This window comes from Perognathus longimembris, chromosome 18 (genome assembly GCF_023159225.1).
Source record: "Perognathus longimembris pacificus isolate PPM17 chromosome 18, ASM2315922v1, whole genome shotgun sequence".
NCBI lineage: Eukaryota > Metazoa > Chordata > Mammalia > Rodentia > Heteromyidae > Perognathus > Perognathus longimembris.
In genome coordinates this window covers 23,054,739-23,176,634 of record NC_063178.1, presented here as the reverse complement: position 1 = coordinate 23,176,634, position 121,896 = coordinate 23,054,739, and the positions used below count along the sequence as shown (strand labels likewise).

General features: G+C 41.5%; 2 protein-coding genes and 1 long non-coding RNA gene across 6 annotated transcripts in view; 1 reads left to right on the top strand and 2 right to left on the bottom strand.

The window, feature by feature from the left end:
• Positions 1-244: 244 nt before the first annotated feature.
• Mastl (microtubule associated serine/threonine kinase like) lies at positions 245-25,732 on the bottom strand. 2 transcript variants are annotated; one of them, XM_048367934.1, is made up of 12 exons: positions 25,489-25,732; positions 21,040-21,177; positions 19,839-19,978; positions 19,131-19,219; positions 18,236-18,342; positions 17,772-17,922; positions 16,667-16,839; positions 13,950-15,089; positions 11,830-11,971; positions 5,173-5,286; positions 4,383-4,484; positions 245-868 (listed from the first exon to the last, which is right to left on the bottom strand). In XM_048367934.1, exons 1-12 carry the CDS (start codon positions 25,672-25,674, stop codon positions 711-713), a joined length of 2,640 nt encoding a protein of 879 aa, XP_048223891.1. In that variant the 5' UTR covers positions 25,675-25,732; the 3' UTR covers positions 245-710. The 2 variants fall into 2 exon arrangements, with proteins under 2 accessions (XP_048223891.1, XP_048223892.1); XM_048367935.1 differs by having other exon boundaries at positions 11,830-11,968.
• Positions 25,733-25,889: 157 nt separating this feature from the next.
• Positions 25,890-69,911, top strand: Yme1l1 (YME1 like 1 ATPase). Of its 3 annotated transcripts, none has more exons than XM_048367938.1 (19): positions 25,890-26,177; positions 33,516-33,647; positions 36,292-36,454; positions 38,407-38,505; positions 41,893-42,002; positions 43,427-43,577; positions 44,141-44,224; positions 46,817-46,899; positions 53,373-53,463; positions 58,694-58,846; positions 59,666-59,798; positions 60,619-60,681; positions 62,500-62,612; positions 63,668-63,823; positions 65,895-66,046; positions 66,933-67,059; positions 67,156-67,229; positions 68,303-68,389; positions 69,432-69,911. In XM_048367938.1, the coding sequence occupies exons 4-19, from the start codon at positions 38,418-38,420 to the stop codon at positions 69,573-69,575; spliced, it is 1,809 nt and encodes a 602-aa protein (XP_048223895.1). In that variant the 5' UTR covers positions 25,890-26,177; positions 33,516-33,647; positions 36,292-36,454; positions 38,407-38,417; the 3' UTR covers positions 69,576-69,911. The 3 variants fall into 3 exon arrangements, with proteins under 3 accessions (XP_048223895.1, XP_048223894.1, XP_048223893.1); XM_048367937.1 differs by having other exon boundaries at positions 25,890-26,255; XM_048367936.1 differs by lacking the exon at positions 25,890-26,177 and adding an exon at positions 26,581-26,858.
• Positions 69,912-115,765: 45,854 nt separating this feature from the next.
• Positions 115,766-121,896, bottom strand: part of LOC125367261 — a 9,066-nt gene continuing 2,935 nt past the window's right edge. Inside the window, exons 2-3 of the long non-coding RNA XR_007214029.1 lie at positions 118,599-118,723; positions 115,766-115,794 (exon numbers count right to left, since the gene is read on the bottom strand). This is a non-coding gene — a long non-coding RNA (uncharacterized LOC125367261). The remainder of the gene's footprint in view (positions 115,795-118,598; positions 118,724-121,896) is intronic.

Here is a 121,896-nt window from a genome sequence, read left to right as displayed (position 1 = left end):
ATTTACCGAAAAAAGTAAATTGTTATTTTAAGGATAAATCTGTCTCTGGTAAGTTACAAATGACCATAAGATTAAGAAGTACCACATTTTCTATAAAAATTGAACAAGGTATTAAGACTGCTTACAGTGTATCACACCTAACCTTTCCCATACTATTTTAAACAAATATGTAATAGATACAAACACCAAAAGCAGTTAAGGCAGCAAAACTTTATCATTAGTTAAATAAACTAAAATTGTAGACTTTTTGTTTATTCCTCATTACTTAAAGGAGTTACATTACTGAGTGAAGGAATTTTCCAGAGACATATTAGGTTACACATGTGGCCTTAAATGACTACCCTTGCAGCCACAGTTTAACAGGAAGTTGTGTGCAAATGAATTACATTAAATTGTACATTTTTTTGGTGGGGGAGAGTTGTTATTAACACCAAAAAGAATGGTAGACTGAAATCAATAAGATCAACTTGAGGCTCTATTTAGTGGTAGTGTCACTCTAGTTCCATTGGTGCTTTACATTTGATAAAGTGCAATAAAATAAATAAGCTTTGAAGATTTATATATACAGTTCTAGATTAACTTACTGATTATATTCCTTACAGCACTTAAGATCTGTGAAAGCTATTGCATACATTAAAAGCTCAGCTGACTTGGGCACAAAATTATGAAGCTTCTACAACACAAGCTTAGACAAAGGAAATACTTATATGCTATAGACTAAATCCAGATACGGTGAGGTGCTGAGCGTTATTTCTGGCTTCAAAATAGGATGTGTCCGTTTCATCATCTGGTTGAGGGATGAAAGGCATAGTCTGATGTTGGAGATTTTCCCAGTCCACTTCACTGAAGAGAGGATGATGTTTCAGTTCTTAGGGGAAAAAAAAGACACAACAGTGTGTTCTTAACACCATTCCTTAAGTAGATACTGCTTTTAGGAATTCATAGCATGACACACACACACACACACACACACACACACACACACACTCCTACTTTGTGATGTGCTCATTTCAGAGATGTTTGTTTAATGTCTGTCTCCCTGTTAGGCTACACAGAGTGTATTGTGTCACCTGACATGTGATAGGAGTCTGGCTTATATTTATTAAGAGAGTGAATGATTAGCCATAGCAGAAACGATCTCTCTCACTGTCTTCAATCTTCTCACCAATTCCTGACTCAGAGAAGAGAGCCTGTCCTGCTTCGTGCTCCCTGATCCACTTTCGGATTTTTGGCACAATTGCCCTCGACACCTTTAACAAGAAGAAAGCCCTTTAGTCTTATTTTCTTCCCTATGCCCCATCCTCTATTCTATATGTACTTTGATAGTGCCTTATTTCTTCTTTATTGTCCTTGTTTATTATTTCATTTATTGTCTCTTCATGGCTCTAGGACTTCCTTGGTTTTGCTGACTTGAATCTTTACAACATGGACCAACAAGCTAGAATGTTTACACCTTACTATTGCTCTGCTTACAAGATGGCAAACTTTGCTCACTTTAAATATATTTTTGCTATTTGTCATCCTCATTCCTATTTCCTTCTATTAAAAGTATGTTCACTTATTGGACTAGATGGTGGTATTTAGTTGCTAGAAATAACCTCCCTTTCTCACTAACTTCTCCCTCCCTGCTGCCCTTCTGCAGTACTTGAGATGAAGCTACCTCTCCAGACCCTGCCTTCCACTTCTGAAGGCTATAGTGAAGACAGGAGCAAACCAGCAAGTGACAAGGCAGGAAATAAGCAAGGAAACAACAACAAAAAGCACTCTGACTTAGGGAGCATATGAGAAGACAAGCAACACATTATGTGTCTGTCCTGGAGGTGATGGGTTAGGAGACCTGTATGTCTGTAGTTGCTATTGTATAGTAAGACTGGTAGAAAAAAGGATAAAATGACAAACATAATTCACTTATGGGGAATATATCTTTTTTTATTTTTATTTTTTGGTCAGTCGTGGAGCTTGAGCTCAGGGCCTGGGCATTGTCCCTGAGTTTTCGTGCTCAAGGCGAGCACTCTACCATTGAAGCCACAGCTTCACTTGTAGCTTTTTTGGTAGTTATTGGAGGTACGAGTTTCCACAGACTTTTCTGCCTGGGCTGGCTTCAAACTGAGATCCTCAAATCTCAGCCTCCTGAGTAGCTAGAATCCCAGGTATGAGCCACCAGTGCCTGGCTAAAACAGTTTTTGTATTGCTGAGAACCTAGCTCAGTGGTAGAGAGTGTGCTTAGCATTTGCAAAACCCCGTGTTAATCCTAGTACCTAAAAAATAATGTCTTTTTTGGTATTAAGGTATGGTAATATATAGACAAGTAATTGTTATGCCCTAAAATGCATTTCCATGTAAAGTACGATATATTTAGAAAAGTGAGGTACATGTTGAAATAGGTTAATGACATAAACAACTTGGTATTTCCTGTTATGAATTTCAATAGTTCATTGGAGCACTTAAACCTATTGAGTGACTTTCAGGTGTTTCGCAATGTTGTCTGGGGTTACCCTAGGAATAGACCAGACTCAAATCTTTCTCCTTATGGAATTTGCATTTTGATGGAAAGAAAAACAGTGAAGAAATAGCATAAGGTCATGTTGTGGTAAGTACAATGAGGAATATAATAAAGCAGAGCAATGATAAAAGTGATGACTATAGTTTTGTTTTTTAACAGAAATGGATGCGAAATGAGGGGGCAGACATTTAAAAACTCGTATTTTCCATTCTCTATAGATAATTATGACTTAAATTAAGCTAATTGAAACTCATAAGCATAGATTTGAAGTACAAATAGGGTTTGGACATTTTGAGTCCTTGAAAAATTATTTCAGAATAGATATGAGTATCTGAATTCAACCTATCACGATTGATGTTCTAGAACCTGACCACTATTCATGGGGAGGATTCAGGTTTTTTTTTTTTTTTTAGGTTAACTTAATGCCAGACATTGCCTATGGAAATACATTTAACCAGTCTCAAGCTGAGTAAAGAATTCATCATTAAAGTAGACACTGGCGGCTCATGACACTCAGGAGGCTGAGATCTGAGGATCACAGTTCAAAGCCAACCTGGGCAGGAAAGTCCATGAGATGCTTATTCTCCAGAAAACTGGAAGTGGCACTGTGGCTCAAGTGGTAGAGCGCTAGCCTTGAGCTGAAGAGCTCCAAGACAGTGCCTAGGCCCAGAGTTCAAGCCCTGTGATCAACAAACAAAACAAAACAAAACAATTTTTTTTTTTTTTTTGCCAGTTCAGGGGTTGAACTCAGGGCCTGAGCACTGTCCCTGGCTTCTTTTTTTTTGCTCAAGGCTAGAACTCTGCCACTTGAGCCATAGCACCACTTCTGGCCTTTTCTATATATGTGATACTGAGGAATCGAACCCAGGGCTTCATGTATACGAGGCGGGCACTCTTGCCACTAGGCCATATTCCCAGCCCAAAACAAAACAAAATTTATTAACAATATTTGCTAGAGTTTTTAAATTAGGGTTTAATATATTCCATATTGAGACTACAGATTGTTTCATAATGTACTCAAACTAAAAGGACAATAAAGTTATCAGGGGATGTGGAAATCACCTTGCAGAGGATGGCTGAGGAAACCTGGTGGTCCTAGTACATCTGTGAATGAGTAATGGTACTGGAAATTAAACAATAAGCTACATATGTAATGATATTGGAAATTACGTGACACCACAATGGTATCGCAAATTAAGCAATAAGTCATATGTGGTAACTCATATTGTGATCCCAGCTATTTTGGAAGATAGAGACAGGAACGTGGTTTGAGGCTAACCCAGGCAAAAGTTAGTGAGACCCTCATTTTAACAAACAAACTGGGCAGGTATGATGGAAGCACCTGTAATCCCAGCTATATCGAGAGGCATAGGGTTGTGGTTTAATGCCAGCCCTGGCAAAAAGTGTAAGACCCTATCTGAAAAATAAATACACAGCAAAAAGGCTGGGGATGTAGGTTAAGTGACAGAACAGTTGCTTAGTAGGCTCAGGGCTCTGAGTTCAAATCCCAGTACCACAAAAAGAATTAAGCAATAAGAAATTATCAAACAGAGGTATTCATCCTACAGATTTCCTGCTTTTGTTGATGGTTGACTTTTAACAAGTATGATGAAACACCGAAGACAGTGACAGTATCAGATTGTTTCAGGTACCACAAGAGTCAAAAACTTCAGTGTGAATATCTTGACTTCACTGCATTTTAAGGTGGAATAAAGACAAATACAGTTCATGTGTACCCAGGAGGCAGAAAGAAATGGAATTATCTTTTTATCCATTAGTGATCAGATTATCTTCAGTAACATACTGGAACTTGGTATTATTAATAACCACCACTAGGAACAACCAAGGATAAAATAGTGGACTAACAAAAAACACTCACCTTTCATTCCAGCTCTCTTGGTGTCATCCATGGTTAGAAGAATTTCCACTGCATTTTGAGCACTGTCAGATAACTTTTCTTCATCTTCTGGCCAAGGAATATCTATTAATACAAATATAACTCAACTACACAGTGATAAATCAATGTGTCTTTATGAAGTCCTGGGGATCAAACCTAAGGCCTTTGATCATCCTAGGCAAGTACTCTACCACTGAGCCACGGACACGAGCCTTAACTGTTTGTTATGGTAGTACTGGGGTTTGAACTCAAGGCCTTCTACTTACCTGGCTGGTGCTCTTATTACTTAAGCCACAACCTAGCCCAATTTGCTTTAGTTATTTTTTGGATGTGGTCTCCTGTTTTTGCTTACACTGGGCTCAGACCATGATCCTTCCTATGCCTCCCACGTAGCTGGAATTACAGGCACATGCTATCATACTGGCTTGTTACGTGAGATGGGGTCATTCTTACTGTCTGCAAGGGATGGCCTTGAACAATGATCTTTCTGATTATCTCCCAGTCTCTGGAATTACAGATCTCTCTGTCTCTCTCTCACTGTCCCTGAACTTTTGTGTTAAAGGCTAGTGCTCTACCACCTGATCTCTACCACCACAGCTATACTTCTGGCTTTTTGGTGCTTAATTGGAGATAGGAATCTCATGGACTTTTCTGCCATGATGGTTTTGAACTCCAGTCTTAAGATCTCAGTCTCCTGAGTGCTAGGATAGATTACAAGCATGAGCCACTGGCTCTGGGCTTGAATCTATTTTAATATTAGAAAAAGAATCACCTCTTTTTAGAATGTTCTGGAATACTTGTTGTGCTGTTTCATCATTGAACGGAGGAATTCCTGTTAGAAATTCAAATAAGCACACTCCAAGTGCCCACCAATCGACTGCAGGACCTGGAATTCAAGAGGCAAACTTTAAGCTGAATTTGCAAGCATTTTCTACAAATATACAACAAGGCAACTTTAGTACATAGATATTTCTGTATGTTCAAGACCTTCAATGCCTAAGACTTTCTTCTGTCCTCATAAAAGTTTAAAAAATCCCAAGTTATCTTCATTTAGGCAATGGGAAAATTACTTTCTTGTATTTTCCAAGAAATTACTCAAGTTATTATTGCAGTTTCTCTTTTTGGGGCTTGAACTCGGGGCCTCTTGCCCTTGTTCGGCTTTTTTGCTAAATGTTAGCACTCTACCACTGTGTCTGGCTTTTTGCTGGTAATTTGGAGATGAGAGTCTCGTGGATTTGTTTCCCTGGACTGGCTTTAAACCAAGATCCTTACATCTCAGTCTCCTGAGTAGCTAGGGCTACAGATACTGAGACAACAGTACTGGCTACCACGGCTGTTTAAAAGAACATTAAATCCATCTTTTTCAATGATAATTTCTGATATTCTGTATATCTTATAGTGGCTTTGAACTTAAGAACATACAGGGGTAAATTATCAAAAATATTCATTTGAACTATGGCTTTAAGAGGTACTTTTTTTTTTTTGCCAGTCTTGGGGCTTGAACTCAGGGCCTGAGCATTGTCCCTGGGTTTTTTTTTTTTTGCTCAAGGCTAGCACTCTATCCCTCAAGCCACAGAGCCACTGTGGGCTTTTTCTATATATGTGGTGCTAAGAAGTTGAACCCAGGGCTTCATGTATATAAGGCAAGCACTCTTGCCACTAGGCCATATTCCCAGCCCTGAGGTACTAATTTTTAAATAACATATTTACTGGAAGGAACATGTATGTACTTGTTTTTTTTGAGACAGGGTCTCACTACATTGCCTAGGCTAACCTCAGACTGTTATTCTCCTGTGCACCTCCAGAGTGGCTGAGGACTGCAAATTTGTGCCACTGTACTCAGCTATACAAAAATCTCTTCCTTTATTTTTTTTTGAGACAGCCTCCACAGCCTGGGCTTGAACTCACAAGTCTCTTGTTTATGCCTTCCACATGCTGGCATTATAATTAGGTGTGTATTATCATGTCCAGCTGTCACTGTCATTTTAAACACTGCCTTGCTGGCTTATATTTTTGTTTAGTTATGTTTAGAAATAAGTATTTCCTAAGCCAAGGTTAATTTCACCTTGGAAGATGCTTAACTTCAATAAAATTCTAGACTAAGAATGCGAGTATACTGCTAGATTTGCCTATAAATTATATTTTAAAGACAGATTCACAACATTCATTATTGTGATTAAGCAACAGCCACCATCCAATATAAAAAGAAGTAGGAAAGCATTGTGGAGACTGCCAATAGGAAAAAACAATTGCATGCATTTTGAGTGCCTTTTAACCAGCAAGCCACGGAGCCATAAGGAAGGACCACAAGGTGCTAATAATCCTCTGGAGGCTTCAGTTACTATAGTAACCACGGAAAGCACATAGACCACCGCAGTTAGTAGCCTTTCAAGCAGCACAGGAAAGGATTATTCCAATGGACTAATATAAGCATATAACAGGAAAGTAGGAGGAAATCAGGAAAAAATATATTTATATTTTACATAGATTAGAAATTAGAACATTTTTCCAGCTTAGCCAAAATGTACCAATGTTAAAAACATACCTGATTTTCTCCACAGATATGTTCACACATCCCCATATATATATAAGTCAAAGTCTAATAAGATCACATATTATAATAAGTCTTAGCAATTATGACATATTAGCCAGAGACAATTTCATTTTATATTGCTGGCTTTCTGATTTATAACCTATTCCTGTAATAGGAATTGTAGGGTTGATACTGTTATTTCTAGGCTTTAATGAAATTGAAATTTAAAGATTTAGAAAATTAAAGCCCTTCTGCAGCTGCTAATTTTACATTTTAAAAACCAAGACTATTTCTGCTGTTGTCATCAAAAGGGTTATATCTTCATTCTATAATATCGTTAAGTTATAAAAAGAAACATAACATATGCCTATTTTGTCTATTTTCTGAGAACCATGACTCTATGTGTCTTCCTGTTCATCATGTAGAGAAGACATTTGGACTCACAAATGAGATCAAAGAGAAAACATTATGCAATGTGATCTAGTTATACTTTGACTACTGACTTTAAAGTGCTTTGTTTGCCACTATGACTTTAGAGAGAAGCCTCCTTACCTGAAGCGAAAAATCCTGCATGTAAGAAAACAGTAGTTAGGAACACTGTATTAAAACATGAGATCAAGCCTTACACGAAGAGGGCCCTGGGTTTGATCTCCAACACCACGATCTAACTAATGAGAATTTCTAATAGTGTAATGATTAGTAACAAAAGTTATGGAGTGCTTCCAAGGAATTTTGCTCTGCTAGGTAAAAGGCAGAAAACGCACTATTTTAAAGAAATTTTCTCAAGATTTTAATAGTGGAGATAAATTTAACAATTAATTTTTTTTTTTTTTGCCAGTCCTGGTGCTTGGACTCAGGACCTGAACACTGACCCTGGCTTCTTTTTGCTCAAGGCTAGCACTCTACCACTTGAGCTTTTACAGCACCATTTCTGGCCTTTTCTATATATGTGGTGCTGAGGAATTGAACCTAGGGCTTCATGTATATGAGGCAAAGCACTCTTGCCACTAGGCCCTATTCCCAGCCCTTAACAATTAATTTCAACAAACCAAAATTACATAAATTTCTTCTTGTGGTGGTAGGGATTCAAATGCAGTCCTCTCACTTGCTAAACATGAGCTCTACCATTGAGCTACATCCTTAGCTCCAGAATAACATTGCTTTACACAGTTTATAATAAGGTGATGTAAAAGTCAATATCTCCCAGTAGTTGAAGGGTTGATGTATCAAAGATAAAACACTTGAAGTAATGAATAGAAAAAATCTGACTGAAAGTTAAGAGACTGGTTTTCCCCAGCCATATAAAAACACATTTACAAAACAAGACTTCAGAACTAGATGTATATTAAATAACAGAATGAGAATATGAGGCAAATAGAGGTTCCTTGACAGACAAAGTAATGTGAGATCTTAGAACCTCAAATGTAAGCAGCAGCTAAGTGGGAGCCAACGTAGCATTTTCATTTCTTTATCTGTACCAGTCCTGGGGCTTGAACTTAGGGCCTGGGCGTTGTTTTTGAGATTTGTTTTTTCCTCAAGGATAGCACTCTTCCACTGAGCCACAGCTCCACTTCTAGTTTTTTTTCTCGTTAATTGGAGATAAAAGTCTCATGAGCTTTCCAGCCCAGGCTTCAAACTGTGACTCACAGATCTCTGCCTCCCGAGTAGCTAAGGAGTACAGATGTGAACCACTGGAACCCGGAGACAAGTGTTACACTCTGTAGTACATGCTAGCCTGGGATTTGCTATATAGCTCAGACTGCCCTCGAACTCATGATCCCCCTGCCTCAGTCTGCCTGGTGCTGGAGTTACAAGCATGTAGCACCATGCTTGCCTACAAGTCTAGTTTTTACATGTAACATTTAAGTAGTAAGTATAATACGGAGTACCCAGTTTGGCCCTATGTCTGTTGCCTAGAGCGAGTCAGGACAGAGATAGAGATTTGGGAATGTTTCTATAGACAACTGAAATAATCAATGTGGTGAGATTAATATAAATTACGTATAAGTTATAGGGTATAGGGCGGAATCTTGAAGGCCATCTATTCAGTCATTTGTATCCATTGGTTTCTACATGTACAGATTCAACTGACTATGGGTAGAAAATATTTGAGAGAAAAAAACTCCCAGTATTGAACTTGTACAGAATATTTGCCTTAAATTATATGACAAAACACATAGGTAGCATTTACATTGCAATAGACTTTTTTTTGTCAGTTGTGGGGCTTGAACTAAAGGCCTGGATGCTGTCCCTAAGAGTGTTTTTATTCAAGGCTTAGTGTTCTACCACTTTGAGCCACAGCACCAATTCCTATAGTAGATGTTTTAAGGAATACATTTTTTCATATGAACTATATACATAGGTTATATGCAAATGGTGAGCCATTTTGAATTAGGGTCTTAAGCATCTTTGGATTCTGGTATCTACTGGAGAGTCACAGAACCAATCCTTCAAAGAGATGGCTACACTAGAAAGAAGTAAGGAAGGAACTACAGAATAACAATCAGATAAGAGGGATGACACTCAGAAGAGACTGTTAGATTTGGCAATAAGGACCCTGGACATAATTATAGTTGGGCATGGTGGCACATACCTATAATCCCAGCACCTGAGGGGCTTAGGCAGAATGATGAAGAGATCAAGGCCAGTCTGGGATATGTATGGAGCTACAGGTCAACTAGGGCTACATCTGGAAACCTTTTCCACAACAAAAAAAAGAGCCCACAAAAAAGTAAAAGAAGCGGGTGGACTGGAGATATAGCTCACAGGTACAGCCCCTGCCGAGGGGCTATGCAAAATGCTCAACTTGTTCCCCATACTGCAAAAAAGGATGTTAAATAATGCATGTACATTAGGTTGAATTGTATCTTCCAAAAAGATGTTTCCCCAGTATCTCGGAATGTGACTTCACTGGAAATAGTTATTCATTGCACATTATACTTAACAAGGCTAGGATGAGGTTAAACTTGACTGGCATGGGCCAACAATGCAATATTAATGTGGGTGACTTCTTGATGTTTTTCCAAGAATCCACTGACATTAAGATAGGGAGCAATACTAACATATGAAGAGGTAAAACTGGAACAACGCATCTGCAAGTCAAGGAACACCAAAAATGGACAGCAAATCGTCAGAAGCTAGAAAAGCAAGGAAGGATTATCTTGTAAGCTTCCAGATGGAGTGTAGTCTCAATATGATTTTGGATTTTGAGTTCCACAATTGTGAGGCAATACAAAATATAGGGGTAGTGTTGGGACCTCAAGGATCCCTTTTCCCCTACCTCCAGGGGAAAATGCCTGAACCCCAAAACTATGAAACAGACTCAGCCCTACCCCTCCCACCAGCAGAAGGAATAAGGCGTATCTCTGTGGACTTTGTTGAATTAAGGAGAAATGCCGAAATCCCCTTCCCCACCAGCCCCCCTCACGTGTCTGACGCAGGAAGAGAATCTCGGGGAGACAGCTTGATGGTTGAACGGGTCTCACAGGATTTAATTGGGAGGGGGGTTTATATAGCGGTAATGGCGGAAAGGAGGGGGACTGGCCATTGGCTAAGCCAGGCTGCCCATCAGGTGATGTCATGAAACTTCCTCTGTGGGCGGGGATCACAATCCCCCAAGGGCTAACACGTGCTTGCCCCAGGGGCTGGGGCTTCTCTTCCTGTTAAAGGCTAAAGCCAGCTGTGGCCTCTTAAAGGCACAGGTGTCCCCAACAGGGTAGGCACGGTACTGACATGGGGTCGAGGACATGTCTGTGTTTTTACACAGGATGAAAATGATACCCGCTGGCTACCTGGGCATTGTGTTCGGATTGTGGGGCTTATCTAGATCACTCGGATTGAACCAAAGAAGGTAAAACCATTGAGGGCAAAAGACAAATGGCTACATGTCCTTTAGTGTTTCGCTTTTTAAAACATTATTATTAATTTACTTTTATTATTATAGAAGTGAATTACAGAAGGATTACAATTAGATGAGTCAGATAATGATTACATTTCCTTTTGTTCGGTGTCTTCTGTTCCTTCATTCTCTACCAGAGTGTTTAGTCTTTTATATTTACAGAGTAAGAGTCATTCCTTTAATAAATATCATATATATGACAAATAATATTTCATAAATTCATTTCCTTTGGCATTAGGTTATTTAAGTATTAAAGAAATTTTAGCCAGGTGCTGGTGATTCATGTCTATAATCCTAGCAAGTAAGGAGGCTGAGATTTGAGGATCCTGATTCAAAGCCAACCCAGGCAGGAAAGTAAACGACATGAGACTCTTTTTTTTTTTTTTTTGCCAGTCCTGGGGCTTGAACTCAGGGCCTGAGCACTGTCCCTGGGTTCTTTTTGCTCAAGGCTACCTACCACTCTACCTCTTGAGCCACAGCACCACTTCTGGCCATTTTCTGTATATGTGGTGCTGGGGAATCGAACCCAGGGCTTCATGTATAGGAGGCGAGCACTATTGCCACTAGGCCACATTCCCAGCCCACGACATGAGACTCTTATGTCCAATTATCCACCAGAAAACTGGAAGCAGAGCCATGGCTCAAGTGGTAGTGCACTATCCTTGAGCACAAAAGCACAGATTCCCCACCCCCCCAATTTTTTTAAAAACCATTTTACTTTATTTATTTTAGGGTTTTTTTTTTTTTGCAAGTCCTGGGACTTGGACTCAGGGCCTGAGCACCATCCCTGGCTTCATTTTGCTGAAGGCTAGCACTCTACCACTTGAGCTACAGCACCACTTCAAGCCTTTTCTGTTTATGTAGTGCCGAGGAATCAAACCTAGGGCTTCGTGAATGCTAGGCAAGCACTCTACCACTAAGCCACATTCCTAGACCAACAATTTTACTTTAAAAGATGATGTAGTAACATATAAGCAAAAACCTAAAAGCATGCTTACCATGAGCTGTGCCCAATAAGAGCTCAGGTGCCAGGTAGTCTGGGGTTCCTAGAATCCTCCCATCATCCACTGGGGCTGCGCCTCTTCTCACACTCTTTGGAGTACGATAGGAAGTTCCTGACTTGGCCTTATTTGGGGTCTGCTAATTCAAAAAAAATTTAAGAGACAATTAATATCAATATTTTTACCATGGATAGACATATTGAAATGACAACCAAAAGCTAGAGCATAGGCTGCTAGGCATAACTTCCTCATCAGGGATTTGAAAATAAACTCGTACTAGTTACAATGATGAAAAAGCTCTTCTATGTAAAGTTGTAATATAATTATTGCCCAGCAGCAACCTGGGTTGATGGCAGGGTAAAGACAGGCTCTGAGGAAAAGGAACTCCTAAGTACTTTTCCAAGTTCTGAATAGGAAACCCAAGCCTCACAACTTAAAATTCGAGTTTATGCTTTTAGTAATGTCTCTCCAATGGAAGAAAAAAAAGTATATTTTTGGTCTGTGAAAGTAAAGTTCAGGCTGAGTGTGACCATGCATGTCTGTAATCTCAGCTACTCAGGAGGTAGAGATTGGAGGACAATGGTTTGAGACCAGCCTGAACAATTCTTAGCAGACCCTATCACCAACAAACTACTGGTATGCTGACGCAGACCTCTAGTCTCAGCTACATAGGAGGTGAAGCGAGGATAATCGAGGTCTATGGGCATCCTGGGCAAAAATATATAAGACCCTGTCGGGAACACAAACTAAAGCTAAAAGGGCTGGGATGTAGCTCAAGTGGTAGAGCACTTGCTTATTAACAAGTGTGAAAACCTGAATGCAAACCCTAGTAATAACACAAAAGGGGAAAGCCTTAAAAACAAAATACACATATTTTAGTATGTAGTATTTGAAAGAGCAATTTCAACTTCTTCCTCTAAAGAAAAAGAATATTTAAATATTTCCTTGGAAGACAGTAAGGTAGAGTACTTTCAGTTCCTATCTTAGAAGCGCTACAATCAAGTGAAAATATGTGATGATTGTATTTTCTTAGGAAAAAACATGCAGAGACATACAAATGGAAGAAAGCATTATTAAGAATAATTAAAGGCTGGGCTGGGGATATGGCCTAGTGGCAAGAGTGCCTCATATACATGAGGCCCTGGGTTTGATTCCCCAGCACCACATATACAGAAAATGGCCAGAAGTGGTGCTGTGGCTCAAGTGGCAGAGTGCTAGCCTTGAGCAAAAAGAAGCCAGGGACAGTGCTCAGGCCCTGAGTCCAAGCCCCAGGACTGGCAAAAAAAAAAAAAAAAAAAAAAGAAAGAATAATTAAAGGGACTGGGAATATGGCCTAGTGGCAAGAGTGCTTGCCTCCTACACATGAAGCTCTCGGTTCGATTCCCCAGCACCACATATATGAAAACGGCCAGAAGGGGCGCTGTGGCTCAGGTGGCAGAGTGCTAGCCTTGAGTGGGAAGAAGCCAGGGACAGTGCTCAGGCCCTGAGTACAAGGCCCAGGACTGGCAAAAAAAAAAAGAATAATTAAAAAATCCCTATAAAAACAACAAATGTGAGGACCATATGAATATTTGAAAGTAAAATGATATTAAATAAAATATATCTAATTTGATACTAATAAAAAAGCAAAAGCAAAAGCATTGAGCATTCAAAAAAAAAGAATAATTATTGTCAGGCACTGGTGGTTCAAGCCATAATCCTAGCTACTCAGGAGGCTGAGATCTGAGGATAGCGGTGCAAAGCCAGCTGAGGCAGGAAAGTCCACGAGACAGACTCTCATCTCCAATCAACCACCAGAAAACCAAAAGTGGCATTGTGGCTCAAAGCCGTAGAGTGCCAGCCTTGAGCTGAAGAGCTCAGGGACCATGCAGAGACCCTGAGTTCAAGCCCTAGGACCAGCACAAAAACAAACAAAATAAAAAATTTAAAAATTAATAAGAAATCATCATTACTACTAGATTTGCCTTTCTACATTGAAACTTCCAACAATCCACAGACTCTCGGCAAGGAAACAAAACTCTAATTTGCTTAGAAGCAAATGACTATCTTTATAGTTTCTTTTCCTAATGTTCAAAGAATAACATGGAATGTCATTTCCAAAGAAGGACATAATATACCTGATATGGCATGCAGGACCTTCGTTTTTGAACAGGGGTTACGGCCATGGGATAGGAGCCACTATAAACACCGGAAACTTCCATTGCATCAAAAGAAGGAATGCTCATCTTGGATGGTTCTGAGTTATTCGATGCATTAATGTGACTGTTAAAACTTCGAAAAGCGACAGCATTTCTCTTAGAGAGAGGTAATGTTTTCAACACCTCTGAAGAAGGAGCTAACATTCCTTGGTTACTGTCTTGGACAGCAGGGTTCCCATCATCTTCTGGAAAGGTCTTTTCTTGACAGTTTGGTGATACAATAAGATCTTCCATATTCGATTCTTCAAAAGAGGACTCTTTGATGCTTTTATCAGGATCTGAGGACTGCCTTTCCAATGAACTTTCCATCACAGAAATCCCAGGAAAAGAAGAATCTGAGTCCATGCAAATACTTTTAGGAGCTCTCTCGTCATCAGAACATAGAGAAGTAGAACTTAGGTCATCCTTCTGATTTGCCTTTTCACAATCTTCATCTAGTTCACACATAAGGTTCTTTGCTATCATTGGAATACATAATTTTTCTGGTGTTTGTTGTCTACTATTAAAACAATTAGCAATGTTTTCCTTATTAGCACAGTCATTTTGCTGATTTCCGTATAGCGAAAGCTTAAGATTCTGGACTTCAGTTGTTAAGCTTGTACTTTGATCTGTATAGCAATCTATCATTTCATTATTATGCTTATACCCTACACAATTTTTTTTATTCTGCACGATTTCCTGGCAAGGACTAGAGTCAATCAGTTGAAAATTTCTTTTTAAATTTCTTTTCCCAAGGAGCTCTTCAGACACACCACCTGAGTCCACAGCTCTCCGATGTGAGTGGTAGAAACCAAACGGTTTTTTGTCAGCAGCCGTGTTTACATTATTAATGTCCAGTTCTCTTGCTTCCCAAGAAGCTTCCCCAGAGAAGCACTTTTCAGCAAGTTTTACATAAGAGCTTCCAGTGGCTGGATTGACACTGCTGTCACGAATGGGAGAAAGGGCTAATTCAAGTTCCTTTTTATGGAAACTTTTGGTCTCGATGGCATCTGTAAATTTCATACACAGCTTTTCAACTGTATTCCAACTCATTGTAGAGCCCAATGCCTTGTCACTTTCCTAAGAGAGAGAAAATGCTTTCTTTAGTTATATAAAGCTGATACTCTTAACCATCTAACCTGTAACCACCTACTTTACACTGGCAATGAAACCAAAATTAGGAGGAATTAAAAACCACTGCTAAGTAAACTGATGATGCATTGGTAACAAAATACTTTTCTTAAAAACTGCTTGAATGCCAACTCTTTGTGGACAGTCATTAGAACTTTGTAAATAATATTGCAATTTGGTGCATGGTGACCAGGATTTTTATGAAAACATTCAATTAGTGTGAATCTTCAGTACTCTCTAATAGTGCCTATTTTCAATGTATAAAAATGAAATAATAACTGCCATTAACTTATTTAGTAAGGAAGAAGAGCACTTAGTCACAGTCTGAAAGAAAATTCCTGAATTACAGTTAAACATTTTCCAAGCATAAAATGATGAATGTGAAGATTAGTACAAGGATATCAGATGGTCTCTATGGTTCACTATTACTCCTCTGCTACAACAATCTGATCATTTGTTCCTCAAAATGAAGATTGGGAGGAAAAAGGTAAAGCGATATATAGTTTGAAATAATATATGCTATGCTTATTAGAATATGAGGGATGAAACACTAGGAATAGAAAACCTGTTTATCTTACAGCATTTGTACATATCATAGCTTATAAACAAAGAAGAAAAAGGATATAGAAGCCCTACTTTATCTAAAGTTAATTTGCCCTCACAGACTAATATCCAACAATAATGAAGAAACCAGAGTACTGAGAATAATCCAAGTTATTTAATGAAGTGGAAGGTTTATTCTAACAACACTGTTTTATCAGCATCCAATGAAGGAGAGCATACAATTTTACATTTTAGTTTTTATCATCTTTTAGTATCTATTACCTTTGATAACTTTAATAATAATAAATGGCAAAAAGTAGGGCTGGGAATGTGGCTTAGTGGTAGAGTGCTTGCGTAGCATGCACAAAACCCTGGGTTCAATTCCTCAGTACCACATAAATGGAAAAAGCCATAAATGGTACGGTGGCTCAAGTGGTAGAGCGCTAGCCTTGAGCACAGAGAGGCTCACGGACAGAACCCAGGCCCTGAGGTTCAAGCCCTAGGACTGGCAAAAAGAATGGGAAAAGGCAAAAAGTAATGTACAAGTTAAGTAAAATACTTTTAAGTAAATCCATTCATTTGGCAAGTAGATTATTTTGAAGGACCCACCCATACTACTCTTTGGTCTAAAAGCTCGTTCTGATGAGTTGTCATTTCATTAAGTGAAGAATTAGTGGGAAACACAAGAGAAGGGGGTAGTAGTTGTAAAATATAAGTTAAAAAAACAAAATGTTTCAACAAAGTAAAGTCTATATCATGGTAGATGCCTATATGCCAAAAACATTTACTATAATTACTTAATCACAACTGAATGAGAAATTAAATACTTCAAAAGAATTCAACAGGATATCCAGGAAAATAAATATTTTTTGATAAATATCTCAACTGTCATTCATGAAACCATTTCCTTATAGAATTTGCATGAAAAGGCATGATATGTCTATCATTAACTTGACAAATGGGTAAAATAATTGCCTTCTGACCTGGCTGTCATTTTCCCACTTGGGACTGCTGTGGCATTCTGATTCCACACTGGACACAAAGGTGTGGGACTGGCTACTGGCACTAGATGTCCCCAGCCTTTTCCTAGACTGGAGCAGATTAGAAGTTAAACATTTCACAGGCACTCCTGGGTTGGAGGTAACTGTTTCAAGACCTGTAGGAAAGCAAATATTGAATCACATTGAAGTTTTCTTGACTCCTTACAGAACCTAAAACTTCACAGGTAATTACATGATATATTGTATATCGGAATGATTGCTTTATAAACATGATCTGACTATACGGACAGTTGCAGGTGTTTCTAGATTTATTTTCATTATGTTTAGATTCGTAAATTGTTACAAATGTAGTAAATACTGCTCTGAATATTTTAACAAAAGAAAATCTAACATTTGAAAGTAAATATTAGAACAAGGGAATTAATTTACAATTAGAAGGAAATCAACTTTGAGTCATTATTTATGATCCAATTTGGAGTTATTCTTGATAAAGAAACATTACTGATGTACCATGTCCACAATATACTGTAAGGTTAAAAGGAGACTAAATTTACTCAATTCAACTGGTAATCTAAAACTATAGCTTTACTGGGAAGTTAGATTTATGCTCTCAAAGTACTATAAACTGTAGAATTTCCTTTCTTTTTGGGGCAGTGTTGGAGATTGAACCTGGGGTCTTATACAAGGTAGGCAAATACTCTACCACTATACTACATGCCCATCTCTGTATAAAGGATCTTCTTACTATGACTGGATAAGGAAAACCTGCCACAATCACTGTCAGAAATGGCAATTAATGCCACAGGATGGTTCAAACAGTTACATTTTAAAATTATTAAAATGAAAATTGAAATTTAGAATTTGGAGAGCAGTTTTGTTCTTTTGCCAGTCCTGGGGCTTGGACTCAGGGCCTGAGCACTGTCCCTGGCTTCTTTTTACCACCTTTTTCTGTTTATGTGGTGCTGAGGAATCGAACCCAGGGCTTGATGCATGCTAGGCAAACACTCTGCCACTAAGCCACATTCCTAGTCCCAGTGTTTTGTTCTTTCAAGTACACAATACAATAAACTTTTTCCTTTATACTCACATGAGTTTAGTTCTTTGCCAGAATAAGAAGTAATCTCTTTTTGATCTATACACATAGGACAAATTAATCCTTGGGAAAGTTGTGATATTTCAGCTTGATGGGCTGAAAGGATGTCTGCAGTCTCCTGACTGTTTTCGGCACTTGGTGTGAACTATTAAAAGTAAAAAGTTGAAACATGAGATTTACCTTGAGAAAAGTCATCTAATATAATATAGATTGTTACCCCATCTAAGTAGACAAGTCTCATACGTGGTATTGTAATCTAGATCTTTTTAAAAATAAAAAGATAAAAATGCTTTAAATAAAAGATTAAAATACTTTTTTAAATAAAACGAGAAATAAAATAAATTTTTAAATAAAAATCTATCTTACTTAAATTCAGATCATTTTTAAAGGAGATTTTAAATTTTAAGTGATAATCATTAAATGGTATCTTATATGAGTTTTTCTTATGAAATACTTACAAATCCCAAAGAACTGATGAGAGACAATACTTGTCCTGGTGTTCTTGAGTAATCTTGTTTAGGTTTAGCCATTGATGGTGTTGTAAGGATATCCATCATATTGATATCTATGCACAAAAGCCAAAGTAGTGAATTTCATTAAAACCTTTTATTGTCAACAGAGAGCTGTGGCTCAAGTGGCAGAGCACTAGCCTTTAGCACAAAAGCTCACGGACAGTGTCCAGGCACACGCACACGCGCGTGCACACATGCACACACACACACACACACACCTCCCCCAAACCTATGGTCGTTACTGACCAAGTCAATGATCACGTTTTGAATCTGCCCCTCTTTCTACACTATTAACCTTACCTACAAAAGTAGTAGCTTTTGTGTAGTGTAAATATGTACAGAGAAGCCCTGGGTTTGATTCCTCAGTACTGCATGAACGGAAAAAGCCAGAAGTGGCACTGTGGCTCAAGTGGTAGAGTGGTAGCCTTGAGCAAAAGCAGCTTAGGGATAGTGACCAGGCCCTCAGTTTAGCCCCACAACCAATAGCAGCAAAAAAGTATTGGCAGGTTTTTGTTTTTTCCTGTGCTGGGGGTTGAACTCGGCCTGGGTGCTGTCCCTGGGCCTTTTTGTGCTGAAGACCAGCACTCTACCACTTGAGCCACAGTACCACTTCCAGCTTTTTTGAGTAGTTTTCTATTTTTGGGGCTGGAGACAGAACCCACCCAGGGCCTCATGCTAAGCCCACATGCTACCTTGGAGCTACAGCCATAACTTCCTCCCACTGTTTTTTCATGTTTAACAGAGAATGCCACCTCTTCTCCCCATCATTACATATTTCTAGCATCTTTTGGGATAAATAACAATCACAGTTTAAAAGTTACTTGCCTACAGTTTTCCTTACCTCTATTCAAAGTAACTTTGGAAAGGCCAAAATCTGTCAGCTTAATATGACCCTCATTGGAAATGAGCATATTGTCTGGCTTCAAATCTCTGTATATACAAAAGGCAAGTAGGAGATAAGTAAAGCAAGAGCAAGTTTTTATGTGACAATCGTGTATATGTGGAAGTGGCCAGAGAGAGAAATACCTCTTATAAGTGAGACAAATGAACCATAACATTTACAATAAAGGTATTGTTATCTATGAAAAGTGCCAAAAGAAAACATTATTTGTATAGTAGGATGTACAAAAAAGTTAAATGATTTAATAGTACATTGTTTCATATCATTATTATTATTTTGCCAGTCCTGGGGCTAGTGGTAGAGTGTTTGCCTTGTATACATGAAGCCTTGGGTTTGATTCCTCAGCACCACAGCTATACAGAAAAAGCCAAAGGGGGCGCTGTAGCTCAAGTGGTAGAGTGCTAGCCTTAAGCAAAAAGAGGCCAGGGACAGTGCTCAGGCCCTGAGTTCAAGACCCAAGACTGGCAAAAAACAAACAAACAAAAAAAACCCCAAAACAACAACAACAAAAATCCTCAACTCACTTAAGCTACTACCAAATTTTCAATAATCTGGAAATGGGCAAGTGGGGATTGGAAATCATTGAGAGTCAAATAATTAAGACGTAAATTGACTAAGTACGTTAAGTTGGAGAAAAGCCGGCTTTACCTGTGGATGATCCCATGTCTATGCAGGTAATCTAGAGCTAGTGCTACTTCAGAAATATATTTTACAGCCATCTCCTCATCAAAATAACCATATATATGTAGGAGCGACTTGACATCTCCGCCAATAAGATATTCCATCACCTATCAAAAACAAGTTTAATATTGCAAAATGAAACTATCAGTACCTTAAAATGTAGTTATGGAACATTAGTTACATATTTTTACTTATAAGAAATAATTTTCTTTTTCCTTCTTACGATTGAATCAATGGAACTCTATGATGACATCAAAAAGGAAGTTACCATTAAAGAGAAAAAATAGGTAAAATGATATTTACAGTATGATCACATTTTACTATTCATTTTCACTTTGTTCTGTTAAAAATAAAACAAATCCCTTTTCTTGAATTAGTGATAACGCAGGGGCAGGGAGGGGATGGAGGAGAGGTGCTTATCTTTGCCTATAGACACCTATTTACTTTCCTTACTGTTCTCTCATTAAATCTACATCATATTTAGCATCAGCCTAGGAATTCTGGAAGGCTTACAGAAGGATTGGCAATGAACTAAATCTTCAGGTACCAGAAGAGTTTATAGATTAAGAATCATTTTTGGGGGCTGGGAATATGGCCTAGTGGTAAAGTGCTCGCCTCATATACATGAAGCCCTGGGTTCGATTCCTCAGCACCACATATATAGAAAAAGCCAGAAGTGGCGCTGTGGCTCAAGGGGTAGAGTGCTAGCCTTGAGCAAAAAGAAGCCAGGGACAGTGCTCAGGCCCTGAGTCCACACCCCAGGACTGGCAACAAAAACAAAACAAAACAAAAAAGAATTATTTTTTGTTTGAATAATTACTTATGAGAATAATGAAGAAGCTGCAAGGTCACCTTTCATGAGTCTCTGGAACACAAAGCTACTTTGCATATTTCAGATTTGTAACCCTCCCTCCCTAGTCTAGTAAGGAGGTTACTTAAAAACAGATCTCGTTCTATGTGTGTGTACACACACACACACACACACACACACACACATCATATTGGTATTTTTTCTTTGCAGAAGTCTAATAATACAATAGGTAAACTGGCCAAGGTCATAAGCTAATGAGTGTCAGAGCTGGAATCCAAATATAAGTACACTGAACCTAACTGTGATCCTTAACCACTGCCTTCAGTGATTACTAAAGAAAGGTTACGATTTACTCACCAAATAGACATTGCTTGCTGACTGCAGTGAGTAATACAAGTGGACAATGAAAGGACTTTTGCTTAGTGCCAGTGCATCTCGTTCAGCTTGTACCTGATGAGTCATATTTTTGTTGATCATGTCTGCTTTTTTAACAACCTGTAATAGATAATATGACCACAGATACACTTATTTTATGTTTTATTATAAAATGTTCTTAGTGCCCAAGGTTGCCATCATTAAAACACCAAGAATGAGAAAACATATAGTTATCATTTTGACCTCACCGTGCCAGGAGGAAAATGCTATAAAAATAGCTAAGATGGTAAAACAAACAAAAACTAAGAAAATATTATCCTCAAGACACTATTAAGTATCAGTATACTTGATATGTTATCACATCTGTTTTAAAAAAGACAAGGAATTAAACAAATGCTCCCTGTCTGATCTACCCTCCACGCCAACCCTTGATCCTGGGTCAGAAGAAGAGGAATAAAGCTGGGTGTCGTGACTCATACTTGTAACCCAACTTAGCTACTCAGGAGACAGAAGTTGGTTAGGATCATAGATTCAGGTCAACCCTGAGGAAAAAGTCAGCAAGGCCTCATTTCAGCCAATCAGCTGAGACTTGTGGTGCAAGTTTGTCATTATGAGTAGTGTGGGAGGTCTAAAGAGGAGACTCACAGTCCAGACATGCCCGGGCAAAAAGTGAGACCTTACCCGAGAGAGAGCAAAAAGAGCACACGCTCTGGCTCAACTGAAAAGCACCTTCCAAGCAAGTGTGAAATCCTGAGGTAAAGACCATTACTACAAAAAAAATACATCTTACGTATATTATAAATTTTATTAAAAATGACAGTATTCAAATATTATATATATTTGTAATTACATATCATTAATGTTTATTAACATTACCTACACTATATCCATTACATCCATACATATACATTTTAACTTGTAATTCTTAGGTGAATAGAAATAGAATCAAAATACTGGAAGTTTTCAGAGAGAGAGACAGAGACAGAGAGACAAGAGACATGTGTGTGTGTGTGTGTGTGTGTGTGTGTACACTCAGGCTCTTGTGCTCTGGCTTGGTATTTTTGCTCACGGCTGGCATTCTACCATTTGAGTTATACTTACACTTCTAGCTTTTTTTTTTTCTTTTAAAACTGGTTAATTGGAGACAAGAGTCTCGTGGATTTGTCCGCCCAGGATGGCTGCAAACCTTGAAGCCACTGGGGTAGCTAGGATTACAGATGTGAGCCACCAACTCCAGCTTGTTTGCCTCTTCCTTAAGCAAGAATGAGCAGAACTACTGAAATAGTCTCAAATGCTGTCTTACATGTTTCAAGTTTCAAGAAAACTGGTCTAAAAATAAAACTATAATCTACATTAGTGTTGAAGCACTAAAATGAGCATTCAGTGACATTGGGATCCATTCTCAATACTATTACATGAAGAAAAGACATTCACTATAATAATAAAACCATTAATAACAAGATGAATTCTAGTTTTTGTCCTTTCATTTGAAAGCTGAGGGGTAGAGCACTTGCTTAGCATGAACTTGGCCCTAAATGGGATCCTGAGCACTGAAAATAAGCAAAAAGAGAAGGGAATTGATAAAAGCAAGCCAGCAATGTGATGTATTACTTGTTTCTGTGAGGGTATGTTTGTCTTTTCATCACTGTACCTAACGTCTTTAAATAATGAGTGAACAAATTAAATGCTGTTTTCTTTTGGGGTTTTTTTGGCCAGTCCTGGGGCTTGGACTCAGGGCCTGAGCACTGTCCCTGGCTTCTTTTTGCTCAAGGCTAGCACTCTGCCACTTGAGCCACAGTGCCACCTCTGGCCATTTTCTGTATATGTGGTGCTGGGGAATTGAACCCAGGGCCTCATGTATACAAGGCAAGCACTCTTGCCACTAGGCCATATCCCCAGCCCCTAAATGCTGTTTTCAATTCAAGGGTTGATGAAGCAAAAATATTGTGAACAAGATTTTTGTTATTTCCTCTTCAGGAAGTAACAATGTCAATGGGTTGAATTGTGAAAGATCAGAGATTTGAAGGGGAAGCTGAGATAAAGCTTTATACACAGTAAAATGGATAAGAAGCAGAGAAAGGTAGAAGAAAAAGAGGAAAAAACCAACAAACATAATCTCAGAGGCAAAAAAAATACACAGCTTTAGGAGACTAGTCATCTGGTGTTACTACAACAAAGGGCGTGCGTGCACAAGACACAGTAGTGATCGCAGTCCACATTTTGCAAGTATGATTCCTTTTTCAGGGCTCCTGGACTTTAGCTCATGTCATAGCCTATGAAATGAATACAAAATAAACATAACAATTCCAGAGTTAGCCAACAGGAGTTCACATAAGTGATCCCAGCTACCCAAGAGGCTGAGATCTGAGGACTGGTTTGAAGCCAGCCCTGGCAGAAAAAGTCCTTATCTCCAGAAGTGAAGCTGGTAGAGTGCTAGCTTTGAGCAAAGAAGGCTCAGGGACAGAAGAGGACAGTCCCTGAGTCCAAGCCTGAGTCCAGCCCAGCACACCACCCTCCTCCCCTCCACACAAAGATAACAGTTCTAATAGACTAGATATGGAAACAAGTCCTGATGAAACTCAAGGGGAAAAAAGGAGGCAAAGACCATCTATTGTGTGATTTCACTTACATGTGAAATGGCCCTAAAAGACTAATGTGGAGAGGTCGAAAATACAGATCAGTGCTTCCCTGTGGCTGACATAGTAAGGAAGGAAATCTCTGTAGATTGGAAGGAAATATCCCTTTTGGGCAGTGAAAATATTCTTAAAATTGGATAGTGGTGATAGTTACAATACTATTCAATTTACTAAAAGCAATTGAATTGTAAGTAAATAATAAATAAAACTGAAAACTAGATTGTGGTGACAGTTACACAACTATTTTACTAAAAGCTTTTGAATGGTAAATAAATAAATAAGGTGAAAGTCTGCGCTTGGGTAGTGACTTAGGAATAGAAAGACAGGAATAAAAATGTCTGTAAGAGACAATTGGTAGGACTAGTTATGAACTACAATACATGGAATGAGAAACATAAAATGACTCCAGATTCCTACCCTGAAGGATAAGAGAAGATGGTGTTTCTGTTAAATGGAGGGGGAATACAAGAGATTCAGAGTTTAGGCACCTAGTATAGAGGACTGTTTAAGATGAGGCAAGTATTTGGAGGTATATGTCATTCGCTTGGCAATGCCCTGCAGACTTCTTTTCCTTTATCACGGACACACATTGCTGAAAAGTGAGTCATTTAAAATCTTGGGAGTGGATGAAAACCAAGTGGGCAAAACTGCTTCAAGTAAGTGTGGAAAGTACTTAGAATGACTTAAACTAGGGCTGGAAATGTGGCTTAGTGATAGAGTGCCTGCCTAGCATGCATGAAGCTCTGAGTTTGATTCCTCAGTACCACATAAACAGAGCCGGAGCTGTGCTCATGTGGTAGAGTGCTAACCTTGAGCCAAAGAAGCTCGCTCAGTGGCAGTGCCCCAGGTCCCAAGTTCAAGCCCCAGGGCCGGCCAAAAAAAAAATATGGCTGTATGGCCAAATTCTTGATTTATGACATATTTCAGCTTACTATAAATACATGAGCAATTTAAGTTTCACGGGAAAAGTTTGGATAGGGAAAAAAAAATAGAGTGACTTCTTTTTATTGAGGCATAATCTCACTATGTAGCAAAGGCTGGCCTTGATCTTGACCCTGCCATCCTCTGGAATGTTCGGATAACAGGCGTGCACCAAGCAGAATTGTTTTTTTTTTTTTTGTTAGTCCTGGGGCTTGGACTCAGGGCCTGAGCACTGTCCCTGGCTTCTCTTTGCTCAAGGCTAGCACTCTACCACTTGAGTCACAGCGCCACTTCTGGCCATTTTCTATCTATGTGGTGCTGGGGAATCGAACCCAGGGCTTCAAGTATACAAGGCAATCGCTCTTGCCACTAGGCCATATCCCCAGCCCGCAGAATTGTTTAATGAGGCTTTTATTTTGGTTGTACTGCAGTTCAGATATTAAACTATGATCAGATTGGGTACAAACAAAACGCAAGTTTCACACTTAAGCCTGGCAAAGTCGGCGCTTAGTAAGAAGGACACTGAAGATATATACATACGGTGAACAGCTAGGACTAAATGAAAGAGATTTCATAACCGGGGCCGGGCATGGTGGGGGCTCATGCCCTGAAATCCCAGCACTCGCGAGGCTGACGCGGGAGGGAGGCCCGGGACCCCAAACGTAAACAAAGAAACCCTGCGGGAGGGAGAGAGTGGCCGGGGCGGGAGGGGGGGCTCGGGTTGCAGAAAGCTGCAGAGCCTTGGAGGTAACTGCTGGGCTGGGGGGGGCGGAGAGTGCCTTCAGGCCCCCGCATCCGCCCGAGCCGGCGCGCGGCGAGGAGAGGAGGGCTGAGGGGTCCACGCCCGGTATTTGTTGACGTCCACCCTTCCTACCTTCACCGCGTACAGCTTGCCGCCTTTCTGCCCCAGATACACTTTCCCGAAAGCGCCACGGCTAATGGGTTTCACTATGGTGAATTCCTCAATGGAGGGAGGTCTGGGTACCGGGATCCTACTGGCGGCGTGCTCCCACGCCGCCGCGCCCCCTCCGCTCTCCTCGTCCCCCGCCTTAGGCTCCATCGACGGACCGACGGACGGACGGACGGCTACTCGCCACACGGAAGCGGCACGGCGGCGGCCGAGGGGAACCTCACCCCGGGGCAGCTCCCGCCAACTGGGTTCAAAGCGAGGCCCCGCCCCCAGCGCGCGCCGTCAGCCTGTACGTCACCGCGCCACGCACCACGCGAAGCCCCGCCCAACCCGCCTCCCTTAAATAGCTGCTAGCGGAGCGGAGCCGAGCCCGCGGGAGGGTGCCCTCGGGCCTCCGGGAACACCTGGGGCTCGCCCACGGCTCTCCACTGACATCTGCCGTGATGCGGGAGGAACGGCAAACGGTTCTGGGCCCGGGAGCAAAGGGACCACTGGGACTCAGGGTCTGAATCACCCCGAGACTTGTAAAGATCACCTCCCAGCCTCCCGAGGAGTCTGATGGGAACTGGTCCCCGTCTAGACCTGCGATTTGTTCTTCCCTTCACGACCTCCTCCCACCCCCGCCAGCGATGTAAACCTGTTGGGACCGCTCGGTAAAGCAATGGCCGAGGGTGGGGTTTGGAGGCCGCTGTCGTCACAGAATGTGGAGAAGCTGGATGAGCAGGAAGCAGGTGGCTGGCCCTGTACTCGTTAACTTTTCAAAGCATGTGATTTGCCTGAGTCAGAGTAGGATCAGTGAGGGTTTCCGGTTCGTCATGAGAACGAGGAGTGATACCTTGTAGTAAAAAGCAAGCAGCAGCAGCATTAGCCCCCGGCTTACTTAGGAGGAACAGGACAGATGTGTTAGGGAAGGTCTGGAAAGGTTCGACAGGCCGGAGGCCGTTCCCCTTTAAAAGGCTTTAAAAAAACAAACAAACAAAACCCGAAAAGCTTCATCCCGGGTGTCTTGGGGACTCCGCAGAGACGCGCGAGGGCGCCCCGAGTCGCAGAACGGACGACGGGGTGCGGGCGTTCCCGTGCCCCGGAAGTACTGTTGCGTTGGAGCCCTCGACTTCCGGGGCGCTGTCGTCGTAGCAGCTGTGGGAAGGGGAGGCCATCTTCCATTGCTGGGAGGAGCGAGGGGGGCCAGCGGGAGGGCAGCACGGAAGGCTCCCGCCGGAGGGCTCAGCGCCTCCCTGCCCGGCCGCGGACCCCGGGGCAGTGTCGGCGAGGCGGGCGAGGTGGCTGAGGCTCCGGAGGAGATGTTTTCCCTGTCGAGCACGGTGCAGCCCCAGGTGAGCCCGGCCTTCCGCCCCGCTCCGCTCGCCGTCCCTCCCGCCCGCGGCTCTTGTCTACGCTGCCGGGTGGGGTCGGTGTATTCCCGAAGGGAACCGAGGCCGGGGGTGGGGCGGGGGGCGGGCGACGAACCCAGTGCGGGTCCCGGGCTCCGGCCGGGCGGGGGAACACCGCGCCGGGGACCGACCCCAAGCGTTGGGGGCCGGGGCGTGCGGTCTGGGTGATGGGGCCCCGTGCTTCACCGGGGTTCGTGGCCTGTGATTGCTGCTGCTTTGTTCAGGGTCGGACATTCTGGGCGGGGGGCGGCGGTGGTTTAAAAAGAAATAAATCTCCCACTTCTCCCTACCTTTTAAATGGAACTTAACCGAACATGCTTATAATTTGAATAGTAATCACCGTGATTTATTTATTTTTCTTGGTTTGGGGCCAGAAATGACCCAAATTATACATAGATGTAAGTATATGTATATACTTTACATTTATTTATTTCTGGTCGTTAACTTCTTGTAGCTAAAATTTTAATCCAGCCTCCTTGAGAGCCATCTTATTTCTTTTCTTTTTGTCATAATACAGTACTCAGAAATAAAAGAGGAAATGGTTATTTGTTGGGGATAAAAGCAAATGTACTTTGAATACTATTGATACCAGGTAAAGATATTTCACGTATACAAGGACTACTACCAAAATTCGGAGTGAGGAACAAACATAAGTCTGCAGTAGCAGAGAGCATAGTGTTTAAAGGGAGCAATGTCAGAGATGAGATTGAGGTGAAACTCTTAAGACAACTAAGAGTTTGGGTTCTAAGTGTGTTCAGAACCCATTCAAGATCATAAACTGGATGCTCTAGGTCTGAATGCCTGTAATCCTAGCTACTCCTGAGGCTGAGATCTGAGGATTGCAGTTTAAAGCCAGTCCTGGCAGGAAAGACCATGTGACTCTTATCTCCAATTAAGCACCCAAAACGTCCCAAGTGGAGCTGTGGCTTGAGTGATAGAGAGCTAACCTTGAACAAAAAAATCTCCAACAGTGCCCAGGCTTCAAGTTTAAGCCCCAGAGCCAGCAAAAACAACGTGGAGAATAGAAGAAGGTAAAAGTGGGATTATTGTGTATCAAGGATGCTATTGCCCCAGTCCAGGAGAGGGATTACTTCACTAATATGGTGGTAATGACTATGGAAAGACAGAGCTGTTTCTGGCTTGATCAGCTGTATACAGGAAGATGCTGTTTATCAAAATGAGTGTCTAGGGACTGGGAATGGCCTAGTGGTAGTGTTTGCCTTGTATACCTGAAGCCCAGGGTCTATTCCTTAGCGCCACATATATAGAAAAACCCAGAAGTGGTGCTGTGGCTGAAGGGGTAGAGTGCTAGCCTTGAGCAAAAAGAAGCCAGCGACAGTGCTCAGGCCCTGAGTCCAAGCCCCAGGACTGGCAAAAAAACCAAAACAGAACAAAATGAGTGTCTAGAGGCGTCCTAGTTATTGTTTGAAAAGAAAAAATCAGATACAGAACTGTTGAATATAGTATTAAACTGTTTGCAACTAAAGTTAGTTCAAGAAGGCCTGACTTTTTGAGAAGTGACTGTCATGATGGAAGACATCACATGATAAAAGAGCCAAGAGGGAGAGACCCCACTTCTTTCTTTGCAGCATTAATGTATTCATAAAGGCAAGATCTTTATGACCTACAGTTTTTCCCCCCCCTTTTGGCTTGTATTGTGATTGTGTTATTGAGGGTTGAACTCAAGCTTGAGCTTGTTAGGGAGGTGCTATACCACTTGAGCCATGCCCCAGTCCTTTTCGGTCCCAAGTTCCAGGCTCCTTTTACTTATTATTCTTTTGTAGCACTCCACCAGGCCCAGATTTTGCTGATTTGTTGCCTTTGCTGGCCTGGACCTAAAATCTTTCCTATCTCTGCCTCCTGAGTAGGACTCAGACTTCTCTTGGATTTGAGTCAAGATCTCACTGTGTAGGAGATAGTCCTTGAATTCCTGCTGCCTTAGTGCTGCTGTTATAGGCTAGTGCCACCAAGACCAGCCTAAACTGGCTTAAAGATCACAGCTCTTAAGGTCTTAGTTTTGGGCTAAGGGTGCAATTCAATTAAGTTTCTGTGTTCCAACTCTAGTACCTCAAAAAAAGTATATAAGTGTAAAGATCTTTTAATACTGTTACAATGGTACCTAAATATTAGTATGAATTTTAGGAGAAACACACCTTCATGCTGTATCACTTTAATAGTAACCAGTTTATTTTTTGCCAGTCCTGGGTCTTGAACTCAGGTGATTACATGTAATTTACTCTGTGGTTTTCTTGTACCTTTTCTGTTGTTTTGGTTTCTTTGTGTTTCGTGCTAGTATTGGAGCTTGAACTCAGGGCCATGGTGCTGTCCCTGAGCTGTTTTGTTTTTTTGTTTTTGTTTTTGCTCAAAGCTGGCACTCTACCACTTGAGCCACAGCTCCACTTCTGGCTTTTTGATGGTTAATTGGAGATGAGAGTCTCACAGACTTTCTGTCCCTGCTGACTTCCAGCCTCTATCCTCAGATCTTAAGCTTCCTGAGTAGTTAGGATTACAATGTCCAGCTTTTTTTTTTTTTTTTTTTGGCCAGTCTTTACTCGGGGTCTGGGGACTGTCCCTGAGCTGCTTTTGCTCCAGGCTACCACTCTATCACTTGAACCACAGCACCACTTCTGGCTTTTTCTGTTCATGTGGTACTGAGGATTTGAATCCTGAACTTCATGCATGCAAGGCAAGCACATTCTCAGCCAAGTAACCAATTTTTATGTTTGTTACTAGAATTAAAGGAGATAAGCCAGTGTCTGGTGACTCACACCTGAAATTCTAACTATGCAGGATGCTGGGATCTGAGGTTCACAGTTCAAAGCCAGCTCAGGCAGGAAAGTCTGTGAGACTTTTATCTCCAATAACAACCAGAAAACTGGAAGTGGCGCTATGACTCAGGTGGTAGAGCCACTAGCCTTGAACCAAAGAGCTCAGGGACAGAGCCCAGGCCCAGAGTTCAGGTCTCATGACATAACAGCAACAAAAAAGAGTAAATGAGGGGCTGGGAATGTGGCTTAGCGGTAGAATGCTTGCCTAGCATGCATGAAGCCCTGGGTTCAATTCCTCAGTACCATGTAAACAAAGCCAGAAATGATGCCGTGGCTCATGTGGTAGAGTGCTAGCATTGAGCAAAAGAAGCTCAGGGACAATGCCCAGGCCCTGAGTTCATGCCCCAGGACTGGCAGAGAGAGAGAGAGAGTTAAATGAGGTAGGTAAAACTAATTACAAGCCTTGGTTTGTGGTAAGAACTCATTTAGCACTCACTTTGTACACTTTGCTTCACTGGGACACAGTATTGACTAATAATAAATAAAAACCCTTTGCCACATGAAGTGTACCTTCTAGTTGAAGACTATAATTAAAAAGCTAACTCTGTGATCATGTATAAAATCATGTGTATAAACATGGGTATGTGTACATCAGCATTTGAACTTAGGCCTTGCTCTCAATCAGCTTTCTTGCTCACAGCTGCTGCTCTACCACTGGGGCCATACCTCTAGCCCTGCATTTTATTAGTTAATTGGAGATAGAATCTCAAAGGCTTTTCTCCCCGGGCTGTCTTTGAACTGAGATCCTTCTCGACTCATCCTCCTGAGTAGCTATGATTATAGTTCTGAGCTACCTGCTTCCAGTCTATAAAATCCCTTGAAATTTTCTGAGTTATAATTCACAAGCCCCTGTTGATCACATCTGTGTTTAGCATTCCCTTTGTACACTTTGCTTAATTGGGACACAGTATTGACTAATAAAAACCCTTTGCCCCATGGAGCTTACCTTCTAGTTGACTATATCATTAAAAAGCTAACTTCTGTGATTGTATTATCTCTGTTATATGTTGGTAACTTTTTAGACTCCCTAAATGCCAGTGTAGGGATTTCAATAATCATTTGGGGGGAAAAATGATTACAGAGTGTATTTTTATTCTCACACCTCTGGGGAAGGAAAAGCAGGACTCGAAGAGTTCCCTTAGCAACTCCTGAAGGACGTATTCAGTATGCTTCTGGTTGGTGAGTGAATGCATATATTCATACAGCAACGGATGTCATGCCCTGCCTCCGTGAAAGACTAGGGACCCTTTCAGACCTGTTCACCTTCAAGTTGCTGTTCATTTCTGTCCTGTTATAGACAGGTAAACAAAGTTGTCCTGACTTTTATGAGCCTTTCTAATGAATTATCCAACATGAAAGGGTTGTGGGAACTCCTTATTTATCACTGGTTGGTCAGGTATGTGAATGGTCTGGGACTTGTGTGTGTCATCTAAAGTGGGGCGTATTCTGTAGGATGTGCTATCCAGACAGGTCATAAGGTGTTAGAGAACTGCAAAGAAAACACCGTGTAAGAGGTAATCAGTATACAGGTAAATAATAATTAAAGTGTTAGTGAAAAGTATTAGAAGAAAAAATAGCAGAGAACATAAATATTTTTAGAAGAAAATTACAGAAATATTAGGGCAACCAGGGGAAGGTCTCATGAAAAGATGATTTGAACAAAGAACTGAAGGGACAGTGAGAGCAAGTTATGTTACTAACTGGACGAAAGGGAACATGTAGTACAAAGTCTTTGAGGTAAGGGTGTGTCAGTTGTGATCCAGGAACATCTAAAGACCAGTGGTACTAGAGCTTAGAGAATGAATGGGTACATAGGAGGAGGAGGCCAAGTTGTAAAGTTCTACAGATGGATTTGAGCAGAATGATGTGAACTTACTTTCTCCCCTCTTCTCCCATACTGGGGCTTGAACTCTGGGCTTGGACCTGGTCCCTTCTGGCTTTTTGGTCGTTAATTAGAGATGAGCAACTCACAGGCTTTCCTGTCAGGGCTTGCTTTGAACCATGATATATAGGTCTTAGCCTCTTGAGTAGCTAGGCTTACAGGCATAAACTACCAGTACTGTGCTTGCAATGCACTGCAGCTGAATAAGGACTGAAAATGATGCAGAACAAGATGTTGGCGAGTTGAAAAGTTTAAGATCTGGTTGTATACTTTTCAGTATATGTGAAGTACTTCATTTTTTGCTCAGTGTCATTTATTTTGCTACTCTTACTAAGGACTTCTCTATCTTTTCCCTATTTGTGCAGATAAAAATTATCTTAAGCCTCTGCAAACATTATTTTCTTAAATTCCTAAGCCAGGAACTGAAATGATTAAAGGTTCACACCTATAATACTAGCTACTTATGAAGCTGATATCTGAGGACCAAAGTTCAAAGCCATCCCCGGGCAGCAAAGTCTGAGAGACTATCTCCAAAAAAAAAATACTAAAAAAAAAATGAAGTGGAACTGTGGTTTAAGTGGTAGAACACTAGCCTTGAGCAAAAGAAGCTCAAGGATATAGAGACTTACAAAAATGAAAAATTCCTAGAAGGTAGTTGGAATAAGCAATATATGTATTTTTCATGCTTTAATTCATATATCCAGCACAGTTTCCTGAAAGAGTAGATTAGTTTTCTACTACCAGCATTAAATGGTTATTTAGAATTATTTAAAAAAATTTTTTTGCCGGTCCTGGGCCTTGGGCTCAGGGCCTGAGCACTGCTCCTGGCTTCTTTTTGCTCAAGGCTAGCACTCTGCCACTTTTGCATTAGTGCCACTTCCAGCTTTTCCTATTCTGTGGTGCTGAGGAATCTAACCCAGGACTTAATGCATGCTAGGCAAGCAATCTACCACTAAGCCACATTCCTAGCCCTTAGAATTTTTTTTTTTTTTTTTTTTTTTTTGGCCAGTCCTGGGCCTTGGACTCAGGGCCTAAGCACTGTCCCTGGCTTCTTCCCGCTCAAGGCTCAAGGCACTCTGCCACTTGAGCCACAGCGCCGCTTCTGGCCGTTTTCTTTATATGTGGTGCTGGGGAATCGAACCTAGGGCCTCGTGTATCCGAGGCAGGCACTCTTGCCACTAGGCTATATCCCCAGCCCGCCCTTAGAATTTTTTAAAATTCCAATTCCAGGACTTGAACTCAGGGCCTGGGAGCTATCCTTTGCCCCCTGCCCCCCCCCCCCCAAGGCTTGGCATAGTTACACTTCCATTTTTTTTTCCCCTCCAGTCCTGGGGCTTAGTCAGGGCCTGAGCACTGTCCCTGGCTTCTTTTTGCTCAAAGCTAGCACTCTACCACTTGAGCAATAGTGCCACTTCTGGCTTTTTAAAAAAATATATGTGGTGCTGAGGAATAGAACCTGGGCTTCATGTATACGAGGCAAGTACTCTACCACTAGGCCATATTCCCAGCCCCAACTTCCAGTTTTTTAATAATTAATTGGAGATAAAAGTCTCACAGACCATCTTGCCCAGGTTGGCTTCGAACCATCCTCAAATCTTAGCCTCCTGAGAAGCTAGGATTACTGAGCTGAGCTACCAGTGCCTGGCAAGTAGTTGGAATTTTTAACTCTGTGTGTGTGTGTGTGTGTGTGTGTGTGTGTGTGTGTGTGTGTGTGTTTTGATGGGGATCAAATCCAGGGCTTTATGCTTGTTAGGCAAGTACTCTACTACTACTAAGCTATGCTTTCAGTCCAATATATAGTTTTGATAAATATTATATGTTTATGTGTTTATTTAACAATTGTTTCTGTTTTTATTATTTAAAACTACTTAATTTTAACTTTCCCCCTAGGTTACAGTTCCTCTCAGTCATCTTATCAATGCCTTCCATTCACCAAAAAAACCCTCTTTCTCTGCCAATACGTCAGTTTCTCAAAACCAGCATCGAGATATAGTTCCTGAACGTGAGGCTCCCACCAGTGAGGTAATTAATATTTTCTTATCCAAGGGGTATGAAAAGGCCCTTTTTGTTTTGTATTGTATTTTAAAGACAGACCTTAGCTATAAAGCTAAGCTAACCACAAACCTCAGGTGATCTTTCAGTTTTGGAATTAGGGGTACATACCACCATGTGTAGCTGAAAATGCCTTTAGTCTTTCTTTTTTTTTGGGGGGGGGGGGTGGTGGTGCTGGTCCTAGGGCTTGAACTCAGGACCTGGGCTCTGTTCCTGAGCTTCTTTTGCTCAAGGCTAGAACTCTTAATGCTTGAAGCACAGCATTACTTGTAGATTTTTCTGATTAGTTTTTTGCAGATGAGAGCCTCAAGGACTTTCCTGCCTTGCTGGCTTCACATTGCTTCAAACCTTGATCCTCAGAATTCATTCAGCCTTGTGAGTAGCTAGGATTATAGGTGTGAGCTACCAGCACCTGGCAATTTAATCATTTTTGATGAACTATCTTTATTTAGGTATTGGGATTAACATGCTTCCTGCCTTTACTTTAGTAATTCAAGATAGGTAATTCTGACTTTAATGTATATATTGAAAAATTTTTAGTCGTTGAATTTGTTTTGAATTGTTCATATTGCGCTGTATTTGGTGTTCACCTCCTTGTTTACTTCCTTTTGCTAACCAGTATAGGGTATAGGTAATTGAAGGTAAGATCTATAAATTAGGGAACTATGATTTTGGTATTCATAAAATTATAAAGTCAATGTTGCCAGGATATAAGAAATTATAAACCTAGTCTTTTACAAGGCTTATTAATGAGGTGGTTACTTATAAGCTCAGAATACATTTTTCATGGAAAAGGTATTACAATCTAGTTTTTCAGGTTTCCCTAAGCTATAAATAGCCTATATTCATGTTTCTGATATAAAGAACCATGACAAAAAGTAGCAGAGGAAAACCAGAAAAGGCATTTGCTTGATCAGGGAGGAAGCATCCATTCTAAGGTTTTAGCATATTTTTTTTCTGAGACATATTTCCTTATGTAGCCTAAGCTGGCCTTGAGCTTACGTTGGTGTCTAATTCGCAATATACTTCTGAATGTTACAGTGACATGCATGCACTACCACCATTGATAAAAATAAATTTTTTAAGGGGCTGGGGATATGGCCTAGTGGCAAGAGTGCTTGTCTCCTATACATGAGGCCCTGGGTTCAATTCCCCAGCACCACATATGCAGAAAATGGCCAGAAGTGGCGCTGTGGCTCAAGTGGCAGAGTACTAGCCTTGAGCAAAAGGAAGCCAGGGACAGTGCTCAGGCCCTGAGTCCAAGCCCCAGGACTGGCCAAAATAAATAAATAAATAAATTTGTCTTTGCTCTTTTATTTGCCCACCTATTACTGTTTCTGTGTAGTGTTTCTACTATGCTGACTGAGAGTACAGTCAAAGAGAACATTGCCAATGAAAGTACTATGAAGCTGGGTTTATAAATTATAGTAAGAGATTAACAACTAATAATAAAATAGAACAATTAGACAGTATAGTGTAATTTAAGTTACGAGTGTGATCTCTGGCAAAGTGACCTGGTGTGCTGTACTTCACCCAAGTATAGTATTTTCTTAACATCCTTGCCATTTTAAACGTTTGTCAGAATAGCATTAGATGAGAATACGTAAGTGAAGAGAGGGAAAAAATATAAAACAATTGATTTGAATTTTAAAAAAAATTTAATGCTGGTAATGGGGCTTGAGTTCAAGGCCTGTGCTTTCCCTTCACATTTTTGCTGGTGTTCTGCTACTTGAGCTACGCCCCCAACTTTCAGCTGTTTGCTGGTTAATTGGATATAAAAGTCTGTGCTAACTTTTTTGCCCAGGCTGGATTTTCAGCCTCCTGATGACAGCTACCATTGCAGGCAAGAGCCACCAGCCCCTAGCACTTCATTTGGTTTCTGTGAATCAATTTTTTTTTATAAGTTCACTGATGATCTTTTGATTTGAGTGAAAATTTTCCCTTACTCATACCGAAATGTCTTCTCTATTTAAAGATATCATTGGAGGTAAAGGGTTATTGTTTTTTTTAATTAGCTTATATTAGTAATATAGACGGGGATTTGGTGGTTGAATTTCTGCATGCTTATATTATATCCCAATCAGTCTTACCCCTTCTGTGGGATATAGGGTTTTCTTAAAACTTTGTCAAATCACACATAGCTAACCCCAGTCAAACTAGGAACATAAAATATTTTCATCAATGTGTATTTTAAATAGTAAAATGTTAATGTACTTGTTAAGAGTAAAATGTCTGTATTGTGTGCTGGGTAATCCCAGCTGCACAGGAAGCCGAGATAGGATAATCATTGTTCAAGGTCAGCTTGGGCAAAGGATTCTGTCTCAAAAAAATCAGCTGAGAATAGTGATATTCCTGTAATCACAGCTATGTGGGAGGCTGGGTAGGAAGATTGCCAGCAAAGGCTGGCAGACAAAAGCCAGTGGCTCTATTGTGAGAACAAAGTAAAGCAAAAAGAACTGAGAATATGGTGTAATTGGTAGTGTACTTGCCTAGCAAGTAGTCCCTCAATATTGCAGGGGAAATTAAAATCCATATTGTTTCTGATAGCAAATAATCTTTAAATTAAATACCTCAATAATGTTAATGTTTATTTGGTTGACTTAATCTTTTTCAGCCTGCACTTAATTTAAGGGACCTTGGAATATCTGAATTAAGAATTGGCCATATTGACCAACTGATAGAAAATCTACTTCCTGGATTTTATAAAGGCAAAAATGTATCTTCCCATTGGCATACATCTCATGTCTCTGCACAGTCCTTCTTTGAAAATAAACATGGTATGGTAATGCTTTTATGGTTCCAATTAAAATGAACCATTTTACTATCACTAATAATAGTTATAATAAATACTTTTTATTAGCATGTATTATGGGACAGCTTTCCTGAGTTTTCTTTATTATTTTTATTGAGACCTTTGGATTTTATTTTATTTTTTAAAAAATTTTTATTGTCAAACTGATGTACAGAGAGGTTACAGTTTCATACGTTAGGCATTGGATACATTTCTTGTACTGTTTGTTACCTCCTTCCTCATTCCCTCCTTCCCCCTGAGAACTTTGGATTTTTTTTTAAGGAGCTCAATAGGATAAAATGTTATAGTAGTGACTCGAGAGCAGTTTCCTTTCTTTTTTAAAATAAGTTTGTATTGCTGTTGGGCACTGGTAGCTCACACCTGTAATCCTAGCAACTCAGGAGGCTGAATTCTGAAGCTTGAAGCTAGCCCAGACAGGAAAGTCCATGAGTCTCTTACCTCCAATTACCAACCAAAAAGCTGAAAGTAGAGATGTGGCTTAAGTGGTAGAATATTAGCCCTGAGCAAAAGAGCTCAGGGACAGTGCCCAGTACTTAATTCAAGTTCTAGGATCAGCATTGAAAAAAAAAAAAGTTTATATTGAAATGATTTACAGAAAAGTTTCATAGATACAAAGAATTTCTATATATCCTTCACTTTACTTCCTCTAATATTGACATCATATATAACAAGCGCAGTACATTTGTCTGAATAAGAAATTGACACTGGTACGGTATTTTAAATATAGACTGAATTTCAACCTAGTTTTACTAGATCACTAATTTTTTTTACTAGTGTTCTTTTTCTGACTTAGACTTTAAGGTAGCATAGTACATCATATTTAGGAGAGTAGAATTTTTTTGGTGTTATTTTAACTATAGGTGACATAGGTCATTAGATTCTAAGTAACATTCTAATTTCTGAGGCTATATTTATGAAGAAATGGTTATGGAATGTCTACAAAGTTTCTTAACTGAGACTACTACTAGTCTACTATTATACCATTTGTTATAACAAATGGGCCTGTACTGTAGGCTGTTGAAAGGGATGAAGTTTCATGAAGATTCTTTTTGTTTTGGTGCCGGGGATTGAACCTAGGTTTTGTGCATTATAGGCAAACATTGTATTACTGATCTATATTCCCATCCCATGAGTTAAACAGGAATGTTAGGATCTTATTAAAATGATGAAATATCTGTTTCATGTTGATGGAAGAATGTTAGAGCACCTGGGCTTGAACTCAATCTGTTTCTTTCCTTTCTGCAGTACTTGTCACATAGTAAATGTTCAGTAGGATAAAAATTTTATTATAACTCTTGCATATTTATGTTTAATTTAAGGTTCTTCCTGCTACTGCTACGTTTGCTTTGCTTAAGCAGTCATATATTTATATGCTTGACTAAGTTTAGTCATTGCAATCCAACTAGAACACATAGATAGATGATATACAGTTTCTTTTGTTGCTGCTCAGATATAAAGTAAGATGGAATGCATTAATCAGGAATTAGGGAGAATTACTGAAATGTCCATGGCATATGGCTCTGGAAAGGAAGGCTCTTTGTACTTAATGTTATGAAAGCTTTAAATAGAGAAGAAATAATTTTACCATAAACATATATATTACCTCTGTTTATTTGAATTTACTTTCATGTATAGCCTTATTTGTATGTCAGATAAGAAAAGCAATATAACTACAGTGATAATAAAATTTAAGAGCTGTGATATGTAAAGTAGTTAGATGAACGTTTTATAAAAGCATAGTCAATAGATGGGCAAATAAAAGGTGAAACATATTGTGATTTTTTTTTAATATTTGTTAAAATTGTTTCATATGTTTTTATTTTTTTTGTTCCCTGACCAGGAATCGAACCTGTTCATATGATTTTTGTGTATTTACTTTGACAATTAGGAAATTTACTTTTTGTAATTTCCCTCTAGGTTACATAGATATGTTTAGCGCTTTACGTTCCTCTTGCTTATACAGACAACATTCAAGAACTATTCATAACATTTGTTCAGATCTTCAGTACTGGCCAGGTATGAAGCAACTATATGTTTATATTGATAAAATATATTTATTTAATAAGATTTGTTTTTCTTAGTGTTAATGGTTTTAAACATCTGTCGCTATGCATAGTAGGCCTTGTTTAGTATAAGTAGTTCTGAGTAAATTGTTTGTTTTGGGGGGGGTGATGGGGGATAGGATTTTTTTGAGCCCAGACTGCTTTCAAACTCAACAGTCCTCCTGCCTTAGCCTCCAAGTGCTAAAATTCCAGGTGTGCGCCACTATCCCCCACTTTCTACATCATTTTTTGTTGTTGTTGATCATATATATACATATGTGTGTGTGTGTATATATAATTTTATTGTTTTTTGTTGGTCATGAGACTTGAACTCAGGGCTTAGGTGCTTGTCCCTGAGCTCTTTTGCTCAAGGTTAGTGCTCTACCACTTTAGAGCCCCAGCTCCACTTTGGATTTTCTGATGGTTAATTGGACCTAAGAGTCTCATGGACTTTCCTGCCCAGGCTGGTTTTGAACTGCATTCCTCAGAGCCCAGCCTTCTAAGTAGCTAGGAATATAGGCATGAGCCACCAGTGACTGGCTACATTTTTTTTAGAAATAGAAATTAATATAGATAAAACTGCATTAAAAATAACAGGAAATAATTTTACTTAATTGAATGAAAAGTTTAACGGGGGAAAAAACAATAAAGTAAAATAAACTTACCTAATTAAAATAGCAAAAAATAAGTGTGATTTTTTTTCCATAAATGCACACAATCTACCCTATCAACTTTGTCACTTCTGCAACTCTTTCTACCTTTCCTGCCTTCGTGTGTGTGTGTGTGTGTGTGTGTGTGTGTGTGTGTGTGTGTGTGTTGTTTTCTGTTTTGGTTGGTCTTGGGTGCTGTCCTTGAGCTCTTCAGCTTAAGGTTAGCATTCTACCACTTTGAACCACAGTGCCACTTCCAGTTTTCTGGTGGTTAATTGGAGCTTAGAGTCTCACAGACTTTCCTGCCCAGGCTGGCTTTGAATTGCAATCCTCCAATCTCAGCCTCCTGAGTAGCTAGGATTATAGGCATGAGCAACCAGCACCCAGACTTTCCTGTCTTCTTATCACAATTTCTTTTTTTTTTTTTTTGCCAGTCCTGGAGCTTGAACTCAGGGCCTGAGTACTGTTCCTGGCTTCTCTTTTGCTTAAGGCTAGCACTCTGCCACTTGAGCCACAGCACCACTTCTGGCCGTTTTCTATATATGTGGTGCTGGGGAATCGAACTCAGGGCTTCATATATACGAGTCAAGCACTCTTGCCACTAGGCCATATTCCCAGCCCTCCTGTCTTCTTAAAAGCCTCCCTTCCTTCCTTCTATGTGCCTGTACCAAGACTTTAAACTCATGTCTTCGTGCTCTCACTTGGTTTTACTTCAAAATTTCCCATAGCTTGATATCTAGAAAGTGAGATTACAAGTTCCTACAAAATAGATATATAAATTAAAAAGATGTTATCTAGTGTTTACAGGGGTATAGAGAAACGTACACTCACTTATTATATGAAAATATATATATCAAATAGCCTTCTTTGAAAGCAGTTTCAAGACTTACAGTCCTGTTTTGGGGGATTTATTCTACATGTGCTGAAGGAAATATGTAAAGGGGCTGGGAATGTGGCTTAGTGGTAGAGTGCTTACTTACCATGCATGAACCCTGGGTTCAATTCCTCAGTACCACATAAACAGAAAAGCCAGAAGTGGTGCTATGGCTCAAGTGGTACAGTGCTAACCTTGAGCAAAAGCAGCTCAGGAACAGTGCCCAGGTCCTGAGTTCAAGCCCAAAGACTGGCAAAAAAAAAAAAAAAAGAATATTCACTGCAGTATTATTCTTGGCAATAAATAGGGGGCCTAGAAGCATAGCTTAGTGCACATGAACTTGGACTGAACCCTCAGCACTAAAGTACTCTCAACAGTAAACAGATAATGTTCACAGTTATAAGATGACTGAATACATTGTTAGGCTCTGAAGAATTAGGACATATAAATATTATTAAGGTGCATTCACAATACTATTTCAAAATATATTCATGAGGTATCAGGACAGAGAAGAGCAAAAATGTGCATACTGTAAGAATAGACACAGAATCATTAACATTGATTACATTTGTGAAGTGGCATTGAGGTTTAAGGAATTAGGAGACAGGGTCTTCTATTAATACTTTTGTTTTAAGCATTTTGTAATTACCTAGAAAATACAAAATCAATTTGTAGATTTTGATTGGGTCTGTCTATTTTAGTGACCTGGCCTTTTTTTTTTTTTTGAAAGTGTCAAAATTTATCAGTGTCTTTTCAAAATTATATATAAGGCTGAGCACCAACAGCTCATGCCTATAATCTTAGCTACTGAGGAGGCTGAGATCTGAGGATGGCAGTTTGGAGACATCCTGGGCTGGAAAGTCAGTGAGACTGTCTCCAGTTGACCACTAAAGAAGAATCAAGGGAAGCTGTGGCTAGAGTGGTAGAGCTCAGAGACAGTGCCCAGGCTCTAAATTTAAGCCTCAGGACTGGCATATACATACACAAAAGTTAAGATCTCTTGATTCCTCTACTTTCCCTCCCATTAAGATGAGAGAAAAATGAGCAAAGATCTTAAAAAAAAATAATAGCATATACTGTATTAGAAATAGAGAAGGGAAAAGGAATATCAAAATCGAGAGACAAAGGATAAAAAGACAAACGACTCCAAAAGCCATACTTACAAAACCATTTGGTGTAAACCAACTGAACAACTCATGGTGGGGGAGAGGAAAAGGGGGAGCGGGGAGGGGGGAAATGAGGGAGGAGGTAACAGATTGTACAAGAAATATACCCATTGTCTTACTTAGGAAGTTGTAACCCCTCTGTACATCACTTTGACAATAAATAAGTTGTTATTCAGAAAAAAAAGTAATACCAAAAAATATATAAAGCACATTGAAATGTCAGACAAAAGAAGAGTATTGAAAATTTAGATATTGGGCCCAGTGTGGTGTTACAGATTTCAGTAGTCCTGATTTCTGGGAAGTGGATACTCATTCAAGGCCAGCCTAGGCAGAAAGTTAGCAAGTCCCTTTGGGAAGAAACAAGCTGGCCATGGTGGCACAGGCCTGTGATTCCATCTTGCCAGGAGGTACAGGAAGAAGCATCAAAATCTAAGACCACTACTAAGCAAAAGTAGTCTCTGGAAAAAAGCTAAAGTGAAAACGGGCTGGAGGCATTGCTCAAGTTTCAGAGCACCTGTCTATCAAGCATGAAGCCCTGAGTTCAAACCCAGGTACTGCCAAAATAGGACCTAGATACTAATTAGGATTTACAGTTAATGTCAGATTTACCCATCCCGTACGCAGTTTTCTTTTGGAACAATTTACAAAGTAAATGCTACTGTTTTGTTCAGTTTTCATACAGTCTCGAGGTTTTAAGACTTTGAAATCAAGGACACGACGTCTACAGTCTACCTCTGAGAGATTAGCAGAATCACAGAATACGGCACCATCATTTGTGAAGGTAACTAGATTTCTTTTTGCTGTCCAGAAGTAATTTACAAATTATTAAAATAATGACTTTCTAGTGTTAGGTTTCTGTGGGCTAATGGATTTTTCCCCCCATTCCTCCCACTTATGATAAGGAATTAATAAATTGTGTGGTCATGAACATATAACTCTTGGGCACCTGCCTTGTCTCTACATGCTTAGTTGTCATACGCTACTCTTTCTCATGTTAATAATTACTTATGTGCTCTGTACTGATGAATAGCCTTCACTAAAGCTAGCATTGGTGTTCAATCTACATTTGTGTTTTTCCTTATCTCTAATGTCTCCTAATTACTAAAATTCTATGGTTCCATCCTCAATCTCCCTCCTTCCTTTGTTCTCTTCCTCATTCTTTCCTTAGTGCTAGACTTTAAACTCAAGATTTATACATAATAAGCAAGGAAGCTACCACTGATCCAATACCCCCAAGCTTAAATATTTAACTGTCTTCATCTCTGTTCTGAGCATACATACACTCTAATCATTTCTTGCCTATGTAACTATATTCTCATTTATTTTCTGTGCTTCTAGTGTTGGCTACCTTCAGTCTTGCCTCCACACCTACAGTGTTTCTAAATTAGCAGTCTAATTGCATTAGTCTCCTTTATTGACCAACTCATCCTGGTATAACACTGTTTACTTGTTTGATCTCTACTAACCATTTTTGTATTCTCATCTTTCAATATGCCATGCTCTATTCCCCTCTTCTAGACATTTAAGTCTTAGCAGTTCTGTTTCTTCCATCTATCAGATTATACTCTGTATATGGTTCGTTTCCCCATTTCCCACCCACTGCTTTTTTTTCACATCGTCACCGTGTAGCATAGGGTACCATCGAAATCCTCCTGCTTTCTGAGTGCTGTGATTATTACGAGTGTGTACCACCACACTTGGCTTTGTGGTCTTGATGTCCTGTTCTCTTTAATGTCTTTTGTGTCTTCCATATATACCATTTATTTTACTACAATACTAGTGCTAATATTTATGTCTTCAGTAGACAGAAAATTTTCAGATCAATCACTTTATCTTTATATCCTCAGAGCTCTCACAAGGCCTAGTACCTGGGTATAGAGTAAACATTTTGAAGTTTTTCCTGAAGTAGACATAAAGTTGTATGACCATCAAGGAATTAAAACCCTAAGATTATGTGACTTACTACCTGTTTTCAGTGTAGTATTTTTATAGAGATTAATGCTTCACATTACTAGTTAATTAATACAGGTGTAGGTTCTACTATTAATATCCTAGTTCCTGGCAAAGTAATTCATTATTGACTATTTCTTCATTAGCAATACAAATTCTTGACTTTCAATGAATTTTTTATAGATAGTCATAATATTACTAGAGAGTAGGATTGTTGGTGCAGTCAACCAATACTGTTATGTTTTATGTACTTAGGGGTTTCTTTTGCGGGACAGAGGATCAGATGTTGAGAGTTTAGACAAACTCATGAAAACTAAAAATATACCTGAAGCTCACCAAGATGCATTTAAAACTGGTTTTGCAGAGGGTTTTCTGAAAGCTCAAGCATTAACACAAAAAACCAATGGTAAGTTAATTGAGAAAAATAAATGATGGGACAGTCCTCTATGTAAAAATGTAAATTGTCTAACTGTATTTATTACTTAAGACAACTGAAGCTGGATGTCTATAATCCTAGGTACTTGGGAGGCAGAGTTCAGGAGGATTAGTTTTAGGCCAGCTTAAAGAAACCCACAGACTTTGTCTGGGGAAACAAGAAGAAAAAAGGGGTAGAGTATGACTCAAGTTGTAGAGAGCCTGCCAAGTAAGTGTGAGGCTCTGAGTTCTAACCACAGTACTACCCTAAAAACAACAACAACAACAACAATTTAAAGCTGTATGGAAGTGGAAATACTGTTGGCAGTTTTATTTTCTTAAGAGAAAAGCCAATCAAGGACAGAAGCATGTGGCATACGTGGCTTCATGAAGTGTTAGTGTGCTGAAGAAAACCATATCAATTATACAAAAGAATGCCAGACTCAAAAACTGCATGTGATAAAGTAAGGTTATCTGTAACCCAGGATTTCATTTAATTGGGCTAATATATGTTATGGGTGACATTTGATTGAAAACTTTTCCTGTTTCTTCCAGATTCCCTAAGGCGAACTCGTTTGATTCTCTTTGTTCTGCTGTTATTTGGCATTTACGGACTCTTAAAAAACCCATTTTTATCTGGTAAAGTTTGCTTATCTGGCTTGCTGGGGTTTTTTCCCCCTTTTAGCATGTGAATTTTGTTTCTTGTTACTCAGACCTAGTATTTTTTAAAAGTCACTTGAGGTGGAGTTTAAACGGGGGTGGAGATGGTGGGGCTATGGTCACTTGAAAGGAAGGTGACAACATGACATACACCTTTCACATACAGTACTAGGCCAGAAGTCAGGGCCATGCTGGTAACCAGAATAAACTGGAAACCCGGCTTCCTCAGCTTACCCATAGATGTCTGAAAGGGACAACTATTGCACTCCTGGGCCTCTTTGTCTGGTTGAACATTGTAGAAAGGGTCATTTTTGCATATCCCCTTAACCATCTTGCATGGAGAACTATCCTTCAAGGTCTCTGTCCAGCATGGAGTCACTCTGGTCCAGTTCTTTGAATGTAGATTGTACTGGAGAAAGTCTTTAGTTACCAGAGTCTGGTCTGAGATGTTCGTCTTTGTGTGCTAGAACTGTTGTAACTGCTAGGCACTGTCCTCATTCTCAAAACAGGAGATCTTGGTCCATTCCCCAAATGTTAGTTTCAGTGCCCACTGGACCACCTTTAGCATCTAGCCCCATTAAAAGTCCCCTCGCCCCCATGTAATAAGTGAAAACATGGACTGCCAGCAGCTCCAGCTCATTCTCTCCTGCTTATTGGATGCACTCCATTTATTTCTAGACAGTCTCAGACCACTTCACATTCTCCTCCTCACCTTCACCCAAGGAATTTAATCCATGCATTTTGTCTGAACCTCCTTCCAGTACAGTTTCATGGAGAAATAGGAAGGTCATGAAGGCTGAGTGGTTCTTGTCTGTTGCCCCATTGACATCTGTATGTGTGAAATGCAATAAAGCCAGCTTTAAATGGCTCCTTCTTAATGTTACCCTTTAAAAAGTCCTTGTACTTTCCGTCATGTACTTACCCCTTCAGGAGCTCAGAGAAATCAACTGTTCTGTATGTTTATTATTTTTCTGGGCCATGTTCTTTTTCTCTGAATTGTATCTATCCTCTGAGGTTCCCACCTACACTCACATTGTTGCTGAATGGATCTTGCTGCCCCCGCTCTACGCCCACAGCTGGTCAGTGGCTCCTTTGGTGCTGCTGCAGCTATGCCTTGTCTTGTTAATTTTTTTCTTTTCATGGCTAGTCTAAGTAGTAGAGAAAGAGACTATTGTTTATAGACTGACAGTGTAGTGTAGGTGCCCATGGTCCCTGGTGAGGACCTCATGATATATTGCATCACAGGGGGAGTGCGTGCAAGAGGGAGAGGTCACATGGTGAGACAAAGTTAAGGGCAGCTGGAGAGGTGCTGGACTGGTTCTTGTTAGAACAGTCCTCTTGTGAGAACTAGTTCAGGATCTGCAGCCCTTCAGAAGCACCACTCCATTGCCTGCCCTTGCTAGCACGTCCACACTGCAGACCAGCCTCCCAGCACGGAAACAATGCATTAAGGCAGCTCCTACATACTCAAACCCTAGTGAAGCTTTTCATTTCTAGTAGTGGCTACAGTTTCCCAGGTTTTTAGAAAAATTATACCTGTTTAATAATCGAATTTTTAAACTATACAGAAGAATTTTATAATAGCAAAAAAAAGGAAAATAGTCTTTTCCAAAGATAAAGTTGAAATGACTCCAATATTTTTCTCAGTTTGCAGGTCTAAAGATATATTGTCTTGGGGCTGGGGATATGGCCTAGTGGCAAGAGTGCTTGCCTCGTATACATGAGGCCCTGGGTTCAATTCCCCAGCACCACATATACAGAAAACGGCCAGAAGCGGAGCTGTGGCTCAAGTGGCAGAGTGCTAGCCTTGAGCAAAAAGAAGCCAGGGACAGTGCTCAGGCCCTGAGTCGAAGCCCCAGGACTGGCCAAAAAAAAAAAAAAAAAAGATATATTGTCTTTAAAAAATAGTAAGCTAAATTTTAGTGTCTATTCTAGAATTACCTTAGTGGCCTCTTACATGTTGTTGATATGTTAAACCTTTTGTACAAAAAATAAAAGTTAATTATCTTTTAAATTATATGTAGATAGTTGTACAAAGGGGTTTCAATTCAACCTGTCAATTTTTGTGTATAAATTAGTGTGCTTCTTCCATCATTCTCCCTTCCCCTCTATCCCAATTCCACCCAACACCTTGGTTCCTAGGTATGTTTTCACATATGTTTATGCACTATTATGTCCATATTCACTCTCCATTCTTCTCTCCATTTGTCTGGCCCCTCTCTTCCAAAGCAGCATCACCCTCAGACAAGACTTTTTTTTTTGCCAGTCCTTGAACTCAGGGCCTGAGCACTGTCCCTGGCTTCTTTTTGCTCTAGGCTAGCACTTTACCTCTTGAGCCACAGCACCACTTCTGGCTTTTTCTATATATGTAGTACTCAGGAATTGAACCCATGGTTTCATGTATGTGAGGCAAGAACTTTACCACTAGGCCATATTCCCAGCCAAAGACTTTTTTTTTTAACTTTATTTTTTGCTTTTAATTTTAATTTCTCTTTTCTTTCTTACATATATAAATAAGGTTCCAGTTGGAGTTTTATTAATCTACAAAATATTATTATCTATTTTCTTTAGTTCGCTTCCGGACAACCACAGGGCTTGATTCTGGAGTAGATCCTGTCCAGATGAAAAATGTCACCTTTGAGCATGTTAAAGGAGTAAGTTTTCTTTGTCTTCTTTGTACATTATCTAATGGATAATCTAGTAATAAAGTCAACATTTGAGTGTAAGGTTCTAAATTAGGTATTCTATCTTCTTAGAAATACTGGAAATTTCAGGGTTTTAGAGTAAATGGTAACAGTAGATCAAATCTTACTTCGTGGTAGAGGTTAGTATTAGTTTGTGATGGAGCAGCATCATTTTATAGCAAAATGACTCAGGTCTTAGAAGTCAAGTAGACTTGGAACATTGCACAAGTGGTACAGTGCCTGCTTACCAAGTGCAAAGTCCTGAGCTCGAACTCCTGTACTACAAAGAAAAAAAAGTCAAATAGGATAAGGTTTCAAATTCATTTTTTACGTTATTGGCTATGTGACCTTGAACTTCCTGTAGATTCTCACAAATAATAAATACATGTACTTGACACATAGTAATCAGTAAATAACATATCTTTATTGATTCCTCATATTGATCTTATAACTCTACTATTTAAAACATATACACAGGGGCTGGGAATATGGCCAACTGGCAAGAGTGCTTGACTCATATACATGAAGACCTGGGTTCAGTTCCCCAGCACCACATATATAGAATAAATAAAATAAAATAAAACAAATACACAGGCCTGGCACCAGTGGCTCACGCCTATAATCCTAGCTACTCAGGAGGCTGAGATCTGAGGATCGTGGCTCAAAGCCAAGCCAGCCCAACAGGAAAGTCTCTCCAATTAACCACCAGAAAACTAGAAGAGGCCCCTTAGCTCAAAGTGGTAAAGCTCTAGCCTTGAACAAACAAGCTCAGTGACAGTTTCCAGGCTCTGAATTCAAGCCCATGACTAATTGACACAAATAAATAAGTGAAACATATAGACAATATATATTTCTTCCATGGTTATGATAAATGCTAGTTTAATGAATATAGCTAATGGATGAATATAATACTTAATAGTGTCTATAACTACCCTGTTTAAGATGCTGTGATAGAAACAAATTCCTGCTCTCTTGGAGTTTAAATTATTTTTTTGTTTGTTTCATTTTGTTTTTGCCAGTCCTGGCCCTTCAAGTCAGGGCCTGGGCTTTATCCCTGAGCCTCTCCAAGGCTAGAGTTCTACCACTTGAGTCACAGCACCACTTAGGGCTTTTTCTGTTTATGTGGTACTGTGGAATTGAACCCAGGGCTTCATGTATACTTCATGTAAGCACTCTACCACTAAGCCACATTCCCAACCTGGAGTTTAAATTCTCAAAGCAGGGGGCTGGGGATATGGCCTAGTGGCAAGAGAGCTTGCCTCGTATACATGAGGCCCTGGGTTCGATTCCCCAGCACCACATATACAGAAAACAGCCAGAAGTGGCGCTGTGGCTCAAGTGGCAGAGTGCTAGCCTTGAGGAAGCCAGGGATAGTGCTCAGGCCCCGAGTCCAAGGCCCAGGACTGGCAAAAAGTTAATAAATAAATAAATAAATTCTCAAAGCAGGAATTAAATGATGTTGTACATAATAAAATAAGAGTATTAATGGGTGACTAGATCTGAGCCCCACCAGCAGGAAGTAGCCAAAGACTACTTCAGCTTTTAGCTTTCTTTTTTTTTTTTTTGCCAGTCTTGGGGCTTGAACTCAGGGCCTGCATGTTGTCCTTGAGCTTCTTTATGCTCAAGGCTAGTGCTCTACCACTTGAGCCACTGCACCACTTCATGGCTTCAACTTTCTGTTCCCCAAAAGACTTCAGAATTTTAAGCACTGAAGTGGGGAATGGTAGGTAGCAATTAAGAAATGGCAAAAGAAACCCAATAAGGTCTTTTGATAGAAAACTTTATAATTACACTTTCCAGCCAGTTTACTGACACACCAAAGTCATGGAATATTACAGGACATATATTTTTGTGTACTCTACCAACTTAAGGATTAAGGATAAACATCATCCCAACCTAAGGGGGATTAGTGAGTAGTTCCGATCCCACCCGGGCCAGTAAACGTGCTCGAGATCAAATCAAGTTTAGTACACTTTTCCCATCCTTGGAACACTTACTTGCCCGTGGAGGACTGATCTGGGGAGGTATTTACTGCTCTAGGCCTCTTACACTTCAATAAAAACTTGAATAAGAATAATGGTCATTCTGTCCCCAGAGATGACCCTCCCTCCCCACTTTGAGTTTTTATTAAAAGTTTACTTCCGAGGCTGGGAATATGGCCTAGTGGCAAGAGCGCTTGCCTTGTATACATGAAGCCCTGGGTTTGATTCCCCAGCACTACATATATAGAAAATGGCCAGAAGTGGCGCTGTGGCTCAAGTGGCAGAGTGCTAGCCTTGAGCAAAAAGAAGCCAGGGACAGTGCTCAGGCCCTGAGTCCAAGGCCCAGGACTAGCAATAAATAAATAAATAAATAAAAGTTTACTTCCTAATGAACTTTCCTATCACTTCCACTGAAAGAAGGAGTGCATTAATGGATGATAAAAGTACTTGTGGGGAAAATCAGAATAAGTCAAAGTTCTTCCAGAGGGTTATAATGGCTTTTATTTGCAAACTTTAGTTGTACAAGGCATATAAAATGTATCCTGATAAGACTTGCTCCAAAAAGGATTGTAATTTTAAGTTAGGGTTTGTTTTTTTTTAAGAGTATAATGGAATCATATTAGTTAAAAATAAAAATGCCAGGTAGTGGTGCTCACACCTGTAATCCTAGCTACTCAGAAGGCTGAGATCTTTTTTTTTATTTTTTATTTTTTTGCCAGTCCTCGGCCTTGAACTTAGGGCCTGAGCACTGTCCCTGGCTTTTTTTTTTTGTCTCAAGACTAGCACTCTGCCACTTGACTCACAGCACCACTTCTGGCCTTTTCTATATATGTGGTGCTGAGGAATCGAACCCAGGGCTTCCTGTATACGAGGCGAGCTCTCTTGCCACTAGGCCGTATTCCCAGCCCCAAGTCTGAGATCTTATGATCATGATTGGAGGCCAGACTGGGAAGAAAATTCCAGGAAAGTCTGTGAGACTGTTTTATGTTTAATTAACCAGAGAAAGCTGCAAGTGGAACTGTCGCTCAAATGGTAGAGTGCACTAGCCTTTATTAAACAAAAAAGTTCAGACAGTTCCTAAGCCCTGTGTTTAGGCCCAGGACCTACACACATATGCAAGTGGGCATGAGCGCCCACGGGCATGTGCACACATACACAGATAAGTAATAATACTAATAGTTTTACCTACTCTGTTGTGTAGTATGAATGATATATATTAACAGATTATTTAAAAAGTTCAAGTAAGGGATAATGTTGGGTTTGACCAACATTGCTGCACTGGACTTGGTGAAACAGATTCTGAATCCATGTTTTAGGGGTAGAGACAACAGGAATTCCTGAGTAAAATTTAGAATACGAAAAAGAAGAATGAATGATGAGCTGATCTTTGTTAGTAGTGGTGACACACCTTGCAACCCTGGCACTGCAGAAGCTGAGGCAGAGGATTGAGAGGCCCAGGCCCGCATAGCACACAGAGGTAGAACCTACCTCAAGAAAAAACAAAATCAATGCAACTTAGAAGAATGGAGTTGTCACTTTCTGAGGGTTCAAATAAGTCATTTGAGGTGTCAAACCTATTGGGAGTAAGGATTGAAAATGCAGTTGTGATGCTGTCAGAAGATATTACAAGTACTGAGTGTGTACCTGCATATATCATTTTGGGACACTGAGAAAGGTCTAGGCTAGAATTCAAAATACCAGGGTTTTGGTTTGAAGGCGTGGCTCAAGTATAGTGATTATGTGCAGTTTGAATTGTTGGTGTGGATTGCCCTCCACTTTTTTTTTTTTTCTTTTGGCCAGTCCTGGGCCTTGAACTCAGGGCCTGAGCACTGTCCCTGGCTTCTTCCCGCTCAAGGCTAGCACTCCGCCACTTGAGCCACAGCGCCGCTTCTGGCCGTTTTCTGTATATGTGGTGCTGGGGAATCGAACCTAGGGCCTCGTGTATCTGAGGCAGGCACTCTTGCCACTAGGCTATATCCCCAGCCCCTACCCTCCACTTTTTGTCTCATGTCAGGGTGCCTGTTTGGGGAGGAAATGGTAGTTTACTCTCCCGTAACCCAGCCACTTTACAGGTAGAGATATGGAGGATCACAAAGAGTCCAGCTTGGATAAAAACTTAGCAAGACTCCACCTCAACTAGTAATCTGGTTGTGATGGTACAGTCCTGTTATCCTAGGTATGAGAGGTGTAAAAAGCAGGATTGCCTTCAAGGTTGGCAGGACAAAAACTCAAAAGACTTTCTCCCCAAAATAACTAAAGAAAGACTGAAAACATACCTAGCAAGCATTCAAACTCCCAATTCCACCACCACACACAAAACAAGTACCCACTTTGAACTGAACCTGCATTTAAGCTATGGCCTGTTAAGTCATTCTTCTCTTTTTCCTGCAATGTATAAAGTTCCTTATGAATAGATACATTTGGGGATAATGGGATCTCTGAGTACAAAAGTAAAAACATGCTAATAAATATAAATATCCATAAACATAATTACTTAGATGGTTAAGCATAGAACATGAATCAACCTATATACTACTAAAAAGAAGGAAAGGGGAGAATGGCAAAAGAAGATGAATAACTGTAACAGCAGAAATATTCATGAGAGCAGCACTGAGAAACTCAACAAAAGTTAAGGATCACTAGGGAGATAGAAGAAAAGAGAGGCTCTATAGGCAAGTGCGAACCAGCAGATAGTAGGGGAGGTTGTGCCCAGGAGGATAAACAAGATTGAGTGTTGTCGAGATCGAATACTAGACGGTTTACAACTATTAAGGTGGAATCAGGAAATCTGTTGGAGACACTTAGAAGAAAGGGTTCAAGGAATGTGATAGATGGGATGAAATTGATTGGAATATAGTGTTAACCTGTATGGAGATATAACAATGAATCCATAAGTGATAGAAGTCAATAAAACAAAAAAAACTAACGATAAGCGATGACTAAACGTTAGGAAAGGAGACATCACATTTAAAGTAGACACAAAGCTCTTTTTTTGTTGCCAGTCCTGGGCCTTGGACTCAGAGCCTGAGCACTGTCCCTGGCTTCTTTTTGCTCAAGGCTAGCACTCTGCCACTTGAGCCACCGTGCCACTTCTAGCTTTTTGTGGTGCTGAGGAATTGAACCCAGGGTTTTATGTATACGAGGCAAGCACTCTACCACTAGGCCATATTCTCAGCCCAGTTTTGTACGTTCTTAAAAGAAATTGAAGGAATCATCTCTTGCCTCAAATTTCAGAATATGTAGGCATATCTTTATATATATCTGCCTCAAGAATATTAATGAAGATTGTTTATAACTTTATTAGCTGGATTCCCTTAACCCTATATTCTTTTTTTTTTTTTTTTTTTTTTTTGGGTGGTAGTATGGGTATCATGGCTTGAACTAAGGACCTCATATTTTCACTTGACTTTCTTGTTCCCTGCTGGTGTTCTGCCACTTGAACTGTGCCTCCAGTCTGGTAATTTGCTAGTTAATTAAAGGTGGAGTTTCAAAGACTTTTCTGCCTGCGTTGACTTTGAACCTCTATTGTTTAGGTTTCAGCCTCCTTAGTAGATAGAATTATAGGTGTGAGCCACTGAATTCCTGGCTTTTTAAAAATTATCACACATTGGTTATATGGGGAGAGATTTCATTGTTCTTGTAGTCCTACTATTCTTAATGTATATCAGTTGTACAAGGGGAGTTTTACTGTGACATTTCTACCCATATACATAGTGTGTCTGCTCAGCCTAACCGGTCACTCTCCCCAACCCACTCCCCCTTCTTTTTTTTTTTTCCAGTCCTGGGGCTTGAACTGGGCCTGAGCACTGCCCCTGGCTTCTTTTTGCTCAAGGCTAGCACTCTGCCACTTGAGCCACAGCGCCACTTCTGGCCTTTTTGGATATGTGGTGCTGGGGGATCAAACCCACGGCTTCATGTATATGAAGGGAGCACTTTACTCCTAGGCCATACCCCCCCCCCCTTCTCCTTGTTAAAACAGTTTCAACAAGTTTCATTGTTCTATTTTCTTCCATGCAAATAAACTACCTGACCATATTCATCTTTACTTATGCTCTATTTGCCCTTTCTCCCTAGTCTCTCTACCTCCCTTTCCTCCAAACTGGGCTTTTTACTTTCTCCATTATTCAATCTTTCTTTTCTTCTTCTTTTATTCCTTTTTTTTTTTTTTTTGATGTGTGTTATTTGCACCCAAAGGGTGCCACTATGGTATTTCCAACATGGATATATTAAGTTTTGCTTAGGTTTGGTAGGATCAGGAGACCGTATAATTGGAAGTAAGGGTTAGGAGAAAACCTTGTATGTTGAAAAAGAGAATGTTTTTATGTACTTCTTGGTAATAAAGTTAAGGCCCAGTTAATTCCCTATCCAAATTAAAAATTATGAGTTACAAAGAGGAAATCTTGATTAGCCAAATCTAATCAACATTATTTAAAAGTCATTTAGTAAATTCTGTCACTTCAGGTGGAGGAAGCTAAACAAGAATTACAGGAGGTTGTTGAGTTCTTGAAAAATCCCCAAAAATTTACTGCACTTGGCGGTAAACTCCCAAAAGGTAAGATATTTTCCCTTTTATCATGATTTGATGTCATTGTATTAATTTTATTTCATTACATTTTAGAGTAAGATTAACATTTCATTCTTTTATTTTTGTGCCGGTCCTGGGGCTTGAACTCAAGGCTTGGGCACTGTCCCTGAGCCACTTGAGCCATAGCTCTACTATTTCTGTTTCTTTGTTTTTGTTTTGTTAGTTTGTTAGCTGTTACACTTTCTTCCCTAGGTTGGCTTTGAGCCATGATTCTCATATCTCAGCCTCCTGAGTAGGTAGATTACAGTGAGTTATCAGCACCCATCTAAGATTTCTTTTCTTTTTTTGTGCTGGTGTTCCCTGAGCTTTTTTTGCTCAAGGGTAGTGCTCTTTACCATTCGAGCTACAGCTCCAATTCTAGTTTTCAGTTGTTAATTGGGTACAAGAATCTCACAGGGCTGGGAATATGGCCTAGTGGGAAAGTGCTTGCCTCGTATACATGAAGCCCTGGGTTCGATTCCTCAGCACCACATATATAGAAAAAAGCCGGAAGTGGCGCTGTGGCTCAAGTGGTAGAGTGCTAGCCTTGAGCAGAAAGAAGCCAGGGGCAGTGCTCAGGCCCTGAGTGCAAGCCCCAGGACTGGCAAAAAAAAAAAAAAAAGAATCTCATATACTTTTTCTGCTTAGGCTGGTTGTGGACCGTGACCCTCAAGATCTAAGCCTCATGAGTAGCTAAGATTACAGGCATGAGCCACCAGCACCCAGCTGTTTCTTTTTTTTTCTTTTTTTTTTTTATCCTCAAATATTTGTTTATTTTTACAAATTCTCCCTCTCTGAAAGTTCAGTAACACACTTTTTCTAGGAACCTAAATTTCACAATGTGTCTTTGGAGACCTTGTAATTAAAGTTATCCAAAGTTGGGGTTGGGGATATGGCCTAGTGGCAAGAGTGCTTGCCTTGTATACATGAGGCCCTGGGTTCGATTCCCCAGCACCACATATATAGAAAATGGCCAGAAGTGGCGCTGTGGCTCAGGTGGCAGAGTGCTAGCCTTGAGCAAAAAGAAGCCAGGAACAGTGCTCAGGCCCTGAGTCCAAGCCCCAGGACTGGCAAAAAAAAAAAAAAAGTTATCCAAAGTTCCTGATCTGGAATATTTTTCAGATGACAGTAGAGTCTTTCTTAATGGTGAATGATTACTTTTCTTCAGTTCAGCCAACAACTGTGTAAGCTTCTTTCCACTCAGGGAATTTATTGTATCTTTGGGAAAGTAAAAGAAAGAAATGATGAAGAGTTTGTGTCTCCCACCGTTTCCTTCCCTTCTCCCATATCTTGTGTCTAAGCTGGAACTCATCAGAGGAAAGCTGGCGCCTGAAATCCTAGATCCTCCAGAGGCTGAGATTTGAGAACTGAGGTGTGAATCCAGCCTGGGCAAGAAAGCCCAAGAGACTGGGACTTCCAGTTAACCACCTAAAAGCCAGAAGTGGAGCCATAGCTCAAATGATAGAATAACAGCCTTGAGGGAAAAAGCTAAGGGATGATGCTCCCACCCCAGAGGGGGGAGAGGAGGGGGAGGAAGGGGAAAGGAGGAGGAGGAGAATGAGGACTATTTGATGCCACTTCCTATAAGCCTGCCAGCCAGCCAACAACTAATTCCCAGCACTCCTAGTGGACCGTTATCCCGTGTATCTTAGCAACACATGCAACAGACACACAAACACACACAGACACAGATGACACACAGCCTTGACAAATGCTACAATGACAGTGAACTGAGTCATGTTGTCAGAAAACACCCCTTCCTTCCATGGCAGAATGCAGAACATACCCGTGGACGATTGGCCTGTGCTGGAAAATGCACAGCAAACGGGAGCTGGGGTGAACCACACAGGGCTGAGAAGTGGTGCTCACACTGTCTCAGTGCTAGGCTACAATCCCCATGGTTGTCAAATGTGTGTGACAGCCACAGGCCCTGAGCCATGACAATCCAAAGTCCCTATCCGCAGAGCAACCTGTGAGTGGTGTTTTCCTGTTCACGAGCCAAGAGGTCTTCCTGGCCCCCAGAGCCAAAATGTGTTATATATGTGGATGTGTGTGTGTGTGTGTGTGTGTGTGTGTGTGTGTGTGTGTGTGTGAATATCACAATGAAACTCCTTTGCACAATTAATTTATGCTAATAAAATATTTCTGAGGTATAAATTGGCTTGAAGAGCTTCTTTCTCAAGTACAGATACTACTGGGAGGAAAAGGAAGGCTAAAGAGCCCAAGTTCCTGGCACCGACAGGCTCAGGCAGGAGGCACTTGGGTGTGTGCCGCGTTTGGGTAAATCTACCTGACTGCATGGCATGGGTTCTCTGACCCTGTGCTGTCCCACGTGGTACCCACACCACCCACCAAGCAATGGAGGCACTCAACCTGGGAGGCACCAATTCCTATGAGCGCATTTCTGAGACTCAAAATATTTGTAAATGTTGAAATTGTTCTATCTGGATTATATCCAGGGTTAGGTAAGGTAATATTAAATGATTTATATACTTCTTTAACATGGCTACCAGGAAACAAGGTAACAATGGCTCACCTTGTATTTCTCCTGGATAGAGATGAGATTTCAATGCGACAAAGCTGCTGTGAGTGAGTGTGTGTGTGTGTGTGTGTGTGTGTGTGCTGATGTCCAGCTGTTTCTTAATTCCTATTTTCAAAAATAGTTCTATAACCAGTTTTATTTTTTTAATTAGCTTACATTAGTTATACAGAGGGGAATTTATCTTATCTCATTTTATTTTTGCCAGTCCTGGGGCTTGAACTCAGGGCTTAGCCACTGTCCCTGAGTTTCTTTTATTCAAGGCTAGCACTATACCACTTGAGCAACAGCGCTACTCACTTCTGGCTTTTTTCTTTTTCTTTTCTTTCTTTTCTTTTTTGTTTTGTTTTGTTTTTGTTGCCAGTCCTGGGGCTTGAACTCAGGGCCTGAGCATTGCCCCTGGCTTCTTTTGGCTCAGCACCACAGTGGCACCACAGTGCCACTTCTGGCTTTTTCTATCTATGTGGTGCTGGGGGATCAAACCCAGGGCTTCATGTATACAAGGTGAGCACTTTACCACTAGGCCATATTCCCAGCCTCCTGGCTTTTTTCTGTTTATGTGGTACTGAGGAATTGAACCCAGGGCTTTATGTATGCTAGGTAAGCACTCTACCACTAAGCCACGTTCCCAGCCCCAGAAGGGAATTTCATGGTTACATTTTCTCACATGTTCTACAACCACTTTTTAAAATCAGTGCTTTGTATCTAGTATCATTTCTGCAAGAAGCAGTTTTTTGTTTTTTTGGTTTTTTGTTTTGCCAGTCCTGGGGCTTGGACTCAGGGCCTGAGCACTGTCCCTGGCTTCTTTTTGCTCAAGGCTAGCACTCTGCCACTTGAGTCACATCGCCACTTCTGGCCGTTTTCTATATATGTGGTGCTGGGGAATTGAACCCAGGGCCTCATGTATATGAGGCAAGCACTCTTGCCACTAGGCCATATCCCCAGCCCAAAAAGCAGTTTTTTGCCAATTTGTTGTTTAAAATAATGGCATCTTATGACATTTCAATACATGCAGACTAGGCTGGGGATATGGCTTAGCGGTCGAGTGCTTGCTTTGTATGCAGTTGGATTCCTCAGCACCACATAAAAAGCCAGAAGTGGCTTTGTGGCTCACATGGTAGAGTGCTAGCCTTGAGCAAAAAGAAACCAGGGACAGTGCTCAGGCCCAGAGTTCAAGCCCCAGGACTGGCAAAAAACAAACAATATATGCAGACTGTGTTTTATTTTAGTCTGCTTTTTCAAAATTGCACAGTTATCTTCCTAGCACACTTTCTTTTCTTGATTACGTCTTTAGAATGCATTTCTGGAAATGGAATTGCCAAGTTGAAAAGAATCAGTGTGTTTCTTTATGTCTTGTTGTTTTTTTGACTCAAGATTTCGCATGTTCCAATCCATGGTCTCTTGGCTTCCTTGCTGGAGATTGAAAGGGAGAGTGTCGAGGTACCTTCAGTCATGATGAAGGTATCCTGCTCACCTCATGGTGAAAGGGAACCAAGGCCAGTACACAGGACCAGGGAAGAACATGGCTCCTGTGGTGCACCTCTTCCAGTGAGGTCTTACCTAGTGGCACCAGCAGCTGAGAAGAAACCTGTGATCCTTTGGAGGCCATTTCAAGTAGTCCAAAGGCACTCTTGGTTTTTGTTATTGTTGCTATAGTTTTAATTTTTTTGTCTTTTATAGAAAAACATGGAGTTAATGTTCATGTATTATATTGGGTTGTCTTTTTTTGCCAGTCCTGAGGCTTAAATTCAGGGCCTAAGCACTGTCCCTGGCTTCTTTTTGCTCAAGACTAGCACTCTAGGGGCTGGGGATATGGCCTAGTGGCAAGAGTGCTTGCCTCCTACACATGAAGTTCTCGGTTCGATTCCCCAGCACCAGAAGGGGCGCTGTGGCTCAGGTGGCAGAGTGCTAGCCTTGAGCGGGAAGAAGCCAGGGACAGTGCTCAGGCCCTGAGTCCAAGGCCCAGGACTGGCCAAAAAAAAACAAAAAACAAAAAAAAACAAAGACTAGCACTCTACCACTTGAGCCACAGCACCACTTCTGGCCTTTTCTATCCATGTGGTGCTAAGGAATTGAACCCAGGGCTTCATGCATGCTAGGCAATCACTCTACCACTAAGTCACTTTCCTAGCCCCTGAGTTGTCTTTTAATGTGAATTTTATCAATTATAAATGAATTTACATTCCTTTACCTAAAGGAATGCCTTACTCTTTGCTATTGATATGTAAGAAATGTTTAATTGGAAGCTAGGCGCTGGTAGCTCACACCTGTAATCGTGGGGACTCTGATGAGTGAGATCTGAGGATCGAGGTTCTGAGCCCATCTGGCCATGAAAGTCTGTGTGAGACTTACCTTCAGTTAATCAAAGAAAAAGCCAAAAGTGGCACTGTGGTTCAAGTGGTAGAGCACTGGCCTTGATCAAAAAGGAGTTCAAGGACAGTCCCAGGACTACCATCAATAAATAAATGAATGAATGAATGAATGAATGAATGGCAGATGAAAATTAGATGTAGACAAGACCCTAAAATGAGTGCTAGTATAGACAGTGTTGTGTTTGAAAATATTGATCATTGCTATCCCTTGAACCTCAACATTATATAAATTAATAATTATTTAATAGGCTCGTGTCAAGGAATCAGTTTTTAAGTTTCAGTCATTCCTGTTTACTTTTTCTTTTAGGAATTCTTTTAGTTGGACCACCTGGAACAGGAAAGACACTTCTTGCTCGAGCTGTTGCAGGAGAAGCTGATGTTCCTTTTTATTATGCTTCTGGATCAGAATTTGATGAGATGTTTGTGGGTGTAGGAGCCAGCCGTATCAGAAATCTTTTTAGTATGTTTTTATATGCATTTCTACAATGTTAGATTTTGCTAATTTTAGAGAAGAATCTTTCATATTCTTTCCTTACTAATTGCATTTGGTAGCTAAAATAAACATTGTAGAGTTCTAGTTTTAATTAGCATAACATATAACTTAAAAATAAGCTGTATTCTGTGTAAATAGAGTGAATCATCTCTCTTTTTCTTAGTCAGGCTTGAATTCAGGGTCTGGGTGCTGTCCCTGAGCCTCTCTTGTTCAAGGCTAATGCTCTGCCACTTTGAACCACAGCTCTACTTCTGGTTTTTGAGTGGTTAATTGGTGATAAGTCTCACAGGAACTTTTCTGCCTGGGCTGGCTTCAAACCGCAATCCTCAGAACTCAGCCTCCTGAGTAGCAAGGATTACAGGCCTGAGCCACCCACGCTTGGCAAGTGATACAGTGGTCTAGTGATCAGCACGTGAGCTAGTAGAAGTGGTAGATGGGTTTGGGGCTGTGGAAAAGTTTGGTTTTCCATTTTATCCATCAGTTCTGTAGTATGTAAGAAAGAGTTATTAACCTCAAATCTAGTTTTAAGTATTTCTATATGTTAGAAGGAATGGGTAGCCAGTTGTTTCTGCTTTATAACATCATCTGGTATAGACCCACCTACGATGCTGGTATATTCTATCCTAGTATTATATGCACTAGTATATAAACCCATGACTTTTTTTGCATTTTCTCCCTGTGAATATTTTTGTCCTTTGATAGTCTTATAAGTTTTAATACTTAGATGATTTTGTTTTAAAAATGTTGATTTCTTTGAATTTATTTGAATTTCTTCTATTTCCTTAGGGGAAGCAAAAGCAAATGCTCCTTGTGTTATATTTATTGATGAACTAGACTCTGTTGGTGGGAAGAGGATTGAGTCTCCAATGCATCCATATTCAAGGCAGACTATAAACCAGCTTCTCGCTGAAATGGATGGGTAATTGAGTCTTTTGTCTGTGAATATGATATATTTAAAAAATTAGGATTTATTCTATTGTAGAAACTTTTTAAACAGATACCTTCCAGCATTTGATACAAGACTTTATCTTATGAAAATTGTTGCTATAAAATAATGGGTAACATCTCATAACTATGAATGTTTTATGCATAGGCGACAGAGTTGTCTCTTATGCAAGAAGTCAAGCCAAGTTTTCTCTCATTATCATTTCTATCATTTGTTATTTGATATATCAGCTCCTCTTTAAGTTTGTGTTATATATATATATATGTATTTTTTTCATTTATTGCATTATGTTTACAATAAAAGAAGCAATAAGGGCTGGGAATATGGCCTAGTGGTAAAGTGCTTTCCTCATATACTTGAAGCCCTGGGTTCAGTTCCTCAGCATCATATATATAGAAAAGGCCAGAAGTGGCACTGTGGCTCAAGTGGCAGAGTGCTAGCCTTGAACAAAAAGAAGCCAGGGACAGTGCTCAGGCCCTGAGTTCAAGCCCCAGGACTGGGGCTTGAAAAAAAAAAAAGGGAGGGAGAGAGAGAGAGAATGCCAGCAAGTGAGCAAGCAAGCTCGGGACAGCTCTCAGGCCCTGCACACTCAAGTCATAGTACCAGCAAATGGCACATGTGCACCTTCACACATACCAGATGAGTTGAGCAGATAGGAAGGTATCTGATCATATATAATTGGTTATATTCACCCACTTTCTTGGCTGTTTTCTTGGTTAGTGTTAAAGTTTTATATGGATGATTGATATGTATGTACTATGTATTAAATATAAAAAATATTTTCCCCCTCTAGTTTTAAACCCAATGAAGGAGTAATCATTATAGGAGCTACAAACTTCCCAGAGGCATTAGACAAGTGAGTATTAAAAGAAAACTATAGGGTTGGGTGTGGCTGGAGAGATAGAGGGTCTTAGTGTGTACAAGGCCATGATACAATTGTGTGTGCTTTAAAAAAAAAAAAAGACAAAGGCTGGTTGCTGGTGGCTCATGCCTATAATAATCCTAGCTGCTCAGAAGGCCGAGATATGAGAATTGAAGTTCAAGAGCAGCCCATGCAGGAAAGTCCATGAGACTTTTATCTCCAATTAACCACTGGAAATGTAGCTCTGGTTCAAAGTGATAAGAGTGTTAGCCTTGAGTAGAAAAGCTCAGGGATAGCACCCAGTCCTCGAGTTCAAGCCTCATGACTGACCAGGAAAAAAAGACAAAATTGTGAAGTACTCATCCATACTATAACGTTGTGCTTAGAGAATAAACCTACCCCAAATTGTGCATTTGTACAGTTCCATTTCTATGACATACTTAAGTATATCCAACTAGCAGTTGTGTGACGAGTGGTGGGTTTGGCCAGTGTATGTGGGATTTTTTTGTAGGGGAGACAACATTCTAAAGTTAGATGTGTGGTCTGGAAATATGGCCTAGTGGCAAGAGTGCTTGCCTCATATACATGAAGCCCTGGGTTCCATTCCCCAGCACCACGTAAACAGAAAATGGCCAGAAGTGGCGCTGTGGCTCAAGTGGCAGAGTGAGCAAAAAGAAGCCAGGGACAGTGCTCAGGCCCTGAGTCCAAGCCCCAGGACTGGCAAAATATTAAAATAAAAAAAAAAGTTAGATGTGATGCTTGTACAAGTCAGAATATATTACAAACTACTGATATTCGCTTTGAACTATGTTAATTCTCAGTAAAACTGGATCCTTTTTTTTTTTTATATATCACGAAAGTTCTAGGCGGAAACCGTTTTAAGAATATGATTCGGGGCTGGGGATATAGCCTAGTGGCAAGAGTGCCTGCCTCGGATACACGAGGCCCTAGGTTCGATTCCCCAGCACCACATATACAGAAAATGGCCAGAAGCGGCGCTGTGGCTCAAGTGGCAGAGTGCTAGACTTGAGCTGGAAGAAGCCAGGGACAGTGCTCAGGCCCTGAGTCCAAGGCCCAGGACTGGCCAAAAAAAAAAAAAAAAGAATATGATTCGCTGCAGCACAGTTAGCCTTCCATGAAAATTACTATTGAGAGGTTACTTTATTTTTATTATAGAAATTTTTAATTTTTTTTATTGGTAGTCCACAGTTTAATACTACATAGCAGTCTAGGTGGGTATGTAGTTCTAATTGTATGTGTACAATTATTTGTTCCTTCACTAACTTGCTTGCGTATATTTCTAAAGTTGTATGCTATCGTAGATGTGTGCACATATATCTAAATGAGCTTTCCTTGTACCTTTTGTTAATCTGTGTATCCTGTTTCTTTGCGGTGGCTTTTCAGACAGGGTATCAGTAGGGAGCCTTGTTATGTAGCTCCTCCTGGCCCTGAGTCTCCTTTTTCACCACTCAAATGATGAGATCATTGGCATGCAATATTAGTACTATAATTAATCATGTTCATTTATGTTCAAAATACCTTTTTTTTTTGCCAGTCCTTGCCAGACTTGAACTCAGGGCCTAAGCACTGTTCCTGGCTTATTTTTACTCTGAGCTACAGTGCCACTTCTGTTTTTTTCTAAATACATGGTACTGAAGAATCAAACCCAGCTCTTCATGTATATGAGCCAAGCACTCTACCATTAGGCCATATTCCCAGCCCCAGAATACTTACTTATCTACAGTTGACATTGTCTCCCCATAATAGGTTTTGTGAGCTAATTAATGTTTTCTTTGTTTACATTTCTCTTAGTGCCCTAATACGTCCAGGTCGTTTTGACATGCAAGTTACAGTTCCAAGGCCAGATGTAAAAGGACGAACTGAAATTTTGAAATGGTATCTGAATAAAATCAAGTTTGATAAGTGTAAGTCTTTTTTTTTTTTGTCCAGTCCTGGGGCTTGGACTCAGGGCCTGAGCACTGTCCCTGGCTTCTTTTTGCTCAAGGCTAGCACTCTGCCACTTGAGCCACAGCGCCACTTCTGGCTGTTTTCTGTATATGTGGTGCTGGGGAATTGAACCCAGGGCCTCATGTATACGAGGCAAGCACTCTTGCCACTAGGCCATATCCCCAGCCCCAAGTGTAAGTCTTTTAACTCGATAATACAAACCTTATTATCTCTACAAAAAGATATTAGATCTACTGACACTGTTGGTGGCCCTTGCTTCATTTAGACCAGTTCATTTTCCTTCCTATTCTCATTTTTATGTACTTTTAGAGTCTGTAATTAATGTGTAACCAGGGAATTCTATCATTTTACATCCTAACCACAAAGTCAAGTTACTTTTGGGGTTTTCCACAGTGTATTTATAGTGTATGGGTCCATATTTTTTTAATACAAGTGTAAATAAAATAATAGTCCCTTTTGAGAGGAAAGCAAAATATGACACTTATAGAAAAGATTTCTTAAACTTTAGTATTTTCAGGTATAACTCAAATCAGTTCCTAAAACTATTTTCCTATAAAAGCAGAACAGTTGCTATTTCCAAGATATTTCAAGATGAAATTCAGGAATTAGGATGTGACTTTTTTTAGTTTGTAGTCAGGGTCGTAATATAAGTTGTAGTTCATATTTTAACTAATTCCATGTTAAATACTTTTTTTGGTTTTGAGAAAGTTAGTTAAATTTAGAACTTATGTGATTTTTTTTTCCACAGTTGTAATTTTAATGGTATATATTCAGTAAATTATATTGTAGCTCCAAGTACTTCTAGTTATAGTTGAGAATAGTGTGTCCTTGTCCCTTTTTTCCTTTAAAATGTGAATTCTTTGCTTTAATACCTCGTTCTGTTCTGGAACTTAGTACCCTCCTTTTTTTTTTTTTAACCACTCAAATGACGAGATCATTGGCACGTAATATACCCAACTTCTCTTCTCTTGGCTGCTTTAGACTTTTAATACTGTGTTTCTTGTTTATATAGCTGTTGACCCAGAAATCATAGCTCGAGGTACTGTTGGGTTTTCTGGAGCAGAATTGGAGAATCTGGTGAACCAAGCTGCATTAAAGGCAGCTGTTGATGGCAAAGAAATGGTTACCATGAAGGAATTAGAGTTTTCCAAAGATAAAATTCTTATGGGTATGTTTTTCTTGTCTTTTACATTATGTTAGAGAATAAATCCTCTATTTTGCTGCTCACATTTATTCAAATAGCTAAGGGTTTTTTGTGTATTGAATATAATTTTACTCAAAACTTGAGTGTCTGGGCTGGGAATATGGCTTAGTGGCAAAAGTACTTGCCTTGTATACATGAGGCCCTGGGTTCGATTCCCCAGCACCACATATATAGAAAATGGCCAGAAGTGGCACTGTGGCTCAAGTGGCAGGGTGCTATCCTTTAGCAAAAAGGAGCCAGGGACAGTGCTCAGGCCCTGAGTCCAAGGCCCATGACTGGCCAAAAAAAACCCTTGAGTGTCTTGAATATTTAAGATTCATAAGACAATGCCACCAATTTGTAATGAGTTAGTAATTGCCGATAAACTAAGATTTTTCATTATAAGACTCCTTTTGTCACTGTTACTCTGCTCATTTTTTTCTTGTTGCACATTTATTTTTTTCTAAGCTTAGACTTCTTTTTTATCTTGCATGAAAAGGTTGTAAAAAGTATGTATGAGCCAGGTATAGGTGGCTCATATCTGTAATTCTAGCTACTTAGGAGACTGAGATCAGAGGATCAAGGTAAGCCAACCCATCTTCAAAGTAATCAGCAAAATGCTGTACTGGATGTGTGGTTCCAGTAGAGGGTTCTATCACTTGATCGAACACATGCTAGCTATGAGCAAACTAGCTGAGCAAGAGCCCAAAGCCCTGAGTTCAAGCCTTGGTACCTATACATTTTTTTTTTTTAATCCCAGTAGAATAGTTGGGTGATATAATGCTTGCCTAGCATGAGCAAGATCTTGAGTTTCATCCATGGTTTTATGAGAAAAGAAAAGAAAGGTGATAGGAACATCAAAATATACACTTGAAAACACCATTAAAATTTAGCCTCTTAAAAAGGCTTCAGTGGTTTATGGGCTGGGTATGTAGTTCACTGTTATAGAGTGTTTGCCTACAGTGTTTGAGACCCAGAATTGGATCCCCAGCACTGAAAAAAAAAATGTTTATATGATTATACTGGTGAATGTGATAGAGTGTTTATGTTTTTCCTCTTGTCCAATATTCCTGAAAAGGTTGGTTAATTCTAATTAGATTATAAAATCTTAGATTGGTTTAGAAACAGATTAATTGTAACTCCCATTAATATGGCAATTTTTTATAGTAATAATTATGTAACTTTCTAGAAATAAAATAATTATGCTTTCCCTTTTGATAGATTAACAATTGTTTTTACAGTTTTTAAACTGCTACAATTTTTATTATAGACTGAATTTTGCTTATTTTTAAACTGTTAGTCTATGCATTAGTAATATAAAATTATTACTGTAAGAATGACTTGAACCAGAGAGGGGCTCAGAATATGGCCTAGTGGCAAGAGTGCTTGCCTCCTATACATGAAGCCCTGGGTTTGATTCCTCAGTATCACATATATAGAAAAGGCCAGAAGTGGCTCTGTGGTTCAAGTGGCAGAGTGCTAGCCTTGAGCAAAAAGAAGCCAGGGACAGTGCTCAGGCCCTGAGTCCAAGCACCAGGACTGGCAAGAAAAAAAAAAGGAACCGTAGAGCCAGACACCTGTAATCCTAGTCTGTGATCTGAGGATTGTGGTTCAAAGCCAGCCAGGGAAGGAAAGTCCCCATGAGACCCTTATCTACAATTAAACACTCAAAAACCAGAAGCAGATCTGTGGCTAAAAATGGTAGAGTGTTATCCTTGAGTAAAAGAGCTCAGGGACAGTGCCCAGGCCCTGAGTTCAAGCCCCACAACTGACAAAAAAAGAAGAGCCTTGGTTATTGTTTACCTTTTGCATTTTATATCCATCCCAAATTAGGTATTGCATGTGCAAAAGAGAATGGATTCATTGACGTATCCTTCCCTCCTTCCCTTTCTCCCTTCTCTTTTTTGAGTCAGGGTCTCACTACATAGTCCATCCTGGCTTGGAACTTGTAATCCTCCTTTCTCGACTTCTTAGGGTACTGAATTATATGCATGTTCCTCTACTTCAAGCATTTAAATATACCCTTCTAATATGTTTGCCTAAATGTTTATTTTAGGACCTGAACGAAGAAGCGTGGAAATTGATAATAAGAACAAAACTATTACAGCGTATCATGAATCTGGTCATGCTATTATTGCATACTACACAAAGGATGCAATGCCTATCAACAAAGCTACAATCATGCCACGAGGGCCAACACTTGGACATGTGAGTTTCTTGTAGATCTCAGTGCTGTGAATCAACCCTATCTTAGCTTGTGCTCAGCAAGTGCTCTACGATCATAGTCTCGGAGTCTTGTGTTACGATTGAGCTGTGTTCATAGTCTCAGAGTCTTGTCGTGTTTGATTTACTTTTTTTTTTTAATGCCAGTCCTGGGTCTTGAACTCAGGGCCTGAACACTGCCCCTGGCTCTGTCCCTGAGCTTTTTGCTCAAGGAGCATGTGCTACCACTTGAACCATACCACCACTTCCAGCTTTTTCAAGTAGTTTATTTTTTTTATTTTTTTATTTTTTCCGGCCAGTCCTGGGTCTTGGACTCAGGGCCTGAGCAGTGTCCCTGGCTTCCTTTTGCTCAAGGCTAGCACTCTGCCACTTGAGCCACAGCGCCACCTCTGGCCGTTTTCTGTATATGTGGTGCTGGGGAATCGAACCCAGGGCCTCATGTATATGAGGCAAGCACTCTTGCCACTAGGCCATATTCCCAGCCCCTTTCAAGTAGTTTATTAGCGATAAGAGCCTCATGGAGTTTTCTGCCTGGGCTGGCTTCCAACCATGATTCTCAGATCTTGGCCTCCTGAATAGCTAGGAGTACAGGCGTGAGCACTGGCCCCTGGCTTTTTAAATATTTTTAATGCAACAGGATGTACAACAATCCCATTATTCACCTACTTATAGCATGTCCTTTTTCTGTATAAAGAAAATGTAAAGTTTTAAAAAATTGTTCTTTTTATCATTAGTCACTTGATGGCAGATTTCACCACCATCATATTAAGTACTGTTTATGGTAAAGATAAATGATAGTTCTAATTTTTAATGAAATTTGTACAACTTTGCTTGAATGCTTTTTTTGCTTTTTTATTATCCTATTGTCTAGGTGTCATTGTTGCCTGAGAATGACAGATGGAATGAAACTAGAGCCCAACTGCTTGCACAAATGGATGTTAGTATGGGAGGAAGAGTAGCGGAGGAACTTATATTTGGAACTGACCATATTACAACAGGTTGAGTTTTAGATAATGCTTTTTTGTCTTAATCTTCTGTGTGTTGATCTAGCAGTATTTTCAAATACTAAATTGTCTTGTTATTTTAAATTTTAGGTGCTTCTAGTGATTTTGATAATGCAACAAAAATAGCTAAGCGGATGGTTACAAAATTTGGAATGAGTGAAAAGGTAATAGTTACATTTTATAAATTGAGCCTTTTTGGAGATCTAGTTGTCTGTATGTGCATGTGTGTTTGTGTACTTTTTTTTTTAAGGCTGGCTATATTAGTTACGTGGGGAGATATTTCCTAGTTACATCTGTACATAGTGTATATTGTATTCCAATCAGTTCCACTCCATCTGTTGTACTGGCTTGCTTCCACCCTAGCCCTCTTGCCCTTGGTAATTTATGATGTATACCTTTCTCCTGTGTCATTTCCAATGCATTTGAAACTGCTCATTGTAAACAATCCAGTAATACACTCTTTTGAGTAGCAAAAGTAAAACACTTATAGCTGCTCAGAATGAGCTACTGACACCAGCCATAACATCATGAGTTAACAACTGATAAAACTAATTGAATTATTGAACTTTCTTGTGTGGCATAAAAGAACCTACTTTTTAAGCTTCTTCAGCTTTATTTCACATTCCCACCCTACACTACGCTCCTAGAGGTCCTTTGATTCTTTGTGAATTGTAGTTGTCTAGATTTGGAATCATTGGTGGAATTTTCTGAGAAGGCACTCCGAACCAAACTTGAAATAATTTAAATTTGTTCTCTTTTTACACTTAAATATTTTGATTTTAGTTTGTATAGTTTCAGAAAGAATGGTTAGATTTCTTTGCCTTAGTGATTTCCCCTCTCCTTTCCCTTCCCTTCCCCTTCCCTACAGTACCTGGGCTCCAACTCGGTAGCTTTGTGCTCTGGTTTGAGCCATGTCTCCCAGCCCAGCTTTTTGCTTGTTCACTGGAAATGAGTCTTGTAGATATTACCTGAGTTGAAACTTTATTTAATTCTCTGATCTCAGCCTCCTGAGTAGCGAGGGTTACAGATACGAGCCACAGGGCTTTCCGTTTAAAAGGAATCTTTGAATTTAGTCTATAGTTTCAGAAGAATTATCCTTAGAAATGTTTTTATATTGTGTTTCTTCTTTTCCTCTCTCATGGTATTTCATTTCTTATGTATATGATAGTACTTTTCTTTGTTAAAATTCTTGTCACTTCAGAGATTTATTTAGCTACTTTCTTTCCTTTGGTTTTAGCTTGGAGTGATGACCTACAGTGATACAGCTAAACTGAGTCCTGAAACTCAGTCTGCCATTGAGCAAGAAATAAGAATCCTTCTGAGGGTAATATTTTTCTGAGCATATTTATTTTTAGACATATTATTTAAACAGGTGCTTAAAAATTGATCATTAGGTCTGGGATATACATCAGTGGTAGAGAGTACCTAGTATGTTCAAGGCCTTGAGTTTAATCCCTAGCACTGCAAACAAAAGCAAGAAAAAAAGAAATAGATACATGGGACTGGAGCTTAGTGGGAAGGTTGCTTATGTGATCCACTGGATGTTAAAGTTACCCATCTCAAGTGTGAGAAAGAACAAGCTGAGTCTTTAGGGAATGAAGAAAGGTGTTAGGGTATTGGCTAGATGCTGAAGGCTAGGGGTTTGGGACAGCATAGTAGTCAAATGATTGGATCTTCAATGCATTCTACAAGACCGTAAGGGGGCTAGGATATAGCTCAGTGGCAAAGTACTTGCCTCTTAACTGCAGTGCCCTGGCATAGGTTCAATCCTCATTATAAAAAAAAAAGACCAAAAAAAAAAGTATTTGAATAGACTAATAATGATCTTGAAGTGGTAATGGGAACACGGAAGTATCTAGGGCAAGAGGGAACAAATAACACTTCAGACAGCTTAGGGAAGGCAGTATGGGCAGGCGAGAGTCCAGTTTCGATTCCCTTGAAGTGCCTTAGAGTAGTTTCCGCAAAGAGAATAAATATTTAGGAAAGCCAAAGAATCTTAAACATTGTCTAAATCCTTTTCTTAGTCATACTTTAATAAAAACATTCACATTCTTATGCACAAATTGTCTCTAGACCCAAGCTTATAAATGTTTTTGTTTGTTTGTTTTTGCCAGTCCTGGGCCTTGGACTCAGGGCCAGAGAACTGTCCCCGGCTTCCTTTTGCTCAAGGCTAGCACTCTGCCACTTGAGCCACAAGTGCCACTTCTGGCCATTTTCTATATATGTGGTGCTGGGGAATGGAACCCAGGGCTTTTTAATAAGTATAAATCAGTAGATTTTACAAAGTTCCCAAGTTTTTACTTATTGCCTATGGTTTGTGCTTCCCCTACCTCTCTGCTTCTTACATGTCTGTTTTTCTATTTTAGGAGTCATATGAAAGAGCAAAGCATATCTTGAAAACTCATGCAAAAGAGCACAAGAATCTAGCAGAAGCTTTATTGACCTATGAGACTTTGGATGCCAAAGAGATTCAAATTGTTCTTGAGGGGAAGAAATTGGAACTGAGATGATAACTCTTTTGATATGGATACATTGCTGGTTTTATTGGAAGAATATAAGTAGCATTGTAGTAACCTCCTTTTGCATCGCTTCCCACACCCCATTTTTGACTTGGTATAATTCAAGGATGTGAAACACTTTGTCAGTCTTTTGTCACATTTATCTAATTTTGGTTATTCTTATGATGGTATCTATTGCAAATTAGCAACTATAGCAAATATATTTTAAAAAAATAAAGAACTATCAGGATTGGAAACAGATGGTTTGAGAAATGACAGTTACATTGGAAGTAAGTAATGCTTTTATAGTTCGTTACTCTGAGCTATGAATAAAATATTGTGCCTTTAGCTTCTGGTATTTTCAATTTTCAAGCTAAACTAAGAGAAGAGCTATCTTTAGTTTAGATAGTAGCATTTCTTTTTGATAATACGTTGGTGGCTGGTGAATCATATTTCTCCATACATCATTGGAAACATCATTAAGATACACCTAATTCAGCACCAGATGGACTATATACGAATAGTTTCATTATTGTTTTGTTTTGTTTTGTTTTTGTTGCCAGTCCTGGGGCGTGGACTCAGGGCCTGGGCTCTGTCCCTGGCTTCTTCTTGCTCAAGGCTAGCACTCTGCCACTTGAGCCACAGCGCCACTTCCAGCTTTTTTCTATGTATATATGTGGTGCTGAGGAATCGAACCCAGGGCTTTCATGTATACGAGGCAAGCACTTTACCACTAGGCCATATTCCCAGCCCTAGTTTTATTATTTTTAATTAGTATTAGTTTTATGAGAGGTCATTGGGAAATTTCCTAACATGCATACGATATTCTAATACATGTCCTCATCCCTTCTATCACTCCTTTACCCCCCTGCCTGTTTGTTTGTCTTAAGCTCTAGAGGAATTTGGTAAACATACAACAGAATTTAATTTTTTATAACCTTGTATAACTGTGTCTTGTTAAGGAAACAGGTCACAAACTTTATCCTCTAAAGCTGTAAAATTATGCTTAATCTCTTCTGCTTATTCTGGTCCTTCAAGTATTTTAGGGTGGAAGTCAAAAGTGGTTTAGTTTTTTAAATTTAATTTTATTATCAAGGTGATAGTTACATATGTAAGATAATGAGTACATTTCTTGTCAAACCTTGTTACCCCCTTCCTTGTTTTTCTCCCACTTTCCCTCTTCCCCTTCCCCCCCCAAAGGTGGTTTACTTCTCATTCAAGTTTTATGACTATGTTACAGAATTTAGAGATGAGTAGGGCTTTGTTTTGTTTTTGCCAGTCCTGGGGCTTGAACACAAAGCCTAGGCACCGTCCCTGAGCCTCTCTGTGCTCAAGGCTAGCACTCTACCACTTGAGCCACAGCGCCACTTCCGGCTTTTTCTGTTTATGTGGTACTGAGGAATTGACTCCAGGCCTTCATGCATGCTAAGCAAGCACTCTACCACTAGGCCACATTCCCAGCCCAATACATGAGTTTTTATTTGAAAACATGAACCTATTTTAGAGAACATTGTAGTATAGTCTAGCTGACTATTGCATTTATGTATAATTTTCTAATAATTGAAACTCATCATTTTATCATTATTGAAGATGAAATATTGATAGCCACATGGGGAATGAGAGAGATGGCTGATTGAGGATTGGGGCCCGCCCAGGCATGTACACATGACTCCTTATCAACCAATAGTTGGGCCACCACCGTGACCTATATGAGCTGTTTGGCTTGAGAACATTGCTAGAGCCCTGCCTTGGTCTAAAAGACCCATCTCCTGTAGTGTGACATCCAGCAGGAAATTAGTGATAGCAATGATCAGGACCATTACCTCAAGACTAGTCTCCACAATATTTTAGGACTTTCTGTTCCTCCCGGGAGTCGGGTCTGGACTGGAGAGGGCATCAATAAGCCCTTTGGCCTTCAAGGAGTGTCACAGAGCTCCTTGGGTGAATGCTACCATCAGAGGGAGCTGGAGGGGCTGGAGACAGAGCCAGTGCTTCATTTACTGCTGTGACAAGTGCAGAGGCCGCCACACTGGGAGGATGGAGACAAATGAGAGGAATCAAGGGCAGGGGGAGAGAAGAAAAGGAGGGATCGTGTGGAGAAGGAAGGGGGGAGGGGAGAGGAAAAGGCAGAGGAGAGGAAAGAAGGAAGGATGGAGGTACCAGGAGTCCAGGGAGGGGAGTGCCTGGTAGGATTCTGGTCGGATGCCCCTGCAGCTGGAGCCTTAGCTCTGCTGAAGAGCAGTGAGAGGAGATGGATTGTTGGGCCAATAAAAAGACCTGGATGTCACACCAGCATCCAAAATATGTAAGTAATGCATTAGAGATGTAAGGAATACAGCATGACTGGCCCCAGGGCATTCAGAGCTGGGAAGCCTGCAGAAAGGCTCTTGCAGGAGAGCTGCCATAAGGCCGCTGGGGTAGCTAGTGGGGGCCTTGGCCCGCTGCTCACCCCATGCACACTTCGGAAGAGAGGGATCTCCAGATCTCCATCCTGCCTCCCTCCCATGCCTCTCCCTTTGCTTTCCTGGAAAGAGGCCCAAACACCCACCTCCTTTCCTCTTATTCCCACCCTGCCATCTCTGTCAGGGAGGAGGTTTCCCTGGAATCCAGCATGTTGTCTCAGCTGGACTGTGAGCTCCAGGAACCTTCTGGAACTCCCCCCCGGGGGCAGGGTCCCTCATTCCTTGCTGCCACCCTCGGGTTCCTGGTCTAATGCTCAGGAGGTTCTTTGGTCCTGGCTCGGGAGGCCTTGGGTACCGCAGGGCTGTGGCAACGCAGACAGCTCTTCTACACAGAAATGTAGAGGGAAAGGACATTTCTTTTTAAATCTCAGGCCCACAAGAACCTTGCTTGCAGACACAATTCTAGGCTTTGCTGTCCCTGCCTCTTGGTCACTAGCAGATTACCTAAAAACAGTTTCCCAAACAAATATAGTCACATCTTCTATTTGCTCCTTTAAAAAAAATTAAGATGAGCCCTCTTCCACTTGGAGTTAGGAGAGAAGGCTGAATCTGGCACCTCCCGACTGGCAAATAGGAAGGGGTGAGGAGAGCATCTAGCCCTCCTCTCCACCATCCTAGCTTATCAGAGTGAATTACAGCTCTCCCATTTGGAAAGAAAAAAAAAAAAAAAAAAAGAACCCAGGTGTTCGTATCTAACACCTGTAGCCCTGACTACTCAGAGGGCTGAGATCTGAGGACCAGTGTTCAAAGCCAGCCAGAAAGGAAAGTCTGTGAGAAAACTGGAAGTGGAGTTGTGCCTTAGAGTATTAGCCTTGGGGAAAAGAGCTCAGGGACAGCACCCATGCCCTGAGTTTAGGCCCCATGACCACCACCTCTAAGTCACAGCACCACTTCTGGTTTTCTGGTAGTTAATTGGAGATAAGAGTCTCATGAACTTTCCTGCTTGTAGGGTTAGGGTTGCAGGTATGAGCCACTGGTACCTGACGTATATGCAAGTTAAAGTCTAAGTTACAAGTTAAGAAGTAATTCTTTTTTTTTTTTTTTTTTTTTTTTTTTGGCTAGTCCTGGGCCTTGGACTCAGGGCCTGAGCACTGTCCCTGGCTTCTTCCCGCTCAAGGCTAGCACTCCGCCACTTGAGCCACAGCACCGCTTCTGGCCGTTTTCTGTATATGTGGTGCTGGGGAACCGAACCTAGGGCCTCGTGTATCTGAGGCAGGCACTCTTGCCACTAGGCTATATCCCCAGCCCCAAGAAGTAATTCAAATAAGAAGAGGAGTGGTTGACAAAGTATCAGGCTCATCGGGTATCATTGCAGCTTTCTGGTAGGGCTTAGAAGATGGCTCAGGATGCCATTAGAAATGTTTGCATTAAAGGGTTAATAGGTCAAATTATAGATTTGATCATTTTTGGTCACTACAGTACCCATTTCCCTCCATATAATTTATGAAACCAGCCTGTGGTAGTCCATAAGTATATATAATTATTAACATAAGCAAAATAAGCTAGGAAGACTTGTATTTACAAAGCTGGTTTAGAGATTTAAAGAAAAAACCACTAGACATTTTTCAAGTACTTTCATCCACAATCTGGGAGAAATTAAAATGGCATTGAAGAATAAACGGAGCCAAAACACCTAAAGATGATTACTGATAATCAAAAAGAACTGAAGGGGGCTGGGAATATGGCCTAGTGCTAGAGCGCTTGCCTCGTATACAAGAAGCCCTGGGCTCGATTCCTCAGTACCACATAGAAAAAGCCGGAAGTGGCGCTGTGGCTCAAGTGGTAGAGTGCTAGCCTTGAGCAAAAAGAAGCCAGGGCGCCCTGGCTCAGGCTTGAGTTCAAGCCCCAGGACTGGCAAACAAACCAACAAAGAAGTACTTACTTGGATAAGTGGCACATAACATCCTTACCCAAGCACCAACTGTTGGGCCTCCCCTTCTCTTTCACACACCCCTCCCACTGGCCAAGGAATTATTTTTACCACATTGGTAGTATCACTCCATCCCACCAAAGCATACCTTTACACTGAGTAGAAAAGCTGAGGACAGTGTGTCCGTATACTCCCCCTAGTGGTACCAATAAAGATTACGACCAAGGAAAGTGAATTTACCAAGTGTCTGATCCTGACAGCATTACTGTTAGTAGTTCGACCCTTTGTGTTAATGAGGCGATACACTGGAATATGGTTGAACTCATATATATATATATATATATATATATGTATATGTATATATGTTGGTTGTAAGACTTGAATTCAGGGCCTGGGCCCTGTCCCTGAGCCTCTTTGCGCTCAAGGCTAGGCCTCTGCCACTTGAGCCACAGCGCCACTCCCGGTTCTTGAGTGCTTTATTGGAGTCTCATGGGGATTTTTCTGCCTTCTGAATAGCTAGGATTACAGGTGCGAGCCACCGGAGCCTGGCTTCACTGATGTTTTTAAGGAAATTCTGACAAGTGACTTTGTAATAAGTTAAGTGTCATCATTAAAATCCTTCAAAAATGCTTGGGGAAATACTTAGGTTTATAGTGTGAGAAAATCAAACAGAAATCCATGCGTAATCTAAAAACTTGGAAGCAAGTTAAGTGTTAGTGCCGCACACCTACAATCCTAAGTACTCAGGAAGCTGAGATCTGGTTGGAAGGCAGCCCAGGTTGAAAAGTTGGAGAGACTCATCTCCAATTACTGGACAAAAAGCCCAAAGTAGGGGTGTGGCTAAAGTGGTAGAGCTAGCCGTGGGGGGGGGGGGGGAGGGCATTGCAGAGTGCAAGGCTCCAAGCTCATGCTCAGTACTCATGCAAAACCAAATCAAACCAAACCAAAACAACTTGAAAGCAATAGTAATCGTCCTAAGTGAACATTTTAAGTGAAAATGTATTTGCTAACATTATTGTCCATAATTATACTGTTTAGTTTTCATCTCTTGCACTTTTTATTTTTTGTCAGTGGTGGGGCTTGAACTCAGGGCCTGGGCACTGTCCCTGAGCTTTTTTGTTGAAGGCTGCACTCTACCACTTTAAGCCACAGCGCCACTTCCAGTTTTCTGGAGATAGAGTCTCATGGGGACTTTTCTGCCCAGGCTGGCTTTGAACCACAATCCTCAGATCTCAGCCTTTTGAGTAGCTAGGATTATAGGCGTGAGCCACAGCACCCAGCTTGTGTATTTGAAAAGTATGCTTTAGAGACATTTAATGAGCATATTTATTTCCTATGATTCAATATTTTTACTTCCTCATTTAGTTCATGTGATAATGAGTTGCTCATTCTTAATTCTTCAAGATGGGGATGTTTATATTTTCCAGTTCTGTTTTATTTTAGTCTTTTTTTTTTTTTTTTTTGCCAGTCTTGGGTTTGAACTCAGGCCACAGTCCCTGGCTTCCTTTTGCTCAGCACTCTACCACTTGAGCCACAGCACCACTTCCAATTGTTTCTGTTTATGTGGTGCTGAGGAATCGAATCCAGGGCTTTGTGCATGGTAGGCAAGCACTCTACTGCTAAGCCACATTCCCAGCCCTAATATAATCTTTAAATTTTTCATTTTGTAGAGTTCAGGTCCCAGCTTCTTAAGGTTGAATTCTACATCACCTCTGATTGAAGCAGTATGAATCAGTATGAAGCACTAGAAATATCATGGAGATGCTAGTTGGTAAAACAAATGGAAAGTATATGCTTTAGAAATAATCATATTAATTATTATGCATTTCTGCCCTTATTTCTGAATCAGTGATTCAGACAGAAATTTTAGACATGTGAAGACAGATATACTGGGGTTATAATATCTCTGATGAAAAAGAACCTGTAGATTTTTTAAAAAGTCACTTGGGCCGAGTGCTGGTGGCTCCTACCTATAATTCTAGCTACTCAGGAAGCTGAGATATGACGATGGTGGTTTGAAGTCAGCTTGAGCAGCAAAGTCCATGAAGCTGGAAACAGAGCTGTGACTCAAGTAGGAGAGCACTGGCCTTGGGCAAAAGAAGTTCAGGGACAGTGCCCAGGCCCTGAGTTCAAGCCCAAGGATGGGCACACATGCACCCTCCCACACCACTATTTGGGACCTCACACCATCTTAGCTACTCAGAAAGCTGAGATCTGAGGATCTCAGTTCAAAGCCAGCCGGGGCAGGAAATCCTGTAAGACTCTAATCTCCAACTGATCACCAAAAAAGCCAAAAATGGAGCTGTGGCTCAAAATGGTAGAACAGTAGCCCTGAACACAAAAGTCAAGGGACAATACCCAGGGCTTATGTTCAAGCCCCAGGACTAGCATCCAAAAAAAAAGGCTGAGTTCTGAGAATCAAGGTTCAAAGCCAGTAAGGCTCTTATCCACAATTAACCACCAAAGAGCTAGGAGATTGTGGCTCCAGTGGTGGAGTGCTCGCCTTGAGAGAGAGAGTGTATGTAGAAAAGCGTGGGGACAACACCCAGTTTAAGGAGGAAGTATATCTGTGGAACACATGGTACCCACAGTTCTTGATTTTTAGTTTTAATCTCTGTGTTTTCAAATAGTGTGTACAAAGCAACTGCTTGCATGTGGGCTTCCTGTCTGTCTGTCTTCCTTCTTTCCTTCTTGCTGGTCCTGGGTCTTGAACTCAGGGCGTGAGTGCTGTTAATAAATTACTTGCCTAGGGCTGTTGGGATGGAACCACTGTTAGCAAAGGCTCAGGAATGGCTGGGGGGGTGTCGTGTGACAAGGAATAAGGACAACTTGAAGGGAAGTTGGCAAGGCAAAGTTTACTGCGAGTGAAGGGTGTGCCATCAGCCAAAACTCTGGCAAACAAGCACTTGGAACAGGCAAGCTGCTCCTTTTTATCCTTAACCCGGCCGGCCCCACCCCGACGCTCGCATTGGCTGAGCTCAGGTTCACAATCTGCCTAAGGACAAGGCGGAATTCAAGGAGCTTCTAAAAGGATGTCTTAATTGAAGTATGCAGGAAAAGGATGCATGTAACTCAATTGTAATTAACAAGGGCCAAGACACCTGGCCAAAATGGAAACCCTTCAGGAATAAGATAAAGGAAGCAAATTACTTGAAACACACACACAACACACACACACACACACACCACACACACACACACACACACACTTCTCACATTGCTAAAAGGGTTCCTCACTGTTGTTTTTGTTTTGTTTTGTTTTGCCAGTCCTGGGGCTTGGACTCAGGGCCTGAGCACTGTCCCTGGCTTCTTTTTGCTCAAGGCTAGCACTCCTGCCCACTTGAGCCACAGCGCCACTTGCGCCACTTCTGGCTTTTTCTAAATATATGTGGTGCTGAGAAATCGAACCCAGGACTGCACGTATATGAGGTGAGCACTTTACCACTAGGCCATATTCCCAGCCCCCTCACTGTTTTCTTTCTTCCACTCTTTTTCTTTTTTTCTTCTGCCAGCCTTGTGGCTTGAACTCAGGATCTGGGCACTGTCCCTGAGCCTCTCTATGCTTAAGGCTAGCACTCTACCACTTAAGCCACAGCACAATTATGGGCTTTTTTCTGTTTATGTGGTGCTGAGGAATCGAACCCAGGGCTTCAAGCATGCTAGGCAAGCACTCTACCGCTAAGCACATCCCCAGCCCTATTTTCAATACAGCCTTCAGAGTTAGGCAGTGCCAGGACCATGATGCCAGGGCTCTAAGAAACGGCTGGGAATATGGCCTAGTGGTAGAGTGCTCGCCTCATATACATGAAGTTCTGGGTTTGATTCCTCAGCAGCACATATATAGATAATGGCCAGAAGTGGCGCTGTGGCTCAAGTGGCAGAGTGCTAGCCTTAAGCAAAAAGAAGCCAGGGATAGTGCTTAGGCCCTGAGTTCAAGCCCCAGGACTAGCAAAAAAAAAAAAAAAAAAAAAAAAGGGAAACAAACTAAGAGAGCTACTATCCAGCTTCAAGGAAAAACTGTCCATTGGTTGCTTTCCTGATTTAGAAAAAATTGCTATGTAATAGACATTTATTAATTTAATGACCTCTGTGATTAAAAAAAATAGACACGAGGGCTGGGGATATGGCCTAGTGGCAAGAGTGCTTGCCTCGTATACATGAGGCCCTGGGTTCGATTCCCCAGCACCACATATACAGAAAAACGGCCAGAAGTGGCGCTGTGGCTCAAGTGGCAGAGTGCTAGCCTTGAGCAAAAAGAAGCAAGGGACAGTGCTCAGGCCCTGAGTCCAAGCCCCAGGACTGGCAAAAAAAAAAAAAAAAAAAAGAATAGACATGAAATCCTTGGAGAGCCAGGCTCTATTATTCAAAGATGACAGATAAGCATATTTCTAAAGACCTTGGCAATGGCCCTGGGTGACTGACAGGTGGAAGGAAAAGGGTGTTCTGTTATAAAACAGCAGATATTGTCAGTAATCTTCCTTTAACTTCCAAACACAGAAGCAGAGGAAAAGGTAAGTTAGGCTATGTTACTAGGAAGGAGATGACAGAAGATAGTAGAAGTTCATCAGACTTCTGGAATATTGTTCTAGTGATTTCTTAGGTTTGGAAATCTGGGAGTTCTCCTGTTATTCAACGGTACTTATCTATGAGTTCCATCAGGGTGTGTGTGTGTGTGTGTGTGTGTGTGTGTGTGTGTCCTGGGGCTTGAGCCCAGGGCCTAAGCACTGTCCCTGAGTTTTTTTGTGTGCTCAAGGCTAGAACTCTACCACTTAACCACAACACCACTTTGGGCTTTTTTTAGTAGATAATTGGAGATGGAAGTCTCATGGACTTTCTTTCCTGCCAAGGGTGACTTTGAACTTCAATCTTCAGATCTCAGCCTCCTGCCTAGCTAGGATTACAGGCATGAACCACCAGTATGCATCTCTATTTTATTCTTAGTTATAATTTCTATGTTTTTGTTGATACTTCATATTTACTAAAACAATATTTTCACTCATTCTTTTAATTGTTTATTTGTTCGTTTTACAGTCCTGGGGATCAAAGCCAGGTTGTCTTCTTTTTTTCTTTTTTTTTTGCCAGTCCTGGGCCTTGGACTCAGGGCCTGAGCACTGTCCCTGGCTTCTCTTTGCTCAAGGCTAGCGCTCTGCCTCCTGGCCGTTCTCTGTATATTTGGTGCTGGGGAACTGAACCAGGGCTTCATGTATAGGAGGCAAGCACTCTTGCCACTAGGCCATATCCCCAGCCCCAGGTTGTTTTCTTAATACCCATCTTTCCTTCCCTCTTTCTGACAAGAAGTCCTTTTTCTTTGACACACACACCCCTTCCATCGTTTGTGCTTATTTCATTAAAAGCACTGCCCTTGAGCTGCGTACTGGTGGCTCCTGCCTGGCTTCCATCAGGATCTTGAATAAGTATTTGTAAATATCCACAGCCAGGATGTATTAAATAGATTGCATCAGATGCAATGGGAGGAAGCCTGGATGTTAATTATTCCAAACCATCCCTAGGTCATTATGATACATGTATTAGTTGAGAACCAGAGTAGCGTTTTAATTTCATCTGTCATTTAAATGACAAATCCCATTATCATTTGGGGATTTTGCCAAAAGGAGGAAATGGAACACAGTCACTTACTGAAGTCTGCAATTCATTTCCATCAGTAGGGTCAGAACAGGGACCAGGAAATTAAAAATGAAACTTGATTTCATTATATAAAAATGCACAATAAGGGCTAGGCGCTGGTGGCTCATGTAATCCTAGCTACTCAGGCAGAAAAGTCTGTGCGGCTCAGCTCATATCTCCAACTAGACTCCAAAAAAGCCAGAAGGGTGGCTGTGAATCAAGTGTTAGCCTTGAAAAAGCTGAGGACAGTGCCTAGGCTCTGCGTTCAAGCCTCAGTATCAGTACAAAAATGCAGTAAAATATCTCCCACTTCTTAGCAAGACCTCTTAGCAGATTTAATAGCAGGGGTTAAACTCTTATCTAAGTGGTGGTTTCTTCCAGAAAAGGATAATATGGGAGTGGATTATTATGTGGTCATCTTCTTTGTTTGACACATAATCACCACTAGGTGGAGATGTAGAGAGACTAACATTGCTCTCTGAGTTTTTTTTGTTTTTGTTTTTGCCAGTCCTGGGCCTTGGACTCAGGGCCTGAGCACTGTCCCTGGCTTCTTTTTGCTCAAGGCTAGCACTCTGCCACTTGAGCCACAGCGCCACTTCTGGCCGTTTTCTGTATATGTGGTGCTGGGGAATCGAACCCAGGGCCTCATGTATACAAGACAAGCGCTTTTGCCACTAGGCCATATTCCCAGCCCCTCTCTCTGAGTATTTGTAACTAAATTTCTTTCCCAAACTGGGAATTGTTATCTCCAAAATGGGACAGGAATGCACCTCTACACGTGAACTGGAAGCAATAGTTTTATTTTATTTATTTATTTATTTATTTATTTATTTATTTATTATTTTTGCCAGTCCTGGGGCTTGGATCTGGGCCTGAGCACTGTCCCTGGCTTCTTTTTGCTCAAGGCTAGCACTCTGCCACTTGAGCCACAGCACCACTCCTGGCTATTTTCTGTATATGTGGTGCTGGGGCATCGAACCCAGGGCCTCATGTATATGAGGCAGGCACTCTTGCCACTAGGCCATATCCCCAGCTGGAAGCAATAGTTTTAAAATAAACTCTTATTCTAGTATTTTTCCTTTATCTAATTTCTTTTCTTTTCTTTTATTTATTATTTTTTTTGCCAGTCCTGGGGCTTGGACTCAGGGCCTGAGCACTGTCCCTGGCTTCCTTTTGCTCAAGGCTAGCACTCTGCCACTTGAGCCACAGCGCCACTTCTGGCCATTTTCCATATATGTGGTACTGGGGAATTGAACCCAGGGCTTCATGTATACGAGGCAGGCTCTCTTGCCACTAGGCCATATTCCCAGCCTCCTTTATCTAATTTCTAAAACAACATGAGCAGTCTGTGATGATCATTTTCCCTTTTCAAATTTTCCTCCTTCAGCTCCACTGCTGAGAGAGAAACAAGGGCCTTCAACAGCAACAAGATTTCCATTCACTGTAAGATGCTTTTGCTTTCTTTGAGCTTTGAGACAAAGCCCATTTCAAAGGCAAATTTTGCTTTCCTATATATTTGCGCAGAAATGAATTTTTTTCAGGGTTGTTTTTTAAACTTTGAAGAAAAAGAGCTGACAAATGGCTTAGTGTTGACAATCTTGAAGACCTTGGATTCCATCTCTAACAATTAAAAAAACCCACAATAAAATTTGAAAAAAAACGTTTTCTGGGGCTGGGAATGTGGCCTAGTGGTAGAGTGCTCACCTCATATACATGAAGCCCGGGGTTCGATTCCTCAGCACCACATATATAGAAAAAGCCAGAAGTGGCGCTGTGGCTCAAGTGGCAGAGTGCTAGCCTTGAGCAAAAGAAGCCAGGGACAGTGCTCAGGCCCTGAGTTCAAGCCCCAGGTCTGGCACCCACACACATACACCCACGCACTCACAACAGAAAAAAACAATAAAGTTAAACCATGAGCAACTAAGTTACCCCAAACCTTTTCATTTAGGAAATGCTTGTTCTGTGGGAAATGGGCTCTATATGTGACCTTTAAAACAAGGACTTCACATTGTTTGGAAATAGGGCTGGGCTAGCCCTTCCTGGCTTTTCCATCAGTGTTTGCATTTGGCAGCCATGAATGTACTTCCACGGTGGACGGCACATAGATGACTCTTGCTATTGGCATCCAGCACCCTTGGATTAGCACCGTACTCTAAGAGTAGACACACTGGGCTCTGTTGGGGTGGTCTATGGGTGTTGCACCAAAAAATAGATGGTACATTCAGGGATTCAAGATAAGCATTAATAGATTTCAGTAATCTCACGTATTTAACAGATAAATACATTGTGTGTGTGTGTGTGTGTGTGTGTGTGTGTGTGTGTGTTGTGTGCTTGAATGCAAGGCCTGGACACTGTCTTTGAGATATTTTCCTTTCCTCAAGGCTACTGATCTACCACTTGAGCCATAATACTACTTCCAGCTTTTTGGCAGATAATTGGAGATAAGAGTCTCATAGACTCTTTTTTTTACCTGTGCTGGCTTTGAACTACAATCCTCAGATCTCAGCCTCCCGAGGGAGGAGCAAAGATTATAGGCACGAGCCACTTCCAGTTTTCTCATAGTTAATTAGAGATAAGAGTCTCACAGGCTTTCCTGCCTGGGTTGGCTTCAAACTGTGATCTTCGGATCTCAGCCTTCTGAGCAGCTAGCATGATAGGCGTGAGCCCCTGGTGCCTGCAATAAATGCATTTCTATTCTCAGCATGGAAATCAAATCCATCATCATGATAAAAATGATTGGCTCTCCAGGCTTAGAGAGACAGATGTTGCATGATTTCTCTCATGTGTGGAAGCAAGATCTAAAATACAGCTGTGCATGATACCACACACTGGGCTCAATGCCCTTCCGAGCAAACAACAATTGATGTATTCTCTTCAAAATGAATACCAGCAAGTGGAAACATATTTTGGGGGATGGGCAAAAGGGAGCCCAGGGATGCAGGGGGGAAGGGTGAGCACACGCAGCCATGACATTCAACGTGCATTATGTGAAAAGTGAGTTGTGTGAGGCTGGGAATGTGGCCTAGTGGTAGCGTGCTTGCCCTGTATACATGAAGCCCTGGGTTCAATTCCTCAGCACCACAGAAGTGGCGCTGTGGCTCAAGTGGCAGAGTGCTAACCTTGGGCAAAGAAAAGCTCAGGGACAGTGCCCAGGCACTGAGTTCAAGCCCTAGCACTAGCTCGCGTACTCTCTCTCTCTCTCAACATTAAGTATCATGTTGTTAATTTTCTTCTGAGAAAGAATAGCATGCATTGACCTTCTTACTCCATCCTACTTGAATGGATTCTCCAGCGCGCCTGGAGCCCACGGCATCTCACGCCCGTGCTCTCTACTGCTGAGCTCCGTCCCTCAGAGCCTTTCAGAGTAAGAGGAGTTTGGCCTTTGGATTTGTCTTGTTTGGGATCTGAGTCCAACTTTCACCTCTGACGCTTACTGTCATCTCTTAGCCTTTCGGTGCCTGAATCTCCTCATATTTTTTCTTTTCTTTTCATTTTTGCCAGTCCTGGGGCTTGAACTCAGGGCCTGAGCACTGTCCCTGGCTTTTTTTTGCTCAAGGCTAGCACTCTACCACTTGAGCCACAGCGCCACTTCTAGATTTTTCTATATATGTGGTGCTTAGGAATCAAACCCAGGGCTTCATGTATGTGAGGCAAGCACTCTACCACTAGGCCATATTCCCAGCCCTCTACTTATAATCTATAATGTATTATGACTATGATTGGCACAATTTTAAAACTTTTCTCTCTTTTTTTTTTTTGGCCAGTCCTGGTGCTTGGACTCAGGGCCTGAGCACTGTCCCTGGCTTCTTTTTGCTCAAGGCTAGCACTCTGCCACTTGAGCCACAGTGCCGCTTCTGGCCGTTTTCTGTATATGTGGTGCTGGGGAATCGAACCTAGGGCCTCGTGTATCCGAGGCAGGCACTCTTGCCACTAGGCTATATCCCCAGCCCCTAAAACTTTTCTCAATATACACAAAGGAGGGTCATTACAGAATCCATAGTCCCTTGTGTTAAATTAAATGTGATTTATTCAACAGGTCTAGTAATTTCATTACATTTAAATAAGTCTTTGTTCTTAATGGGAACACTAGTGCTTCACACCTGTAATCCTCACTAATCTGAGGGCTATGCTTTGAAGCTAGTCTGGGCAAGAAAGTTTGTAATTATCTCCAATTGACCATCCCCCCAAAAGCCATAAGTAGAGTTGTGGTTCAAGTGGTGGAGCAGTAGCCTTGAGCAAAAAAGTGCAGACAGCTCCTGAACTCACCCTGAGTTCAAGCTCCAGATCAGGCACACACACGTGTGCACACACACACACACATACAAAGTTGGCAGAAGATACTGATACATATATAGAAATTAATTGAGAAATTATTATTTCTGATTTATAAGTATTGCTAATAAATATCTATTAGAATCCTTATATATCCTCATTTTAGTAATCACAGATAAAGGGAACATGGCTGGGGCCTGGTGGCTCAAGCTGATAATCCCAGCTACTCAGGAAGCAGAGATCCAGAGGGTTGAGGTTTGAAGCCAGCACAAGAAGAAGTCGATGAGACTCAATCTCCAAAAATAATCAGCAAAAAGCTGGGCTGGAGGGGTTGCTCAAGTGTTAGATCACCAGCCAAGTGAGCGCAAGGTGCTGAGTGAAACCCTGATACAAGGAATGAAGGAAGGGAAGAAAAGGAAACAAAAAAAGGTATTGTATAAGTGCATGTTGTCAAAAATAATCAAAGCAGTTTGTCTTAGCTAAAATTTAAGACAAAGCTGAGCACAAGTGGCTCACGCGTGTAATCCTAGCTACTCAGGGGGCTGAGATCTGAGAATGGCAGTCAAAGCCAGCCTGGGCAGAAAAGTCTGTGAGACTCTTCTCTCCGATTAACTACCACAAAGCTGCAAGTGGAGCCCTGGCTCAAGTGGTAGAGCACTAGCTTTGAGCAAAGAAATTTAGGGATAGCATCCAGGCCCTGAGTTCAAGCCCCAAGATTAGAAAAAAAAAAAATCCAAGGTAAATGTTAGAGTATAATACAGAGTATATTTTCTGGTGTTAGTGGAAGTAAAGTAGAATCAAATAAATAGAAACATATGGAATATTCCCAAATATTAAAACATAATAAACTTCTGGATAATAAAGGAAAAGCTCCCTTTGCATTGAAATGCCTTAGGATAACGAATGGTATATTTGTACAGAGGGTTTGGTGAATCCAAGGTCAGAGCATCTGGGGTAGGCAGGCATCATCTGACTTTGTTCCCCACTTGGTCAAACAGCCCACATCCTAGCAACCCAGAGCCACGTCCAAGCTGCCACCCGCGCATGCCAACGCATCCCGCCATCTTACGGCGGCGGGGTGGCCGTTCAGTGACAGAGTCGATTCTGCAGCTTCTGCTGAGTGCCGAGGACGCAGCCGGGTGTCGCCTCATTCCAGACCGCGGGGACGACGGCTGGGGAAACGCACGAGTTCGAGGCGTTGCCCCTCCTGGAAACCTCAGGGGCAGCTCAATCGCTAAGCACCCAGGTGCCCGGGTGTCGCACCCTCACCGGCCTCGGAGCGAGGAACCGGCGTGTGTGTGTGTTCTCGTATCTGAAAAAATCATTCCCCGCGCGGTGTCCGTGGGTCATCTGGAGGCATTGCAATCAGGACTCCTGGGCTGGGGGAGGGTGGGCCAGAGGCACGCCCCCCTCCCCGAGTGCGCCTGCGCGCGCCTGCGCGGACGCGCCGCCCCTCCGCCCCGCCCCTCCGCCCCGCCCCGCCAGCAGCGGCCACCGACCGCCCAGGGCGCTTATTGCGCAGGCGCGAGTCCTGGCCCGCGTCACCTCTCAGCTGGCTCGCAGACCTCGGCTTCCCTGCTCACGTCAGGCGTCCGTGGAGGAAGCGTCCAGATCCTTCGCTCACACAGCCTCGCCTCAGCCCTGGAGGAAAGCAGACTGTGCTTAACCCAAAGGACGGTGGGTCTGGAGCACGCTGAGGGCCTGACCCCCCCCCCCCAGCCACTCTTCCCCCCCAGGCCCCGGGCCCCGGGCTCCAGGCAGGGCCCTGGGAACGGCTGTGACTTGGGAGGTGGTGACCGTGTGTGTCCTAAGGGAAATCCACGTGCAAGGCACCCTCTCCTCCCCTCTGGACCAGCAGCCTTCGGATCACGTTCTCTTGCCTTTTATTTCATTGCCTCGATTGACTCTGTAATGAGTCGTTTGGGGGCATCGTGCAATGTTTAGGAACTTTTTTTTTTTTTTTTTGATCATGTACTCCTAGAGATCCATCTTTTTAAGTGGCAAAGGTGGTCACTGTATTCAATGTGCATTATTTAAAAAAAAAAAAAGAGATGAACTATGTAACTTGAGGGCTGGCAATGTGGCCTGGTGGTAGAGTGCTCGCCTCCTATACCTGAAGCCCTGGGTTTGATTTCCCAGCACATACATAGCAAAAAGCCAGAAGTGGCGCTGTGGCTCAGGTGGCAGAGTGCTAGCCTTGAGCAAAAAGAAGCCAGGGACAGTGCTCAGGCCCTGAGTCCAAGGCCCAGGACTGGCAAAAAACAAAAACAAACAAAAAATTTTATGTAACTTGAGGGAACAGATGGGAGGGAAATGGGTAGAGAAGGAAGGAAGGGTTGACATTGACCAAGAAGCATTGTACTTACAACCTGACTTAGGAGATCGTAACCTCTTTGTACACTTACTAATAATGACAGTTTCGTTTAAATAAAAGAAAGGAAAATCAGAGGCTTTTAGAGTGGCAACCTTAGATGGCAATCTCCTTCTCCTCCTCCCCCTCTCCCCTCCACCCCCGTCCTCTCCTTCAGAATCTCTTAGGCCCTGGCAGCAGGAGCCTCCAGCCAATTCAGACCCTCACCTCCAGCCAAAGCCGAGTCACCCCTGACACTCATCTTTGTTCCTCACCTGGGGCCCCGCTTCCAGCTTCAAGTCTCTCACCTGGGAAGCAGTTGTCTGTAATTCCTGCTCAGGCTATGGACACCCCTGCCCCATCTTTTCTTTTGTTTTGGTCTTGGGACCCATGCACTGTCCTTGAACTTTGAGCCATGGCTCCATTTCTGGTTTTTCTGGTGGCTAACTGAAGATAAGAGTCTCACAGACATTCCTACCCTGGCTGGTTTCGAACTGAGATCCTCAGATCTCAGCCTCCTGAGTAGCTAGGCTTACAGATATGAGCCACCTGTGTTTGGTCTTGCCTTGTCTTTCTTCCCTTTGCTCTGGGTCTGGGGTTTCAGGAGTGACAATGCCATATTGATCTGGAGCCTGTACACAGAGGCCCAGCTCTAGACACAGAAGCCCGCAGGGCTGGCTTTCAGGAAAACGGCCAGGGAAAGCCACAGGGGACTAGAGTCCAATCAGAGCCCTGGCAACCGGCTCTGCCTCCCAGGAAGGACCACAACCACCAGTGACTGCCCGTGGCAAAGCCATAAAGGACGACAGCACAAAAGGAGAAGCAGCCTTCAGAAGGCCACAGGCCGGATCCTACTTGTCAGCCATCTCTCACTAGCTGTACAATCTCAGGACCTCCATCTGCCCTTGAGACCAACCAAGGAGAGACTGTGGGAGTCTTCCAGAGTTCGCTTAGCAGCCCACAGAATGTGTTGAGTTTCACAGCTGCTTAGGAGCAGAAGTGGCACAGAATGATTTCAGTGTCTCTACTTCCATCCTCACTTTCCAAATAGGGAAAAAGAACACAGCAAACAAGGCTTGAAGAAAAGCCCAGAAAGGAATCTAGTAACAGGAGGCATATGCGCAAAGAAACAAAAGGAACATTTTAAAGTTGCTCATGAATTCTCAGAGTCAATGGATTTCACAATTAGAGTTTAAAAGATGCTTTTCACAGCCTTTCTTCTTGTTCATTAAACACGCCCTACAACCCTGAACAAGAGTTCTGTCAGAGAGAAGCCCAAGGAGGGGCAACAGTGGCTGACTTGGGTAATAGCAAGGCCTGTGTTAGTACATCAAAGTGGGGGTATATCTGGGGAAGGGCATATTACTAGAGGTCGCTCGCTCTCTGAGTACATATCTCACTTTATACAGTTTCACAATCATAACCCACAGTAATGGGGGACATCTTTATCGTGTGTGTGTGTATATGTGTGTGTGTGTGTGTGTGTGTGTGTCCGTACTCTGGCTTGAACTCAGGGTCTTATGCTCTTGCTTAGCTATTTCTGCTCAAGGCTGGTATCTACCACTTGAGCCACACCTCCACTTCCTATTTTTTAGTGGTAAATTGGAGATAGGAGTCTTAGGAAGGGCTGGGGATAGGGCCCAGTGGCAAGAGTACTTGCCTCGTATACATGAAGCCCTGGGTTCGATTCCCCAGCACCACATATATAGAAAATGGCCAGAAGTGGCGCTGTGGCTCAAATGGCAGAGTGCTAGCCTTGAGCAAAAAGAAGCCAGGGACAGTGCTCAGGCCCTGAGTTCAAGCCCCAGGACTGGCAAAAAAAAAAAAAAAAGAGTCTTAGGGATATTTATGCCTGGGCTGGCTTAGAACCAAGATCCTTAGAGTTCAGCCTCCTGAGCAGCTAGGATTGCAGGCATGAGTCATTGGCACCCAGCCTCTTTAACCTTGGATACTAGAAAATGTAGCATGGAAAGAAATATAGGGATTTTAATAAACACATCATAGGAAATTCATTTTTTGGTTTTGTTTTTGGGGAATTTTTTTTTTTGCCAGTCCTGGGGCTTGAACTCAGGGCCTGAGCACTGTCCCTGGCTTCTTTTTTTGCTCAAGGCTAGCACTCTACCACTTGAGCCACAGCGCCACTTCTGGCTTTTTCTATATATGTGGTTGAGGAATGGAACCCAGGGCTTCATGTATATGAGGAGAGCACTTTACCACTAGGCCATATTCCCAGCCCTAGAAAATTCATTTTTAAAAGTAAGTCCACCAAGGAAATTCTGACACCTTAAACTGAGGAAAATAAAAAAGCCATGGCGTCTGCCTACAATCCTAGCTACTCAGGAGGCTGACCTGGAGGATAGACGTTTAAAGCCACTCTGTTTGCAAAAGATTACACGACTCCATTTCCAATGAAGCAGCAAAAAGTAGAGCTGGAGGCATGATTCAAGTGGTGGAATGATAACTGAGCAAGCACCAGACCTTGAGTTTAAACATCTGTTCTACTTCTATAAGAAATCTAAGGTAGACAAACTCTCAGGGTAAGTTAGATGGTGGGAATGTGAGCAGGCACGGGGAATAGGATATTGTTTAATTGGTAGAGAATGTCAGATCTGCAAGATGAAAAAGAGTCTGAAGATTTGTTTCCTAACAACGGGAGTCAAGATGGAACCAGCGTCCAGTGACCTCCTAGAACTGTGAGGTCAGGAGAATCAGATCATAAATTTGAGACCAGCTTGGGCTACATAGGGAGTTCAAGGCCAGCCTCTGGTATGGAGTGTGGTTCTGTCTTTAAAAATCAAGAAGTGAAACCAGGTGCCAGTGTCTCACACTTGTAATCCTAGCTACTCAGGAGGCTGATATCTGAGGGACATAGTTCAAAGCCAGCCCAAGCAGGAAAGTCTATGAGACTCTTATCTCCAACTAGCTGCTCAGAAAAAGCAGGAAGTGGCTGAAATAGTGGAGTGCTAGCCTTGAGCAAAAAGTTCAGGGACAATACCCAGGTCCAGAGTTCAAGCCCCGGGACAGGCAAAAAATGATGATGATGGTGGTCATAAATCAAGAGTTGAGGATGTAGCTCACTGGTAGAATACATACTTAGCGTGTGTAAAGCCCTAGATTCACTCCCCAGTCTCCACGCATGCGTGTGCACGTGCACATACACTCAGAGAAAAATAGAATCCATTTAAGTATACAGTTAGAAGGAAGACTAAAGCAAATAGACCATTTATTGAACTGATATAACTTACAGACTTATCATTGTGTTAGATCCTTTTGCATGCTGTTGTATTAAGCTGTCAGTGTAAACCTGAAAGTAGACTTTCTTGGCCTGACTTTTCAAATGAGAAAATTAGATCCAGAAATGACAAATAGGTTGTCTAAATTCTCACAGATGCCAATCAGCAGAGGGCAACAACCGATTAACTCCTAGTAGAAAATGAAGACTTGGAGTGGCGGGGTGGGGCATATTCTGCTTTCCTGCTTTATTTTCACTTTTTTTTTTTTTTTGGCCAGTCCTGGGCCTTGAACTCAGGGCCTGAGCACTGTCCCTGGCTTCTTTTTGCTCAAGGCTAGCACTCTGCCACTTGAGCCACAGCGCCACTTCTGGCCGTTTTCGGTATATGTGGTGCTGGGGAAATCGAACCCAGGGCCTCATGTATACAAGGCAAGCACTCTTGTCAATAGGCTATATCCCCAGCCCCTTATTTTCACTTTTTTTCCCTCTAACTTTACTGAATAATTCCTCGTGTTGTTGTTGTTTTTCTCCTTCTTTTTCTCCCCCTCCCCCTCCCCCTCCCCCTTCCCCTCCCCTCCCCCTCCCCTCCCCTCCCCCTCCCCCTCCCCTCCCCCTCCCCTCCCCCTCCCCCTCCCCCTCCCCTCCCCCTCCCCCTCCCCCTCCCCCTCCCCCTCCCCCTCCCCCTCCCCCTCCCCCTCCCCCTCCCCCTCCCCCTCCTCCTCCATCTTGGAGCTTGAACTCAGGGCCTGAGCACTGTCCCTGTCTTCTTTTTGCTCAAGGCTAGCACTTGAGCCACAGTGCCACTTCCAGCCCTTTCTGTTTATGTGATACTGAGGATGCATGCTAGACAAGCACTCTACCAACTTTGAAGAAAACTTACAACCAAATAAGTCGAGCATCTATAAAGTTGCAGAAAGAAACTTTACTTCATTAGTGTAAGACTTATGTGCCCTATAGAAAAGTGTCACGAAGGGGCTGGGGATATGGCCTAGTGGCAAGAGTGAGGCCCTGGGTTCGATTCCCTAGCACCACATATACAGAAAATGGCCAGAGGTGGCGCTGTGGCTCAAGTGGCAGAGTGCTAGCCTTAAGCAAAAAGAAGCCAGGGACAGTGCTCAGGCCCTGAGTCCAAACCCAGGACTAGCCAAAAAAAAAAAAAAGAAAGAAAGAAAAGTGTCATGAAAATATTGTTAGGCACTTGAATGTAACAAAATTTACCTCCAGGAGACACTTAAGGCTGAGAGCTTGGTGTATGTTTCAACTTTTTTGAAGACAACACCACATTAAACTGAAGTTCTGTCACTCAGGAAGTTTTTGGTTTTTTAATGTAACTTAACTGAAGAAATTGTATCACTCAAGGTCACGGAGGAATGGCACACTCGCATCGAGCGAATTGTAGGAAGTGTAACAAAGGGCTCTTTGTGAAGGGGTGGAGGACGGGGTAGGAGGAAGCCATGGGGACCGATGGCCCTGGGGATTAGCCACCAGGAGGTCTGAGAGTGGACAAAAGACTCATCAGAGCTCTTACTAAAGCCCTGAAACGAAGGGCTGCCTGTCTGAGGCTATTTCTTGGGCCATGGAAAGCTGCCAACTTGCAGTGAGCCAGCTGGGTGACAGTCCAACCTCCGCATGTCCTCTTTCTTTGGATTTCTTTCCTAAGACAAAGTAGAAAAGAATGGAAAGAGAATTTGAAAAGGCAGCTGGAATGAATCCAATCCAGAGACTGGCTTAACATGCTACAGGTCATATGTGGCAATAATTTTACAGCTTGAGTAACAACGGGAACAAGTTTTCTATAAAAAAAAAAAAAAATATATATATATATATATATATATATCAGAAAAAGACATGGCTAAGTTTTAGTAATCGTGTGTCAAGTTTTGCTGTAAGAATGCGACATCACACCCAATCCCCAAAGCCCAGAGACTTACAATTATAAACGTTTTCTTTTCACCCCCAAGCTCTGGTTTAGATGAATTTGGCTCAGCTAACCGTGCAAGTTTGGGCACCATGTGTACTTCCCATTCTAGAACCGAGGCTCAGTGATGACCTTGAATGTGCAGATGGCCAGGAGCACCAGAGGAAAGATGGAGGCCAAGATGTCTGCTAAACCTCTGCTTGGAGCTGGCATCCTGTTCCTGTACTGCATTCCAGTGGCCATTGGAAGGCATTAACTAAAACCTAATAGCAATGGAGGGGGGAAGTGGGGAGGGGGAGGGGTAGAGCAAATGCTTGCTACATGATCACTTATTATGCTTAGTAAAACTGCTCCTGCACACATGCTTTTCATAGATGTACAGGGCCATTGCCCCTATAAATAGATTTTACTGCATTTACTGTTTTCATGTACTTTTTTTTTTTTTGACTTACTGGATTCTCCTTTGATTGTATTATTATTTTTTTTTTTGCCAGTCCTGGGCCTTGGACTCAGGGCCTGAGCACTGTCCCTGGCTTCTTTTTGCTCAAGGCTAGCACTCTGCCACTTGAGCCACAGCGCCACTTCTGGCCGTTTTCTGTATATGTGGTGCTGGGGAATCGAACCCAGGGCTTCATGTACATGAGGCAAGCAGTCTTGCCACTAGGCCATATTCCCAGCCCTTGATTGTATATTTTGTGCCAGTCTCATTTATCATCTACATTACTAAAAGGAGCCATGAATATAAGCACTATTGTGTGTGTGCACACACCAGTCCTGGGGCTTGAACTCAGGGCTTGGGTGCTGTCCTCAAGCTTCTTTTGCTCAAGACTAGCGTTCTACCACTTGAGTCACAGCCCCACTGCTCTCTCTCTCTCTCTCTCTCTCTCTCTCTCTCTTTTCTCTCTGGTGCTTAATTGGAGATAAGAGTTTCATGGACTTTCCTGCATAGACTGGCTTCAAACCTCAGTCCTCCGATTTTATCCTCCTGAGTAGTTAGGATTACAGGCATGAGTCACGGGTGCCTGGCTGATAAACACTACTAATAAAAATAGAAGTAAAGGTAAATATCATATTTCTTCAGCCTGGAAGCATTTTTGTTCAAACTTCCAGGATAGATGAGCATCTGCTACAAAACAAAAAAAGTTCTAAAAGATTAGATGCTGTTCCCTAGTAACCATTGCATAACCCTCTTTAAATCGCTAGCAGAAGAAATCAATTTTTAAAATGTGTTAGTGAGGTTCATGAAGATTTTATATCCACCGTTTTTTAAGGATACACCTACAGTTACAATGTGTTTGCTCCAGCTGGTTATGGTGGCTTAAACCGGTAATCCTATTAGCCCAGAGGTCACAATTCAAGGCCAGCCCAGGCATAGAAATCCAACCTAAGCCACAAAGGAAGCACAATCTTTGAAACTGACTATTCACCAAAGTGATCAATGCTACACTTACTGCCCAGAATTTAAAAAACAAACCCACCTTGTTTCCATTTCCTAGAATTCATTTCGATAAGTATTATTTTAAATGTTCAGAGACACAGAGGCCTTGTGCCTTTGGGTTCGTCCTGTAAGAGTAATCTCCTTTAATCTCATTATCTGTGGGTGCCTAGTGTCCTGTACAATGTATCATGTCCTGGTGTATTTTAGATCTAGGTTCCACAGATGAGAGAAAACATGCACTGTTTTTCTCTCTCTGAGCTTGGCTTACCTCATTGAATGTGGTTTGTTCTAGGTCCATCCATTTCCCTGCAAAAGACATCATATTCTTTCTAATGGCTGTTTAACAATCCATTGTGCATAGGATCTACTCATCTATTGTAGGGCATCTGGGCTGTTTCCATAACTTGGCAATTGTGAATAGTGCAGCAATGAATCTGGGTGTGCAAGTGTCTTTATGATATCCTAGCGCTGGAGTTCAAACTCAGAGCCTTGAGCTTGCTAAGACAAAAACTCTAGCATCTTCTCTTGGGCTCCAGTTACCTTGCAGGTAGAGTTTCACATTCTTACAGAATGTGAAGGTAGAGAGACCTAGAACCTCCCACCTACAGCTTCTCAGTTGGTGGTACCACAAGTACATGCTATTACCCTTGGTTATTAGCTGAAATGGAGTTTCACTTACTTTTTGTCCAGTCTGACCTTGAACTGCAATCCTCCCAAACTTTGCCTCTCAAGTGGTTGGGATTGCAGACATGAGCAATCATCCTTGGTAGGAAAGACATTCTTAGAAAACAACAACAAAGGGGGCTGGGGATATGGCCTAGTGGCAAGAGTGCCTGCTTCCTATACATGAGGCCCTGGGTTCGATTCCTCAGCACCACAGAAAATGGCCAGAAGTGGCGCTGTGGCTCAAGTGGCAGAGTGCTAGCCTTGAGCAAAAAAGAAGCCAGGGACAGTGCTCAGGCCCTGAGTTCGCGGCCTAGGACTAGCCAAAAAAAAACACAAAACAAAACAAAAAACAACAACAAAACAATGCAAAAGAATCTATTAAAATGTACAGTCCCAGGCTGGGAATATGGCCTAGTGGCAAGAGTGCTTGCCTTGTATACATGAAGTCCTGGGTTTGATTCCTCAGCACCACATATATAGAAAAGGCCAGAAGTGGCGCTGTGGCTCAAGTGGTAGAGTGCTAGCCTTGAGCAAAGAGAAGCCAGGGACAGTGCTCAGGCCCTGAGTTCAAGTCTCAGGACTGGCAAAAATAAAAAAATAATTTTTGAAAAATCTACAATCCCTAGTTGGGAGCTCATACTTATAATCCTAGCTACTTAGAAGGCTGAGGATCACATTTCTAAGCCAGTCAAGGTACAAAAGTCTGTGTGACTCATCTCTAAGAAACGACCAAAAAGTTGGACATGAGCTAGGTGCTGGAGGCTCACACTTCTAATCCTAGCTACTCAGGAGGCTGAGATCTGAGAATCATGGTTCTTAGCCAGTCCAGGCAGGAAAGTCCGTGAGACTCTTTTCTCCAATTAACCACCAGAAAATCAGAAGTGGTGCTGTGTCTCAAAGTGGTAGAGCACTAGCCTAAAGCGGAAGAGCTCAGGGACAGCCCAGAGTTAAAGCCCCATGACCGACAAAAACAAACAAACAAACAAAAAAAAGCTGGACTTGGAGTGGTGACTCAAGCTGTAGAGTGCTAGCCTTGAGGAAAAAAGCGCAGGGACAGTGCTCAGGCCCTGAGTTCAGCACAAAACATACAAAGAAACAAAAACAAAAAAAACCCAATTACACTCCCATGAAAGACAAAGGGAAAGATTGGATTTACGCTCAAGTAGGTGTATAAGGCTCAAAATAGTTATATCTTGATTATCAAAAGAATGAACCTTTATTTTGTAGCCACAGCTTATGCGATCTGGGGAAACCCATGCTATAAACTGAATAGATGATTTTAAAGCCTACATGCAAACTAGGAAAAAGGTGCTGTGAAATCCTTTAAAGCAAGGCAAGTACAGATAATCTTAACTGTATCAGGTAATAGATACTTTTTTCTTTTGTGTGTAGTAACTGGGGTTTGAACTCAGGTCTTTGTGTTCATAAGGCAAGAGGTCTCCCCTAGGAGTTACATCCCAGCCTTTTTTACTTCAATTAATTTTCAGATAGGGACACTAGCATTTTGCCTAAGTCTGGCTTCAGACTGAGATCCTTCTACCTCTTCCTCCTACCCAGTTGAGAGAAGAAGTGAGGTTTTTTTTCCCCTGGTCCTTGGGCTTGAACTCTGGGCTTGAGCACTGTCCTAAGCTTTTGTGCTCAAGGCTAGCACATTTTGAGCCACAGTTCCATTTCCAGCTTTTTGATAGTTTGTTGGAGATAGGAATCTCAGACTTTTCTACCTGGGCTGGCTTTGAACCTTGATCCTCAGATCTCAGCCTCTTGATTAGCTAGGAGTACAGGTGTGAGCCATCGTTGCCTAGCTTATATTTTTTCCCCTCAGTGTGGCACTGTCTTTATAAACTATTCAACTCTGAGAGATCCTCCTTAGCATAGTGATAAGAGAATATCAAGACAGTCAGTCACTAATAAACTCCATTTAAAAGTAAAGAATAGGGGCTGGAATGTGGCCTAGTGGTAGAGTGCTTGCCTAGCATGCATGAAGCCCTGGGTTTGATTCCTCAGCACCACATAAACAGAAAAAGCCAGAAGTGGCGCTGTGGTTCAAGTGGTAGAGTGCTAGCCTTGAACACAAAGAAGACAGTGATAGTGCTCAGGTCTTGAGTTCAAGCCTGAGGACTGGCAAATAAATAAATAAAAATAAAAAGAGAAGAATAAAGTTTGTTTTTGTGATATAACTGTCAACAAAGCAAGCAAGCATAGGCACATAAACACAGAGAATATGAAAACACACAAGTCCAAGTTATGGTCACACTGTGTGAACCAAGATAACATAAAGCAAACAACTCTACTGCACCATGTATCACAGGAAAAGTAAATTCAATTAGATGGCCCCAAATATGGACAGTCCACACTACACAGGGTGAAGAGGCTGCCCTGAAACTCGGTACCAACAGCTGCCCCGTTCTTTCTTTTCAGCCACGGCCGCTGCCCGAATGGCTGCCAGGCCAGACATGTCATTTCCAACCATTTTCAGACCCAATCTTCATTCCAGGCCTGGGAGGGAAACAGACCTGGTACACAGCCCAACACCTCCTCCAGCTCCTGTCCCAGACTCTTCTATTCAGATACTTGTCATCTGTGTCTGCTTCTTGTGAGAATAACCTGTGATGCAATCGACACTTTGGAAGCCCTAATAACATTAAAGCATCTGGAATTAGTAATTTTCAGAAACATGATCAGATATACCCTCAGATGTAAAGTATATGACTTGCTGGGTGCTGGTGGCCTACGCCTATAATCCTACTTACTCAGGAGGCTGAGATCTGAGGAACGTGGTTCAAAGCCAGGCAGAGCAGGAAAGTCTATAAGTCTCTTATCTCTAATAAACTAATCAGAAAAAGCCAGCAGTGACATTGTGGTAGAGTGCTAGCCTTGAGCCTCAAAGCTCAGAGACAGCTCTCAGGACCAGCAATAATAAAGAATAAAGAGAGAGAGAGAGAGAGAGAGAGAGAGAGAGAGAGAGAGAGAGAGAGAGAGGGAGAGGTAGAGAGAGAGAGAGAGAGAGAGAGAGAGAGAGAGAGAGAGAGAGAGAGAATATGACTAAACACAATTAGATCAGAGAGTGGAATCCAGGGCCTTGCTACGTAGGCTTTGCGCTCTATTAAGTCACTTACGGTGTTCAATATAAAAGGCAAACAAATCAAGACAAGGCCAGGAAGCAAGTCAGGTGAAAAGCTCCCGTGGCTCCATCAAGAAGGTTCTACCACCTCATGTCTCTGGATATCAGGATCCAGTCAACAGTCCCCAGCAGAAGCCCAAACCACATAAAACATAGAAGAAAAATTACACATATGGTTCAGGACCGTTTTATACTGTATCAAGCTGCCAACTTTTAACCTTCTAAATATAGATACTTTCAGTTGCATGTTTCTTTTACCAATAGGAAGAATGTTTCACTTAGGGACAAACAACCCTATTACAATTCGGTCACAAACTATTCATTCATCACTTTCAAAGTCCCACGTAATCACAGTGACCCCGAATAGCAGAGAACACAACGGAAATGAACAGCCCCCTGCAGTCAAAACACATGGCCACCCCTTCACCGATACCCCCAGCACCTCAGAGGAGGCCACGGGGTGCAGGACATGTCCCATCTGGAGTCTGTCCTTCCGGGAAGAGAAGCAGGTGAGGAGGAGCAGGCCCAGCAGGTGCAAGGCGAGGAGCTCCAAGCGCCAGGGTTGGGTCTGGGAGACGCTGGCCCCTGGCTTATTTTTTGAGAGAAGGTCTCTCTGACTTTGACCAGAGTTGGGCTCAAATGCTAATCCTTGGATCCAAAAAATATGGTACTTATACACAATGGAATACTACATAGAGATTAGGAATGGTGAAATATTGTTATTCGCAGGGAAATGGTCAGAACTCGAACAAATAATGTTGAGTGAGACAAGCCTAGAACACAGAAAACAAAGGGGCATGATCTCACTGATATATGACTGTTAACAAAGGGAGACGGAGAGACAGTAGAGACCAGGTCTGTGAATACTATATATGTTCTTGATACATTGTATATTGTATATATGTCTACCTGACCTAGAGAAGGGATAGAAAAACAGGACGTAAGATATCACAAGAAATGTACACACTGCCCTACTATGTAACTGTACCCTGTTTGCACAACACCTTGCAAAAAAATTTTGTGTTCAATTAATAAAAAAATAAAAAAAACAACCTCTAGAAGCATGTGAGTTCTCTCTCTCTCTCTCTCTCCTTCTTTGTTTTTTTTTTTTTTTGGTACCAGTCATCCCGGTGATTGAACTCAGGGCCTGGGCACTGTCCCTGAACATTTTGCTCAAGGCTAGCACTCTACCACTTGAGCCACAGCTCTACTTCTGGCTCTGTAAAAATAGCTAATTGGAGGTAAGAGTCTCGCAGGCTTCTCTGCCTCTGCTGGCTTTGAGCTGAGCCTCCTGAGTAGCTAGGACTACATGTGTGAGCCATAGGCAACCAACTAGTGCACTCCTAATTATGTAATATTAAAATCACTACTCGGGAAATTATGAAAAAGAACAGTAAGATGGAATTGGGTTTATTAGATGTGTATATCAAATAATATGATAATGTTACAAAAATAAATCCAACCCTTAATCTGTAACTTTAGGACCAAGATGATTATTTTATTCGCTGGGAAAAACCTTCATAAATGGTCTGATACATATGGTTGGTTTCCCAACTGGAAGAAAATGGAATGGGTTACTTCCCTCGAATCATGTATAAAAATAAGTTTTAGGTGGATTAAAAATGTAAATATAATTTTTTTTAATGATAGTACAAGAAACTCTGAGAAATTGCATGTACAATCTAGATGAGTAGCAAACCCTTTCAACCTAGGCAAGAAATAAAAATAAAAGGTCTGGCATTATTTTACTAAAAAAAAATGCTAATCCTTGGAGAGCCACCTCCACAGAGGGGGGATTACAGACAGGCAGGCACCGCTTGCTTCTGTGAGTGCACCTCTCAAAACACCGTTTGTTAGGATACTGGAACAGTGTCTCTTCCCTAACAAGGAAAAAAAAATAACCGAAGTACATTTGATTACAGGCCTTGGAGTCAAGTTTTCAGAGACGGCTTATCAAAACTGCTCTCAAGGACTGGGAATGTGGCTCAAGTGGCAGAGTGTTATCCTTGAGCAAAAAGGAAGCCAGGGACAGTGCTCAGGCCCTGAGTTCAAGCCCCAGGACTAGAAAAAAAAACACAAAACTGCTCTCAATTTGAACTAAATACTTCTCCACCAGAGGTATTACAGCTATTTTTACACAGACCAGGTCCAAACATTTTACTTCCCTGCCTTCCAGAAGATGAAACTGAGCTTTACAAAGTGTCAGCAACTTTTTTTTTTTGGGGGGGGGGCAGTCCTGGGGCTTGGACTCAGGGCCTGAGCACTGTCCCTAGCTTCTTTTTGCTCAAGGCTAGCACTCTACCACTTGAGCCACAGCGCCACTTCTGGCTGTTCTCTATATCTGTGGTGCTGAGGAATCAAACCCAGGGCTTCATGTATACAAGGCAAGCACTCTTGCCACTAGGCCATATTCCCAGCCCAAGTGTCAGAAACTTTCTTGAGGTCACTTGACCAGAATCTGGGCCTGTGACATCATTCCAAGGCCTGGGTTCTTTGTGCTAGATGGCATACAGCTCTCCTTGGTTTGGAATCTCCTTAGACACATGAGCCTTCGTTTATTCTGGCAGTGTGATCAAGTTCCATACTTGATCTTACTTCAGTGAATTTTTGAATTTCTGCCTTTCAGATATAGATCTTTAACTCCTTTTTTGTTTTAAGAGTCTACAAACCTATGCAATCTGCACACACCCTATCTCTCGACCTTTCTGACTCTATTCCAGTTATTTTGGCCTCTTTGTTCACTGATTACAGCAAGCATACCCAGGCCCCAAGGCCTTTCCACTTACTGTTCCTCTGCCCAAAACATTTCTCTGTTTGCCATCTACTCGCCAATACTCTCCTCCCCCCCCTCTTTTTTTTTAAATAGTAAACCCTTTTCAGGGAAATTTATTTACAGTTTCAGTCACTGCAGCCAATCTGACCATCCCTTTTCCTCTGTCCTGTTTTGTTTTCTTCAGTCCCATTCATTATCCAGTACGTTTTATGTTTACCTCATTTTGTCTGAAACCTTATAGGGCAAGAATTCTCTCTTTACTTTCTTATATAGCTTATGTACTGCGAATAGAACCTGAAGACAGTAGGTATGTGGTGTATGTTTCTGAAACAAGTGAATAAGTGCATTGCTATTCTCTTTTCTAGTCTTCTAGATGTGAGAGCACATTGTTCCTAAGGCATGCCTTTTAATTACAACATTCTGGTTGTACAGCTTCTCCTACTATTGCTGTAATTCCTAGGGATAAAAACAGAGAAGATGAATCACAGTAATTCAATAACATTATTGGAGAAATTTGAGTGTATACTTTGAAGACATAAGGATGATTTATGCTCATACTTTATACAAAAATGAATAATATGAATGTACCATGTTTGTAAATATAGAAAGCCATGAGAAAAGACAATGCTGTATTAAAGCTAGAGGAGTCAAGATCTAAAATATAGCTGTGCATAACATATACAGGGTTCAGTGCATTTACACACAAACTGACTAAAGGAGGAATCCAAAGGGGTAACTCCTCTGAAAAATGAATGTACTATTTATCAAAACAAATACCAGGGGGGAGAGGGGAATGAGGGAGGAGGTAACAAACAGTACAAGAAATGTATCCAATGCCTAACGTATGAAACTGTAACCTCTCTGTACATCACTTTTACAATAAAAAGCAAAACAAAACAAATACCAGGAAATGGAAACATATGGGGGGGGGGCAAAAGGGAACACAGGAACGGAAGGAGGAAAGATGACAAACACAATTATTATATGCAATGTACGTTGTGTAAAAACTATGTAACTTGAGGGTAGGGGTGCGAGGGGAAAATGGGGGAGAATGATGGAGAGGTGACATTGACATTGTATTCATAGTCTGACTTATGGAATTGTAACCCCTTTTTACAACTGCTTAATAATAACGCAAAGTGCAGAAAATTCAACAGGTGCTTTGGAATAATGCCAAATATAAACCCTTAGAGGGGCAAAAGATGATGTTTGTGTTGCAAAAATCAAACAAATTTATAAGAAAAAGTTTTTAGCAGATAAATGGACAAAGTGTGAGTTCCCAATTTCCATAGTGGATAAGCTATTTGTAAGTAAACATGGGCAAAAAACTAACAAGTTAATAAAAATGTAAATGCAAGAGAGAATATAATGTCCTTTTCTTGACAACTATATAGCAATACTGTAAAATGATTATGATACTGTGAAGTGAAAAAAGAACTGAATATTCTGTAATGTTCATATTTACACTTTTTTCTTTTTGTGTCAGTCCTGGGGCTCAAACTCAGGACCTGGGATCTGTTGCTGACCCTTTTGGCTCAAGTGTAGTATTCTGCCACTTCAGCCACAGTTTCATTCCCTGCTTTTTGGTGGTTAATTGGAGGTAAGAGACTAAGCCCCCTAAGTAGCTAGGATTACAGGTGTGAGCCGCCAGTACCTAGCTCATATTCATATTCAAAGTTCATTTTATTGCAATCTTCCCCTCTTATTTGGACATCTGAGATCAAATACTCACTGGCCAGTTGGGCTTTATTTCTTAATTCTTGTTGCTTTAAACTAAAAAGTATTCATTTTTTGATTCTATCATATAATTCCCCCCCACACCATAGAGCACTATTAAGCTTTCCAGTTTTGAGGAGCAAGATAGAACAGACTGGAAAGATAGACCACCCAATCTGAATCCTATGTCATCTTCCTGGTAGATCTTGGGCAGGTTATTCAAATGGCCCAATTTCTCCATCTTTAAATGGTACAAGGCACGGGGCTGGGAATATGGCCTAGTGGCAAGAGTGCTTGCCTCATATACATGAGGCCCTGGGTTTGATTCCTCAGCACCACATATACAGAAAATGGGCAGAAGTGGCGCTGTGGCTCAAGTGGCAGAGTGCTAGCCTTGAGCAAAAAAGAAGCCAGGGACAGTGCTCAGGCCCTGAGTTCACGGCCTAGGACTGGCCAAAAAAAAAAAAAATGGTATAAGGCAACAACAACAACAACAATCCTCAATTCATGCATGTATTGCAAGGAATAAGCAAGTTGATGTTTATAAAGCACTCAGAAAAGTACCTGGGCACTGGGTAATAACAGCTGTTACTAGATAATTATTCTCTCTCTCTCTCTCTCTCTCTGTACTCAATTCTCTGGATCAGATGAAGCCTTTTGCCTACCTTCCTTTTCTACTTTAACAAGAAGTCACAGGGTTGCTCGGTCAGGAGTTCATCATTTGGAATTAGAGGCCCTGGCTCAGCTCATCAACATCTGATCGCCAGCGGCATCTTTGCACTCGCTGGGTAGCAGAGACGACTGGGAGAAGATGGGGTCTGGAATCAAAGCATCGACCCTATGGGGCACACAATGAAAAGACAGCCCTCCCCTCAGGTGCTGGGAAGCCTAGACCAAACATTCATCACACACTCGCCCTGTTCCAGACACTGTGCTAAGCCTAAGAGCAGAGCAGCAAATAAGACAGGCATCACCTTTCACAGCTTAAAGGCAAAGACAAGCATCAGTTAATTACTAGTGTGACAGGTACAGCGAAACGGTCCCTCGTTCTGTGGGTGTTCATAGTCTAGAGAGCAGGAATTCTGATTACACAATCACAGTCAACAGATGATAGGTTTGTGGGGCAGGTGCTGTGTAGATTCATGGCAACACCAGAAACCAGGCAGAGAGGGCAGGTATTACACAGGGTACTCTCTCTCTGGTACACAGGGATGATCATTGCGAAAGTGCAGCCACTACAGGACTTCAGATGCTGAGGAGACTAAGACCAAGATGCAACCTACGCAAGGGAGATGGAGGGGTAGGCCATATTCCAGAACTGCCAGTGATTCCACAGGGCTGGAACCTACAGTGGTGGGGGGAGGGGCGAGCGACGAAGTTGGATGGGGTGGGGCAAGAACTTGAAAACACTTGCTTGTGCCGTGGGGCACATCTACCAGGTAACGCCATAGCCTGCCATGTGGAGTGGTACTGAATCTGGTTCTTTCTACATCCCTTCCTGCCTATTCAAAACATCAAACTTGAACTTCAGCTGATGGGGAGGGAAAAGTCCTCTAAGGCTCATTTTATTCCAAGTGGTCCAAACCTCACTCCAAAAGCTTGTAAGCATTTCACCTGGGTCTCTGCACCTCAGTCTGAGAGTTATGATAGAACATAAGGAAGGAAGGGAAGCAGGGAGGGAAGAAGGGAGGAAGGGAGGAAGGAAGGAAAGAGGGAAGGGCCAATAACTTCATCCAAGTTAAGAGTTTGATCCTAATTCTCTATGCCAAACAGGAAAAAGAAATGAAGCATCTCACCAGCATTCAGTCCCCTGAGCTTCTTGTAGGACATAACACAAGGTGTCTGTGTGGATGCTTCCTGCTGGAGAGAGAAGGTGCTGCAACAGGGTACCAGTGGCTTTCCCACGTGGACTCCACTGTTGTATTTCTCCTAGCTTTTACTCACATGCGTATCCATGATCAACCACTATGCCCGCACTACTTCCCTCATGGAAGCCCCAATGTTCAAATCTCAACGTCTCAGGGCATAGAAAGGCAAGAGGACTGGGAAATTTGTAAGCCTTTGTAGAGCTACTACTACTACTTATTGTTATTATTTTAAGCAAGAATGTACTATAAAGAGTTACCAGGCCTTTATTCATTCTAGTAATGATCTCAATGTTGTGTGTGTGTGTGTGTGTGTGTGTGTGTGTGTGTGTGTGTGTGTGCGTGCCTGGGTACTGTTCCTGAGCTTTTTTGTTCAAGACTGGCTCTCTATCACTTGAGCCTTGGGTTCCACTTCCAGATTTTTGGTGGTAAATTGGAAGTAAGAGTTTCATGGACTTTCCTGCCTGAACTAGCTTTGAATTACAGTCTTTAAATGTCAGCCTTCTGAATAGCTAGAATTACAGATGTGAGCCTTTGGTACCTGGTTTCTTGGTGTTTGATTTTTTTTTTTTTAGTGTATAGAGAAACTAGTGACAATGTCTAACTTTTTCAAGATACCAGTGACGTATAATGTTAGAAGTCAGAATAATAGTTCTGAAGAGTGAATGGAGGAGGGCACAAATGAATTTCCTGGAACTCTGACATTCTTCTTTTGATTTGGATCCCGTTTGTTTTGTCAAACTTAATCAACCATATGCTATGATTAAATTTTAGTGTGTTTATTTTTATTTATGTGTGTGTGTGCGCGCGCTGGTGCTGGTGCTTGAACCCAGAGCCTTGTGCTTTTGCTCCACTTTTTCACTCATAGCTGGTACTCTACCATTTGAGCAGCACCTCCAGATCAATATTTTGCTAGTTAATTGGAATTACGAATCTCGGGAGGGGGGGGGCTGGGGATATGGCTTAGTGGCAAGAGTGCTTGCCTCGTATACATGAGGCCCTGGGTTCAATTCCCCAGCACCACATATACAGAAAACAGCCAGAAGTGGCGCTGTGGCTCAAGTGGCAGAGTGCTAGCCTTGAGCAAAAAGAAGCCAGGGACAGTGCTCAGGCCCTGAGTCCAAGGCCCAGGACAGGCAAAAAAAAAAAAAAAAAAAAAAAAGAATCTCTGGGACTTTTCTGCCCAGGCTGGCTTTGAACCAAGATCCTTAGATCTTGGTGTGTTTGTTTGTTTTTTGCCAGTCTTGAGGCATGGACTCAGGGCCTGAGCACTGTCCTTGAGCTTCTTTTTGCTCAAGGCTAGCACTCTACCTCTTGAACCATAGCACCACTTCTGGATTTTTCTGTGCATGTGGTGCTGAGGAATCGAACCCAGGGCTTCATGCATTGGAGGCGAGCACTCTACCGCTAAGCCACAGTCCCAGCCCCCAGATCCTTAGATCTTACTTTTCTAAGTATCCAGGATTGATAAGACTTTGCTATCTTGCCAGCTTGATATGTATAATTTTAAGTAAGTATTTTCTTGTGTTATCTTTCTATTACTACAACAAATATCTGAGGGAAAAAAATCAGCCTTAAAAGATGAGGGCTTATAGCCCATAGTTTTATTTTTGTTTTGTTTTTGTGGCCAGTCCTGGGGCGTTGACTCAGGGCCTGGGCACTGTCCCTGGCTTCTTTTTGCTCAAGGCTAGCACTCTACCTCTTGAGCCACAGCGCCACTTCCAGCTTTTTCTATATATGTGGTGCTGAGGAATCAAACCCAGGGCTTCATGTATATGAGGCAAACACTTTACCACTAGGCCATATTCCCAGCCCATAGCCCATAGTTTTGTAGGTTTCAGCCATGGCAAATTAATTGTTTCTTCTGGGCTGTAGCCAAACTGCACATGGTGGAAGGAGCTCAGGATGGAATGACCTGAACTTATGAGAGAAAGGAAAAAAACGGGGTCCTATTATCCCTTTCGAGGGTAAAACTCCAAAAAACTGGAACATCAGCTCTCAATGGCAGCCAAGTAGGGGAACAAGTCTTTAACAAACAGACATTTTTGTTGTTTTGAAGGCTGTGGGGGCTTGAACACAGTTCCTGGGTGCTGTCCCTGAGCTTTTTCACTCAAGGCTAGTGCTCTACCACTTGAGCCACAGCAACACTTCTGGTTTTCTGGTGGTTAATTGGAGATAAGGGTCTCATGGACTTTCCTGCCTGGGCTGGCTTCAAACTGTGCTTATCAGATCTCAGCCTCCTGAGTAGCTAGGATTGGAGGCGTGAGGCACGGATACCTAGCTAACACATAAACCTTTGAGGTACATTTCAGACCAAATTATATCAAAGTTAAATTCAGTAAACAGAAGTATGCCTCAACAAACCCCAGAAGGAAAGCACCATCAATCCCTAAGGCTTTCCAGAAGTTTTCCGGGACAAAAGGCCATCTATATTTTACTTGATTGTATTCAGCAGTGATTCCATTATCATATTTTTCCTAAGTGATTTCTGGGTCTTCCTTTGCTCATTCATTGATAATATCCATAAAAAGAAGGATAACTAATAAATAATTATAAAAGTAAGAAGGCTGGAAAGATAGCACTTTGGCAATGGGGGAAACAGTTTAGATTGATAATGGAAAGAACTCCATCAATTTGCTAAAAGTGAAATGGGATAAATGAGCAAGAAAAGTAAGAAATGCAGTTTCTCCCAAATAGAATAGTCAATCATTTAATGTTTGGTGAGAATTATTTTATTATTCTTGTTGTCGATTCAGTGATCAACCATTGGCCTCTGGGATTCCTTCACAAATGGGTTCCCATTATAAAGGGTCTTCTACTGCAGTGGGCTAGTTAGGATGAAGAAATGAAACAAAGAATACTGGGGGAAAAACCAGGCTGAGCAAGAGGTAGGCCATAAATACCTGTGAAGACAGTGGTGGGTGAGAGTAAGCGGAGGAGACCATAAATCTCGAACTCGTCATCATAGAAAAGCCCAGCTGTGAATATGTTCAGAAGCTGTGGTGCTGTTTAGTGTGATCATGACCCCTGCAGTCTACACAGATTCTAGAAGGCCCCGCAAAATGTAAGAGAACCCATAATGATGTGTAGAATGTGTGTTTCCAAAGTCAACAGATGAATCTGAAATGAATTTTGCTTAGAACTTCCATCTTTGGGATGATTTGTTGTCTTTTTCTTCCACTCTATTTCTCTACTGTTGCGGTTCCCCATCTCAAGGGACCATTTCTGAGCTCTTTTTTTTTTTTTTTTTTTTTTGGCCAGTCCTGGGCCTTGGACTCAGGGCCTGAGCACTGTCCCTGGCTTCTTTTTGCTCAAGGCTAGCACTCTGCCACCTGAGCCACAGCGCCCCTTCTGGCCGTTTTCCATATATGTGGTGCTGGGGAATTGAACCCAGGGCCTCATGTATATGAGGCAAGCACTCTTGCCACTAGGCCATATCCCCAGCCCCATTTCTTTCTTTTTTTTTTTTAAATTAATTTAATTTATTTATTAATTGAACACAATTTTTTTTGACAAGGTGTTGTGCAAAAAGGGTACAGTTACATAATAGGGCAGTGTGTACATTTCTTGTGATATCTTACGCCCTGTTTTTCTATCCCTTCTCTAGGTCAGGTAGACATATATACAATATACAATGTATCAAGAACATATACAGTAGCCACGTGGCCACGCCCAAGAAAGTTCACCTAGGGCTTTAAATGTAATGCTGATATTGGACAATATGTTGACAGTAGTCTTATATGAACGTACATACATAGCTTTTGAGCTATTGTATTCCACTGAGAGGTCAATTTTTGACCTTTATATGTTGAGTAATTGTTTGGTTTTAGTTACATACTGTTGGGTCGCTGCCCCAATCCTGTGGGGAATACTATTTGACAAGCAGTTTTTGGTTTCACAGACTTGGTCTCTACTGTCTCTCCGTCTCCCTTTGTTAACAGTCATATATCAGGGAGATCATGCCCCTTTGTTTTCTGTGTTCTAGGCTTGTCTCGCTCAACATTATTTGTTCGAGTTCTGACCATTTCCCTGCGAATAACAATATTTCACCATTCCTAATCGCTATGTAGTATTCCATTGTGTATAAGTACCATATTTTTTGGATCCATTCGTCTGTGGAGGGGCATCTGGGTTGTTTCCATATTTTGGCTATTGTGAATTGTGCCGCGATAAACATGGAAGTACAAATGTCTTTTTGATATCTTGGGGCTTGCTGTTTAGGATACATGCCTAGGAGTGGTATCCCCAGCCCCATTTCTGAGCTCTTTATTCTAGAATGTATCATGTTTTTGGCTTTTCTTCATCACCTTACTATACCAATTCTATACAGAGAAGTCAGTTCAACTTTCCATCTATGAGCAAGGAGGAATCTCCTGCTGGACCTGGTATTTGCTGGTGTCAGCTCGTTATCATACTGCTGACACTTTATTGCTAACTTCTCTCCTTCCTGCCTGTAATCTAAGACCTCATAGTCTCCGGTTACTGCCTGCAATTGGCACAGGAAATCGCCTCTGCTTTTCCTTATAGATAATGGACTATAATGAATGTAGTAAATACTTTTACATCTTTCCAAATGGGAAACTTACGGCACCTAAAGCACTATTGCTTGCATACTGTTCTGTACTTTATATAATAGCTTATGTAATTATTAGAAATAACCCCTAATCCCTTTGTCTGCAAAGAGTTTAAAACATGTATCAATATATTTGGTTTAGACATTTCCCTTTTAAAATCGTTCTATTATCTTTAAGTCATTGTACAAAGGGGTCTCAATTTAACATGTCAGTTCATTAGTACAGTGCATCTTGATCAGTGTCATCATTTTCTTTAATTAGTAATAAATGACATAGTAACAATATAAAGTCTCCCTTTAAAATCATGTGTTTTAGGAAAAAATGCCTTAAAGAAAAAGTGAAGAAATAATCATGAAGATGATATGAAGACATGAGAAGCATTCTGAAAACTAAAGGGCAAAGTTTGGACAGCATCAGTATTTGGGGGAAGGACAGGGAAATTGACAGTTAAGGGAAGTTTATTCTGTTTTCTGAATGGCGCTTAATGACCTTCCCTGTGTCTCCTCAGAAAGAGCACGTCTTAAGGGCAAAAGCTAAACCCGTTCTTTCTGCTGTACTTTAATCCAGCAGTAGTGGACTCCACCTTCCTATACTGATAATTGAAGGAGGAATCTTTCCACCAGTTTGAAATAGGCAGAGTATATGCAGCAGAAGCAATTTTGAGTAACACCTTTTTTATGGTTTAAGTAAAAAACATAAAACTGCCCCAAATAAAAAAAAACCTCTCTGGCTGGCCAGAGAGAGAGAGAGTAACAATCTTTGTTGTTAACATAGCCATGGGAGGAAAAGCTCATTTGGTTTGAGGCATGAGAGACAAAGAAGGGGTACAAAGACCTGACTATAAAACCTTATCAGGTTCAGATTGAGAAGAGGAAGTTCTGCTCTTGCTTAAGATTGATTTACGGGGCTGGGAAAATGGCCTAGTGGCAAGAGAGCTCGATTTGTATACACGAAGCCCTGGGTTCGAATCTCCAGCACCACATATCTAGAAAACAGCCAGAAGTGGCGCTGTGGCTCAAGTAGCAGAGTGCTACCCTTGAGCAGGAAGAAGCCAGGGACAGTGCTCAGGCCCTGAGTCCAAGGCCCAGGACTGGCAAAAAAAGATTGATTTACAATGCCAAAAATTGTAGAAAAAAATGACCTTAAGAAAAAATTGCTCAGCAGAAACTCTACCACTGAGCTCTACCCCTAATCTCTTACAACTTAATAAGCTTCCATTTCCATAGCTGAGTTATTAGTGAGGAGACTAGTATTAACTAACCTAACTCAACCATTAAAGAGTGAATTACATTTATATGAGTGAAATAATGCATATAAAGCATCAGGTCAAACCAGGTGCTCAATATATATGACTTCTGTCTCAAACCAAAAGAACTCAGGTCAACAGATGTGTCTAACTAGTTTGGTGAATATGGGTCAATCTATTCTCTCAAAAATTTCCAAAATGCATGTGAAGTAGGTTGTAAGAATTTACAAGAATAAAATGGTTATGCCTGAAATTTCACAACTGGGGAAAATACCAATTTGAGTGTTTGTAATTCTAATTATAGAATTATAGAAAAAAATCCGGGTGCTGGTGGCTCATGGATTGTGGTTCGTAGCTGGCTGGGGCAGAAAAGTACATAAGACTCTTATGTCCAACTCAGAAAAAGCCAGAAGTGGTGCTATGGCTCAGGTGGTAGAGCACTAACCTTGAGCACAGAGAGGCTCAGGGACAGCATCCAGGCCCTGGGTTCAAGCCCCAGGACTGGCAAAACCAAAAGAATTATAGGAAAAAAAATCAAGAAAAGTACAGGAAATCAAGAACAGAACAGAAAATATAACATGGATATCTAGGCCAATACATCTTATACAATATGATGTAGTAAAGTACAAAATTAGTTCTAGGCTTCCTGGCATCCCAATAGAAATATGGAAAATATTTGGTAACATGATATTCATTCATTCTCCATAATGGAAAAAATACCAATGGCTCATGGCCAGCATATGGTTTGCAGAACCTAAACTGTAGTCTCAGTCTCTCTCTCTCTCTCTCTCTCTCTCTCTCTCTCTCTCTCTCTCTCTCTCTCTCACATCCTGGGGCTTTGGGTCTTGAGGCTTGAACTCAGGGCTTGGGTGCTGTCCTTTTATTTTTATTTTTTCTCCTCAAGGCTATCACTCTACAACTTGAGCCAAAGCCCCACTTCCACTTTCTTTGGTGGTTTATTTGAGATAAGAGTCACTTGGACTTTTCTGCCTGGGCTGGCTTCAAACTGCAGTCCTCAGATCTCAGCCTCCTGAGTAGCTAGGATTACAGGTGTGAGCCACTGATGCCTGGGTTCAATTCATCTTTAAAACAAGAAATGGGGCTGGGAATATGGCCTAGTGGCAAGAGTGCTTAACTCGTATACATGAAGCCCAGTACCACATATATAGAAAATGGCCAGAAGTGGCGCTGTGGCTCAAGTGGTAGAGTGCTAGCCTTGAGCAAAAGGAAGCCAGGGACAGTGCTCAGGCTCTGAGTCCAAAGCCTAGGACTGGCAAAAAAAACAAAACAAAAAAAACCCAATAAAAATATTATCTAACTTTCAGAGTAAATTTTGGGGACTAAGTAGGATAATGAATATGATCAAATATTTCTTAAACTTGATGTGCTATTTAAATGTCACTTATTATTTGATACATGTTAACATTAAATTGTTGAGCTTATTTTTACCACGGCCGTACTCGGGGATGCCCCTCTAAAGGCCTGTGTGTTAAAGTCTTGGACCCCAAAGTGGTGCTAGCTACTCTTACCGTACAGGTAGTAGAACTTGTAAGAGCTCGGGCCCAATGAGAGGTTTTTTTTTTTTTTTTTTTTTGGCCAGTCCTGGGCCTTGGACTCAGGGCCTGAGCACTGTCCCTGGCTTCTTTTTTGCTCAAGGCTAGCACTCTGCCACTTGAGCCACAGCGCCACTTCTGGCCGTTTTCTGTATATGTGGTGCTGGGGAATCGAACCCAGGGCCTCATGCATATGAAGCAAGCTCTCTTGCCACTAGGCCATATCCCCAGCCCCAATGAGAGGTCTTTGAATTGCTGGGGACTTGCAATTGAAGGAGAAAATGGGATCCACCCCTTCCTCTTATGTTTTTCACTTTCAGGTCATTCACTATAGTTCTGAAAACAATGGAGCTTACAAATTATGGGATGGAGCCTCTTATAGAGTGGGCAAACCCTTTTTCTTTTGCCAGTCCTGGAGCTTGAACTCAGGGCCTGGCAGCTGAGCCTGTTTATGTTCAAAGCTAGCACTTTACCACTTGAGCTACAGCGTCACTTCTGGCTTTTTTTTGGCCAGTCCTGGGTCGTGAACTCAGGGCCTGAGCACTGTCCCTGGCTTCTTTTTTGCTCAGGGTTAGCACTCTGCCACTTGAGCCACAGCGCCCCTTCTGGCCATTTTCTGTATATGTGGTGCTGAGGAATGGAACCCAGGGCCTCATGTATACGAGGCAGGCACTCTTGCCACTAGGCCATATTCCCAGCCCCACTTCTGGCTTTTTTGAGTAGTTTGTTGGAGATTAGAGTCTCACAGACTTTCCTGCCAGGGCTGCCTTTGAATGGCAATCCTCAGATCTCAGCCTCCTAAGTAGCTAAGATTACAGGTATGTGGAGCCCTACTGAAACCTTTTTCTTTATGAGCTCATTATCCCACATATTCATTACAATGGCAGAAAGTGAACATAGGTACTCCTGTAATAATTTACATGTACTCAATTAGTATTTGCAATAACAACAGATTTACTCTCTTCATTCTCATGAAGAAATTGGGGCAGAAAGAGGCAGAGTAGGATGATACCAAGTTTACTCAGCTAAGGAGTTGGGTGCAAAGATTGGCACTGAGGAAACCTGATTCTGACTCCATCATTTCACTGAGAGATGAAAATTCCCTACCACTTTATTTTTTCACCCAAGTTATTGTAAACCATTTGTGCATACAGCTTGCTGTCTTCACTTGGTGTGAAGGTGTCATTTACATATTAAGTATGCTTTGGTTCTGTTCTATTAGCTCTCTGGTTTGTTGAAAATTTACCTGCACTAGCTCAATTAGAAGCACAAACACAAGCCTAAAAGTCTCAAGGATGCACTTAGCTACAGGACAGGTCAGTCACACGATTCAGGATATTGCCTATGTTGTATTTTACAGTATTATTGCACTGAAAATATAAAACATTTAAAATTCTCACAGACACCATCATCTCTAATTGGAGAAGTTCACCAGACTACTAAAAAGAAGAAAGTGACTAGAGACATTTCTGGGCGGAAAAATTCATCTTGTGGAGCTGGGGATCAAACTCAGGGTCTCAGATGTGCTCGACAGGTACTTTGCCACTGGGCTCCGGCCTCAACCTTCTTTCTGGAACTTGATGGACAACCCTACCCCTGTATGTGGCCAATGAGCTTGCACTGAAGTCCCACCTCTTGGTAGGAAGAGGAGAGTCTCCAGAGTTCCCCCCTTTCCTCTCATGTTACCCAGGGTTCTTTGCAGCATCTTGAGGAAGGGAGTTGAGTTGAGCTGTGTCCTATTTTGATACTGACAGTGTGTGTGTAAAGGGTGGAATTAGCTACAGTTCTGATGATCTCAAGTGACACACACTGGCCCCAAAAGACATCAGAATAGGAGGCTCTTTTGTATTTTGTCAAGAGCAAATTCTCAGCATCATGCTTTTTATCAGACTCCTAATCCTAGAAGGATGCAGTTCTTGAAACAGTTCACTTAGTCTAATCTTTGCAAGGTAAGAAGTTGCTGCAGAAACAATAGCTTCAGTCTTGGTTCAAAAGAGGAAAAAAAAAGTGCCTGTTTCCTTATAAATATTCCTCTGATTATGGTTTGCAAATTGAGGTTTGATATATTGGCTTTTCAAACATGTCCAGCACAGCAAACTGACTTGAAAATGAAGTTTGAGATGCCTGTTAGAAAAAAATTATACTTGAATAAACACTTCTGTGACAACACTGAATATGTTGCAACCGAGAGGTCAAGATGGAGTCCCACACATGAGCTCGTGGCTTAAACATCAGGCATAATTCAGACATTTACTAGCAGTTCTTGAGAGTGAAGTCTGGACCCTAAAATAGAGTGAAGCTAACTCACTCTCAGGATTGAAACCTAGTCACGATCTCATCCCCAGACAAGCAATCTCTCAAGAGAACCCTCAGTGAAGAGAAATTGTGCTTCTGCCACTTCCTTTTGCTAAGACAAAATAAGTAAATGGTGACATGTCAATAATTAAGACCGGCAAGATCAAAGATGCAGATAGCTAACAGACAACTGCCACCCAGGCAGGTATATTTGTTTTTATAAAGTTTATCAAAGCCAGGCACTGGGGCTCATGCCTGTACTCCTAGCTACTCAGAAGCTTGAGAGCTGAGGATCACAGTCTGATGCCAGCCCAAGGAAACAAATCCAAGAAACTCTTACATGCAATTCACCAGCCAAAGGCTGGAAACAGAGCTGTGGCTCAAATGGTAATGCACCCACAGTGAGCACAAAGGCAGAGTGAGTGCAAAGCTCTGAATTCAATCCCCACTGCCGGCAAAACAAGTACAAGTTTGCCAAAGGGGGAGAGATAGTTTTTTTTTTCCGGCAAAACAATCATTTGATGTATGTAAACCATTTCTCTTATGTTTGCAACAAGTTATCTACTAATTAAAATGTTTCCAGGGTTTTGCTTGGTTCATTATTTTTCCTGTGCTGGGATTGAACTAGGCCTTCACTCATACTAGGCAAGGACTCTACCACTAAGCTATGGATCAAGTACTATATGATTATTACCAATTACTATGAAATACTACAGACTATCTGGTCACACTATCTATGTCCTAATTCTACGCTATCTATCTATCTATTTCCAGTCCTGGGGCTTGAACTCAGCACCTGAGCACTGTCTCTGCCTTCTTTTTGCTCAAGGCTAGCACTCTACCACTTGAGCCACAGTGCCACTTCTGGCGTTTTCTGTTTATGTGGTGCTGAGGAATCGAACCCAGGGCTTTATGCATGCTAGGCAAGCACTGTACCACTAAGCCACGTTCCCAGCCCCAATTCTATGCTATTTCATGTTCTACCTCTTCTCATCTGAGACATCATCTCCCTCATTCCCTAGGAATTCTGTATCCTTATTCTGCCCATTGCTCATCTTTCCCTGAGTTCCAGATGTTTCCTTCTCCAGAGTTAACCCTCTTTTTTTTTTTTTTTCATTTTTTTTTTTTGGCCAGTCCTGGGCCTTGGACTCAGGGCCCGAGCACCGTCCCTGGCTTCTTCCCGCTCAAGGCTAGCACTCTGCCACTTGAGCCACAGCGCCGCTTCTGGCCGTTTTCCGTATATGTGGTGCTGGGGAATCGAACCTAGGGCCTCGTGTATCCGAGGCAGGCACTCTTGCCACTAGGCTATATCCCCAGCCCTAGAGTTAACCCTCTTATAACCACATTAATTCATCCCAGATGACCTTGGTAAATGATTAGGAAGCAAGCAAGCAATCTTATTAGTTCATTGAGAGTAGATTGCATATGTGCTATGATTTCACACATAATTTGGCTGACAGTTCTTTTTTATTTTTTTATTTTTTGCCAGTCCTGGGGCTTGAACTCAGGGCCTGAGCACTGTCCCTGGCTTCTTTTTGCTCAAGGCTAGCACTCTGCCACTTGAGCCACAGTGCCACTTCTGGCGTTTTCTGTATATGTGGTGCTGGGGAATTGAACCCAGGGCTTCATGTATAGGAGGCAAGCACTCTTGCCACTAGGCCATATTCCCAGCCCCTTCACACATAATTTGGAACTGTGAAGTGGAGGCAGTTTTTTTAATGCCACTTGCAAAATCTCTGCTCTTTATCAAATAAGTATATAATTGTGTTAATTATGTAATCACTCCTGTCTGAGTTATTTTTGTGGTTGCTATTACATATACTTGTTCAGTTATATAATAAAGGGTTGCTGACTTGGCACCCTTTTATTCTGAAAGTTTGCCAACAGAAAATGGAAAAAGATCCAGAAAAAAATAGAATTACAAGTAGTGATTACTCTCTCTCTCTCTCTCTCTCTCTCTCTCTCTTTCTCTCCCCCCCAAATGGCTAATAATGAATTTGCAGCCCTTTTACCATTTGGAAGAAAAGAAATATAACAGAAGAGAATACTATGCAACAATGCTGAGTCATTTAGACTATAATTATTTTTACCAATAAGAAAAACTGATGCCGGGTGCCAGTGGCTCACACCTGTAATCCTAGCTATTTGGGAGGCTGAAATCACAGGGTTGCAGTTTGAAGCCAGCCCATCCCCAATAAACTACCAAATGAGAAAAAAAAAAAAAGCTGGAAGTGGAGTTGTGAATCAAGTGGTTGAGCAGTAGCCTTGAACAAAAAAACTCAGGGACAGTGCTGAAGCCCTGAATTCAAGACACACACAAGTCATCGTCATCATCATCATCATCATCATCACCATCATCATCATCATCATCATCATCACCATCATCATCATCATCATCATGAAAAATAAAGAAAAAAAAAAGAAAGGCAGAGAGGAAATTTGAAAGCACAGGCTGCTGGTGGCTCCAGCCTGTAATCCTAGTTACTCCGCTAAGATCTGAGGATCAGAGTTTGAAGCCGGATGAGGCAGAAATGTCTGATAGAATATTTTCAATTAACCAGCAAAAAGCTGGAACTGGAGGCATGGCCTAAGTGATACAGTGCTCACCACGAGCAAAAAAATCTAATTGAGAGGGCAAGGGCCTGAGTTCAAACCCTGGTACCAAATGAAAAGAAAGAAAGAAAGAGAGAAAGAAAGAAAGAAAGAAAGAAAGGAAAGGAAGGAAAGGAAAGAGAGAGACAGAAAGAGAGAAAGAAAAAGAAAGGATGAAAGAAAGAGAGAGAGAAAAGAGATAACTTGAAAGCTAGAGTAGATTTTAGGTAGCAGTCTGCTCATTATAAATAAATAAATAAATATTCTTATTATATACATTAAATAAGACACCTTTCAATGGCTAAAATATCAAAGTAAAGGACCCCGTAGGATGACACATGCATATAATCCCATCCCCCCTCCTAACCTCCGCTGCTTTTGCATTTTGTGTATGGTTTTTTTTTTTTTTTTTGGCCAGTCCTGGGCCTTGGACTCAGGGCCTGAGCACTGTCCTTGGCTTCTACCCGCTCAAGGCTAGCACTCTGCCACCTGAGCCACAGTGCCCCTTCTGGCCATTTTCCATATATGTGGTGCTGGGGAATCGAACCGAGAGCTTCATGTGTAGGAGGCAAGCGCTCTTTCCATTAGGCCATATTCCCAGCCCTTGCTTTTGCATTTTGGAACGTCTGGTTCTCGGTGGTCTTCTTGGAGGTCATCTGGTGACTTGGGCATAACAGGAGGTAGGAGGATGGAAATTTAAAATCAGTTCAGGAAAAAGCAAGAGACCCAACCTGAAAAATGATCAAAGCCAAAAGGGCCCAAGTTGTGACTCAAGTGTTCCTGTGTCTGCCCAGTAAGTACAAGGCCCCTAAGTTCAGTTTTTAGTACTGAAAAAAACAAAAAAGCAGTGAATCTCTCAGAAACTGTCTGTCTTTCACAGTCATCCTTCAGGCAACAGAAAGGCCAGTCTTCCTTAGGATGTGACCCACTACCGGACGTTAGTTTTTGTTGGCCATGGGGCTTAAACTCAGGGCCTAGGTGCTCTCCCTGAGCTTTTCTGTGCAAGACTAACACTACTACCACTTTGACCTACAGCCCCACTTCCGGTTTTCTGGTGGCTAATGGAGATAAGAGTATCACAGACTTTTCTGCCAGACTGGCTTAGAACCATGATCCTCAGATCTCAGCCTCCTGCATCTCTAGTATTACAGGTGTGAGTTACCAATGCCTGACAGAAAGCACCTTTGTATAAGAGATACTGCTGACCTATATCACCTACTCCAAGTGCCAGAATTTTGATGGCGATTAATAGCTGACACTTTTTTTTTTTTGCTGGTCCTGGACCTTGAACTCTGGGCCTGGACACTGTCCCTAAGCTCCTTTTGTTCAAGGTTAGCACTCTACCACCTGAGCACTTGAGCTACAGCAGTACTTACCCCAGCTCCCTCCCCTCCTTTTATTTATTTATTATTTTTTGGTGTGTCTACTCTGGGGCTTGAACTCAGGACTTGGACACTGTCCCTGAGCTCTTTTGCTCAAGGCTTGTACTCTACCATTTTGAGCCACAACTCCACTTCTGGTTTTTGAGTGGCTGATTAGAGATAAGAATCTCACAGGGACTTTTCTGTCTGGACTGGCTTTGAACCACAATCCTCAGATCCTAGCCTCTGAGTAGCTAGGATTATAGGCAAGAGCCACTGGCACTGATGTAGGTGACAGCTTTTTAGTTTCAAAAAGTAGCTTAAGGAGCTGGGGATATAGCCTAGTGGCAAGAGTGCCTGCCTCGGATACACGAGGCCCTAGGTTCGATTCCCCAGCACCACATATAAAGAAAACGGCCAGAAGCGGCGCTGTGGCTCAAGTGGCAGAGTGCTAGCCTTGAGCGGGAAGAAGCCAGGGACAGTGCTCAGGCCCTGAGTCCAAGGCCCAGGACTGGCCAAAAAAAAAAAAAAAAGTAGCTTAAAACATTGCCCAAAGTATCCTTTTAGTGCAATACAATCCAAAGACAATAGGATTTGTTAAGAATACAGTAAATCACCTGCCATAGATTTTGTCATAAACATCAAATCAATCTTCCTGGTCCAACTAAGGAATTACAATATAGCCCTTATCTAAATACAGCTAGGGAAATTGCTTATGGTTTGATCTTAATAAACTCCCCTTCCTTTGTCATCCTAGGACTGAATTATTTGATGACTCTTGTTTTCTAATAATGCTTCATATTCCATTAGAAGCAAATAGTCTTTCTTGTATAAAAGCTTCATACTTGAAGCTCAAGTCTTTACTGTGTTTCTACTGCTGTAGCTGTTTTCATTCCTCTTTGACTTCATAAATGTGTGAGTTTTCTGAACACTGCTCTCCCCTGAGGCGTGGGAATGGCCTGGGGAAGGGAATAGTGTGACATAATAACAAAAAGAACAACTTTTCTACAAAATGCTTCATAAAAAGTCCCTTTTGTTGTTGTTTTTTTCTCCCCCTCCCCCCCCTTTTTTGCTGGTCCTGGGGCTTGAACTCAGCGCCTAGATACTATCCCTGAGCCATTTCCTGCTAGTGCTCTACCACTTAAGCCAGAGCTCCTCTTCTGGCCTTTTCTGAGTAGTTTATTGGAGGTAGGAGTCATGTGGACTTTCCTGTCTGAGGCTGGCTTTGAATCGAGATCCTCAGATCTCAGCCGCCTGAGTAGCTGGGATTACAGGTGTGAGGCTCTGGTGCCTGGCTCCTTTTGTTAGGGTTTTAGGATAATGCTTCTTGGATCATACTACAAGGAAATCACCACCTAGAGGTTTGCTGGTTTAACCACTAGGTTCACAATTGATTAGTTCCCACGTGTAGAATTCTGATAAGCAATATGGGCATGAGAGACTTGAGTACAAGTAAAGTCAGCCAAGACTTAGGGCTCATGAAGGAAGACGGCTGCTTCTAAGGAAGGCATGGGTAGCGTTATGAAATAAGAATAGAAGGAAAAATATTGAGTGAACTGTAATGTAATATGCAAGGTCTCCCTAGATAGCTGGCCTGGAACTTACTATGGAGCTCAAGCTGACGTCATATTCATGATCCTCCTGCACCAACATCTCTAGTGCTAAGATTACACACGTCATACCAGCCTCATCCTAAATAGCTTTCTTTATTTTTTTTTATTTTTTTATTTTTTTGGCCAGTCCTGGGCCTTGGACTCAGGGCCTGAGCACTGTCCCTGGCTTCTTTTTGCTCAAGGCTAGCACTCTACCACTTGAGCCACAGCGCCACTTCTGGACATTTTCTGTATATGTGGTGCTGGGGAATTGAACCCAGGGCCTCATGTATACGAGGCAAGCACTCTTGCCACTAGGCCATATCCCCAGCCCCAATAGCTTTCTTTAATTAAGACAACATATAATAAAATATATCCGCTGGCTAATCTTAATGTTCAGCTCAATAATTTTACATAGATATGTGTGTACCATGACATGTATGAATAAATATGTTTACTTTTTTATATGTTTACTTTTTATAGATACATGTGTAGATGTACAGTTTATGCATACCTCATTTGTATATGAAATCACAGCCCAGATGAAGACATGGATTTCTTGTTTCTCATAAGCTCTCCTGTTCCCCTTTTCAATCCAATGCTACTGAGAAGGTCATTAAAAGGTAGGTTTTGAGCGAGCTGCAGAGAATAGATTCCATAAGAAAATGGTTTAAATAAATAAGTTTATTTACTTTTCTGGTATGTAAGAAAAAATACAGGGGCAGCTCATCAGGGGCTGATGTGCACGCTGTGTAGGATCTGGTGTTATTCTTTCTGCTCAGCTACCCTTAGCCATGAACTCTGCTTGGATGTCATAATATTCTATGGGACTCCACCTAGCTGTAGTGACCATTGTCCGAGTAGGGAGAAGAGCAAAGTTGAAGCTAAAGGCAGGGCCTGCTGAGTCAGGCCTCTTAAGTGCTTCCTTGAAAGTCCAACCAAATAATTTTGCTTATACTACACATATCTCATTGGTTAAAACTGTCATACAACACAGTTTTGGGTGGAGGAGCCTAAGTAAAATGGAATTTTATGGACAAGAAAGACAGGAAAGAGGAAGGTTGGTTAGTCAAGAGGCAGTCTTGATTATGTTAATGGTCATAAACTGCTCCATGAATGACTTCTCTTGGAAGTTTCACTTTGTTTACAATGAATAAAACTTGTAATAAGTAAATGGGACCAAAAAAAACCCTATTCCATTATAGGTAATGTGTTCTGAAATAAAAACCCTCCTTGATAAAGACACTAAAACACTTGGAAAAGAAAAGAGTGAAGTACTTCTTTATTCGAAGTTTGGAGAAAAAAGGATGATTTCACTATTCTTAAGGTAAAAGATATGGGAAAAAATAAATAAAATGACTAAAATTTCTCCAAGGCCACACAAAATTTGATGTGTTATACATTTGTTCATTAGGGTCTACAAATGGAAATCTCAACATTTCCAAATTGTACATCATATCATTAGAAATATATGCCTTGCTAGCCCAGGCAAGAATGTCTGTGAGACTTTTATCTCCAACTAACCATCAGAAAACTTGAAGAGGAACTGTGGCTCAAAGCGGTAGAACATTAGCCTTGAACAAAAGAGCCCAGGTCCTGAGTTTAATCCCCAAAACCAACCAAAAACAAAAACAAAAAAAAACCCTAACATATGTACATATATATTTAAATTTAAGCTAAGAATGTGTTTTTTTTTGTAAACTATTTGAATAAGATAAAAAGCCACTGATTTACTCTCTTTTTCACAGTTATGAAAATAAAAAAATCTTTGAACACTGGAAACATTTTTTTCAAGTTTGTAATACCTTATTTAGTGGCAAAAGCTGACCTGACCTGCTAAGAGGCTACTTATAATTTTTTAAAATCTCATTTAGCATGTATGTTTTACTATAAAAATATTAATACATTTGATTACGGAGATGGACCATAACTTTATTTTTTGGTGCCAGACCTGGGGTTTGAACTCAGGGCCTTAGCGTTGTCCCTGAGCTTTCTCACTCAAGGCTACCATTTGAACCACACAGCTCCCCTTCTGGATTCTCATGGGCTTTCCTGCCTAGGCTGGCTTCAAACAGTGATCCTCAGATCTCAGCCTCGTGAGTCATGAAACACTGAAGCTGGGCAGAATACTTATTTTTATTATTTTTTTTTTTTTGGCCAGTCCTGGGCCTTGGACTCAGGGCCTGAGCACTGTCCCTGGCTTCTTCCCGCTCAAGGCTAGCACTCTGCCACTTGAGCCACAGCGCCGCTTCTGGCCGTTTTCTGTATATGTGGTGCTGGGGAATTGAACCTAGGGCCTCGTGTATCCGAGGCAGGCACTCTTGCCACTAGGCTATATCCCCAGCCCCAGAATACTTATTTTTAATCAAACTAGCTACATTAAATTTTACTTCGAAATGCTTTGCATCATTTGTAAAAGTAAAAAATTTTGTAAAAGTAAAAAATATTGTGCTGTGTGCAACTAATCTGAAGTGTATGATTTTTTTTGTTATTTATTATAAAGTGATGTACAGAAGGGTTACAGTTTCATACATAAGGCAGTGGGTAGATTTCTTGTACAATTTGTTACCTCCTCGCTCTTTCTCCCCCTTCCCCCTCCCCCTTTCCCTCTCCCCCCATGAGTTGTTCAGTTGGTTTACACCAAATGGTTTTGTAAGGATTGCTTTTGGAGTTGTCTTTTTATCCTGTGTCTCTTGATTTTGATATTCCCTTTCCCTTCCCTAGTTCTAATACCAGTATATACAGTATCCAGGGTACTCAGATGAGATACAGTGATAGTGTGGGTACAACCACAGGAAGGGATACAAGAGGATCATCAACAATAGAAGCTAAGGTTTCACATAGCATGTTGAATGTGATTACAACAGATATATGAAGTGTATGATTTTTAAATATCAAGACTGGGTACTATGGCCCACATTTGTAATCTCAGCTACTTGGAGGTCAGAGGATTCCAGTTCCAAGACAGCCCAGGACAAAAGTTAGGCCCCATTCCAGTCAATTAATTGAGTATGGTTGTGCTCACTGGTCAGTCACCCTTGCTGTATGGGAGGCATAAATAGGAGGATTACAGTCGAGTTAGGCCCCAGGTAAAAATATAGAACACCATTGGAAAATAATAAAAGCAAAAAAAAAAAAGAGCTATGGAAGTGGTTCATATAGTGGAGTGTTTTTGTGAGTTTAAACACTAGGACCATGTGGAAGGTCTATTTTTTAATTGGAAATACTGTCAGCAATTAATGTCCACAAGTTGTACAAAAACACACATATATTTCTATGTGTGTGTGTGTGTGCACGCACGCAAAAATAAATCCTCATTGGCAACCTAGACTCATGGTTAATATGAGCCTTTACACATCAAAAAAGAAATATGATACCTTTTATTGTTGGAACCAACAATAGGAAGTTGATCATTTAAAAGCATAGTTTCTGAGAAAACCTCAACTATACTGGATCAGCAGTCCAATTTTTATGTTGTAATACATGAAATTCTCCTTCCCCACTAAAGAGAGAGAGAGAGAAGAAAAGTGAACAGTGGAGGTCAGTTGCGTATGTTGATGCATGTCTGAAAGCTCAGCACTTGGGAAACTGAGGCAGATGGTACAGGAGAGTTATGAGTTTGAGGCCAGTCTGGTGATATAGTGAGATTCTATTTCAAAGAAAACAAAACCTGAAGTCAGTCCCATGAAAGAGAAGGAGAAGTGAGATTTAAAAAAATGGCTTCAATTCCCCTTTTTCAAATATTTTATTAGGAATACATTTAGTTTATGATGTAGTTGTCTTTGTATTTATTTATCGTTTTGTATAGTATC

What these genes read in the sequence shown, in the direction of transcription:
- Mastl (XM_048367934.1), bottom strand. Translation starts at nt 25,674, where the DNA reads ATGGAGCCTAAGGCGGGGGACGAGGAGAGCGGAGGGGGCGCGGCGGCG. An exon ending in AGACATGGGATCATCCACAG is followed by an intron (nt 19,220 to 19,838) that starts GTAAAGCCGGCT and finishes TTGTATATACAG; the next exon opens with AGATTTGAAGCCAGACAATA. An exon ending in CCAGAACATTCTAAAAAGAG is followed by an intron (nt 4,485 to 5,172) that starts GTGATTCTTTTT and finishes TTGTATTAATAG; the next exon opens with ATATTCCTTGGCCAGAAGAT.
- Yme1l1 (XM_048367936.1), top strand. Translation starts at nt 26,826, where the DNA reads ATGTTTTCCCTGTCGAGCACGGTGCAGCCCCAG. An exon ending in AAAAAACCCATTTTTATCTG is followed by an intron (nt 44,225 to 46,816) that starts GTAAAGTTTGCT and finishes TATTTTCTTTAG; the next exon opens with TTCGCTTCCGGACAACCACA. An exon ending in AATTTGGAATGAGTGAAAAG is followed by an intron (nt 67,230 to 68,302) that starts GTAATAGTTACA and finishes CTTTGGTTTTAG; the next exon opens with CTTGGAGTGATGACCTACAG.